The 144,179-nt window shown below is 43.7% G+C and overlaps 1 protein-coding gene across 1 annotated transcript; it reads right to left on the bottom strand.

The window, feature by feature from the left end:
* Positions 1-24,552: 24,552 nt before the first annotated feature.
* On the bottom strand, positions 24,553-118,566 carry LOC145395795 (ionotropic receptor 93a-like). The gene is made up of 7 exons (XM_080269332.1): positions 118,429-118,566; positions 117,459-117,574; positions 102,603-102,762; positions 92,662-92,927; positions 91,563-91,697; positions 56,775-56,961; positions 24,553-24,825 (listed from the first exon to the last, which is right to left on the bottom strand). Exons 1-7 carry the CDS (start codon positions 118,564-118,566, stop codon positions 24,553-24,555), a joined length of 1,275 nt encoding a protein of 424 aa, XP_080125458.1.
* Between the last annotated feature and the right edge of the window lie 25,613 nt (positions 118,567-144,179).

Genomic DNA, 144,179 nt, shown 5'->3' with positions numbered 1-144,179 from the left:
CTCAGGTTGAAGGGAGTCAGTAGGAAGAGGAGAGTTAAAGGGACAAAAAGCCTTAGACTCCACCTTGTTGAGAAGAGCTGTATGTGAGGAGCCTCCTCACACATGAGAAGTGTACTTTACACAGGGGCAAATAAAGCCTGTGTATAAAGTCAACAAATGTGCAGCGGTAAAGAAGGCATGGAGGCAGCTAAGCACACCCAATCTCTTGGAAGCAGATTTTACAAGAGAGGTACTATGTTCTTTCCAAGATAATTCTGAATATAATGAAAGCCCAAGTATGTTAAAGGTGATGCCAGATTGAGCCAGATATTATTAAGTATTAGAGGGTACACCTGTAGAAGATTTTGTCGGGTCAATAGATGTAAGATCTGATGTTTGATGTATTAAAAACAACAAGATTACATTTACCCCAATCAGGGATATGAGCCAAGTCATACATTTTGTGTGCCATAGCCTCACCCCTTGTTTGTTGAAGTAACTGTTGAGATGGAAGCTGCGGGAAGTGAATGGAAAGGTGAAGGGTGGAGTCATCAGCATACGAGTGGATAAGGTCAGATGTAGGTCACTGATGAATAAAAGGAAGTGAGTTGGTGATAGGACAGAGCCCTGAGGAACACCAACATTGATAGCTCTTGGATAGTGGCTCTTAAAATTTTTCAGCCCTGATACCCCCAGATTCAATATACTAGTCAACCCAACACCCTCCCTCTAATATGGTTACTCCTTCCATTTTCAGTTTCCCGTAAAAAAAAAAAAAAAAGAGGAAAGAGAATGGCTATGAACAAACAGCTGAATTCTATAGATCCCTTGTTTCTATTTTCAGCAAAATAACGTTCATACACAGATTCGTTAGTCACTATTACCATGAACAAAATTGTTCCTTTTTTTTAACCCGCCATGTCCCGTTGACGAATATATACGTCCACACGTTTTGTAACTGTTAGTACCGTTGACGTATATCAATGCGCATCAATTGCAAGGTCCCAAATTTGCACAATTTTCAATTTTTGTGCGTGATTTTTTGTATGTATACACGGGACACCTTCCTGTACAAGATGCCAAGCAGGGACAATGCCTTACCCGGCCTGACCTCCCCCCCCCACACACCATTGTCTCGGCAATTCACTTGTTACCAGTGACCTGGCCAGTAATGACATGTCATGCCATGGTACGAGCTTCAGGGCCAGAGTGATTCCCCAATCGATGACAATGTGGAGAAAAGTTTATGTAGCATTAGAGGAAGAAATAGTCAGAAATGATGATCAGGTAATGTCGCCAAAAAAGGTCAGGTATGTTGATGTGTTTGGTGAGTGAAACAATGCTTATATTGCCTATATTACTGTGTGAAAACCAATATACTCTTGTACTAAAGGGACTGCTACCTGTATCGAGTATTTTGAACCTCAGGTGAGCAATTTCTCTGTGAATTTTTGTTTTGTTTCTCACCAAAAGTGGAGGTTTAGAAGGAATTTTGTTATTTCCAAAATTGGTTGGGATTGGGGGGAGTTAGTGGTGCAAAATAGGTCAGGACAAGACGGGTTAAGGTTACCGCTTTGGATACCCCCAAGAAGCCATTTCCATACCGCCTGGGGATATCGAGGCACTACTTTAAGAACACCTGCTCTAGGAGAAGAATGGTGGCCGTCTACAACAGCACCAACAGAACGACCAGAAAGGGAGCTAGAGATGGAGACGCAGATAGAAGGATAGAAACTGAAAGAAGGCAGACGCAATTGAAAGCCTTTTAGATGTCAAGTGCAATGACAAAGGTTTTCCCCATAGTCCTGAGAGGATTATGACCAGGAGTCTGAAAGGTAGGTGTGAAGATAGGCAGTCAAGCATCCCTGGCAGAACTCATACTGATGATCAGAAAAAAGGTTAGGATAGGAGAGATGCTTAAAAATTTTTTCAGTTATGAACAGACTCGAAAACTTTTGATATACAGGATGTTAAAGTAACTGAGCGATAGTTAGAGGGCTGGGAATGGTCATAATTTTTTGGGACAGGCTGAATGAAAGCAAACTTTCAGTAAGAAGGAAAGGCACAAGTTGATGGACAAAGGCAAAAGAGTTCATCCAGGCAGGGTAGAAGCACAGAAGAAAATACATCAATTGAAGACATTTTAATGTGCCAGGGGGAAGTAAGAAGCGCGATGTGATGGAGGAACAGCACTGGAATCGTCCAAGGTGGAATTGGAGGATGAAGTCTGAGTGAAAATTCCTTTTTATCAGTAGAAGAAATAGCTATAGAGCAATCAGAATGGAAAAGAGAAGCGAAGGATAATGAGGTAAAGTTGTTAGAAGGGTTTTTGGCAAGGTGCCAGAAGGAGTGGGAAGAATTTGAGTTGGGGAGCATTTTGTACAAATTAAATTAATTTTAGAAGAGCGATGAACAAATAGCACGATTCTTTGCAGGGCCATAAAAGATGAGATTCAGGAGTGGGTTGGCTCCAATACCTTTTGTAGGCATTCTCTTTGTTGTGGACAGCATTAGAATATGCGTGACTGAACCAGTTGTTTTTTTTGCATTAATCAAAGGATATGAAAAAAGAATGAATGCTTCCATGCCCAAAAGAATAACATCTGCAATGCGCAATGGATGCTCAGATTGCTCCCGACCATGGAAGCATAAATCATTCCAAGGAAAATCAAAGTACTGCCTGAGGACCTCCCAATCCGTAGCTCCAAAGTGCCTCAGCCACAGCTTCTTTGAAGGGTCCCCAGGCCTTACTGGAGCAATAGGACAGGTTAAGATGATAAGGGTGCGATTGGAGTAGCCCAATAGAGAGGAAAGATTAACAGTGTAAGCAGAAGGATTAGTTGTAAGGAAGAGGTCAGGTGTGTTGGAGCTCCCTGCAAGGAGAGCAAGGATATGGGTAGGGTGCTGTACAAGCTGCTCTAGGTAATATAGGACAGAAAAGACGTTAGTTTGTTCACAAGGTGGATCAAAGGAGATGAGAGCCAAAAGTGGTGGTGAACACTGAAATCTCTTAGAGTGGAGACTTCTGAGAAAGGAGAAATCGATAGCATGTGTTCCATCTTAGAAGTAAGGTAGTCAAAGAATTTTTCACAGTCAGTAGAATTAGGGGAAGGGTGAACAGCATAGATATATTTACTCAAAGAGTGACAGGAAAGCAGGAGCGTGAGAATAGAGAATTCAGATGAAAGTTCAGGAACACGAGAGCAAGATATGTCGTTGCGTACATATAAACAACAGCCACCTTTGGCATTGAAATTAGTATAGAGAAAGTAGGAGGATGCAGAGAAGGGTATGCTATTATTCGCCTCAAACAGGTGGGTCTCACTTTGGAAGAGAAGGTGAGGTTGCAGGACGAGAGAGGTAGTGCTCAACAGGGAGAAAGTTGCAGGAAAGACCGCGAATGTTGCAGAAATGAAAAAGTGATTCAGACAGTGATTCCAAGTATCTCACTGGTTTGTCACAGGGAGAGGGGTGGATGGTGGAGGCTTGGATGCCTTCCTTCCCCCACCCCCCCGGGGACTCCGAGGCTTGGTAACTATATGCTTTTTTTTTTTTTTTTGTAACATTTTGAAGAGGAAGTGTTGTGTGTAATGTGCATGTATTTTGGTGTTGAAAGTTAGAGGAACTTGTAGAGCTTCCTGAAAACGTTCAGCAAAGGGGGATGGTCAGGAGCTAGTCTCGAGGGCTGATGAAAAGGGAGTTCCAACTCTCCCTATGTCTGCTATTCAAGCCAAAAATTGACAAGCTTCTGTGCCCCATATTTGTTTGGTTATAGGTAAGGACCTGAGGAAGTTTCAGTGCCGCATATTTGTTTGGTTATAGATAAGGACCTGAGGAAGGCCACACGTACCATATGGATGTTGCTTCAGGTTTGGTAAAGGGGTGCGCACTCAGTTTCAACTGCCAATTAAACATTTATTCACGGTTTCACATATAAAGTGAAACATTGTGTGCTCACAAGGCAATCGAAAAGATTATAAATAGAACCATTGGAACTGTACTTAGATATTTAAGTGAAGAGGCACAACCTCTGACACTAAATGTCCTGTTTAAGATAAACGAATGGAAATTTGGATGGACCTGTTTACAGGCTTAATTAGATATTAGACACCATAAGATTTAGTCTCGTAAAGGAAGTTCAACCTTAATGTTTGACACCCCCTTCCCGCCTCCCCCACCAAAAATAAGACAAAGAGTTTTCAAGGTTCAGGAATTAAATTTCGCCTTTAATGTCGGGACTGAAGATTCCATCCCCAGTTTAGTACAGTTCTGATGAACAAAGAAGATTTAGATGAATGAATGAAATGAAATCTCTTGTGTGCATTAATACGGACTAAAATGTTTGGACGAATGGATGCGATGAAGTCTTTTGTGTGGATTAATACGGACCAAAATAAAGTCATGGGGACCACTAGATATAAATACTGACCTCCACTCTACATTCTTGATCCCTCATTCCCCCCCCTTCCCCCGAAAAGAAAAGAAAAGTTCTCCTAGATCAATGGATGAATTAATGGGTGTGTTATTTGGTGAAGAAATGTGTGTGATTGCTCTTTCGTTCAGCCATGAATTTGTGTACCTTTAAGGATTTCTAAAATACCGTCATAAATTTTCTGTAATATGGCTAACTCTAGCAACGATGGGTAGCACTGCTAGTTGCATGTAAACACAATTTGGCTTAACCTTACAAGCAGAGGGAGGCTTAATATGGACTGCAGACTGAAGGTGCCCTTCACTTGTAGTCCATAATCTTCCTTCCTGGAGAAAAGGAGTGAGTTGCAAGATACTGTATAAGCGGACTGTGGATCCTCAGTGCCAGTGTGTGAATGTGCCCCTCTCCATGTTCTTTTGATAAAATAGTATAAATGACAAGGTGGGCAAGTCAGCATTTAGCTTTACAGTTAGCTCCTTTCACTTCTGTTGGCTGCAGCAGGAAGCAATACCCTCAGACTCTTGGAAATATATCCAGCCAAAACATCGACAGAGCTGGCAAACGCGAGTATAATCCTGCCATATCCTTACCCCATTACCCCTTCTCTCTCCTTCCTTCGCCCAACGTTGGCGTCGGCAAGGCAGGTCATTCTCTCTCCACACAATGCATGAGCAGCACCTAGTGTCACCATCCGTCCTCTGCGACCTGTGCACTAGCATCTTCTCGACTCGTTGCTACTACTTTCCCGGTTGCATGGTATGCCTGCATCTTGCGGCAAGTACCCCCATTTCATTTCATTTTTCTTTTTTTGTCATTTGTCTTTCCTAGTTTAAGTCTGTTGATTTCTGGTTTGCTGCCTCACACTGTGCGCAGTTTTTCAGTCGGTATGACTGCAGTGGTTTGCTTCCGCCATGCTAGGCTGTCAGGGATTGGACTACAGAGTATATGACATCTGAAAATATGGTTTGTCGTGAAGCTCCTGGCTCCTCATGGAGCACAGATTTCATCACGCAGGGCAGGCTTCCCTCTACTGCATGATGCTCATCCTAGACTGTGCTCGCATGGAGCTACGACATGTTTTGTTCCGTTTGTGTTATTTTTCATAGTTACTAGCTTTTTAGCATAATTGCCTTCAGCTCCAAGGTCCTCACAGTGGTCTGTCCGTCCAAGCATGATGAGCTATTTCTGTCATACTATTCTTTTCCTCTCAGGCCAGATTTTAGGTTTATACTCTTTATAAAGTAAAATGGTAGGAGGAAGCAGAAAACGACATACACCGTGGTGGACGGAAGAAGTTAAGTTGGCAGTGAAGAATAAAGTGAAGAAATTGAGGAAGTGGCTGAAACATAAAAGCCCAGAGACAAGACTTGAGTATATAGAGGCAAGAAATGAAGCTGAGAACATAAAGAGACAAGCAAAAAGAAATGTTTGGAAAGACTTAGGAGAAGCTTTAGAGGAAGATGTCAGAGGAATTAAAAAGAAAATATTTGGACTGGGAAAATCATACCGTAAAGACAAAACAATGATCTACAACTTGAAAGATGACGATGGTAATATAATCACAGACGAGGACAAAATCAATGAACGATGGCAAAACTACTTTAAAAGACTACTAAACAGAGAGACAGTAGATCTTGAGGAGTACAGAGATGGATTGGGTGCAGAGTATGAAGCACAGGACGAAATTGATGACTTAATAACAATGAGAGAACTCGAGGACTCTTTGATAAAGATGAAGAACGATAAATCACCAGGCAGCGATGGAATACCTATTGAACTGATCAAGAATGGAAGTAATCGACTAAAAGAAACAGTGTTAAGAGTGGTCAATGAAGCATGGGTAAATGGAAAAATTCCACCGGATTGGGGCAAAACCATCATAGTGCCCATATTTAAAGGAAAGGGTGATTCGGGACTGTGTAATAATTACAGAGGCATATCGCTTATAAACCACATAGCTAAACTCTACGAAAGAATTATAGAGAAAAGAGCAAGATCTATAATTGAAGACAGACTAGGAGAAGAGCAGTTTGGGTACAGGAAGGACAGAAGCACGTCGGACCCGGTATTTGTACTCAGAATGGTGATGGAAAAATGCTGGGAGTATAACAAGGACCTATATGTTGCCTTTATTGACCTGTCAAAGGCTTTTGACTCAATTCCTAGGAAAAAGCTTTGGAGGTGTCTTGTAGAGGAATATGGAATCACTGGGAGATTGAAGAGGGCCATTAAGAGTACATATGACCCTCATCAATGTAAGGTTCGAACGGGGTATGAAAAAGATACTTGGTTTGAAGTGGAAACTGGGGTGAAACAAGGAAGTGTACTATCCCCATTACTGTTTATTGCTTATATGGACATGATAATTAAAAGATTCAAGGAAAGGTTTGCAAATGAAGAGCAAGGGGATATATTGGCCTACGCAGACGACATCGCATGTTGGAGTAATAGCCGGCCACAACTAACAAGAGCTTTGGAGTGCTGGAGGGAATGTTTTGAAGAAGCAGGAGTAACAATAAACATAAACAAAACAGAAATACTCACTGTGAAAAAGCAAAATGATGACGCGGATGATATAGTAGTTGGGGGCGATCAGGTCAAAGAAGTAGAACTTGTAAAATATCTGGGGTGTATTTTCACGAAGGAGGGAGATAAGAATAAGAGAGAGATCACCGAAAGGATAACTAAATATAGCAGATGTGTATGCTCTCTATATCCAATACTCAAAGACAGATATGTACCAATGGAGGCAAAGAGAACTATATTCCAGTCTATTTTAACACCTATACTCACATACGCATCTGAGAGCTGGACTCTGACAACCCGAGACTGGAGCAGAGTTCAAGCAGCAGAAATGAGACCACTGAGAGCAATAGTGGACAAAACAAGGAGAGACAGAATCAGGAATGAAACAATAAGAGAAATGGTTGGAGTAATATCGGTGAGAAAAGTAATCGAAAATTCACAACTGAGATGGCTAGGACATGTTGAGAGGATGGACGAGTCAAGAATAGTGAAGGAGAGATGGAATTGGAGACCTGATGGCAGAAGATCAGTCGGAAGACCTCGGAAAAGATGGAGAGATGGTGTGGAGGAACTGTTGGACAGACGAGGTATGGATAACATCGAAGCATTGAGAAATCAAGACGCCTTTGAGAGAACCAACTGGAGACGGCTGATCCACCTGACAGGCTAAATGCCTACCTGGGAGCCGAATGAATGAATGAATGAATGAATAAAGTCAATGTAGTTTAGTTTTTAGTATGCCGTTTGAGCATGTGGTTCACTACTTGTTCACTGTGTTCTAGCTAGGCAGAATATTTCTGTCATGCTATCTTTACCCAGGCCATAATTGGTTAGTATAATATGTAGCGTGTTCCTTGCACCACTGTGCACGGTTTTCAATTACTTATTATTGCTGTTAATAATTTTCTGTTATTACTATTATTATTGCTATTTCTCTTATAACTTATGTACACTTTTATTATTTCTTATATTGCTATCAGTACAGATTCCATATTTGAATTAAGTATAATCTTTTTTCTTCCATGTCCATTCAAATCCACGAAGACAAACAAAATATGAAAACATCATCGGGTCCATAAAAGAGCATTGGCTTAATGCAACCTCTCCACAATCATTCCACAAGGGTGAACAATATTCAAGCTGAGAGCGCACATGACTCTTATAAATTATAACTAACTGCTCATCGGTGAAGAAGTTACGGACTCTATACAATAATCCAAGTTTCTTTGAGGCGGTTTTAGCAAGTGATCTGACATGAGAGGTCCAGCTGAGAGCACTGTTAAGTGAGACGCCAAGAATTTCAATACTTTTGGAGATGGGAATATTAGTAGCACTGAAGGTAATGTACGAATCTGGCAATATCTGTCTATTAGTAAACTGTATATATTTAGTTTTACTAGCATTAAAAGAGACAAGGTTGTTTTGTCACCATTCATTGATTGCAGATAGATCTTGATTTATCGAGATGGCCGTACTGAGTTGAGAGGTGGAGATATTAGACTTTGTAAATGGATGTCTGAGTGTGAATGAACTATGTAGTGTTGAGTCATCTGCATATGAGTGAATGGGATTGTGGGTGAGAGATAAGAGATCATTAATATGAACCAGAAATAGGGTTGGCGCCAGAACTGATCCCTGCGGCACGCCGGCGTTAATTGAGTGGAAATTGGAATATACATCATCTACTTTTACTCCTATTTTCCTGTCACTAAGATATGAAGAAATCAAAGGAACAAAAGACGTTAGTCCATAGCAAGGGAGTTTGGACAGCAGGGAACGGTTCCATACTCTGTCGAAAGCTATAGAGATATCAAGAGCTACTGCATGAGTTTCTCCAAAAAGATCAATTGATTGATGGATGGTATGAGATAAGAGATTGAGTATGTCAATGGTGGATCTTTCGTGGCGAAAACCATATTTTCTATCACTAATTAAGTTGTTGGATTCAAGATGTTTAACAATGTGCTTATTAATTAAAGTTTCAAATACTTTACCAAAAGAAGATGTGACAGCTATTGGTCTGTAATTGGAGGGGTCAAACGAACTTCCTTTTTTCGGAACTGGGTGGATATTGGCTTCTTTCCATGAATTTAGGAATGAAGAAGTACGTACGCATAGTCTGAATACTTTAGCTAGGACAGAGGCATGATCAGGGGAACACTTTTTCAAAAAAATTGGCGGAATTCCATCTGGGTGTGGAAGAAGTTGAGAGGCGGAAGAGTTATATGTAGAAAGAAAGTGAGAGGTGAAAAGATTAGTAAGAGAGAGTAAGAAGAGAGTGGATGAGGAATTTGGAAGGAATTTGAGTGTAAAGTGGAGGGACTGTAAGAAAATGTTCTGGAAAGAGATGAAAAGAGTAAGACAGGGTGGAAGTGAAGTTAGCAGGGGAGTGAAAGAGAAAAATGGTAGATTACTAGTGGAGAAGGGAGAAAAAGTGAGCAGATGGAGAGAACACTTTAAGAAATTGTTGAACGTAGAGGATGGAAGTAATGCGAGTATAACTGGCTGGGAGAAGGAGGGAGGTGAGAAGACAGGAAGAAATCAGTAGGATAGAAGTTGTGGAAGCAATGAAGAAAGTTAAATCGGGGAAAGCCCCAGGAATTGATGGAGTGTGTGGTGAAATGCTGAACCATGGGGGAGAGATAGTAGTAGATTGGATGTGGAAGATGTGCAGATTGGCCTGGGAGGAAGGTAGAGTCCCGGAGGATTGGAATTCAGGTATAATTAATCCCTTGTACAAAGGAAAAGGGGAAAAAGAAGTGTGTGGTAATCATAGGGCATTTGTCTTCTTAGTATAATAGGAAAAGTGTATGGTAGGATACTTATTAACAGAGTTAGAGAAAGAACAGAGAAATTACCAATACACCAGTCCTGTATGAGACAGCCCTTGCATGTATTCAATATGGACGGTGGGTGTTAGCGCCGAAGTGGTGACATGTGGAGGTGTAGGAGGACTACTGGGCCTTGGGATAGGCTACTGCCCCCGAGATATAGGACCTGAAGCCTTTGCCCAGAGTCGGACACATAAAAAAAAAAAAAAAGTAGTTGGAGAAGAACAGGGAGGCTTTAGGAAGGGAAGAGGTTGTGTAGATCAGATATTCATTCTCAGATCTTTAGTGGAAAAGTTTCTAGAGAAGGGAAAGAAGTTGTATGCGGCTTTCATAGATTTGGAGAAAGCATATGACAGGGTGGATAGACAAGGACTGTGGAAAGTGTTAAGAATATATGGAGTAGATGGGAAGTTGTTGAATGCTGTGAAGAGTATGTACGATGGTGCGAAGGCTGCAGTGCGGGTGGATGGTGAACTAAGTGAATTTTTCTCTGTGAAAGTTGGGTTGAAACAGGGATGTGTCATGTCTCCATGGTTGTTCAATCTGTACATGGATGGGGTAATAAAAGAGGTACAAGGTAGGGTAGTGGATGTTGGAGTGGCCCTGGTGAGAGAGGATAGTGTTTGGAAACTCCCTGTACTGTTGTTTGCAGATGATACTGTGTTGTTAAGTGAAGACGAAGGGGAGCTGCAAGGCTTGGTGGATGAGGTTGGGAGAGTGTGTAAGAAACGGAATCTAAAGGTGAATGTAGGGAAGATTAAAAGTGATGGTCTTTGAGAGACATGAAGTCAGTGAATGTACAGCGAGGTTGGATGGTGAGGAATTGGAAAATGTGAGTACGTTTAAGTACTTGGGTAGTGTGATGAGTAAGGATGGAGGTTTGGAGGGTGAAGTGCTTGAAAGGGTACAGCAGGGAAGAAAGGTTGCTGGTTCTTTGAAAGCAGTGATAAGAAACAGGGAAGTGAGCATGGAAGTGAAAAAGTTACTACATGACAGTATTGTGATACCAACTCTAACGTACGGAAGTGAAGCTTGGACGTTGTTGGAAGGACACAAGTCAAGAGTGAGAGCAGTGGAATTGAGTTAGGAGCCAGTGGAGTCACATGGAGAGACAGGCTGACGAATGAGGATATAAAGGAGCGTTGTGGTGTTGATGTGGATGTGTTAGGAAGCGTTATGAGGAACACACTGAGATGGTTTGGCCATGTGGAGAGGATGGAGAGTGAAAGACTGACGAAGAGGGTGTATGTGAGTGAGGTGGAGGGGGAACGAGGGAGGGGGAGGCCGAGGATGAGATGGAGGGATGGGGTGGAGAGGTATATGAGAGAAGGGGGTGTGAGTTGGGAGCAGGGCAGTGAAATGGCGGGGGACAGGGCGACTTGGAGGCGATTTGTTTGTGGCCACCCCAAACGGGATTAAGGCGTCTGGCAATAGATAGATAGATAGAATTTCGGGAGAATCAAGTACTGGAACATTCTGGCTGGTATCGTCTATGGTAGAGTTTCTGGCAAAGGTACTGGGAAAGATATCTGCTTTCCCACGTGGGTTATTTGTAATGCTGCCATCTGAAAATTTTAGTGGGGGAATGGAAGATGACTTGTTAAAGTTATTATTGAAAGAATTAAGAGTTGACCAGAATATTCTATTGTCATTAGGGTTGTTAAGTAATTTTGATGCTTGCTTCTGAAGAAAGTTTGATGTAGATAGATTTAATACAGCTTTTGCATGATTTTTAGCAATTTTTCAGTTTGCCCAAAATAGCCAGAGGCAAGCAGATTTGGGTCAGGTGTATCCCCTAACATAATGGGAGTTTCGACCGTATTGAGACCACCAAATCTGAATGCTTTGTGCTTCCCCGAGTGCAGGGAGGCTGAGGGAACACAGTGGTATACTTAACTCCAAACCGGCCATCTTGGCGCATAGATCACTATGTTTCTGATAGCCTCAAATATAAGTACATGAAGAATAGTGTTCCACAGGGATATGTACTTGGACCTGTTTTATTTATATCATTTTTTAATGATATTGATTTCTCAAGTACTAAGTTGAAATTTCTTTTATACGCAGATGATACAAACATTTACTTGCAAGGTAATAATCTAATGGAACTGGTACATACAATGAATAAAGAATTCTCCAAGGTTTCAAAACTGGATTAAATCAAATGTTCTTACACTTACTTTGAATAAAACCCATTGTCTTGTTACTCATTTTTCCAACTGTTAGTTGTCAAAATTTGAGATTAAGATTAATGACCATGTAATTGACAAAGTTAATTATGTACAATTTCTTGGTGTTACGACTGATAGTGGAATGACATGGAAAACTCATATTAATGACATTAAAGTGAGATTATCAAAAATTGCAGGCATTCTTAATAGAACCAGAGATTCCTTTAATATAGATAATTTAAAGCAACTCTACCTCTCTTTGGCTTACTCTCATATAATTTACTGCCGTGCTATTTGGGGAAGAGCAAACAAGACGTAACTAGATTCTTTATTCTTAGCACAAAAGAAAATACTTCGTATAATGTCTTACCAATCTTATAATGCTCACACAGGTTTATTGTATAAGGAACTTGGTCTATTAAAATTAGATGATATCTTGTTTGTTCAGGCAGTGAACTTTGTTTATAAATCCTTAAAAGGTCATATGTGCCTGGAGAACGATTTTGATGTGATAGTCTACAACTTCAGTACCAGAGGGGCCCAGGAGTTATTGCGACTTCCCTACCGGAGAGCCTCACATGTGCAACCCTGTCTTAGTTATAGGGAAGCTTAACCCGCCCCGTCCCGTCGACGTATGGGTACGTTGCAATGATTTGCATTTGCCAGTCCCGGCGACGTACCAGTTCGTCATGCAATTGCAAGGTCCCTAATTTGCACAATTTTCAATTTTCGCACGTGATTTTTCGTATGTATACACGGGACACCTTCCTCTATTCCTCTACAAGATGCCAAGCAGGGACAATGCCTTACACCGCATAACCTCCCCCCTCCCCCCTCACGCCATTGTCTTGGCAAAGGACCTGTTACCAGTGACCTGGCTAGTAAAGATATTCAGGGCCAAAGTGATTCCCCAATCGATGACAATGTGGAGGACAATGTTTACATAGCATTAGAAGAAGAAACAGCCAGAAATAAGGATCAGGTAATGTTGCCAAAAAAGGTCAGGTATGGTGATTAGTTAGTGAGTGAAACAATGCTTATAATGCCTTTATTACTGCTTGAAAACCAATATACTCTCATACTACATATACATTCGTACCAAGTAAATAAATAAATACCCTTTATGAGTGGATAAAATAGTTACCCTCCCATAGAACTCGTTTTCTTTGGTGCCAGCATGTTAGAAAACACAGTCAGGTAAGGAGGAACTCCTACCTGGATTGGATATTTTAAACCTCAGGTGAGCGATTTCTCTATGAATTTTCGATGTTTCTCGCCAAAAGCGAAGGTTTTAGCCAAAAAAATTTTTTTCGAAAATGCCTCGGGACTGGGGGATGTCGGAGGTGCGGAAAACCTCGGGACGTGACAGGTTAATTATGGAACACATTAGACGAATCACTGAAACATGCCACATCTATGTTTATAATCAAAAGACTGATTATGTAACACCTTCTAGATCAATACTAGTTGATGTTAGAATATTAATGTCGACTTTATTTTCCTTGTCAATAGCTACCATACCAGTTGCAATATTGCTTTCATATCTTTTCTCACAGACTTCAGGAATTTATTTTAACTAACCAGTTTGATTATTGACAACTTCAAAATTAGTAGGCTGTATACTGTAATATTGTTCTGCAAACCTTGTTAAATTATGAAACCATGTGTCTCCTAGCATTAATATATTTACTTATGCCTATAAGGCTAGCTACACTGAGCTCTACTTAGCTAGCTATATCTGCCAATTTTTCAGATAAATGTATTATTGTATTTTATGTAACAGTATCTATTTGGCAATAAAATGAACCAGTCAGAATCTCTCTCTCTCTCTCTCTCTCTCTCTCTCTCTCTCTCTCATAAGCTTTCATACAGTCATCCATCCCTAATGACCCTCAAGTGTCCTGTGGCAAACATGTGTGTACCTTCTGATTTTATGCTGTACGTAGTTGGTTGTGCTTCCAATATATTGAGGCCCATGATATAAAAATTAGAACTATATAATTAATCAGTATTTTTATGCATGTAGGATTAAATTAATTAGGGGTCCGTATTTGGACAAGCGAGGAACTTTCTAGAAATGTCAACATGAGTAATTTACTTTCTCTCTTATCTAAGGAAGTAGTTCTTTAAGGAAGTAGTTCTTGTCTTTATTTTTATTGTGTACTGTAGATTTAAATGTTTTATGCATGGAAAAATGTGAGTTCTCTCCTAGGCAGGACACTAAAATATAACACACTACATAATAGCTAGTGACATATATACTGTTAATATGTAATAATTTTATAGTTTGAAGAAAGTCGTGCCTAAGCTCGAGAGATCTGGAGGAAACAGTAATGCACATTCTAGGAAGGGATTTTCGCACGGAGCACAGTACAACACCAGAAGGGAAAGTCTTCAGTTGTGGAAAGTTCCTTCACGTCCCTTCACACATGACCCAACGGGTCATATACGGTACAGGGAAAATTGGAGAGACAGGGCGGAAGGTGTTAGGAGAGAGAAGAGGCAGGAACAGAGGGCACGGAGTTAGTGAGCATTAACTGCTCTTGCCTTGGGACCTGTTCACACAAGGCGTTTTTAAACATGGGGTCTACCGCCAGGGAAATATGCAGATGTACACATGGAGCGTTTTCAACAACGCTGTTTAATGTGTGTTAGGTTCCGAGGCTCCCTCCATACGGGTGTCAGTGTCAACTCCATGTGGACTGGCTGCTGGGGTCGTGCAGAGCCCGGAAGTGATAATGAATTGTATCTTGTTCATTTTATGACCAAAAGTTCGGTTTAGTGAGACATTATGGCCAGGGTATGGCTGTTTCCATGTGAACGTGATCAGGTTGTAGATTAAGTTACCTAGTTGCTTAATTCATTTTTCTTGCTGTAATTTATTAGTATTAAGTCTCATCATAATATTAAAATCTCGAGTGGGTAGAAATATGTGCCCTTGGCCACGTAATCCAGCATAATTTACACATGCGCAAAGGGGTGTGAGGCACGATGATTTTCAGTGCTTTTTCGATGCAAGGGTATTGAGAGAGGTTTTTGGAAAGTGATTATTCTAATTAAGGAACGTCATTTTTTTTTCGGGTAATCAATTGTAAGGGGAAGGGCATCACATTGAGTCTAACACGAGTCTATAGGAATGAAAATTTTAAGTTGTGTAAGCCGCCATCCTCCCCCCCCCCTCCTTTCTGCCATGAAGTGTTGGCTTACCATGAGCAGCAGTGTCTCTCACTCACCGACTGTCAGACGTACCGAGTGGTTGGTGTTGTTGTTCCTCCCTCCCCCTCCTCCCCCCCTCCAGGGAATTCTGTAAATATTTTGATAATACTGATGTTTGATATGCTGAAGTGCGAATAATTGATACCCACAAGTGATATAGTTACGAAAATAGAGAAATAGACTCGGGTTAGTATCAAGTGTTGTCGTCCCGCAGGAAGTGTGGTGTTTGATCACGCAAGGTTGATGCCATTGACCTCATTTGACAAGCGAGTCGCGAGTTCCTGCTGACCTCCTCTGTATTCTGTGAACTGGATAGTGAGGTATTTCCCATAAATTTGTGTATTGTACCTTATATTATTATTATTTAGTGTGTATCTGGAATACGAGAATGCTAGCTACAGAGTTCTGTCTGGGCCTCAGATAAATGTGTAATTTTTGTGGGCCAAATATCAGGTGCCCTGGAACCGTGAATTGTTTATTAATATGTGTTGGGATGACTTTGCAATTCAGCGCTTATTAGGGCTGTGTTATTTGTGAGTTAATGTTCACGTAGTTACTTTGTGAGGCACAATGATATCAACTCAGTGATGTTTCTCTTGGTTAGTGTAGGGTTATTCACGCTTATCTGTTATGGTACTTTTCATCTAAGTTATCCCTACATTATGTATTATTTTGAGCAGACCTATGCATCTATAGTGACATGTGTTATTCCGTTTCTGATAAGCAGAGTGTTGTAACTCCTGTTTCTTTACTATGAGACTTTCTCAATCATCCAAATGGATTACTGCATTAGGGAGAATAGTTATTCATTGTACATATTAATTTATGGCTGGTCCCAGTGAGGGAGTCCGAGTCCGAGTGTGGAAGTCGAACTCCCAATGTGGAAGTCAATGTCCCAGTGTCAAGGTCAAGAACATCAGAGGATCGGACAAGTGAACTATGAGCTCAGAGGGACGATTATGGAGAGCCATATTGGACTAAACGTGGGGCAAGGGAGCTAAGGATAAGGGTCATATGTTTGTTGAATAACATGTCAACTGATTCAGGGTTGTTATATAAGGCTAGTATATGGGATGATTTCTTTTTTTTTTTTTTTTTTGTCTTGTTAATACACATTTCCTCTCACTCAAACTTTATTGTTTGTATAACCCTTGAGAACTGGTGGTACTGAGTTGACTTAGTAGCTTGTTAATGTGTACCCCAGGAGCATTCTGGGAAATTGCGAAGGTCAAGCTTGGGTTGGCCGAGTTGGAGACTGATCCTCATCATTTTGGCATGCTACCACTTTTAACTTGGCCACTCGAAAAGAAACAAACACAACTGAAGAGGCCGCCAGTGGGAGAAAGTCTCCATCAATCTGAGTTCTTGACCGTTCCAGCATGCAGTGGTCATCACCAGTGACTTGATTTTGCCCCCTTTTTGACCACGCTAAAGTCTGGATCTCCGAGTGTACTCCTACAGTCGACATGACAACGCGCGATCGCTCTTCACATTGGCTTGCATCGCAAGCCACACTGGCCAATGAGGCGCAATTTAAACATCAAAACGTGGCATTTACCGTCACCTGTGTCCATCCCCAAGCAAACAATAGTACCTCGAACCACTGATATTTTTGCATTTCATTGTGCAGTAAAGCGAAAGGAAAGAGATGCATAATTTTATTTAAGTTGTGGCCGCATATTTGCTTTGCAATGTTTTCCTTTGATCGATCAGTGTAAATACACTTTTTATGACAGGATGCTGGTTGTGGTGTTATTTTGATGTTGAATAGTTGTACTTTATCGCAGTATGTTCATAAAAAGAAAAAGAAAATGAAAAGTCAAAGTGACGAGTTGAAGTTAGGCAAAAACCAAAAATTTTATACCTTGCTGTAGAAAAATAATCACCAAGAATAAAGTTATAAAGAAACAAAGCCATGAGTCAACCAGCTGTGCAGTACCGCCAAGCATAGAGCAACCATTCCGTGACATCATGCTCGAGCCTCTTTGTTATGATGTGTAAATGCGATTTATGGTGAATATTTTACAAAAGTTTCTTAAAATGACAAAAGTGTCATCGGAATCTCTAAGGTTGGATTTGAAATGACGATCGAAATATTCATAGGAATCTCAAAGGGTTAATTTGACGGTCCTCTTGTGTTACTAGTGAGAAAAAGACAAAAGGTTTTACTTATAATTTTGCATCTTACTCGCCTGTTGTACCGTAGTCGAAACAGGTGGGATTTGATCAACAAATTCCTGCATTATTTGGTTGTGTTTTGTTATTTGGGCAATACTTTTGCCTAATCTTGCTCTATTATTTTAGAACACCATTTAGTTAACCTTGTAAAGAGCTTGGCTCATTCAAAGATACTGTACCCTCTAGGTATAGTCAGTTGTAGCCAAGAGAAGCCAGCACGGAGCGAGGTGATATGATGTGTTGTCTCTCTGATACCGTGTGTGTGTGTGTGTGTGCGTGTGTGTGTGTGTGTGTGTGTGTGTGTGTGTGTGTGTGTGTGTAATGGTGGCAGTCAGTTGCTTAGAATGGTTACATGATGTTTGAAACGACGTGTTCGATCTCCTACTGAGCTTACTAACTCAGGTGTTAATTTAATTATCTGAATTTCCGAATGAGTTACTTGAGAGGAGCATGTGGAGTGACGTGGAGGGACAGGTTGACGAATGAAGAAGTGAAGGAACGTTGTGGGGTGGATGTGGATGTGGTTGAAAAGATTAGGAGAAATACACTGAGGTGGTTTGGACATGTGGAGAGAATGGAGAATGAAAGACTGACCAAGAGGGTGTATGCAGGTGAGGTGGAGGGAGGGAGAGGGAGGGGTAGACCGAGGATGAGGTGGAGGGATGGAGTTGAGAGGTATATGAGGGAGGGGGAGGTGAGTTGGGGGGAGGGGAGTCAAATGGTGGGTGACAGAGTGACTTGGAGGCGTTTTGTCTGCGGCCACCCTTTGCGGGATTAGGGCGTCGGGCTATAGATAGATAGATAGATAGATAGAATTTCCGAATATTGATCTATATTGCTGATAATTTCAAAGACCAACAGGCACTTCAAGAAAGCATCTCCATTATTACCATCAACACCAAAAATGAGTATGGTATCTCAGTTATATACTTAGTGCAGTAGTATAAACTGGGGGTACAAGCGCCCAAATAGCGACATGTGAAGGTGAGATGGCTGTGGAAGGCCCGCTTGAGCTCAGGAAATGATTTATCATGTATATGTTGAAACCAAATTTAGCCAACTATATATATATATATATAGTATAAATTGTTAACCCGAGGCATCCCAACGATGTATGGATATGTTGCCACACTCTGTCACGGTGACACCAGACAATGTATCCATACATTTTGCAATTGTGAGGTCCGTCATTTGCAAATTTTTCAAGTTTCAAGGGTGATTTTTGATAGGTATATGTGGGAAACCTTCCTCTACCCAACGCCAGGCGGGGATAATGCCTGATCCCACCTGGCCCCCTCACCCCCCCCGCACACCATTTTCTCGGCAACTCACCTGTTGGCAGTGACCTGGCCAGTAAAGACATGTCGCACCACGAAATTCAAGGCAAAAGTGATTCCTGAGGTGGAGGACAAAGGAAGAAATAATCCAGAGGAAGAAACATGCAGAAGTGATGAGGAAGTAACATTGTAAAAGAAGGTTTTTGGTGAGTGAACAACACTTACATCACCTATATTATTGTCTGAAAATCAATATATTCTTGTACTACATATACATTCGTACCAAATAAATAAATATCTAACCACTGATGAATGGTTTGGAATCGTTACCCCTCCCATTGAAAATGTTTCTCTCAAGCTTTGCCTGAGAGAACAGGGTAACGGTACTGTTACCTGTACCTTATCTCTAAACTCAACTGAGCACTTTCTGTTTGAATTTTCGATGTTTCTCATAAAAAGCAGAGGTTTTAATTCCCCCAAAAAAAACTTTTCGAAAATCTGTCAGGATTGGGAGGCATTGGTGAAAAAATTGTCGGGATGCGGCGGGTTAAGAAGTGAGATTTGCCAGTTAGGTAGCCAAGATCTTTCTCGACGTTTCTTGTACCATAAGTTCTGGTATCAGAGAGTTGCCAGTTTGCCAACTGTTTGTGAACGTAGTTATTTCGCAAGTTATACATTAATTTTTGTCCTCTTTTTCTTTGTAATGTTTTGTTTATGTGATTGCTTGTTAAATTAAGTAATTTAAATTTATATGGTTATTGATTTAGATGTAATGTAAGACAACTCTGGCATGTTTTCATATCTCCGAGTTGGCAACTGTTGTTCTCGTAGAATATAGACGTCTCTCGAATAATGTAAGCAGATATAAGATGGGGTAGAGATTATTACAAGTCTAGTCGGGTGTCAAGTCAGTTTGAGTGAAGTGCTGTCAGTTTTGTTTCAGTGTAGTTCAGTGTCAGTGAATATTGTATATTTTTGGTACTTGTGAAAACAGTGGCAACCAGTGATGGGTTACTGAAGTTTGTACATCATTGGTACTTGAGAAAACAGTGAAGTGTCATGCATTAAGTGTAATAATTGTGAAGAGTTGTCACAAATTGGTGCAAGCGTGTTTATAAGTTCGTGACATTTTTGTTTCAGTGTGAAAACCATGAATTCTAGTGGAATTCCCAGTGTGTGTCACTCAGTTCAACCGTCCTAGCGTTCACTCGATTGGGACGGTTTTCAGAACATTTTTATCTTTTTCATGAGTGATCATCCTTGGGCGCAATATTAGCACCTTTGCTGAGTGATTTATTGTGAGTGTATGTCGCTCACTTTCTTTCCGTTGACCATTGAAGCAAGCACGGCCATCCCTCGCCCCCTTTCATAATTCGAACCTAGGCTTTGATCGTCATGAGAGCAGGTTCGTGCCCAGCGTGGAGCAGCGCCGCCAGAGCAAGTTCCTGAAATCTCCACCTAGATGGTGAATCGGCGAAGAGGTTCAGCATATTGCAGCGTCCGTCCTACGTAACGGCGCCCAGTCATTCTGCTTAGCCCCTTCTACTGACCAGTATTTCTTTTCGTTTTTCCTAGGTTTAAGTTTAGCTTTTGAGTGAGCGAGTGAGTGTATTCTCCTTGTTATTTTGAATTCATTTTGAGACTCATGTAACGTAAAATTAATTAATTGTGATTAATAAATTCACCGTTCTTTTTCCTTGAGCTCAATGTAGTTAAACTCGTGTTTTATTTTTCCACAGTTAGGTTATTTAGTGGCCACTCCTAGTTTGCACAGATGCTTTACATTATTCATAACTGGTACTTAGGCCACTCCTTTTGTATTAAGCTGAAATACATTGTGCCAGCCAGGAGTTAATGCACTGGCAAAGAACCTGTTTATTACTATTAGTATTTGTTATTGATTGTCAGGAGTGGAGTCACTTTCTCGAGAGGCTAACAGTACTACAAACAGCACTCGTGAGTAATTAGTCTCTGCTGTGTACTGTTGACAGTGTTTATAAATTCTCTTCCTTAGAGAATCGGCGAAGTAAGCTGGTATAAAGTAAACTTTCCTGCATGATTTCACAAGTCAATATTTGCCCCTATTTACAAGCACCTTTTAAAGCATATTTAAATTCATAAATCCACAAAACCCCGTGACAATTGTTAAGCATTAAGTGTAATAGCAGTTAGTAAAGTGTGTATAGCTCCAGTGCTGATGAGAACAGTGAAGTTGGAAAGCATTAAGTGTAACCATTTGAAAAATAAAAGACAGTGAACTTTTAAGGATCCAGTGTTTATTTCGCCTCAGCTGATCTTGTGTACTGTACACCTAAAGGCTTACCATAGGAAGAACAACTCACTGGGCAAAGTCCATCCTAAACTGATCTCCTGCTGTTGGAGCCTGTGGCAGGGTGGGGTGAGGACGTAACACTGGTGTCAGAAGTGGGATAATGTCGGTGCTGCAGTGAGTCTAACCTTCGACATGGAAGCAGAAGGCGTGAAGACAAGATCTCGAGCTGGGCAGGAGGAGGAAATTTCCCTGGTGACAATCGTGAAGTTAATACAAGAACGAAGAGTCTTACTACAGGCACTGAATGAACAATTGAAGGAAGGACAGAAAGAACTCAAAGAATTAATACAGGCACAAACTAAAGAACTCAAAGAACAATTACAGACACAAACTAAAAACTCAAAGAATAAACTAAAGAACTCAAAGAACCATGACAGGTATAAAGGGTACAATTGAAGCCACAGAGTGAAAAACTAGAGGCATCAGGTGAAGAGCAAAAAGAACGATATGAGCAACTTCAAGAGGCATCAGAGGAGCAACAGAGGGAAGTACAACTGAGAGTGCAAGGACAGCAAGATGCTTTCATGGGGGAAATGAAGGAAGAACAGCAACAGCTTAAGGATGAAGTAGATGCCAAGCTAGAGCAGCAGGAGACGTATGAGGTAACCAGCAATGTGCCTGAGTGCAAACAGCATGTAGACGACCAGTTGAAGTCAATTAGTGAGGAAATAGTGATGGAGTGCAAACAGCATGTGGACAACCAGCTGAAGATTAGTGAGGGAATAGTGATGGAGTGCAGACAGCATGTAGATAACCAGTTGAAGCATGTAGTTGACCATGTTAAAATAATTAGTGAGAAAAATGAGGCTGTAGAGAAGTATTGCACTGCTGAGCCGCAGGTTAGTGTACAGGGAGCATATGAAAGAAATGGACAGCGTATGGTGAATCTTGACGGATCACAGGCATCTAAAGGGTTGAATAATCAGAATGCAGAAGTTTTAAGTACTGGCCTTAATTATGATGCCCCAGTTTTTATGCCCCAAACCAGTGAAGTCCATAGCTATAATGGGGGTTCAATTAAAAAGAAACCTCAAGAATTTGATGGTAGAGTATCTTGAGAAGCTTACTGTGCACAGTTTGAATTACTTGTGGATCAGAATGTTGGGATGATAAGAAGAGGGCTGCAGAAGTCCACCACTGAAGAAATGCAGGAGAATCTTGATAAACAGTGTGCGAGAAGACAGATGAGACGGTAAGGAGTGTAGAAGGAACTGGAATCATCAGAAGAAATGCAGCTGTACTGCAGTGACAGGGCCAGCATCGGATGAAGACCTGAAGAGGATGTGCTAAAGTGGCTGCAGCAGAGTACAGTGCAACCATCTTGAGAAGAAGTTTCCAGGTTAAGCCCTGCGACCAAGAGCTACTGGCATCAGTGGGACCTTCTTCATTTGAACAATGGACTACTGGAGCATCAGTGGGAGACAGTTGATGGCCTCAGCAAGTATTGACAACTGGTGGTTCTGAAGAAGATGGGGTCCAAGATCTTGGATGAGTCCCATAACCAGATCACTAGTGGGCACCTGGGAGAGAAAAAAAAACTCTAAGCCAGCTGTGACAGAGGTTCTACTGGATTGGCATGCATCACGATGCTGAAGAGTGGTGTCAGGCCTGTGATGTGTGCTGTACCAAGAAGGGACCCAAGAAACGTGGTTGTCCCTCTTTCCAGCTGTACCAAGTGGGTGTACCGATGGAAAGAGCTGCAGTGAACATTGCTGGACCTTTGCCACTCATTGAGAGAGGAAACCGGTATCTACGTGTCACCATGGACTACTTAACTAAGTGGCCAGAAGCCTATGCTATCCCTGATCAAAAGGGTGTGACTGTTGCTCAGGTGTTGGTTGATCAGTTTTTGTGTCGTTTTGGGATGCCACAAGAACTACATTCAGACCAGGGTAGAAACTTCGAGTCTGCTGTGTTCCATGAGTGCCGGAAGTTATTGGGGATCAAAAATACCAGGATGACCCCTCTAAGGCCACAGTCAGATGGGATGGTGGAGAAATTCAACTGGACCCTTGGACAAGAACCGGCCAAGTACTGCATTGAGAGTCAAACAGAATGGGGCCAGAAGTTACCTGCATTGCTGATGACATATCGGTCTGCATTCCATGGGTCTACTGGCTACACTCCTGCAAAACTTATGTTTGGCCATGAGTTACGTTTACCCATTGACTTGCTAATGAGAAGACCACCTGGAAAAGAGCTGCCTACAGACACCACCGGCTATGCGAAGCACCTTCAGGAAAGGCTGACTGACATACATCATCAAGTGAAAGGAGCCCTCAAGTTTTCAGAAAAGGTGATGAAGTCCAAATATGATGTCAAGGCAAGTGAGGTGAGCTTCAAGGATGGTGACCAAGTTTGGCTGTACAATCCTCAGCGTAAGAAGGGATAGTCACCGAAGCTGTAGAGCCCATGGGACGGGCCTTACACTGTGTTGGGCCGCCTATCAGGTGTACCGTAACGTATCGGATTCGGGGAGGCATGAAGTCTCGCCCAAAGGTGGCACACGTGAATCGTCTGTGGCGGTACCATGGGCCAGGACAGTACAGCTGGGACGTCTCCGAGGAATCGTGCTCACTTGCAGCCGAGGATGTTGAGGAGGACCAAGGAGCTGAAGTAAAAGAGGATGGTGACAGTTCCCCAAGAGAAGAAGGGAATCAAAAAGAGGACCAAGACCTTCCAGGAGGAGTGGACTGTGTACAGGAACAAGGACATCATCAGAAGTGGCATAAAAGACCTAATAAGTTGAAGGATTATTTTGTGTATAGTTAGATGTTCCTTTAAGATTAAGATTTCTGTCTGCATACAGTATATTGTGTAGTTTTGTCGGGATGACAAAGAACTAGGAAGGGGGTAGTGTTAAGAAGCGAGATTTGCCAATTAGGTAGCCAAGATCTTTCTTGACGTCTCTCATACCGAGTGTTCTGGTATGAGAGAGTTGCCAGTTTGCCTGCTGTTTGTGAACGTGGTTATTTTTAAGTTATGCATTAATTTTTCTCCTTTTTTGTCTTTATAATGTTTTATTTAAGTTACTGCTTGTTAAATTAAGTAATTTAAGTTCGCATGGTAAATAATCGAGAGTGTTATGCAATGTAAGACAACTATCACTTTTTTTCATATCCCTCAGCTGGCAACTGTTGTTCTCATAGAATGTAGACGTCTCTCGAATAATGTAAGCATATACATATTGGGGTAGAGATTATTACAAGTCTAGTTGGGTGTCAGGTCAGTTTGAGTGAAGTGCAGTCGGTTTTGGTTCAGTCTAGTGCTGTATCAATGCAGTGTCAGTGAATATTGTATATTTTTGGTACTTGTGAAAACAGTGGCAAACAGTGACGGGTTATTAAAATTTGTATATCATTGGTACTTGAGAAAACAGTGAAGTGCCAAGCATTACATGCAGTAAGTGTGTAGAGTTGTTAAGCATTAAGCGTAGTAACAGTTAGTAAAGTGTGTGTGTGTGTGTGTGTATATATATATATATATGAATGTAACAACAGTGATGTCGTATGGCTTAAGAGACCAGATACTAAATTATGTTATAGATCTGTTTTTCATTGATTAAAAAAAAAAAATCTGCTTGTGGGAATAATGCGGATAATTAATCAGTCTATATTAGTCTCGTAGTTCTAGATGTAGGAGAAGGTTGAGGCTCCGACACCAGCAGCCTCTCGACTACAAAGGCCACACTGCCCAGGGTGATGCCCACCAGGAGAAGCAGCAGAGGTCCCTGCATATGGACAATAGACAGACTCCTGAAACTGCTTTGGCTGTGTTCTGTTCTATCCTGCCCTTGTTGTTTTATGTCTTCCCTCTGTTTCATTCGACTTTCACGTGCAGCGGCTTCCAGTGTTTCCTTTTTCCACTGCTCATACAGACCAGCCTGAAAACAGAAAGTTGCAGTAGTGAGTCCTGGAAGAACTTAAATAGTCTTCGTCAGATCCCAGTGTAGTAAATGTTCTAGTTTTTATGTAAATCTTGTAGGAATCTCTTAACCAATAGTATTATAACATTTATATTTAATCCTTTGTATTTTAATGCATTGGTCATACTGATTTTATGCACTGTCACATGTAATATGCATAGTGGTACAGGCAGTGTATAATGACAATACAACATGTTAAGAATAGATTTAACAATTTGTTCAACAACTCTGATAAAGCAAAATCATTAAAATATGCATCAATCTAGGGTGGTCACTCCTGTCTGTCATTTAGAGTAAAGTGGTTGCGTGGGCTATATTTCAGACATCAGCTAAGAGTACTGTGCCACCCCCCTCGTATTGAGTGGTACTATCACCACATTTTATCGGGCTGTTTGGACTATTTTGATATACCGTAATGTGGCCTAGAACAATGTGGTCGCTACTTGTCCCTAGGTAGCATGCTTTTGAACAGTCAGGCCGCACCGTCAGGAATTACTTTTTTATTTTATTCTTAGGATCGTATTCTCTGTCCCCATTTTATCCTTTTTATACTCCGTGGAAAATGGTACGGTGCATGTGAATCGTACAAATACGATAATCAGCGCAGTATTTCGCAAAAACAAAAAGCATATCGTAGTGCAATGAAATGGGAGCCAATACTTTTTAAAGATGCAAAATTCTACCTTAGATGCTGTATAATGCATCTGAAACGAATGTTTTCTGCTTTGTTACGGGGTGAAAATATAAATAAGCTTTATCTTGAAAAATATGAATGGTAATATATTTTCAAGTTACATTCAGTAAAAAAATGTAAAACACTGGTGTTAAATCGCTGAACTGAGTCTTCTTTGGAACAGATTATCTCATTTAAGTCATATAGCTTTGGTTCAAGCATGAACTGTATTACATTACCTGTATGCAAGTAAATGCTAACAATCCTCAATCTTCTTAACAATCTTTTAATAATTTTAAGCATTATTTTCATGTTCTGAACTTTTGATAATGATCATTCTTCAGTACATAGGCCGATATAGGACCAGTGTTATTTATAGAGCCGTCTGATATATTCCTATGTATCTCCACTGTTACTGGGGGGATACAGGTGTAAATTTCAATAAGTAACAAGTTTGCACTACATCTGAAGTATATGTCACGTTTTCATGGGACACCTGCCACAGACTGACTAAACTATTTACAAACCTGCTCCTACGGTCACATGAACAGCTACTGGAACAATCCGTTACCACTTGCAAAATCGTCGTTTATTAGTTTGTGCTAATAAAATGTCTATCTAAAGCATTACAAATGCCTGTTCATTACAAATGCATATTTTGGTCATGAAAGAAAACTCTTCACCATTTATGCCTCCCAAATAGAGGCAGCATATAAGTAGATTTCAACAATTTTCGCCTACAAGATCTCTGGGATAACACAATATAGGAAAATGTTTATTAAGCAGACAGAGAAAGAGAGAGGGGGGGGAGGGTTGATTCACTGATTGATTGAATATAACTAAAATCTGGCGGTGCAACTGCCAGGGTCATATGCCGCTGGACAACAATGTAAAAGACGCTGCAAATAAAATGTGCATATTCAAAATACAGATAATACCCGCTAGTAAGAATAAAACACTGAAAATAACAAAAGTATAAAATATTAATTAATTGTTAAAGTGGAAGGAGGCCCGCCTCCTGAAGAAAATTAATAACATCAGTAAAATCGCCAGTGGCTCCCCCAAGCATAGAGAACAGACAGGAGGCACCATCTGCCCCCTAATGCTTATGGGGGAATCTCTGACGGAGGTTCCTCAGACCCGCACACTCGACCAGCAAGTTATGGACAGTAAGGGAAACAAGACAATCATCACAGTGCGGTTGGGTCCCACCACCCATCAGGAACCCATGTGTAAGCCAAGAGTGCCAAATGCGAAGCATAGCAAGAGCCACTTCCAATTGCCGAGGTATGGAGGGGAAAACCCTTGGCACAACCACTCCCTGAAAGATTTTTTTAGCTTATTATGAGCAACACCATCCCAGTGTCTCTGCCAACACATACAAATCGTGTACCGCAAGGAAGGTGATACATCAGAAGCAGGAAGCAGGTAGTCGGTTAGGGGCTATTGAGAAGACCCAGCTTTAGCTAATGTACCTGCCCTTTCGTTGCCCACCACACCAGCATGTCCGGGAACCAAACAGAAGTCCACATGACGATCACGACGGCCAAGAAGAAAAAGCCACTCTAAAATTCATAAAACCAATGAGTGGGATGCATTAAATAATTCCAGTGCAGAGAGAGCACTACGAGAGTCACTAAAAATCACAAAAACAGATTGGTGGAGAGTAAAAATGATTTTGAGAGCATATAAAATCGCAGGCAGTTCCGCTGTATACACTGAAGTAATGTCAGGATGGCTACCGTCCCTACTAAAGGAAGCGAAGGCAACACAAAATCCTACTCCAGTATCAGTCTTAGATCCGCCAGTATAGACAGGGACAGAACCTTCATGAGTGGAGGCATGTTTTAAAATGGGAGAGAGGGACACTTGAGAGGGAAGTGAGCCCTTTTTACCAACAATGGACCTACAAAATGTCATACGAGGGAGTAGCCAAATACCTACCCTTGGGATCCGATATGGACAAACTGCCAGTCTCGGAACAGAGAGGACAATCATAACAGACAGGACCCTGTAACCAAAGGGCTTCGGGAATATAGGACGGGTGTCATAAACAGAAGATCATGAATCCTGGGAGATGATGGCACAAGAAATTGAGTCCGGAAAGCAGTGAGGATTATACCAACACCGCATCACCAACTACTAGCTCCGCAAATCCAAGGGGTGTACACCAGCATCGACCAACAAACCTGAAATAGGGGATGACCTGCATGCCCCGGTTGCCAGAAGTACACCATCATGATGCACAGAATTTAACAACCGGACACAGGCATCTGTTGCAGAGGAGCAGACGTCACCACATTCAAGTTTGGGAAGAATAAGAGACCTATGCAAGAGGAGGAGAGTCTGATGGTCAGCACCCCAAGAGGTATGAGCCAGAACCCTCAAAAGACTCAAAGCTTTAAGACAAGTCGCCTTAACTGAACGAATATGAGGAACCCAAGTTAGTCGTCTATCAAAAAGAAGACCCAGAAATCGCGTCTCTTCCACACAAGATATTCTCCGACCATAGAGATATAACTCAGGATCTGGGTGAACCTCCCGAAGATGATAAAAATATTTAGCCACGGTCTTTGTTAAAGAAAAACGGAAGCCGCAAGACTCTGTCCAGTCAGAGATTCTGTTAAGAGCCAGCTGCGACTTCCTCTCTGTCAGAGACATTCTAGATGAGGTGAAGGAAAATGAGAGGCCATTGACGTATAGTGAGCCTCGTACACAATCAGGAAGAACACTGATTATGCTGCTGATGGCCACAGCAAATAGAGCAACACCAAGGATACTCCCCTGTGGTACTCCATCTTCTAGTGCACGGGAATTAGAAAGCACTCCTCCCACTTGGACCTTAAAAAATGGTTCGATAAAAACTGCTGAATAACAATAGGCACGTGCCCATGAAGATCAAACTCATGAAGAGAAAGTATAATACCATTATATGAGGCGGTATCTTATGCCTTCTCCTGATCAAAGAAGACTGTGACCTGGTGTTGGTTAATGGAGAAAGCCTCACAGACAGAAGATTCCAAGGACAATAGTGCATCAGACGTAGATCACATTTAAAAAAAATCATACTGAGCAGAGGATAAGAAGTCATCTCTTTCCAAAAACCACACAAGCCTAACATTGACCATCCAGAACTCTACATATACAAGAAATCAGAGAAATAGGCCAATAATTCGTCACCTGTAGGTGATCCTTACCTGGTTTAGGGGTGGGGATGACTACAGCAACACCATCAACGAACCAGACTCACCAGAACACCAGATCTTATTAAATAATGAAAGCAAAAACGAAATGGACTCATCTGGCAGGTGATGTGAAAAGGCATAACTAATTTCATCACGACCAGGAGAGCAATCATGGTACTGTGACAGAGCTGCCTAGAGTTCAGAAATAGAAAAGGGAACATTATAAGACTCTCACCCAGAAGAAGCAAAATTGAGACTTCGAGACTCTAGGTGCTGGCAGTGGCAAGCCAAAGGAGTATCTGCATTCTTCTGTGACACACTGCCAAAATGATCAACAAAAAACTCTGCAACAGCGAAATGAACAGCCACAGTTCCACCCGCTGCAGATAAAACAGGAGGGAAGGGAACAGTAAATTTCCTAAAATTTTCCTTATTCGGTTCCACACTTGAGTGAGGGAAGTCCTCGAAAAGATGGAGGAAAGATAACTCTTTCAGGATGAACGCCTGGCCTCATATGAGCTCGTTCCCTTTAATATGCCACCAAATACTGAGGATCCCCACAGTTACGACGAAGTCGAGAGAAGGTGACTCGTTTGGCTCTCACTGTGGAACTGCATTCAGAGTTCCATCAAGGAACTGGACGTTTAGAAAAGTAACACTTCGTTCTTGGGATTGATAATAGGGCTGCTGAGTGCAACATGTCAGTGAAATATGACACCGCCTCAGTAAGACAACCAAACTCATTGACAGAAAGGGAAATGGAACTTAATACCCTGAAACATGGCCAGTCAGCCGTATGCAGAAGCCCGCGAGGAAGACGAGGCTGAGATCCACCTGCATTAGCAGTTAGAAGTAATGCAAAATGGTCGCTGCCATACAGGTCTGGCAACACATTCCAGTTAAAATCTAAAACAGTATCAGCTGAGCATAAGGACAAATGAATGGCAGTAAAAGTTCCAGTCTAGCTATGGAAATAAGTCTTTATACTCGGAGTTGAAAATGCCCAGCTCCTCATCTTCCACTAAAGAGGCCAGCATTAAAACCCCAACGGTTGGACTCACTGTTTCCCCATAGTGGATGGTGACCATTCGTATCTTCTAGTAACAGAAAGGGAGAAGGAAAGCCACAAATAAGGCGTTCCCAATCCACCCTTTCAATAGTAGCACTAGGATATTTTTGATATTTGATACATATATTTAGCTAAACATAAGGTAAAAGTACAGTATATACATATGCAATTATAAAGCCACGGTCCATTGAGCTGATGCTCTTTTATGGACCTGATGATGTTTTCATATTTTGTCTTCGTGGATTTGAATGGACATGGAAGAAAAAAGGTTATACTTAATTCAAATATGGAATCTGTACTGATATCAATATAAGTAACAGTAAAAGTGAACACAAGTTATAAGGAAAATAGGGATAACAATACTAATAGTAGAAAAAATATTAACAGGAATAAAAACTAATAACGTCAGTGCTTTGCCTACAACAGTAGTCTTAAATAATAGCATATGAAATCATAAATGGTACAGAATGGTAGAAAATTTAAATTAGTAGTAATAACAATGGTGACAATAATAATAATAATGATAATTTTTAACAGTAATGATAGTAGTAATAGTGTCAATATCAACAGTAGTAGCAATAATAATAATAATGATAATGATCATAATAATGATAATGATAATAATAATAATGACGATAATAATAATAATAATAATAATAATAATAATAGTAATATTAATTATAATATAATAGAAAGAATAGTAAACAATAATAATTACAGTACTAATATGTATAGAAAACACTAGCATTACCAATATCCATCATTGCTCGTACCAGTAACACTACCCTGCGATAAATATATTCCCAGTTTAACCCCTACACCGCGGGCTTGTTTACCAATGACTTGCGTGTCCCGCGGGGTTATTTGGGCTCCGACAGACTCTCAAAAAATATTTGCCAAAAATCAGTTATTAGTCCTAGAATATTAAAATTAATTATGCTTATTGCACATACCTTCAGCTTTCTCCTGGAATGATTGTTGAGCCTTCGTCGGTTACCGGAGGACTTGTGGAAACCTCTGAAGTAGGGTAACTAAGTCTCCACTTTACACTTCCCGACAACCCGTAATATGATTACCACAGCCAGATACAAACACTATAAACACTATTCTACCATTTTCAAGTAGTTTGGGATCCATACTAAAAAAAAAAACACTGTGAAAGCAATGGAAATTACGAGCGTGTCTGATCGCCGCACTTGCGCTAGTTCGCTCTAGGCACTCTGTCATTTATTATTCATAAAACCCCTCACACTTTATATTTCTATTACTATATCACACTTATATATATCTGGAGTCTTTCTCCATAAGTTTCCTTCAGTCGTATTAGTTTATTGTCACTGAAGTCATTCAATTTTTCAGTCAGTAAAATACGTAGAGAGCCACGGATTCACTCTCACTGTTATAAAATAAATTATTTGTACTCATATTCTTATATTACTAATTACTTACATTACTATTTACATCTTCTATTCTATTTTCAATATTTACCCTTCTATTTTACTTACACTATGTTATTCACTGTCACTTTCAGTAAGATAAAACTATAATACACTGTTCAATCATATGAACTGAACATCCATTGCTTTCACCTGCTATTTACACATTATTTACACATTATTTACACATTATTTCCAATAATTCTGCTTCCACACTTGCACTGTTAGAACTGCTTCTGGCTGTGATAATCGAAGAAGCAGGTTACACAGAGGGGAACCTGGCATTCAGCGCACTGCCAAGAGGTGCGTTTATGCTCAGGTGTGCAGCGTGTGGTATGCGCACATACCTGACACCTGCGAATCGCAGCCTTCCTTTTCCCTGTGGCAGGCATTAGCTCAAGTCTGTGCCGATCCTTATACGCCCTCTGCTCAAGTCGGTCGGGAAGTGTAACTGGATGGCGCCTTGGAGTTGCTGCTTGCACCCTACCATATTTTTCCAGCAGCTGCTGGACACAAGTCCTGGCGAACAACCTCAGGGAGAAGGACTTGGGTGGCTTTGCCTTCATCTTGTACAGGATGAAGGCGTTCTGCATCGTCATATCTATGAGATGGAAAAAACTTTCCTGTACCACCTAGTATTCTTCCTGAGGCAGTCGATCTCACCAATCATCATGTCGGACTTGTCCACCAGCCGCCTGTTGATATTATAGTCCAACACAGCATCAGGTTTCATCACAGGTTCGCCTGTCCTACGGTCGACCTTCCCACTGTCTCTCATCTCCCCCTTATGTACGGTGGTGAGCATGTGCACGACTCTCTTGTCATGCCACCGTATTGCCAGCATCTTCTCACACTTGTGTAGGTGCACGTCTCCTCGCTGCGAGTTTCCCGCCTCTGGGAATTTGGGGAAGTTGGCACGATTACTTTTCACAGTGCCGCAGGAGCCAATGCCGTGCTCAGAAAGGTATTTGGCAAGTTTCGGTGCTGTATAGTAGTTGTCTGTATACAACACATGATTCCCACCAAAATACTTTTCTAGGAGCACTTTCACTACACAGCCTGAGAAGCCAAGGGGGTGAGTTTTATCGAGATCGACAGTGCTGGCTGAATATATGACGAAGTCAAGGATGTACCCCGTCTTACAGTCGCACAGTACAAAGAACTTAATTCCAAAGCGATGGCGTTTGCTTGGAATGTACTGAACAAACCGAAGACGTCCTCTGAACAAAACCAAGGATTCATCAATGACAACCTTCTGAAATGGGTGGAAGAATGACATGAACTTATCCTTCATTCTGTTCAGAATCTCCCGGATCTTCCAGAGTGGGTCGGTTTGGGAAGGTACATCATTATCGGCAAAGTGCAGGTTTCCCATGATGTTCCGGAAGCGATCTCTGGCCATGTACTTATTGAAGGTCGGTGAGGGTAGTAAGGGGTCCATGGACCAGTATTCTTCCAACTCATGCTTCTTGGAGTGTGGCATAAAAAGCATGAGGGCAAAGAACACATACAGCTCCTGCACTCCCAGCATGGTCCACTGTTGCATCTTGGCTGCACCTGTACCACTAGCAGCACGTTGTGATTCGTACCTGTTGGTCTCATCACATATGTGCTGCATGACTTCGTCATCTAGGAAGGCCAAAAGGTAGTCGACACACTCAGCATTTTCGTCCATAGTGAAGGCAGGCTGAACTGACGAGCTCTCATCGAAAACCAGGTTTTCGGGGACAAAATCTGACCCTTCCGTCCACGCGAAGGCGTCCAGGATTCCCTGGCGTGGCGGTGGAGGGCTGGTGGTGGTGGTGGTGGTGGAGGTTGGCTGAGAGGGAGGCTTATCTCTGTCAAGGTCACTCTCACTGACCCTAGGTTGCCGTACAGCACTAGCAGCCCTTACCCTACTAGCTACACTACTTTTCACTCTCTTAGATCTACCTCTACCTCTACGGCCGGCCTTCACTGTTGATGCTGGTGGTGACTCCGATGACGAAGACTCCGGAGATAACTCAGCCGACGATGATAACGAGATGAGTAAAGCGGGGCTTGGGGAATGGGGAGGTGAATGCACTCGTGACTCATGGCGGGCTGGGTCACGTGGGGGCATTGTTCTGGGGCTAACACGCCGCCTTTTCACTCCCTTCCCAAATTTTTGTCCTTCCTGCACTAAAGGCTCCTTTCCCTTGGAGCTAGACACTAATTCACTGGTAGAAGCACTAGTTGTCGCTGTTTCTGGCGCGATAACCTCACCCGGCTCATCACACGATTCACCCGAATCGTCAAAGTCACTGTCCATCATTATCATGGACAATTCTGCAAGTTCTCGTGCCACTGCAGAGTCACTGAGGCCTTTCCTGCTTGCCTCAACACTTTTCTTTGGCGTAGAGGTCACGGGGCCCTTTGCAATGGGCGCAGAAGCGGCAGGAATGGCGGGGCACGAGTGCGACATGTTGTCTCTACAGTGGAGGCCAAGGAACTAAATGCTGCAGCTTATCTGAGAAGGGAAGGGTTGACAATGACACTTTAGGCTGACTGCTGCTAACTTACAGGCTAATTTTTTATAGGTAGAAAATCTCGGCAATAAATAAAGAAATAGGTAGTTCCAGGTGAATGTAAATGTCAATTAGGAATCTCCCTTCCTTTCTGATATATATTTTTATTACAGACATCGATTACAAGGCATAAATCAAAGGGGAAATTACCGTGATAATGTAGCGAATGAATGCACGTGAGGTTTTGTCAGGTGATAATTAGCCAATTTCTGGAGTATAACACTATCACTTACCTGTTTTTTTTTTTTGGTATATATTATTGGGTAAAAATATAGGGCATAGGGCTTATTTCAATGGATGAAATCTGTGGAAAAAGAAGGGGGAAATTTCCGTAGCGCAGCACGGCATGGGAGGTGAGAGGAGAGGGTAATGGAGGGCAGGTAGGGAAGGGGAGTCACGAAGGGGGTAAATTATCTGAGAAGGGAAGGGTTGACAATGACACTTTAGGCTTACTGCTGCTAACTTACAGGCTAATTTTTTATAGGTAGAAAATCTCGGCAATAAATAAAGAAATAGGTAGTTCCAGGTGAATGTAAATGTCAATTAGGATTCTCCCTTCCTTTCTGATATATATTTTTATTACAGACATCGATTACAAGGCATAAATCAAAAGGGAAATTACCGTGGTAATGTAGCGAATGAATGCACGTGAGGTGTTGTCAGGTGATAATTAGCCAATTTCTGGAGTATAACACTATCACTTACCTGGTTTTTTTTTGGTATATATTATTTGGTAAAAATATAAGGCATAGGGCTTATTTCAATGAATGAAATCTGTGGAAAAAGAAGGGGGAAATTTCTGTAGTGCAGCGCGGCGTGGGAGGTGAGAGGAGAGGGTAATGGAAGGCAGGTAGGGAGGGGAGTCACGAAGGGGGTAAAATAGCTAAAATGTCAACAATGGATGGGAGTACAGATGAGATTTGGAGTGCTGACTAGTGTTGGACATTGGCAGTACTGATAGATGATACAAGCCACCACTTGAGAGCCCGGGATAATTCAAAATAACACAGAATCACAAAAGTGACGCCCCGCGGTATGATCCATTGTAGCCGAGCGTCACGAAAGTGACGCCCCGCGGTTAAGGGGTTAATAACATACCGGTACACATCTTTTTACATGCAGTATATATACTGTACACTCCCTGTTTCCTACCTACACCAACACACGCCCACAATTACACAATAAATACACCCACTATCCATATATACTTTAGTAGATACAACAATTGCTAATACAGTATGTCAGATTCTAATATAATTATATTTTCTGAATAATTCTGCTTTAATTTTGTAACTAAAGGAGTTAAGTGACATAGTATTCTTGAAGTCCTCTTGCAGTTGGTTCCACACTGAAATACAGCATAGTGTCCCTTGAAACGTCAAACCACCTCCCCCAGGAATTCAGCAAAGTGCCCCTGCGAACTCCCAGACACCCCCTCAAGGACCTAACGGAGGACCAGTAGCAGCGCACCGAGACTCTGTGCGACAACGGCCCAAGTCAGCCCGGGCTGTATGTCCCTATGACTCGGAGCCCGCCCACCATTGCCATGGCAGGAATCCTGCACTACCTTCTGGGTGAGCTTCCACCAACCAGCTTTGGGGTGGAGCTGTCTGTCCAGCTCCTGCCAGCGCCCCTAAGGAGTCGGCATGTAGCCGCTCCCACCTTCTACAGGAGACGGCCGGTAGCCTCTCTGAAGGTGTCTTCTTTCTTGAGACGGACGGTAGCCATTCGCCCTTCACTAAGGAATCGGCCAGTAGCCGACCTGAAGGTAACCAGGAGATGGCAGGTAGCCGTTCCCGACTTCATCAGAAGGTGTCCTTCCTGAGATGGCTGGTAGCCTCTCCAAACCCCCTCCTGAAGGAGTCGGCCAGTGGCCGCTCCCGCCTTCGTCAGACGGCCGGTAGCCGCTCCGAAGGTGTTGCCCCTGAGTCAGCCTGTAGCCGCTCCACACCCCTCCTGCAGGAGTCGGCCGGTAGCTGCTCCTGCCTTCGTCAGACAGCTGGTAGCCACTCCGAAGGTGTTGCCCATGAGTCGGCCTGTAGCCGCTCCACACCCCTCCTGAAGGAGTCAGCCTGTAGCCGCTCCACACCCCTCCTGAAGGAGTCAGCCTGTAGCCGCTCCCACCTCCGTCAGACGGTTGGTAGTGCATTCCACTGATCAACTGCTCTATTTGGAAACTGAATTTCCTTCCATCCTTATCGCCTCTCATTTTGTAAATTTTCTACAGTGTCCACTGAATGTTGCTACCCCATAGGTATTTACTTCTATTGTCTCTTTTCCTGTGAGGCATTTATATAACTTAATCATATCTCCTCTTTCATTCTCTCCTGTAATGTTTGTAGGTTTAATTTTTCAAGTCTTTCTTCATAGCTTAGGTCCCTTAACACGCCCCATCCCGACATTTTCTGGGAAGTGGTACGCCCCAGTCCCGACATTTTTGGACCTTTTTTTTTTTGGCTCAAACATCCGCTTTTGGTGAGAAACATCGAAAATTCATAGAGAAATCGCTCACCTGAAGTTAAAATACTCTATCTAGGTACGAGAACCTCCTTACCTGACTGGGTTTTCTAACAGGCTGGCACCAAATAAAACGAGTTATATGGGAGGGTAACTATTTTATTCACTCATAAACAGTATTTATTTATTTAATTGGTACGAATTTATATGTAGTACAAGAGTATATTGGTTTTCAAACAGTAATTTAGGCATTATAAGCATTCTTTCATTCACTAACTCATTACCATTCATGACCTTTTTTTCCCACATTACCTGACCATCATTTCTGACTGTTTCTTCCTCTAATGCTATGTAAACTTTGTCCTCCACATTGTCATCGATTGGGGAATCACTCTGGCCCTGAATGTCTTTATTGGCCAGGTCACTGGTAACAGGTGAATTGCCGAGACAATGACGTTCAAGGGGGGGGGAGAGGTTATGCGGTGTAAGGCATTGTCCCTGCTTGGCATCTTGTAGAGGAATAGAGGAAGGTGTCCCGTGTATACGTGCCAAAAATCACTCGCAAAATCACTCGCAAAAATTGAAAATTGTGCAAATTAGGGACCTTGCAATGTTGCCGCGTTAATTCACGACTCCGGGATATGAGTGCACATCATGTGAGGACGTGAATTCACGTCTCTGGGACGCGGCGGGTTAAACTTGGTGCTCATCTTGTAGTCGCCCTTTGTACCTTTTCAGTTGGTCTGATGAATGATGTTATCTTTCTCAGTATGTCTTCATTAAATATGTGAATGCTACCTTCATATTAGCAAGCAGTTTGTACATGTTCCTTACTTTTTTATTTATGTGGTCAGCTGGTGATAGTCTGCTATTGATAATCACTCCTAAATCCATTCCCTTTCTGATGTATGTAGGGTTGTTCTTCCTAACTTATAGTGACGCTCTGGTCTTTTTCACTTGTACCAAATTTTCTTACATGACATTTGTCCACAGTGAATTCCATTTCGCATCTATTGCTCCATTCATGAAGCTTATTTAATTCCTCTTCTAGCTCTAGGCAAGAGTCTGTGTTTGTAGCTTCCTTTGGATATTTTTCATCATCGGCAAACATTTAGGTAATTTCCATTTTCAGTGTTGCTGTCTATGTTATTTATATATACTAAATAAAATCATTAGTGGCAGCACCGAGCCCTGACGAACTCCATTTGTCACTTCTCTCAATGATGAATAATTTCCTTTTAGCATTGTTCTCATTTCCCTTTTACTGAGAAAATCTTTCATCCAATCATACAGTATACCTTGAATTCCTCCTTGATTGTACAGTTTCCACAAAAGTCTTTCGTGTGGTACTCTGTCAAATGCCTTCTTGAATCCAAATATATGTTGTCTACCCAGCCTTCTCTTTTCTCTTTTATTTCTGCAAGTCTGTCATAATAACTTAATAGATTAGTAACACATGATTTCCTTTCTAAAACCAAACTGTCTTCCTGTTATCATATTGTGTTTTTCCAGATGATTTACCCAAATTCTTCATATTAGTTATTCTAACATCTTGCTTACGACACTGGTCAGTGATACTGGTTGGTAGTTAACCCCTCTTGACTATCCCCCAGGACGCAAAAACAGGCCTATTTGTCGACTTTCTCAAAAGTTTAAAGTTTTCTGCCCAATTTATAGAGCTTGAATTTACACACCTGAAAACTCAAACCCCACCCTCCAAGACCCAATAGTTACCAAGCTATGGCCCATCAAAGTTGATAATAGTTACCCATTGTGGCCTGGTCGAGATAGAAAAATATGCGGGGGGGGGGATAAAGATCCGATCTGCAATCCTAATGGACCCAGGATCGAATCCCGACTGGGGCAAGGAACAATTTAAGGATTTGAATTTCCTAAAAAGCAGACTTTTCTGATCTACCAGATGACCCGCCGACATGTCATAAAATACCCCCGCTAATACCAATACACCAGTCCTGTATGAGACAGCCCTAGCATGTATTCAATATGGATGGTGGGTGTTAGCGCCGAAGTGGTGACATGTGGAGGTGTAGGAAGACTACTGGGCCTTGGGATAGGTCACTTCCCCCGAGAAATAGGCCTTGAAGTCTTTGCCCAGAGTCGGACACGTAAAAAAAAAAAAAAAAAAAAAAAATGTTCTGTGCTACGGGGTGGGGAGTGGTAAGGCCAGGAGGGGGTGTACGGGAATGGAGGATGGGAGGAGACCACCACCAGACACAAAGGAAGGACTCAGTGGAGTACAGGAACATGGAGGGAGGGTAGAGGGAAATACCCTTCCTCCAGATGACTGGGGGCCGGGACATGGGGGGGGGGATCCACATCCGAAGGGTGGAGGACGCATGTGGAGGGTGTGTGAGGGTGAGGGATGGTGGTGGTGGTAAGAACCAAGCGAGGTAGGGTAGTAACAATGTAGTGGGGTACAGTAGAGGGATGCAGTGAGAGTGAGATTGAGGGTGCACCCCCCACTGCCTGGGTAAGGGCCTGGATCCTCCCTCCTGCGTGTCCAACACTTAGTTCTGATTGGTCAGAAGCCATCTACAGTACATCACAGCCAGGGTGGGGCAACCTGCCGCCAGTTTTTTGTGGAAGTTGCACGATTGACGTTCCTTGTCCATGTAAAAAGTTTTGAAAAAACGTTGATCGTCGAGCTTAGTACTTTAGAGGTTAAGTGGATTTTGCCCATTTACTTTCTTCTAAGAGGCATGTTTGCTTTCTTTCAAATATCATATAGTTTTCCTTGTTTTAAGGATTCTCTGAATATTAAGTGTAATGGACTACTTAGCACTTTTGCAAGTTCCTGTAATACTCAACACGAAATCTCGTCAGGGCCATATGCTTTTCCCCTGTCTAATTTCCTCATCTTTTCCTGGACCTCTTTTTTGTTATACATATATTTGTTAATATGTGTGGGCATGCTCATTCATCTTCATCTCTCGCAAATCTGCTTAATTGAGTAAAAACTGACTGGAAATTTGTGTTTAGTACTTCACAAATATCTTTATCATTGATATAGATTTTTCCCTCATCCATGATGGATTGTATTTTAGCTTTAGCTTTTGCTTTGCTTCGTTTGTAGCTGTAAAACAACTTCGGCCAATCAGTACTTATATTAACAATGTCTTCCACAACCTGCCAATGAGTTTCTCTCCTTATCCTTGTATAATCAGTTCTTGCCTGCTTGTAGTTGTTATATGCTCTCTCACTTTTATGTCGACTGTATCTGATCCACAGCAAATCTCTTTTCTCTTTTGCATTTTTACAGTCAGTATTGAACCAGTTCTTTATCCTTATTTCCTTGTCTTTGCGCAATGGGACATAATAATTTTTTTTTTTTTGGCAAGGAAGAAGGAACCAAAGGCCAGCAGCCAACAAACCATTCCTTCCAAGAAAAAAACAAAAAACAAATGAGAGCCAAATTCCAGATCCATGCATTTCAAGATGCCTGGACACATTGCGTTTGGAAGACTGGAGATATAGGAAGTAGGATATAAAGAGGGAGACAGTTCCAGAGTTGACCTGTAACTTGCATTAGAGAGTTGGACAGAAAAGGGATGAGAGTTTTGTTGTTAGATGGGTGCTACGTGCCCGTCATAGAGATGGAGGGATGCAAGCAGACAGTTCAGAGGAGCAGCGACCATTGAAGTAGCGACAGAAGAGATAAAGATGCAACAATTCAGCAATGAGACAGAGGTTGAAGGGAGCCAGTAAGAGAAGGACAGTTAATGAGACGAAAAACCTTTGACTCCACCCTATTGAGAAGAGCTGTATGTAGGGAGCCTCCCCACACATAAGAGTTATACTCCACACGGGTGAATAAAACCCGTGTATAAGGTCAACAACTGTGCAGGAGTACAGAAGGTATGGAGTCGGCTTAGCACACCTAATCTCTTGGAGGCAGATTGTACAAGAGATGTAATATGATCAAACCAATATAAGTCCCGAGTGAATGAAACCCCAAGCATGTTTCAGGATGATGCAGGATTGAGATGGATATTATGAAATGTTAGTGAGTACTCCTGTGGAAAATTTTGTCGGGTTGATAGGTGTAAGAACTGAGTCTTTGATGCACTAAAAACAACAAAATTTTTTTTCCCCAGTCAGAGTAATGAGCCAAGTCAGACATTAGGTGTGCCATATCCTCATCCCTTGTTTGTTGGAGTAACTGCTGATATGGATGTTGCGGGAACCGAATGGAATGAGAAGGGTGGAATCATCAACATACTAGTGGATAGGGTTAAATGTACAGCTTAGAAGGTCATTGATGAATAAAAGGAAGAGAGTTGGTGATAGGACAGAGCCCTAAGGAACACCACTGTTGATAGATCTAAGCGAAGAACGATGGCTGTCTACAACAGTGGCTATAAAACGACCAGAAAGGAAGCTATAGATGAAGGCACAGATAGGATAGTAACGGTAAGAGGGCAGTTTGGAAATGAAAGATTTATGCCAGAGTCGACAGAAAGGCTATGGCATGTCAAGTGCAACGGCAAAGCTTGCGCCAAAGTCGCGAAAGGAGGATGACCAGGAGTCTGAAATGTAGGTGAGAAGATCGCCAGTGGAGCATCCCTGACGGAACCCATAATGACGATCAGAATGAAGGTTGTGATTTAACCCGCCCCGTCCCGTCGACGTATGGGTATGTTGCAACGATTTGCATTTGCCAGTCCTGGCGACGTACCGGTACGTCGTGCAATTGCAAGGTCCCTAATTTGCACTTTTTTCAATTTTAGCGCATGATTTTTCGTATGTTTACACGGGACACCTTCCTCTATTCCTCTACAAGATGCCAAGCAGAGACAATGCCTTACACTGCATAACCTCCCCCCTCCCCCCCTCACGCCATTGTCTTGGCAATTCACCTGTTACCAGTGACCTGGCCAATAAAGACATTCAGGGCCAGAGTGATTCCCCAATCGATGACAATGTGGAGGACAAGGTTTACATAGCATTACAGGAAGAAACAGTCAGAAATGATGATCAGGTAATGTGGGAAAAAAAGGTCATGAATGGTGATTAGTTAGTGAGTGAAACAATGCTTATAATGCCTATATTACTGCTTGAAAACCAATATACTCTCATACTACATATAAATTTGTACCAAGTAAATAAATAAATACCGTTTATGAGTGGATAAAATAGTTACCCTCCCATAGAACTAGTTTTATTTGATGCCAGCATGTTAGAAAACCCAGTCAGGTAAGGAGGAACTCCTACCTGGATTGAGTATTTTAAACCTCAGGTGAGTGATTTCTCTATGAATTTTCGATGTTTCTCACCAAAAGTGGAGGTTTTAGCCCCCCCAAAAAAAAATCGAAAATACCTCGGGACTGGGGGATGTTGGAGGTGTGGAAAACCTCGGGACGTGACGGGTTAAAAGATGATTTTAAATTTCTCTGTTAAGAATTGGCTCGAAAACTTTTGAGACACAGGATATTAAAGCAATTGGACGATAGATAGAGGGTTGGGAATAGTCACCCTTCTTTGAGATTTGCTGAATGAAAGCAAACTTCCAGCAAGAAGGAAAGGTACAAGTCAATAGACGGAGGCAAAAAAGTGTACCTAGGCAGGATGTAAGCACAGAAGCACACTTCTTGAGGAAAACAGGAGGGACTCCATTGGGCCCATATGCCTTGTTAGTACTGAGGGCAGTGATGGCAGAAAATACATCAGCTGAAGGTCTTTTTAATGTCAGCCATGAGGAAGTCAGAGGGAGGAAGTGATGGAGGAAGAGTATCAGAGTCATCTAAGGTGGTATTGGAGGAGAAAGTCTGTGCAAAGAAATCCGTTTTATCAGTAGAAGAAATAGCTATGGAGCTATCAGAGTAGAAAAGAGGAGGGGAGGATGATCAGGTAAAGTTGTTAGACAGGTTTTTGGCAAGGTGCCAGAAGAAGCAGGAAGAATTATTGAAGTTGGAGAGTTGAGAGCATTTAATACAGATGAAATTACTTTTAGCAGAGTGAAGAACAGACTTAGCACAATTTCGGGCAGAAACATAAAAACAGATGTGATTCAGGGTTGGGTTGACTCTGGTACTTTTATATGCCCTCTCCTTGTTGCGGACAACATTAGAACAAGCGCGATAAAACCAAGGCTTTCTTGCATTAGTCAGAGGATATGAGAAGGGAATGTATGATTCCATGCCTGAGAGAATAACCTCCGTAACGCGCTAGGTACACTCAGATGGCTCCCTGCCATGAAAACAATAATCACTCCAGGGAATATCAAAGAAGTACTGCCTGAGGGCTTCGCAATCCACAACTCTAAAGTACCACAGTCGACGTTTCTTTGTAGGGTCCACAGGCTGTACTGGAGAGATAGGACAGGTTAAGGTAATAAAGTTGTAATCGAAGGAGCCCAACAGAGAGGAAGGATTAACAGCATAAGCAGAAGGATTACTTGTAAGGAAGAGGTCAGTTATGTTGGTGCTCTCTCCAAGGTTGTCAGGGATACAGGTGGGGTGCTGTACAAGCTGCTCTAGGTCATTAAGAATAGAAAAGATGTAGGCTTGTTCACCAGGTGGATCAGCGAAAGGAGAGGAGAGCCAAAGGTGGTGGTGAACATTGAAATCTAGAATGGAGATTTCAGAGAAAGGAACAATGGACAGAATGTGTTCCATCATAGAAATAAGATAGTCAAAGAATTTTTGATAGTAGAATCAGGGGATAAGTAAACAGCGCAGATATATTTAGTCAGAGAATGACAGGAAAGCCGAAGACAGAGAGCAGAGAATTCAAAAGAATCAAGTTCTGGAACACGAGAGCAAGATAAGTTGTTGCATTCACATACACAACAACCATCTTTGGCTTTGAGATGAGTATCGAGAAAGTAGGAGGATACTGAAAAGGATATGCTGTCAGGTACCTCAGACAGCTGAGTTTCAGTCAGGAAGAGAAGGTGAGGTTTAGAGGAGAGGTGGTGCTCAACAGAGTGGAAGTTAGAGGAAAGGCCACGCTTATTGCACAAATGAAGGAGGAGTTAGTCAGACAGTGGTTCCAGGCATCTCGTTGAGTTGTTACCGGGAGAGGGGCGGATGGTTGGAGCATTTATGGTCCCCCCCCCCCGGGACTCCGAGGCTTCTTCGAATACCGCCATTTTTCTTTTTTTCTTTTTTTTTTCTTTTTTTTCAAATTTTGAAAAGGATGTGTAGTGTGAACTTTGGATGTAATTTGGTGTTGACAGTCAGAGAAACTTGTACTGGAGAGCGCTGGCCTACTCTCTGTGTTACTGAAACTCTGAAAAAGTTCAGCAAAGGGGAATGGTCTGGAACTAGTCCCGAGGGCTGTTGAAACGGAAGCTCCATCCACCTTGGGAGTACTGCCCTGCTTGTCTGGTGCTACAGTCTACTCCTCTTGGTGCTACTGTCTACTCCTCTTAATTATGGACTCCTGTTTCGTAAAATTCACATACATTTTTATATATAACACTTATATCATGTCCTCTTACCTCCGTTTCCCAATCTGTATCATTGAAGTACTTCTTTAGGACATGATAGTTGCCCTTTTTGTAGTTTAGCCTCTTTTTGTAATTTCCATTACCTCTAAGTATATCATAATACTATCATCAAATTGTACTCTTGTACTGCATGGTCACTTTTACTGAATGGGAGGTGACAGCATATATTGTCAGTTTCATTTTCTTGCCTACTAGCTATGAGATCTAGTAATGAAAGGTGTTCTGGTCTTCCTTTTCTGATGTTCTCCTTTACATGTTGTGTCAGAAAAAATTCCTGTGTAAGATCCTAAATCTTTTGATCTCAACAACTTTCATGGCTTTACATCTAGAGTATTCCAGTTTATATTTGTGTTAAAATCTCCCGTTAGTGTAATTCTTTCAGATTTTTCCTCTATTCTGTATAGTAAGGTTCTTAAACTCTGAATTGTCTTTTCTGCCAGATCTTCATATTGTTATGAAGGGAGATTTGCCAGTTAGGCAGTCCCGTACCTTCGAAACTTTCTGGTACCGCAAGTTCCTGTACAAGTCATCGGAGTTGCCAGTTTGCCTGTTGTTTGTGAGTGTAGTTATTTCGTATGTTAAACAATCATTTATTTTTATGATCTTTTTCTCCATAATATTTTATTTAAGTGATTGCTTGTTGAATTATGTAGTTTAAGGTCCTAGGGTTAATGATTTAGAGTGTTATGTAATGTGAGACAACTCTGCATGTTTTAATGTGTCTGAGTTGGCAACTGTTGCCCGTCGAGAGTACAATATACTCATAAAATGTAGACGTTTCTAGAACAATGCAAGCTTATATAAGATGATGTAGAGATTATTACAAGGTTAGTCGGGTTTCAGTTCAGTCTGAGTGAAGTGCAGTCGGTTTTGGTTTGAGTGTAGCGCAGTGTCAGTGTCAGTGAAGGTTGTACATTTTTGGTACTTGTGAAAACAGTGGCAAACAGTGACGGGATATTGAAGTTTGTATATCATTGGACCTTGAGAAGACAGAAATGTATTAAGTGAAATTACTGTCAGTGAAAGTTATTCTCAGTCTTGTGTTATAAGTGAAGTGTTAGCAAGCATTAAGTGTACTAACTGTGAAGTGTTGTTAAACATTAAGTGTAGCTGCAATCGGTAAAGTGTGTATAGCTCTAGTGCTTGTGAGAACAGTGAAATTGAAAAGCATTAATTGGAATTACTTGGAAAATAAAGACAGTGAACTTTAAGAAGCCAGCGTTTATTTTCGCCTCAGCTAATCTTGTGTACTGCACACCTAAAGGGTGACCATAGGAAGAACAACTCGCTGGGCAACGTCCTTCCTGTACTGTAGCCTACTAGTGTTGTTGGAGCCTGTGGCAGTATGGGGACTGGGACGTAACAATATTCACCTTTATCCTATGTGTTTGTCTTGGGTGGCATATATAAATCTGCACCAATTATTATCCCTTCTGATGTACTAATCTATGCTGCAACTAATTCTACTTGTGAGGGTATGTCTGTTTCTATCTCTTTTACATGGAGTAATTTCTCTGTTATTATCATAACTCCTCCTCCTTTTTTTTTTTTTTTTTTTTAATTTCTGTGTCCTCGCCAAATACTGTACTCATCCACATTTAAAGAGTTGTTTGATATCCTTCAGTTTAATTTTGTTTCTGTTAGATAAATAATATGAGGCTCATTTATACAGTCTTTTATCTCTAAAAAATTGGATACCATTCCTTCTATATTTGAGTATACCGGTATTCTACCTATCCATTGCCAGACGCCTTATTGCAGTAAGGGGTGGCCACAAACAAATCGCCTCCATGTCGCTCTGTCCAACGCTATTTCAGTGCCCCGCTCCCAGCTCACAACCCCCTCTCTCATAAACCTCTCCACTCCATTTCTCCATATCATCCTTGGCCTCCCCCTCCCTCTCTCTCCCTCCACATCACCCACATACACCCTCCTCGTCAGTCCCCCTCCCTCTCTCTCCCTCCACATCACCCACATACACCCTCCTCGTCAGTCTCTCGCTCTCCATCCTCTCCACATGACAACACCACAATGCTCCTTCTCTTCCTGATTCGTCAGTCTGTCTCTCCATGTGATTCCACATGCGCCTCTTAAATAACTCATTTCCATTCCTCTCACTCTTGAATTCTGTCCCTCCAACAAGGTCCTAGCTTAACTTTCATGCGTTAGTCTTGGTATCACGATACTGTCATGTAGTAACTTTTTCACTTCCATGCTCTCTTCCTTGTTTCTTATCACTGTTTTCAAGGAACCAGCAACCTTTCTTCCTTGTTGTACCTTTTCGAGCACTTCACCCTCTAAACTTCAGTCTTTACAAATCGCACTGCCCTAGTATTTAAACGTACTCACATTTTCCATTTCTTCCTCATCCAGCCTCACTGTACATTCACTGACTTCACTTCTCTCGAAAACCATAACTTTACCCTTCCCTACATTCACCATTATATTCTGTTTCTTACACTCTCTCCCAAATTTATCTACAACGCCTTGTAGATCCCCTTCGTCTATACTTAACAACACAGTATCATCTGCAAACAACAGTACAGGGAGTTTCCAAACACTGCCCTCTCTCACTAAGGCCGCTTTAGTACCTACTGCCCTACTTTGTATCTGTTTTATAATCCCATCCATGTACAGACTGAACAACCAAGCAGACATGACACATCCCTGTTTCAATCCAACCTTCAAATAGAAAAATTCACTCAGTTCACTATCCACACGCACTGCAGCCTTAGCACCCTCATACATACTCGTAACGTCCTTCAGCAACTTCCCATTTACTCCATATATTCTTAACACTTTCCACAATATTTGACTATCCACCCTGTCATATGCTTTCTCTAAATCCGTGAAGGCCGCATACAGCTTCTTTCCCTTCTCAAGAAAATTTTACACTAAAAATTTAAAGATGAATATCTAATCTACACAACCTTTTCCCTTCCAAAAACCTCCCTGTTCTTCTCCAACTAATTCCTCTCTTATTTCTCTCTGTTAATAAGTATCCTACCATATATTTTTCCTATTACACTAAGAAAACGGATACCACTATGATTACCACACGCTTCTTTTTCCATTTTTCCTTTGCACAGGGGAATAATTATACCGGACTTCCAATCCCCAAGGACTCTACCGTCCTCCCAAGCCAATCTGCGCATCTTCCACATCCATTCTACTACTATCTCTCCCCCATGCTTTAGCATTTCACCACACACTTATCAATTCCTGGGGCTTTCCCCATTTTGACTTTCATCATTGGTTCCATAACTTCCAACCTTCTGATTTCTTCTTCTCATCTCACATCCCTCCGTCTCCCAGCCATTCCCCAGCCAGTTATTCTTGCATTACTTTCTTTCTCTATATCCAAAAATTCCTTAAAGTGTTCTCTCCATCTGCTCACCTTTTCTCCCTTCTCCACTAGTAATCTATCACTTTTATCTTTCACTCCCCGACTAACTTCTTTGACACCCTGTCTTACTCTCTTTACCTCCTTCTAGAACATTTTCTTACATTCCCTCCACTGTACACTTAAATTCTTTCCAAATTCCTCATCCACTCTTTTCTTATTCTCTCTCACTAATCTTTTCACCTCACTCTTCCTCTCCACATATAACTCTCTCTTAAGTCTCTCAACTTCTTCCACGCCCATATTTCTCATCCACTCACTATATGGAATCATCTTTTGTGCCACAGCCTGTCTCACCTCTTATTTCTACCATGCTGTTCCCTGCACCCCCTTTCAACTTCTCTTCACCCTACACACCACATCGCATGCTGCACAGATTTCCTCTGTGATTATCTTGCACACACCTTCCACATCCCCCACCTGCACCAATTATTCATATTTACCCAATCGCTCCTCCACTTCTCTCTTATATTATGCTTTTTTTCCATCCTCTTGTAACCTTTCCAGCCTCTATGTATGCACTACTTCCTCCTGTCCTTCCCTTCTTCTACTTCTTCATTTCATTTGAACATTGATTTTCACCACCACCAAGTGGTGGTCAAAAACTCCACCAACCTCTGTATGCTCTTGCATCCATTACACACCTTCTTACCTTATCATCCACACACACATAATCAAGTATTTCCTTCCACTCATTCAGTTCACCACCCACCCTTCTCATCACTCGCCACATATACCTATGGATCATTTTGTGCCTGAAGAGGGTAATGACTACCACCAACCCCCTCATGGCACAAATGTCCACATTAGCAGTGCCATTCTCATCCATCTCTGCTGGCACACCCCACTCACGAACTACTCCATCCACCTTTACATTCCCTACTTTACCAGTCATATCTCCACTCTCTCATTCCTTTCAAACTCTTCCATGCACACTTCCACATTTGTCCAGAACTGTTTTCTCACTCTGCTTGTACGATCTTGCTTTGGCACATAGACGCACACAATCGCCCACATTTGTAGTCCAACTTTCAGTCTTAGCCACACAATCCTTGTGGCAACTGATCCATACTCTCCTATATTCTCCTTCCATCTATTACTCACAACAATACACACTCCTTCTTTTGCCCTCTCATTCTCACTTACCCTCACACATGTACCCCATCCATACTCCCATTCTCTCACACTCTGTCCTCACCATTTAGTTTCAGTTATATCCACATACATCTACTTTTGCACCTTCAAGCACATGGACAATCTCTCTCTTTCACCTCATCATTTGCACCCCTTACATTCCATTTCGCTATCTGTACCATGTCCTTTGTTCATTCCCCTGAGCTCTATAATATGGAGAGGTTATTTCCGCAGCGAGCGTGTAACTATGGCTGGCCCATAGAAACACATGCACTCGTCACGTCAACAGTGGTAATGTAATTGCATCTCTGTTCTTTGCTTGCTGTTTCTGTTTCACTGTTGCTTACATAACCTAAGCAGTGGGCCATGGCACTATGGGTTTCCAAATTCATCAGTTGATTTAAAAAGACGTGGATGTCGGTGGTGTAAATAAACAACATCAGTGCCGCCCTGGGGCCTTGGCGGCGGTTACACAAACTACGTGGTGCTACCCACGAGAAAGCCTCTCGATACTATAGAGCTCACTGGTTCGGTTATTAGTCATCACCTTTTGGTCAGTCCTGGTCCAAGGCTTCTTGAGTTTTTTTTTTTTTTTGTGAGGAAGAAGGAACCAAAGGCCGCGAGCCGCCAATTATTGTTCCTTCCAAGAAAAAAACAATATGCAAGAGAGAGCCAAATTCAAGATCCGATCATTTCATCACCTGGACACACTGTGTTTGAAAGACTGGAGAGCATAGTTAGCTGTAGTGTTCACATAATTGACATTGGTTGAGTCTACTATCTTCGTCTTATTTAGTTCCTGCTGTTTATCTGCCATTTTTTTACTTGCAATCTTACTTCTTAAAAAATAATACTTCTCACTTCATTTGATCTTATTCCCTCTTTTCCTTTAGTAATCCCCGTTCCTCTTGAGTTAGGTACCTTTTTATCCACACTTCTTTGTACTCCTCTGATTCCTTAACCCTTTAACCGTGACGCTTGGGAGCAAGGGATCATTCCGCGGGGCATCACTTTTCTGATTCTGTGTTATTTTGAATTCACCCGGGCTTTCAAGAGGTGGCTTGTATCATCTATCAGTACTGCCAAAGTCCAACACTAGTCAGCACTCCTAATCTCATCTGTACTCCCATCTATTGTTGACAATTTAGCCATTTCTCCCTGTTCTTGACTCCCCTCCCTACCTCCCCTCCATTACCCTCTCCTCTCACCTGCCCGGCCATGCTACGCTAAATAAATCTTCCCTGGAATTTTCCACTGATTTCATCCATTGAAATAAGCCCTATGCCCTATTCTTATACCAAATAATATATACAAAAAAGAAATAAGGTAAGTGATAGTGTCATACACCTGGAATTGGCTAATTATCACCTGACAACACCTCACGTGCACTCGTTCGCTAATTTTCACTGTTTATTTCCCCTTGAAATATGCTGTATAATCTATTCTCATAATAAAAATATATATAAGAAAGGAAGGGAGAAGCCTAAGTGATAATTACATTCACCTGGAACTACCTAATTTATTATGTATTGTCTAGATTACCTACCAGTCATTTCATTGCGTATATATTAGCAGCCGTCTCCAAGCTGACAATGGCAGCATTGCACTCCCCCTAGGCAGGCCACCACACTGTATTCAGTTTACTGTCGTCTTTCAAAGTGAAAGCACGTCGGATTCGCGCCTGTCCAATTCTGCCACTTTTTAGCCCCATGCAAAGGGCCCTGTGACCTCTACCCCCTACTAAACCTCCTGTGGAAAGGAGTAAAGGGCTACATGACTGCTGTTGAACATGAACTGGCTAATTTGTCAATGAAAATGATACACAGTGACTTCGATCTTTCTGGTGAGTAAAACAGTGCAAGTGGAAATGTAAATAATGTGTAAATAATGTGTAAACAGCAAGTGAAAGCAATGACTGTAAATATAAATGAACAGTGGAAAATCGTTTTATAAAGTACTGCAAGTGACAGTGCACAACACAGTGTATATAAAATAGAAATGTAAATAATGTAAATAAAATAGAGAATGTAAATAGAAATGTAAATGAGTAGTAATATAAGAATACGAGTAAAACTAGGAGTAATGAAAGTGAAAGTTTCACTCTACCATGTATGAATACTATGAGTTATGAAAGTGAAAGTGAAAGTGACAGATTCACTCTCAACGATAGTATACAGGACGAGAAAGTGAATGCTACTTATTTTACTGAAAGAGAAATTGAATGCCTACAGTGACAATAAACTACTATTACTGAAGGAACTTATGGATAAAGACTGTAGATATATATAAGTGTTATATAGTAATAGAAATATAAAGTGTGAGTGTTTTTATGAATAATATATGACAGAACACCAGCAGTGAACGATCGCAAGTGGGAAGGTCATATGCACTCGTAATTTTCATTGCTTTCACAGTTTTTTTTTTTTTTTTGAGTATGGATTCCAAACTATTTGAGAATCATAGAATAGTGTTTCTAGTCATAATATCAGGCTGTGGTAATCATATTACGGGTTGTCGGGAAGTGTAAAGTGGAGACTTCGTTACCCAACTTCAGAGGTCTCCGCAAGTTCTACAGTACTCGACGAAGGCTCAACAAACATCCCAGGAGAAAGCTGAAGGTACAGTATGTGCCATATGCATATGTAATTTTAATATTCTAGGACTAATAACTGATTTTTGGCAAATATTTTTAGAGAGTCTGTCGGAGCGCGAATATGCCCGCGAAACACGCAAGTCAAGCAAAAACAACCCCGCGGTTTAGGGGTTAAGTTTGACAGCATTTTTTGATACCTCTTCTACAGTGTTCACACTTTGGAAGGTCACTTTCAAGGGCCTTGACCTGTTTCTCTCATATGTACCTAATCTCCTAAATTTCTCTACATCTTTCTCACAGATTACATTTGATGCTACTTTCATTATGTCCATTATATTTACCACCTCTTTGTTATCTCTGGTGATTCAATTCCATATTTCTTCTTCACCTTTAACAGTGATGGCTATAGATCTGTTAAACCCAGCTGTTTCCTTTATCAGCCTTGGGTTCTTCCTTATGTTGTCTTTCACTTCTCTTGTCATGTCTTTTGCTTCAGCCTTGTTTTTAGATCTTTACTTATTTTGGCTACTTCTCCTCATGTATTATTTTACTTCCTCTGTGTAGTTTCTCATCATTTCATTTACCTGAGTTATCTTCTCATTAATGTCTCTACTTTGCTCTGTTAGATCACCTACATCTCTAATTATGTCTTTATCAAAATTGTACTCCTTCAAAACTCTTTCATGGGTGACTACTGTATTTCCCATTTCGTTCATTTTCTTCCTCAGAATATCTACCTCATATTGGAGCTCACTTTTGTTGCATCTTTTCTGTTAAATTCCTTTACCAGTTTCTCATTTTTCTCCTTTTGTTGGTACAGTTCTTTCCATATTTCCTCCAATTCCAGTTTGAAAGTTCCTTCCAATTTGTTCACTTCCTCTGCTAATATATTAAGTATAACCAGTTCCACCAGGTCTGTGCAGTCATCATGTTTTTTACTGTTTCCCTTCCTCTTACCTAGTTGCACTTCTTGAAAGTACACCATCTTATAGAAATATAATTTCCACTTACACTTCAGCATCTCCGTTTGGTCAGTGTGGGAATTTACTCACGGCTCGTCTGTTTACCCGACAGTGTCTGTCGTCTGCTAACGCAGCAAACTCCTCAAGGCTCTGACTACTTGATATACTTCCTTTGGAAGTATATCAAATGTGTGTGTGTGTGTGTGTGTGTGTGTGTGTGTGTGTGTGTGTTCCTGAAAGTTGTGGAAGAATTTTCATCAAACCACGAAGAAATAACAATTATGTGAATGGGCAGAAGTGATTAACTTTTCGTTAGGATTTGATCAAATGTGCCTGAGTACCATTCACCATACACCAAAGTGCATTTTGGCCAATATCTCAGCAATAGATAGAGATATTTTCTTAAAATTTGGTTTGTTGGTAGCTTGTACCTTAGCCAATATATTTTGCCGGTGATTAGCATACGGCCCCAGAATGCTTTTGTTTTTCATTAACTAAAAGATTAAACAGACCACACGGGATTTCTAACTTTAACTCAGTAGAAATCATTGTCACCCTGGGGTGACGGTTTGGTGCATTTTCAAAACATAAATAAGGAGGGAACCTCAGATTGCGTCCTATGATCCTTGGAATTATGACCTGATAGATGAATGTTAGTAAGCTAAGAACCTTGCTCACAAAATTCCACCTGCAGCAGCTCAGGGTTTTGGAAGGTTAAGTGAAGCTGCAGAGTATGTAACCCATCTTTCATGACATTCTTTAGAAGATGCAGCAAAATTCTGTTATCATTTGCATGAAGATAACCTGCCATGCCTCGTCCTTTAATTGCTGCTCCACAATGGAACTGTTCAGGTATTTCAGCAAACTGGGAGGAACTTCAACTGCTCTTGTGTGAGTTTTATCTTCTGTGTTTGCCTTCAGGAGACAATTGTCAGAAACAAGACTCTTCATGTTCTAAGAGGATATACAGTTATCCGCTCACCAGCTATTATGGACTCTGGTACTCGAGGTGTCTGTCCTCTGCTTTGCTGTACCGTCTGGTCTCTCCTTCAGGCTGTGATTGTTCAATTACACCTGGGGAGGAGTTACATCTGTTTTCTTTACCTATCCCCCCCCCCTCCACGCCCCTCTGTGCCTTGACTGCTTCATTCGTCAGCTTTCTTGGCCATTTGTTCTAGGCGACGTAAATGGGCTTCATGCTGTGTGGGGTGAAAGTGTGATGCTTTTGGTGATCTCATGGCATCTTTGGCTGAGGATTTGGAGTGGTTCCACTCAGCACGGGAGACCTGACGTATTTTCGAACTTGTATTTTATCTGTTATTGGTCTTCCATTGGTATCCCATGATTCTTCGCTGAACTTTTCATGTGAGATTTTGTTTTACTTGAATGGTATTGATCATTACCCTATTGTGCATAAAGCATGCAACTCTGTGCTGGTGAAATGTCTCCCTCCCTTGTGTTTGGGTTCGGCTGACTGGGGAGAGCTTGCAGAACACTGTAGTCTCGACTGTAGTGTTCCCCACATTCAAAGGGCTGATGATGCAGAACATTATTTCACAACTACTGTATATCAGGCTGGCCTTTCCTTATTTCCACGGTCTGGAAAGATTTGTAGGTGATCTGTGCCTTGGTGGGATAAGGAGTGTGCTTTAGGTAGGTGTGTCCACAAAGCTGCTTGTAGGAACCTTAGGAAAAATAAAGATGTCTTTTAAATTCAATTTAAGAAAACTCGTGTATGTTATCAGTGGGTTCTGAAGAACTTGCATCAAAACTTGTGGAGAACCTATGTCTCCTCAGCCAGCTTATCCACTCCTTTACCATTGGTCTGGAAGAAGATGATGAAAAAAACGGGTAAATAATCACTTTCTCCTCCCTTGGTGCTTAAAATTCAAGGATCTTTATCCGACTCATCTGAAGAAGCTTCAGCCCTGGCAGAACATTTTTACAATGATTTTTGTTCAGATCCCTCCAAGCCATTCAGCTTATTCCGGTGTCAACAGGAAAGGTGACGTATTTTATTTGTGTATACAGAATGGGAAAACTTTTTTTTTTTTTTTTTTTTGCCGGCTGCGAACTCAGGGCTGCTCTCCAGGAGTGTAATTACTCTGCTCTTAGGCCTAATGACATTCCATATGCTATGGTTTTCCATTTGTCGCACGAGTCTTTGTTTTTATTGATAATTTATAAGAGGATAAGGAATGAAGATAAAGTATCCACTGACTGGGGGACTGGTTTAGTTCTTCCATTTCCTAAGCCACATAAAAATTATATTTTTAATGAGTCTAACTATAGTCCCATTTGTTTGACTTCTGTATGCTAACTGTTTGAGAAGATAGTTAGCGGAAGGCTAGTTCAGTAACTAAAGATGTTTCTTCTTTCTGTGATAAAGAGGATTTCATTGGATGAGATGTACATTGGACTACCTCATAGGATCTGAGTCAGCAGTCTGTGAGGCTTTTGCATCTGGACATCGTCTTGCAGCTTTGTTCCTTGACCTGGAAAAGGCATATGATATGGCATGGCACCATGGCAATCTGAATTAACTTCACAGTTTGGGGCTTCATGGCCATCTGCCATTGTTCCTAAGTGACTTCTATTTGAACCGCAGGTTTCAGGTCCGTGTGCCCTCCTCACTCTGTCCTACGAGTTCAAGTGGAAGGTGTTCCACAAAGGAGTGTGCTAAGTGTTCCTTTATTTGCTGTTGCCATCAATGACATACTTGGTTCCCTGCCACAGACGGTGTCTTCTTCCTTTTATGTGGATGACCTAGTGATATGGTTTGCTGGTTCCTAGTTGTGTGCTGTTCAGAGGGGGATGCAGCTGGTGCTGGAAAGGCTCGCCAGCTGGCCAGGCTGGAGAGATTTCCCTTTTTCTTCAAGCATGAGTGTGGCAATCCACTTTTATAGATTAAAGGGGCTGGTGCCTGCTACAGTGTATGAAGAAGACTAAGTTTCTTGGCTTAACGTTTGACTGTCATGTTACTTGAGTTTTACCTTTGAAACTTCTCTGAGTGTCACGTAAATAAGCAATGAATTTGTTGAAGGTACTGTCTTTATATCTCACACCTCGTTGGGTGCTGATCGGAGTACACTCCTTCGCTTGTATCAAGCCTTAGGTGGATCTAAACTTGCCTATGAATGTGAGGTCTATGCCTTCTCTACTGTTCCGCAGCTTAGTGTCGTTAGTCCTTTGCATCATGCAGTTTTGTATCTTGCCACTGGTGCTTTCACATCTTGCCTCATTCCTAGTTTCTGGAGCTGATGTTCCTTCCTTTTATCTACAGCATAAGTCGCTAATCATTCGTTGTTGGAATCGCATAAGATATATTCCAGAGTCATTTATTGCTGTTTCTGTATCATGGCAGTCATTTTTCAGCATCATGTTTCTCATCCTCGCACTCCACATTCCTTTGGGTACAGAATCAGGCAGATTATGGGGGGTTTAGGTCTCTCTGCATAGCCTGTCTTTCCCTCTTGGCAACAAAGAATTGTACCATGGTACCTTCCCAGGGTGCAGGTGTGCAGGGATTTTTAGGATACTAAATCTTCTCTTTCTCCTCTTGCGCTTCATCAGCTATAAGTTACTTTTGGAACATTTGTTCATTCAAAGAGGCACCCCTTCCTGTATATAAAGATGGTTCAAAGTCACACACAGTAATTGTTTCTCATCCTCGCACTCCACATTCCTTTGCGTACTGAGTCAGGCTGATTATGGGTGATTAAGGTTTCTCTGCAGTGTGTCTGCCCTGTCTGACTCCCAAAAATCGCTCCATGGTGCCTTCCTGAGGTGCAGCTGCGCATGGATTCTGAGGTTACGAAGTCTTCTGCCTCTTCTCGGGCTCGCCATCAGCTGTTTAGGACCATTTGTCAGTTCACAGAGAAACCGTACTTGTATATACAGATGGTTCAGAGTCAAAAACTGGTGTCGGGTCTGGGGTGAAATTCGCAAATTTTGTAAGGGTTGGAATTCCTCTAAATTCCACTATTTTATCATCAGAATTTAATTCAGCTCATTCCCTGTCCTTGCCTTTCTCGAGTAAGGCAAGGGTTCATGCGCATGTCAGCGTGGACTGCAATGAGATGGAAGATACATTTGAAAAATCAACTTCTCGATGACCCCTGCATATTACCCCTTTCCTACTTCCAATATGACACCATACTAGAAGTATGATTCTTATTTGCTGGCAGAGCCTGTGGGATGCTGTTCTTAATAATAAATTAAGGGATGTTATTCAGAGGGTAGTAGTGCTGAGGGCTCTACCGTCCATGTCTTAGTGATTAGAGGTGGCTGTTGCCCAGCAACGCACTGGGCACTCATGGCTTAGTCGTGGGTTCCTAATGTGTGGTGGAGTTCAACTGTATTGTGATGATTGCTTTATTCCCCTTACTGTCCGTCACATGCTAGTCCTGTGTCCGAGTCTGGGGGACCTGCGGTTGAGGTTTCTCCACAGGCATGGCAGGACGGATGGTGCCTACTTTCTGTCCTTCATACTTGATGGAGCCATTGGCTATCTGATTGATGTTTTTTTCCTAAGGAAGTGAACTTCTTACACCTTTTATTGTTGATTTACTTACTTTGTTGCCATTTATCCTTTTAGAGGTATCGATGTTGTTTTAGTGTACAGGTTTTAACGTTTATTCGGCATCATATAATCGAGCTGTTGCAGCGCCACAATTTTTATTTCCAATAATTCAGTTCAATTCTCTTGTCATCTACAGACAATTTTTATTTATCTCAGGATATAACTCATCGAAGACTTGCAATTAGTGATGACTAGTTCACTGCCAAGGATTTATCTGCAACTGGGTAAAAGTGCTTGGAAGTTGCAAAAATAAAATATGTAAGACATCATCCTTGTGAAATAAAAAACTTCTTTACTACAATGATATAAATGCTATCTGCGGTAAATGTTACTCAGATAAGGAGTGATTTTGTGTAAAAAACATATTAAGCCAAACAATTAAATTCTCTTACCCACCTGCGATATAATCCTCAGACATTTATTAATCTGAGGTGTGTAGGGGGCATCATGAGGCACTGGCCAGGCTACCGAAACCTGTACCAGGTTTTCCTTGCCGATATACAAGGGGGAAGTGCCATCTAGTTTTGCAAAGTTCCGGGATATTATCAGCTGCAGGTTCAGAGGGCTACTAATATAAGCACTCCTGAAATAAACACAAAAATAGTTAAATGTAATAATTTAACCAGAAATATCATGAGGTAGGATAAATAAGGACGGAATATTCGACACTGCAAGAATAATGAACAGCATGCCCAATAGAATGGGCCACATAATCTTTCGTACATCATTTAGTCCTCTGGAATCCCGGTGGCTCGTCACATACCAAACCATCTACACGTTTTTGCTCCATCAAATTCAGCTGCTAAACTGCTTTTTAAAATGGCTGTTAATATAAAATCGTTCCACTTAACATTGTTCCACGTAGAATACAGACAAGATACGTAAAATCCATCCTAGACAATTTACCAACCAAAAAAGCTCCAGGCCCAGATCAAATTCCTCCAATTGTTTTGAGAAAGTGCTCCCTAGAAGTTGCTTATGTTCTAGCTAAATTATTCAGGCTATGCTTACGTACTTCTTCATTCCCTAATTCTTGGAAAGAAGCCAATATCAATCCAGTTCTGAAGAAGGGAAGTTCCTCTGACACCTCCAATTACAGACCAATATCTATCACGTCTTCTCTTGGTAAAATATTTGAAATTGGAATGAATGAGCACATAATTATCATATTGGATTAAAAACTTACTTAATATAGGCAGTATGGTTTTCGCCACGAAAGATCCACTAGTGATATACTCAATCTCTTGACTCACACCATCCATCAATCAGTTGACCAGCATGGAGAAACTGATGCAGTAGCCTCTGATATTCCTAAAGCTTTTGACAGATTGTGGCACCATTCCCTGCTATCTAAATTCCCTTGCCATGGACTAACATCTTTAGTTCCTCTGATTTCCTCATATCTCAGCAGCAGAAATATAAGAGTAAAAGTAGAGGTATGTTCAAATATCCCTCAGTGACCAATGGCCTGCCACAAGGATCAGTTCTGGCACGAACCTAATTCGTAATTCATATTAATGATCTCTTATCTGTCACTCGTAATCAGTTCATTCATATGCAGGTGACTCAACACTTCACAGTTATTTCACACTTAAACACCCATTCACAAAGTTTAATATCTCTAACTCACAACTCAGTACAGCCATCTCCATAAATCAAGACTTATCTAGGATCACTGAAGGGGGACAAAATAACCTTGTCTCATTTAATGCTAGTTAATCCAAATATATGCAGTTTACTAATAGCCAGATATTGCCAAATTCCTATATAATCTTCAATACTACTAATATTCCTATCTCCAAAAGTATTGAAATTCTCGGTGTTTCACTTAACACTGCCCTCAGCTGGACCTCTCAGGTCAGATCATTTGCTAAAACTTCCTTAGAGAAACTTGTATTACTGTACAGAGTTCGTTGCTTCGTCACTGACGAGCGGTTAGCTATAGTTTATAAGAGTCATGTGTGCTCTCAGCCTGAATATTGCTCACCCTTATTAAATGTTTGGGGACAGTTTTAGGGCTGCCAGATCTGGACAGTCAAAATACCGCAGGCCTCCACTAAAAGCCATGTTCCCCCTCCCCCCCTGCCGCCAACACAAACTTCCCAGCAAACAGTATTACGTTGCAGCAACGTTACCACAACGTTGGGTTTATGTTGCCACAACGTTATGGCACTACGTTGTGACAACGTAATCTTGTATGGTTTTCTTAAAGTTGCCACAACGTTGCAGGATAACGTCTTTTGCAACTTTCAGGCAACATTGCCACAGCTTTATGTAACCAAGCAGCAACCTTTATAGAACTTACCAAAACCAACACATATTTGTGTATCTGTGAAAAGGATTAAGCAAAGACAGTTCTTTATACATTAAATTTCTATTTTACAGAAATTTCTCAAAAATACAACTGATCATGAGTCCATTCAGTGTTTATACAGTCTTGTCACGTCTTAATAATAATAATAATAATAAATAATAATAATAATAATAATAATAATAATATCATTATTAATTATTATGGTGGGATGAAGAGGTTAAGAGAGCAGTGGAGGAAAAGAGGAAGAAGTGGCTAGAGTGGTTACAGGACAGGGGTTCAACTGAAATAAGAACTGAATATACTGAGAGCAAGAAGCACGTAAAGAGACTAGTGAAGAAGAGACAGGAGGTCAGTGGTGATCTAGGAAGGAAAATGAATGCAAACTACTCTGAAAATAGGAAGTTATTCAGGAAAGAGGTGCAGAAATGAAGAATTGAACACTAAAAGAGTTATGAAGGATGTAGGTGATTATTATTAACCCATGGGGATGAAGTAAGGACCAAACGGAGTGAATATTTTGAAAGCCTGATGACTACAGAGACCAGAGCCACTGTAAACATGATTGGTTTGGGGGGTATACAGAGAAGGAATGCAGTGCCAAGAAACTTGTCACTCGCACAGGTGAAGAGTGCTGTAAAGCGGCTGAAAAATGTGAAAGCAGCTGGGGTTGATGAGGCGTATGCAGAGATGATTAAGTATCGTGGAGAGAGCGGAATGAAGTGCTTGTTGGAGATATGTAAGAAGGCATGGATGAGTGAAACTGTGCCAGCAGAGTGAAAAAAGGCTGTGATTGTACCCCTATACAAAAATAAAGGTAAGCGAATTGGGTGCAAAAATTATCGTAGCATAAGTATATTGAGTGTGGTAGGGAAGGTATATGGAAGAATTATTTCAGAGAAAGTAAGATAGATATCTGAAGTCCTACTGAGTGATGAACAGGGTGGCTTTAGGAGGGGCAAAGGATGTGTGGATCAAATATTTGCAGTGAGACTGATAGTGGAGAAGGCTTGTTTGTAGGACTATAAGGTGTTTATGGCATTCATGGATCTGGAAAAAGCATACGACAAAGTATGCAGAGAATGATTGTGGAAGGTTTTGCGCATGTTCAGTGTAGATGGTAGACTGCTAGGTGCTATCAAGAGTTTTTATGATGGTAGTGAAGCATGTGTAAGGGTTGATGGGCATCTTAGTGAATGGTTCACAATCGGTGTGGGCGTGTGACAAGGTTGTGTGATGCCTCCATGGTTGTTCAATATATATATGAATGGGGTGATGAGAGAAGTAAAAACACAAGCAATGGAGAGAGGGATGGCGTTGTGAATGAATGATGATGGATGGGATATCTCATATTTGTTGTATGCTGATGATGCAGTACTGCTTGGAAATATCGGACAAGAACTTGGTAGACTAGTGCAGAGTTTTGCTGATGTCTGTGAGCAACGTGCCTTGAGAGTAAATGTAGAAAAGAGTAAAGTGATGGTTATTGAGAGAGACTGTGACTCCCAGTATGATTCTACAGTGAATGGAGAGAGATTGGACTTGGTGAGAAAGTTCAGATACCTGGGTACAGTGATAGAAAAGAGAGGAAAATGTGCAGAAGTGGAAAGTAGAGTGACACAAGGATGGAAAGTAGCTGGTGCAATAAAGGCATTGATAAGAAACATAGGCTTAAGTGTTGGAGCTGCGCGAGGCTTACATGAAGAAGTGTTGGTGCCAATTTTAACATATGGACTATGGTGTGGCATGTAAATGCAAAGTCAAGAGTGAGAGCTATGGAGATGGGACTACTGAGGAATGTATGTGGAGTACAGAGAGTGGATAGGATACAAAATAATGTGATACGTGAAAGATGTGGAGTGAGGAAGCCTCTGGACACCAGAATCGAAGAGAGTGTACTGAGATGGAATGGTCATGAGGAAAGAATGGATAACAAGTGAGTGGTGAAAAAGGTGCAGTATATCTGAGCGAATTTGAAGGAGGGAGAAGGCGAGGTAGGCCAAGAAGGAGGTGGGATATGGTGGATGAGTGTGTGAGGAAGAGAGGTTTGGAAGTTGATGAGGCTAGGGGACTGCCAAGAGATCGAGCTGCCGGATGACTCTTGTGAGAATTAGCGCGTGATCTGGGATTTGGCACCCATTTTTTACGTGACAGAGTCCGGACTGACTCTATCGGATACTTTTATATGAAGCTAGAAGATGTGGTGAATGTTTTTGGCATATCAGATAAAGCCAGGATTCCGGGGGCTTCAATGATGAGCGAATGCAAGTGTGGCCCATGGACTTGGCAATTTTGGGCTCTCTGGACATTACTACTCCTCACATGCCCTAGGGTGGGAAAGGAGGTCTAAATGAATAATAATAATAATAATAATAATAAGAGTCGGTTAGGATTTACACACAGTGGCACATTAAACATCGAACAAGTGTTTATAAGTCCCAGCCATGCTTGAAACCAGCCAAGGATAACCCAATAAGGCCTCTGCAGTGTATTTCCAGTGGGGGTCATTTTGGAATCAGGGTTAGCTGGGGGGAAGGAGGAGCAGTTAGTGTTATTCTTGAGGTAATCTTAGCTTAAATTAAAATAATTTGCAAGTACTTTCTTTTCTCCCACTGTCCCCTTTCGTTGATAAGGGCTATGGTGTTGCCCCTGGGTAGAGCACTTAGGTTTGGTGCGTGTAGCACTTTATGAGCTGTTGCCTTTCCTGATGTATACCAATGACCCTTGGGTCGACTAGAACCTCCGACCCTTTGGCTAGAGCGGAGCGCTGTATCCCACTGAGCTACGGTTGCTACAAAATATAATAAATAAAAAATATTAGTTTATTGGTAATATACTTAAAACTAACACTGTAGTGTCTAGTATAATAATAATAATACAAACATACATACAAGGAGGACAGAAAGGGTGCAAGAGGATGGATAAAGGCAGAATGTAGGAGAGAAGTGGAAAGCGATTGGATAAATATGATTTGGAGCAGATGGGAGAAGTGGAAGGTGTCTGCAAGATATTCACAGACTGTTGCAACTAGTGGCAATTCGTAAGGCAGTGTTGTGTATGGTTTGTAAGGTGTTGTAGTGAGTGTTGGAGAGGATAGGAGTCCATGCTGGAGAGGCATAGGACATTACAGTACTGACCTGGACGCGTCCCGCAGGAAGGACCTGTCCAAAGTGTGTTTAAAAGACAAACAGAACAATAACGTGGTCTACATGTCAGCGGTGGCCTAATCGATAGGGAGGCGGCCTGCAGTCCTGATGGACCCAGGTTCGAATCTCGGCTGGGGTAGGGAACAGTTTAAGGATTTGAATTTCATAAAAGCTGACTTTCCTGATCTACCAGATGACCCGCCGACATGTCATAAAAGTACCCTCGCTAATACCAATACACCAGTCCTGTATGAGACAGCCCTAGCATGTATTCAATATGGACGGTGGGTGTTAACGCCGAAGTGGTGACATGTGGAGGTGTAGGAGGACTACTGGGCCTTGGGATAGGCTACTACAGCCGAGATATATGCCCTGAAGCCTTTGCCCAGAGTCGGACACATTAAAAAAAAAATAAGTAATAGCATTCTGAATTGGCACTTTCTAGTTTGTTTTTCTAAGCCAATAACATGGACCTTTTGCATATGTAACAAAGTACAATGATATGAAATAGAGTCTTTATATATCTAATACAATACACTCTGTTGCCGTATATGCCACAGGAGTACTTTCATATTCTACATAACTTTCTGCATTGTTGCATATGATATAGCATTTACTAATTCCAAACCTCAAGTAACACTAAGAATTTGTCTTCTCATTACAGAACGTATTACAGTCCAAAGACAACAGATAACAGAAGGAAACAACAACATGTAACATTCAGTATATATATATATATATATATATATATATATATATATATATATATATATATATATATATATATATATATATATATATATATATACTGTATATGTGTGTGTGTGTGTGTGTGTGTGTGTGTGTGTGTGTGTGTGCCAAATTAAGTAGTGGTGATAAAATTGTTAAAAATTGTGGAAAAGTGTCTACTGCAGGATTTGAAGAGTTGGGCACTCTACTGGCTGACAGGAAACTGGAATGGTTGTTTCCGTGACTAAACAAGTGACTTTGTTATTGTCTGCTCAAGGGTCAGGATTCAGGTATTTTGACCACGTACAGTTGGAGAAATTTCCGCACGAGACACTGTGTAGATGGCAGCAGCAGCGACAGACAAATGATCTTGTAACAGTGCTGGTGGTGAAGCAGGGGGAGGGAGTTGTGGGGAAAGTGAGTGATGGGGGAGAGGAAGGATGGTGGTGGGGGTAGGTGAGTAATAGGGAGAGATTAAGTAGCCATTAATTGTGTCAACAAACTCTGCGTAGATAATCATTCCAATACGATTTTTCTATTTATAATAAGAGGTTGTGGCAACAAGCTGCTAATGATGTTCAGTATTTGATGGAATAAGTTCAGTACCTAAGCAAACAGGTATCTCCAATAGGTAACCTTATCCTTCCCCTCCGTCATTCCGTCCCCTCATAGGAAAGCTTTCTACTGTCGACTGAGAATTTACAAATATTTTGAACTGATTTCAGCTGCTTCTCATGCAAGTTGCTTAACGCAGATACTGTAACTTTCATTGCAATATGTATTGAATACTGAATCTAACATCACGTAATAGTCCATTTTATATATGTATAAGTCAACTACTGTTAACTTAAGACCGAACGCTAGCAGAATAAGGATAATACATCCTTTAGACTGACGACGTAATTTGTTATCCTTTCATGGTCGTATAGGCACTTACCCTGCTTACAGATGGATGAGCCTGGCCTTCATACCAGACTATAAGTTTAAGGATGCTCCACTCAACACTTTCTTAGGGCCAATCCCTCATATTTTTATTGACCTATATAACTTTATACTTATGTGCATACGTACGTGATTATAAGAGTATTAACCATGCATAATTCTGTCTCTCTCTGTCTTTCTCTGACACACGCAGTAATTACCTTACATACAGTCACACTGGTATCCTTTTGGTTGGCAGGAATAAGATACAGTACAATCAGTCTGTTTTTCAGTTGTCATCTAAATTGAATATGTACATAATGTCGCTATTAAAGATGATGATATATATGACAAAATACACAAGACAAACACAAAATGTAAATCTTGCATTGTTACAAATTGTGCATGCACCTGACGTTTTACGAAAAATCCGTAATGTAATATCTACAAATGTGCTAGCAGTAGCAGTCGCCCTGTCCACACAATTGTTCTACACACACACACACACACACACACACACACATAAACACACACAACTGCGTAGTTGTAATGCTTTCGTCTCTGCCATCTAGTAACATGGGGGTTCGCGCCGGATCAGGTGCGAAAAGTTTCACGAGCGAAGTGGGAGGTTACTGTTCCTCTCAAGGAGGGAATGGTTGTGTGCATGTGTGAAAGTCACAGCCTTGCCCTCGAACGGACTATATGTGCTCTCAGCTCTCTTCCTGGGGGGTAATGAGCTGACGATCACGTCAATCACATTATCCTGACCCACCCATTGAACTATACACTCCTCTGCATGCGTTAAATTTTGGCAGGCAGTTCTCCTCTCTGCCCACTCCTTCTTCCACAGACACTAAGAGATAATATCACATACTTATGTCTCACACAACTCACAGTTGAGAAGAATAAACCTGAAGAATAATTCTTTCTGAGAATTAGGTCGAAGGAAGGACTTATTTGTCCCATTACATTAAAACAAGAAGTGTTTCTCAACTCAGCTATTCTGTTCTACTGAGTTTCTGATAAACTTCATGTATCAGTCTAGTACTTCGCGTTCTAACATTTGTCTGGATAAACAAATATTTTTAAATGAACCAAGAGCAAAAACGTCACTGAAAGAATGTGTCAATACCAATGACAATGTTGGGTTAGCACTCGGTTGACAATGTTCGTGTAAACCAGTGCTTTCCAATTTGGGGAACGCACCCCCCTTTGGGGTAAGTGAGGTATATGGAGGATGACCTGGAGCCATCTTCCAAAAGTTGCTATTATATTGCTGTATGGCGCAGAAGCCTGAGCGTTGAGGAAGAATGAAGAGAAACAGCTGGAGTGGACAGAGATAAGGATGCTGTGATGGCTGATGGGAGTATCACAAAGAGAGGAGGAGGAATGATAATATCAGAGCAGAGGCAGGAGTTGTTTCAGTTGTCGAGAAAGCAAGAGAGGCACATTTGAGGTGGTATGGGCATGTAACCAGTTTGGAGGAAGTTGATTATGTGAAGGTAGCATGAAGGAATCAGGTGGAAGGGAGAAGAACGAGGGGAAGACAAAGGCTTAGGTAGAGAGATGAAGTTGAGAAAGAAACGAGGCAGTTAAGCCCGGAGGAAGAGGACACAGTGGACAAAAGTTACTGACGACAACTTAATTATAAGATCGACCGACCCCATGAGGGACTAAGGCAATGATAATATATATATATATATATATATATATATATATATATATATATATATATATATATATATATATATATATATATATATATATATATATATATATACATATACATATATACATACATATGTATATACATATGTACAGTATATATATATATATATATATATATATATATATTAAAGCTGTCGATGGCCCCCTTTACGTCACTTGCAGGTAAAGGCAAAGACTTGTAGTAGTTTTCTAACAATATATTAAACATCGTCTTGAATCAATATAGAGCGATGGTGGACAATTGCACATCCGACCCCAGACCCGTTTGAACAGCTACTGATCGCCGGTTTCCCACCGGCTAGAGAGAGAGAAGCGGTGCGACTCGGAAGTCGTGACTCATACCTCGTAGACATAACACTGAGCGACCATTGACGCCATTCTTGGATCCTACTTACAACTACTTACAACTACTTACATACTACTTACATATTATCTAATATCTCCAAAAGGTTACAAACAATTTTCCCCCTCATCAAAAAGTGTGTCTCCTGACACAGTGGTGGGGCATCAAGTCATAATATGGCAAGAATACAAATGGTCTGAGTATACAGTGAACCGGGAGTACATGGGAGTACAATAATAAATGAGATTTTGCTACATAATTCACAAAGCTGGATGTAAGAAAGGATTAATATATTTACAGTACATGACCATGTTGGATAAACAGCATAAACATATAGGTTTGTTCAATTTACAATTATATATATATATATAATCACAAAATTAGTTTTACTCAGAACTACCATTTTCCAGGTCTTTTGGTTGTTGCACTAACCTTGTTGCTACACGGATCTCATGCAACCTTTTGTCCATTCGCTTGAGACAACAATACAGGATACAAACAGTTGCAATAAAACCTAGAAAACATAAGACAACCGGAGGAAATACATAAGACTGGATATGACCAGGAGCGGTTAAAAGCTGAAGAGAACTGGTTCATAATGAAATTAGAATTGTTTACTCGTAGATAGTTGTACGTACGTAGGTTTTCTGATGTGATAGAGAGATTGTCTGTTGGTAGATGAAAGGTAGTAATAATAGGTTTTAAGATGTTATACTTGTGGAGCGGAGTGCGAAGTGATAATGTGTGGCATGGGCTATTATAGACTCAGACTTTACTGTACAGTAATCAGGGGCCTTATATAAACCAATTGCGGATAGTGAACGGACAAGGGTCCCTGGACAAATAAGACTGACTGGAGTTGAGGCACTAAAGAAGAAATAGCGGATGTGATTTAGACGAGCATGGTGTACCTGGCTTTTGGGAGCCGGAACGAAGGTACGGACAGGTTGTACTGAGAAGTTATGGACTAAGGCAGATTCGCAAGGAGCAACGCTGCCAGGAAAAATTATGAGGTACGCAGCACAAACACGAGAGTTGGGTGTGAGAAGGGCACATCTACCGAGGTCACTTGAGGAGAGGAAGGCAATATAGAGATGATCATGGGAGAGAAGAAAGTACTCTGAAGAAACAGAGGCTTGTACTAGGGAGTTATTGTACCAGAAGGGAAAAGGATTGATGTGAAAGAGATCGAGTATGATGGAAGAACAAAGAGGAATATGAACAATTATATCTTTAGTAAGGAATGTGGCTTCTAGAATTGGGTAGTAGTGTTCTAATGAGGAAAATGGAATCATAGGAGACAAGCCGAATGCTGAATGAGCCCATTCCAAGGTAGAACGAAGGTCAGAGAAAGATACTAAATCTAGGGTCACACGACTATCAACAGCATTGACTAAAATGCGAATTACACTAGTAACTTGGGAGACAAGAGAGTCCAGAGAAACCTGCAAATTATCAACATGTAATTTAACATACATCAGCTCTGAAATAATATTAGTCTGTGATACTTCACGCTTAAGAACAATCGTAAAATTATTTAAACTGTTAGTAACATCATGTAGATGGTGACTCATCTGTTGCATCACACAATGTTCAATACGTAACACTTTGTTTTGGGACTCGATGGCATTGGATAATTGGAATAAGTCCTTTTTATAACCAGGAACTTCACGGTTAGTCGCTACACCTAATAATCCACTGATGATTTCTCCTCCAAGGTCAAAAAGTCCACGTTTCACTCGTGAGCGACCCACAGGCGTTTGGTGAGGGAAGGAATCTTGAAGATGGTTGAACTGATAACGAATATAATCTAATTAGGTAGAGTGGGTACCAAAATGTGTCATTGGGATGTCAATTCGTAATAAAATGAGGTGATCTTAGAGGTGATGTTGATACAGATGTTAACGACAGTATGAGATGATAACGTTATGCAAGAGACTTAGTGGCAGAACGCAACTTGGCACGATAGTCATTAACAGTAGGGGAAGGCTGAATAGTAATGTCAGAAGGAAGGTTTAGAGAAGAGGAAGAAGGCTGAGTAGGAATTTGTTGTGGGGGTGTGGACTCTCTTAGTGGTTCCTCCAAGACAATGCATTTTGATGCACGTTTGAGATGATCTGCATGTACCCATGTCGTCTCTGCCTTGTGCGGATCTCTGAATTCGAATTTATTACCTTTACGATATATGACACAGAAGGGACCCAAGAATTTACTGTTTAGTTTTGATTCTGTCATGATCTAGGGCAAAAACTAAGTCACCTACTTGGATGGCAACATCTGTGGCAGTGGCATGTTGGTTACATACCATCTCCTCATTTGTAAGGGCCATATTATCCTGAATATATTTATGAATTTTCTGAAACTTGGATAGGTTTACTCGCACATAGTTATCGTAGTCGGAGATCGGATCAGGCTTGAATTGCGACAGTGAATAAGGTAGTCTTTTTTCAAAGCCATCTATGATGAAGAATGGTGTTTCTCCAATTGACTTATTGATGGATGAATTAATTGAAGCAGCTACCTGTGGAATCCATTCATCCCAGGTGGAAGTCTGATCTCCCACTATGTGACGCAGACTCTCCAATATCTTTCTATTCTGGCGCTCTACTAGGCCATTGGAGGCTGGATGATGGGCCACTATAATGCAGTTCTGAATTCCATTTCGAAGACAAAGTTCTTCCATAACTGAATTATTGAACACTGACCCGTCATCAGTTAAAATTACTTCTGGTGTTGTGAAAGGGCAAATAACTGAATTAATAAAGGCATGTGCTACTGCGTTAGCAGACTTTTCACGCAATGGAACTAAGATAACAAATCTAGAGAAATGATTGACTGCCACAAAGGATAAACGAAGCCAGATTCTGTACGAGGCAGCTTCAGAAGATCGAGAGAGACAGTTTGCCAAGGTTTTGATGGTACTGGGTACTGCAATATAGGAGTAGGTTGACTGGTTATCCCCTTGTAACGGGCACATGATAAACATGCATCGCAGTGCGCTTCGATATCCTTTCGCATAGTGGGCCAATAATATGACAGACGTGCTTGCCGTAAGCTTCTGTCTTTGCCAGGGTGTGATGCATGAGGGGTGTCGTGGATTAAATGGAGGGCAGCAGGAATTAAGTCTGTTGGGATGACTAGTTGCTTAACTTCGCGATGAGGTATGTTGTTACCTGTCAGTACTGAGTTTTTATAGAGCAATTCATTGTTGAGGAAGAAATCAGATACAGGGACTGGTAACTTTGGCAGAGAAGAATCATCACCTGACTCTAGGAAATATATGACCTGTGACCATACGGGGTCTTCACGCTGGAACCTACGTAGTGTGTCATAATTGAATGCTAAGTTTACGTCGCAACTGGTTAAGACTGTGGCAACATGCCGTGAGAGGGCATCGGCTACGACATTGGATTTTCCAGGAACATATTCGAATGTTGGATTATAGTCAGTCACAGTGACTGCCCAACGTGCAAGTCGACCGGTAAGGTTACGTCCCCGAAACAAGTCACATAAGGGAAGATGGTCGGTTTGGATGTGAACAGGATATCCGTAGATGATGTCGCGGAAATGTTTTAGGGACTAGACCACGGCAAGGGCTTCCCAGTGAGTTACACTGTAATTCTTTTCCGCTGAGTTTTGCACACGGCTTGCATAGGCAATGACACGTTTCTTTCCTTCGGAGTCATATTGCATGAGAACGGCACCTAGGCCTACTCCGGAAGCATCAGTACAGAGAAGAAATGGTTTTGAATAATCAGGGAATGCCAAAACTGGGGATTGTGCTAGAGCAGTTTTCAGTGTTGTAAATGCGGTTGCCTGTTCATCAGCCCACACAAAAGGCGCATCCTTCTTTAGCAATTTTGTTAACGGCGCAGCTATCTTGGCGTACGATTTTATGAACCTTCTATAATACCCACTGAGACCGAGGAAACTGTGTACAGCGCCGGTGTTGGTTGGAGTTGGGAAATTCGTCACGGCTCTAACCTTGTCATCTGATGTGTGAATTCCGTGAGCCTCAACAACATGTCCTAGGAACTGTTGTTTCTTACGTAAAAAGTCACACTTTGATAGTTTGATTTTAAGTCCAGCTTGTTTGAGTCTAGTGAACATTTTGGCTAACTTTTCTAAGTGTTCCTCCACTGAGTGACTAGCGATTATGACATCATCTAGATTAGCAAAAACTGAGTGACCTATCATGCCGGTGAAAACTGTATGAATTAATCGCATGAATGCTGAAGGTACATTTCTCAAACCGAATGGAAGTCTACGGAATTGTTAATGACCGGATGGAGTATTGAAGGCAGTGATAGGACGAGATGATGCTTCCATCTCGACTTGCCAGTAACCACTTAAAAGATCTAGGGAGGAAAAACACAATTGTTTTCGTCTAAGGATTCCAGCAAATTAGTCAGTACAGGAACTGGAAATCTGTCCGGGACAGTCAGTGCATTCACGCGTCTGTAATCTATGACTGGTTGTAACTCACCATCTTTCTTTGGAACCAGAAATAGTGGGCTGTTCCACGGGCTATCAGAGTGTTCAATGACCTCATTATCCAACATGTCCTGAATAAGACGATCGGCTTGTTGACGTTGGCTATGTGGTAAACGGTAGGCAGGAATATATACTGGCTGAGCACCTGGCTCTATTGTAATATTGTACTTTACCAAATTTGTTTTGCCCATATTCTCACTGGGTAGGGCTACTACTTCGCGATAGTCTTGCAAGAGATTAATTAATTGATGTCGGTGTTTCGGGAAATCACTTTGTTTCACATGAGAATCAAGATTAGTTGGAATACTGGTGGACTGAGCAACTGAGGATATATCGGCAACAGAGTATGGGAAATCCTGGCACACACGTACGGCCGCTGGGTATACCAAGAAATCGCCAATCTGAGTTCCCGTTCGTAAGGTGTAAGCGGCGTTTGTTGTGTTTGCAATATACAAGTAGCATAAACCATCCTCCAGCACAGTACACAACGCTGACTCATAAGCTAAGCCATTCATACAACACGTCTCAGGTAAGGTTAGTATATCCACTCCTGCTTTCGCACTCACAACACGAACAGAGACTTTGGTAAACTTGTGCGGCAACAAAATTGTGCACTGATTTGTTACTGCACGTCTTATCTCTGCATGTTGTAAAACATCGATCACACTATCTGAGGTAGTTAACCCCTAAAACGCGGGGCGTCGCGTTTGTGACGCTTGCCAAAAAGGACATAACGGCGGACCGTCGCATTTGCGATTCGAGTTAATTTTGAATAAACGCGGGCAAGGATGTTGCAGCTGGTATTGTCTACCAGTACCACCACCCTTTAGCTACAATTTGCATACTTTACCTTTGTACTACTGACCTCCGTTGTTGCCAAGTATCGCGTTTTTCCTCCCTCTCCCCCCCACCACGGCCCGGGCCAGCCTGGCTGTGATACATGGCAGCACTCTGACTGCTCAGAACTGTAAATCTGCGCTCTCCTCTCACAAGCAGTTTATGCTAATAGGAAACGCTTGTTTCCCCAGTTGTCACACTAGCTTTTTATTCGCACAGTTTGCCCCAGTTTAGCGTCAGTTTACCGCAGGCTTTCAAAGTGACATTATGGAGAGTTCTAGCTCTTCTGAGTCAGTGCGAGCGGCCAACAGGAACGAGAATAAAGTGATAGGCGTAAGGCAGAATAAAAAGCGCGCTGCGGTGATCTTTTGGGAAGTAATATGATTTAAAATAATGTAGTATACGTGTTTTTATCTGTGAAAATGGAAATGTTTGTTGAGTGACGGGAAGACCGCCTCCGCGTTGCATGTCGGCTGTACGCTTCGTTGATTTTAGCCTTATTTTCAGTGCTTATTGTACATATATGGATTCCAAACTACCTGTTCGTTGTAGTATAAAGTTTACAGTGACAGAATGAGCTGTGGTAGAGGGGAAACCGGGTTGCTGGAGGTGTGAAAACCCAACTTTGCAAGTCTCCACAAGACCTTGGGTAGTCCACGAAGGCTCAACACCTGTCTCTGGAGAAAGCTGAATGTAAGTACTATCTGCCATACCAAGTATAATGTTCTAGGATTAATCTCTGATTTTTGGCTAATATTTTCCTACAGGTACTCAGACCGCGATCGAACCCCGCCACCCGGGGGGGGTGTCGGCTGTCCATTGTCCGCGCATTAGGGGTTAAATGAGATGTGTCTGAGTCGGCGAGTGTGCCACTGTCAGAGGGGTTGATACGATCTATAATTGAATGCTCAGAGGATGTAGTACTAGATGGTAGTGTACCTGGCTGTTCAGGTAACGGCGTGTGTATTTGGTTACTCTTGACTACTGTTGGAATCATGTGAGACTTAATAACTGAGTCGGTTTGGGAAAGTACCGGATGTGGATATTCCATACTAGATATTGGGAAACCATTGACATGTACACAACGAGAAGAAGGGAGGAGAGTAATGGCTTCTTGGGCCATTGTCCAAAAGCCAATGAGAGTGTCCGCTGGATACCTAAGATCTTTAGTGACATGAAACTCTATGTCAAAAGGTCTTAAGGCTTTACCAAGTTGTACTTCTAGTGTGATCTTTCCTTTGACCTGAAATTCTGAGCCATCCACACCGCATAGGCGAATGTCAGGTGGTTTGAGGATCCCAACTCTTTTAGCTATTTTCCTAATGTTGTTTAAAGAGGTATCTGAGATTAGATTTACCATAGATCCACTGTCCATAAAGAATGAGCTTTGTACCCCTTCGCTCCATCCTAGAATGACTAAGCCTGAAGATGTTATACGTCCTACCTGACGAATGGGGAGTTGATTTTCTGTTGCCTTATTTTCAGACACCGGTGGATCTTCTACTGCTAGGTTATATTTCTCCAATCCGAGTGCTCGTCTTCCCCCGACTGATGGCTCTTAAGGTAACGACGCTCATCCGTGGAGTGAGTTGTGCTATTCTTATGGTACTTGCAAGTTAGGCATCGGGACCGCGAAGGTGCACGCGGGCGTTTCCGCGAGCGAAAACGTCTTTCTTTGTATGTACAGCTAGACTCTCTATGACCTACATTACCGCAGTGCCAGCACGGAATTGAGAATTGTTTGCTTTGTCGCAGAGTTGAATTGTCACGACCGCTAGAAGGTGAACGATATTGTGAGTGAGACCAATTACTAGGTTTGGTTCTTGTAGTTGGTCATGAACGAGAGGAATCAGATGAAGTGATGCTGGTGTGTAGTACTCTCACAGTACCACCTGCAGAGGGAGAGGGTGAACTGTAAGAATCGATCTTGCGAGTGAAGTGTGTTCCTGACCTCTCTACAATTGTTTTACCTACATCCATTATTTTGTCTCCTGGTTTAAAGCCAACTTCTAGTGCTATTTGTTTTTGGGAGTCCGAAAGCCAATTGAGAAATCTAAAGTAACCGAACAAGTCTGCAAAATTATTTAATGTAATCATGATCTCCCCATTGTGTTCTGTTACCCATTGAGTACCATGGAATAATTGGCGCAACTCTGAACTCGTCGCCCTCATAGTAGCGGCTGCCTCAATTACTTTTGCATGTTGGGGATGTACCTTCATGTCTTCCTGCATTTGCTTGAGGAGATTAGTTAATCCTATAAGGGATGCAGAATTGGAATGTTGGCAACCGTATTGAATGAGCCGTTGGCTAAACATGTCAAACGTTTGACAATCTTCGAAGTGCCCCGCACGAATGGCGGCTCCTATTAATGATCTGCCATGGTGAAGTCGACTGAGAAGGTATGAAACCTTCAAGGGTTCATTGAGAATCTGGCGATTATGCAGGTCGTTTTCGACCTCTCTGAGGAAATCGTAAATCGAAACAGTACTATCCTCTCCTGTATATTTGGGTATATTCAAATCATTTAAATATATAGATTGAGGAGGTGGAGGGTTCTGAGTCGCCATTGTAAGAAGAGGGTGAGACAGCGAAGTTGATGAAGTAACAAATCAGTGCACAATTTTGTTGCCGCACAAGTTTACCAAAGTCTCTGTTCGTGTTGTAGGTGCGAAAGCAGGAGTGGATGTACTAACCTTACCTGAGACATGTTGTATGAATTGCTTAGCTTATGAGTCAGCGTTGTGTACTGTGCTGGAGGATGGTTTATGCTACTTGTAAATTGCAAACACAACAAACGCCGCTTACACCCTATGAACGGGAACTCAGATTGGCGATTTCTTGGTATGCCCAGCGGCTGTAAGTGTGTGCCAGGATTTCCCATACCCTGTTGCCGATGTATGCTCAGTTCTCAGTCCACCAGTATTCCATCTAATCTTGATTCTCATGTGAAACAAAGTGATTTCCCAGAACACCGACTTCAATTAATTAATGTCTTGCGAGACTATCGCGAAGTAGTAGCCCTACTCGGTGAGAATATGGGCAAAACAAATTTGGTAAAGTACAATATTACAATAGAGCCAGGTGCTCAGCCAGTATTTATTCCTGCCTACCGTTTGCCACATAGCCAACGTCAACAAGCCGATCGTCTTATTCAGGACATGTTGGGTAATGAGGTCATTGAACACTCTGATAGCCCGTGGAACAGCCCACTATTTCTGGTTCCAAAGAAAGATGGTGAGTTACGACCAGTCATAGATTACAGACGCGCGAATGCACTGACTGTCCCGGACAGATTTCCAATTCCTGTACTCACTAATTTGCTGGAATCCTTAGGCAAAAGCTATTGTGTTTTTTCCTCCCTAGATCTTTTAAGTGGTTACTGGCAAGTCGAGATGGTAGAATCATCTCGTCCTATCACTGCCTTCAGTACTCCATCCGGTCATTACTAATTCCGTAGACTTCCATTTGGTTTGAGAAATGCACCTTCAGCGTTCATGCGATTAATTCATACAGTTTTCGCCGGCATGATAGGTCACTTAGTTTTTGCTTATCTAGATGATGTCATAATCGCTAGTCACTAACACTTAGAAAAGTTAGCTGAAGTGTTCACTAGACTCAAACAAGCTGGACTTAAGATCAAACTATCAAAGTGTGATTTTTTACATAAGAAACTCCAATTCCTAGGACATGTTGTTGAGGCTCACGGAATTCACACATCAGATGACAAGGTTAGAGCCGTGACGAATTTCCCAACTCCAACCAACATCAACGCCGTACGCAGTTTCCTCAGTCTCAGTGGGTATTATAGAAGGTTCATAAAATCGTACGCCAAGATAGCTGCGCCGTTAACAAAATTGCTAAAGAAGGATGCGCCTTTTGTGTGGGCTGATGGACAAGCAACCGCATTCACAACACTAAAAACTGCTCTAGTGTGGGGGGAAAATTAGAAAAATTTAAAATATACCCCCGGTAGTGTCGTAAATATTTAACTGGCTAATCACTTGCACTAAACAAGACAAAAATAGGCCTACAACACTACATAATTTGTCCGGATATATATGTCTTACTCCCAGGACTCACCTGGATCGTAATGACGTGTAGGTTGTGTTCCCTACTAAGCAACTAAACGATCTATTTAAGGATCCTCAAATAAAAGCTGGAAACCCTGGTGAAATATTATTCGCCCAGTCTTTCGCCACTAAGGGTCATTTAGTTACTTAGCTTAAGGGTAGCAATGGAGAGGCTTGTAGATTGTTGCCATATGGTCGGAGTTGTTGAAGATGTTGCTTGTTGCTAGTGCTTGGAGGATTACTGGAGGTTACGGCCTGGACCAAATACGTACTTTTTACGTAAGCATTACTATTTACACTATTTATAAATTAAATTGAATTGATAATGTTCATTCCCATCTAGGAGGAAGCACTGTCGTAAATTAATTAATCAGTCCAGTCTGTCCCAACCGAATTCTCTCTCAATACCACGAGAGTGGTTAGACTGCTTCCAAGCGTGACTAATGCATGACTGGGACTTTTTTTTTTTTTTTTTTTTTTTTTTTAAATTTGGCCATCACCCTGAAGGGGCATTAGGCCAGCAAGAATCGATAATCATGAAAGCCAAAATAATGATATGAAATATTTGCATCTATTTCATACCAATATTAAGTTATTATTCATGATTATGAAACATAATAAGTAATAAAGAATACATCAGTATACATGGATAGTACCAGGACAAATACTTCCATCTATACATCATATGTAGACTCATTACTATTCTACTACAAAATAATCAAATAATTATCAAATTTATATATATATATATATACATATACATATATACATATATATATATATATATATATATATATATATATATATATATATATATATAAACACACATATATACATATATATATACAGTATATACAAAAAAAATAAAAAAATAAATAAAAAAAAAATAAAAAAAATAAAAAACAATCAAATTTACTGGTCCTGAACAGAAGAAAAAAAATACACATTTATATAAATGTAACCTCCTCCTGCAGTTCACAAATATATAAAAGTGTATTGACGTATTCACATATGTACAAAAACCATATCCCTATATAAAAAAAAAAAAAAAAAAAAGAAAGATATATATAATAAATAAGGAAACCACAACCAAGTTCATAAAATAAATCACAACTCTCTGAGTAATCTGGTCTCTTTCAGGAAAGTCATCAATTTATTAGTCACACCAACGTCCCCATCACCCAAGACAGAATCAAGTGTGAAAGGGAGCGCATTTGTCCTACAGTAGGCAGCCAGAGAGGTACGTTCCCCAGCATACCTACTGCAGTACAAAAGGATGTGACTAATAGATAACACCGCGTCACAGGTGGTACAACGCGGTGGAAATTGTTGACTGGGACTGCCTCTGACTCGACTCGAGATCAATGAATTAGGACTGAGAGCGTGGGCGAGAGCCCGAGCAACTGAGGTCTCGAGACTCGTAATTGACCGAGGCCTAGCCGAGACTAAAACTTAGACCTCTGGAGAGAAGAACAGAGGCGATCCACCAATCAAATAACTAAAAATGCATATGTGCACATTCCATCCATCGCTGGGAAAAAGACTAAATTATGAACCATAGTATAAATATACGTAATCCTATATACCCATCACCCTGGGTTACGTATAATACATTATACTTCCAAAATACGACTGCCCATCACCAACTAAAATAGAAAATGGGAGGAATTATTCCTAAATTTCCGACATCTAGCACAATCACCAGTTTTGGCATTCCCTGATTATTCAAAACCATTTCTTCTCTGTATCGATGCTTCCGGAGTAGGCCTAGGTGCTGTTCTCATGCAATATGACTCCGAAGGAAAGAAACGTGTCATTGCCTATGGTAGCCGTGTGCTAAACTCAGTGGAAAGGAATTACAGTGTAACTCACTGGGAAGCCCTTGCCGTGGTCTGGTCCCTAAAACATTTCCGCGACATCATCTACGGATATGCTGTTCACATCCAAACCGACCATCTTCCATTATGTGACTTGTTTCGGGGACGTAACCTTACCGGTCGACTTGCACGTTGGGCAGTCACTGTGACTGACTATAATCCAACATTTGAATATGTTCCTGGAAAATCGAATGTCGCAGACGATGCCCTCTCGCGGCATGTTGCCACAGTCTCAACCAGTTGCGACGTAAACTTAGCATTCAATTATGACGCTACGTGGGTTCCAGCGTGAGGACCCCATATGGTCACAGGTCATATAATTCCTAGAGTCAGGCGATGATTCTTTTCTGCCAAAGTTACCAGTCCCTGTATCTGATTTCTTCCTCAACAATGAATTGCTCTATAAAAACTCAGTACTGACAGGTAACAATGTACCTCATCGCGAAGTTAAGCAACTAGTCATCCCAACAGACTTAATTCCTGCTGCCCTTCATTTAATCCACGACACCCCTCATGCATCACACCCTGGCAAAGACAGAAGCTTACGGCAAGCACGTCTGTCATATTATTGGCCCACTATGCGAAAGGATATCGAAGCGCACTGCGATGCATGTTTATCATGTGCCCGTCGCAAGGGGACAACCAATCAACCTGCTCCTATATTGCAGTACCCAGTACCATCAAAACCTTGGCAAACTGTCTCTCTCGATCTTCTGAAGCTGCCTCGTACAGAATCTGGCTTCGTTTATCTGTTGGTGGCAGTCGATCATTTCTCTAGATTTGTTATCTTAGTTCCATTGCGTGAGAAGTCTGCTAACGCAATAGCATATTCCTTTATTAATTCAGTTATTTGCCCTTTCACAACACCAGAAGTAATTTTAACTGATGACGGGTCAGAGTTCAATAATTCAGTTCTGGAAGAAGTTTGTCTTCGATATGGAATTCAGAAATGCAATATAGTGGCCCATCATCCAGCCTCCAATGGCCTAGTAGAGCGCCAGAATAGAAAGATATTGGAGAGTCTGTGTCACATAGTGGGAGTTGAGATTCCACCTGGGATGAATGGATTCCTCAGGTAGCTGCTTCAATATATTCATCCATCAATAAGTCAATTGGAGAAACACCCTTCTTCATCATATATGGCTTTGACAAAAGACTACCATATTCACTGTCGCAATTCAAGCCTGATCCGATCTACGACTACGATAACTATGTGCGAGTAAACCTATCCAACTTCCAGAAAATTCATAAATATGTTCAGGATAATCTGGCCCTTACAAATGAGGAGATAGTACGTAACCAACATGCCACTGCCACAGATGTTGCCATCCAAGTAGGTGACTTAGTTTTTGCCCTAGATCATGACAGAATCAAAACTAAACAGTAAATTCTTGGGTCCCTTCCGTGTCATATATCGTAAAGGTAATAAATTCGAATTAAGAGATCCGCACAAGGCAGAGACGACATGGGTACATGCAGATCATCTCAAACGTGCATCAAAATGCATTGTCTTGGAGGAACCACTACGAGAGACATCCCCACAACAAATTCTTACTCAGCCTTCTTCCTCTTCTCTAAACCTTCCTTCTGACATTATTATTAAGCCTTCCCCTACTGTTAATGAGTATCGTGCCAAATTGCGTTCTGCCACTAAGTCTCTTGCATAACGTTATCATCTCATACTGTCGTTAACATCTGCATTAACATCACCTCTAAGATCACCTCATTTTATAGGAAAGATGTTGTGGGTCTACGCGATGACAGTGCTGACTCTGGATCGGATAAGGACGATGGTGCCGTACGGCCTGGGGCCTTGGTTGGTGCAGGAGGTGAGGTAATGATCGTCAGAGTCATAGTCTTTGCTATATGACCTAGAGCCGCTGGCCGCCGTGGCCATCGTCCTGCCTGACCTTGCACGTCAGCTACACGACCTGCAGGGACTCTTGTCAGAAATTAGAAATCGACATCCCAATGACACATTTTGGTACCCACTCTACCTACCCATCTGCGGGAAATTAGATTATATTCGTTATCAGTTCAACCATCTTCAAGATTCCTTCCCTCTCCAAACGCCTGTGGGTCGCTCACGAGTGAAACGTTGACTTTTTGACCTTGGAGGAGAAATCATCAGTGGATTATTTGGTGTAGCGACTAACCGTGATCTTTCTGGTTATAAAAATGATTAAATCCAATTATCCAATGCCATCGAGTCCCAAAACAAAGTGTTACGTATTGAACATTTTATGATGGAACAGATGAGTCACCATCTACATGATGTTACTAATAGTTTAAATAATTTTAAGATTGTTGTTAAGCGTGTAGTACCACAGACTAATATTATTTCAGAGCTGATGTATGTTACATTACATGTTGATAATTTGCAGGTTTCTCTGGACTCTCTTGTCTCCCAAGTTACTAGTGTAATTCGCATTTTAGTCAATGCTGTTGATAGTCGTGTGACCCTAGATTAAGTATCTTTCTCTGACCTTCGTTCTACCTTGGAATGGGCTCATTCAGCATTCGGCTTGTCTCCTATGATTCCATTTTCCTCATTAGAACACTACTACCCAATTCTAGAAGCCACATTCCTTACTAAAGATATAATTGTTCATATTCCTCTTTGTTCTTCCATCATACTCGATCTCTTTCACATCAATCCTTTTCCCTTCTGGTACAATAACTCCCTAGTACAAGCCTCTGTTTCTTCAGAGTACTTTCTTCTCTCCCATGATCATCTCTATATTGCCTTCCTCTCCTCAAGTGACCTCGGAAGATGTGCCCTTCTCACACCCAACTCTCGTGTTTGTGCTGCGTACCTCATAACAATTTTTCCTGGCAGCGTTGCTCCTTGCGAATCTGCCTTAGTCCATAACTTCTCAGTACAACCTGTCTGTACCTTCGTTCCGGCTCCCAAAAGCCAGGTACACCATGCTTGTCTAAATCACATCCGCTGTTTCTTCTTTAGTGCCTCAACTCCAGTCAGTCTTATTTGTCCAGGGACCCTTGTCCGTTCACTATCCGCAATTGGTTTATATAAGGCCCCTGATTACTGTACAGTAAAGTCTGAATCTATAATAGCCCATGCCACACATTATCACTTCGCACTTCGCTCCCACAAGTATGACATCTTCAAACCTATTAATACTACCTTTCATCTACCAACAGACAATCTCTCTATCACATCAGAAAACCTACATATGTTGAACTATCTAAACAATTCTGATTTCATTATGAACCAGTTCTCTTCAGCTTTTAACCGCTCCTGGTCACATCCAGTCTATGTATTTCCTCCGGTTGTCTTATGTTTTCTAGGTTTTATTGCAATTGTTTGTATCCTGTATTGTTGTCTCAAGCGAATGGACAAAAGGTTGCATGAGATCCGTGTAGCAACAAGGTTAGTGCAACAACCAAAAGACCTGGAAAATGGTAGTTCTGAGTAAAACTCATTTTGTGATTATATATATATATATATATATATATATATATATATATATATATATATATATATATATATATATATATTTGTAAATTGAACAAACCTATATGTTTATGCTATTTTTACAACATGGCCATGTACTGTGAATATATTAATCCTTTCTTACATCCAGCTTTGTGAATTATGTAGCAATATCTCATTTATTATTGCACTCCCATGTACTCCCGGTTCACTGTATACTCGGACCATTTGTATTCTTGCCATATTATGACTTGATGCCCCACCACTGTGTCAGGAGACACACTTTTTGATGAGGGGGAAAATTGTTTGTAACCTTTTTGTAGATATTAGATAATATGTAAGTAGTATGTAAGTAGTTGTAAGTAGGATCCAAGAATGGCGTCAATGCTCGCTCAGTGTTATGTCTACGAGGTATGAGTCACGACTTCCGAGTCGCACCACTTCTCTCTCTCTAGCCGTTGGAAAACCGGCGATCAGTAGCTGTCACAACGGGTCTTGGGTCGGATGTGCAATTGTCCACCATCGCTGTATATTGATTCAAGACGGTGTTTAATATATTGTTAGAAAACTACTACAAGACTTTGCCTTTACCTGCAAGTGACATAAAGGGGGCCATCAACCGGTAGGAAATACTTTGTAGTGAGATGCGGTCTTGTCCGAAGGCTGTAGAAAAGTTAGGCTCTCGTCTCCTCGTGATTGGGTGGAAGTGTCCGTGACGTCACTGGGTGCGGCTCACCACTGGGCAGAACGAGAAGCTGATTGGAGCAGGAGACTGTGACGTAGCTCGGTGCGACTGGCCACACTCCCTGGGTGACGTCAGTGTGTGTGTGGTGGGTGGGGTAAATGATGATGTAACGGTGTCGGGCAGCGGTTGGGGGCTGCTTCCTGGAGTGGGGTCTGGGGTGGAGTTTGTGGGGACTGAAACTAACCGTTACAGCAGGCTGGACAGGAACACAGGCAGGCAGGCAAAGGCAGGTTGTAGGTTGATAGGAGCAGGAGCTTTGCGTGATTCACTGGTTGTGGTGGCGTGGTGATAGGTGGGGGCGTTGATGTGGAGGAAATTCCCAAAATTACATTAAAACTGCCAGAACGATTCCACACCAAGACTGCAAACAGGACTGGAGGCTAGGGTGGAGATAGGCTGTGTGTTGTCGTGGGAAGAACAGCAGACAGTAGCGTGGGAAGACAGACACAGCTAAACCGGCCCACAGAAGAAGTAATTCACTATTATCCCACTCGCTTTCCACCTAATGTTAAAGCTGTTGATGGCCCCCTTTACGTCACGTGCAGGTAAAGGCAAAGTCTTGGAGTAGTTTTCTGACAATATATTAAACACAGTCTTGAATCAATATACAGCGATGGTGGACAATTGCACGTCCGACCCCAGACCCGTTTGAACAGCTACTGATCGTCGGTTTCCCACCGGCTTGAGAGAGAGAAGCGGTGCGGCTCGGAAGTCATGACTCATACCTCGTAGACATGACACTGAGCTAGCGTTGACACCCTACTTAGATCCTACTTACAACTACTTACAACTACTTACATACTATATTTACATATTATATAATATCTACAAAAAGGTTACAAACACATATATATACATAAGCAACGTTGGGTCTGGTTAGTACTTGGATGGGTGACCGCCTGGGAACACCAGATTCTGTTGGCATCCCTACGTGTCAAGTGGGATTGGTGGAGGATTAGTGCCCCTCCCTGTAAAACAATTAACTCTAAGCCCTTGGCCATCCCGTTTGGGATACATGGCGTCTGGCAATGAATGAATGAAAAATATGTACAGATATACATGTATATATATATATATATATATATATATATATATATATATATATATATATATATATATATATATATATATATATATATATATATATATATATATATATATATATATATATATATATATATATATATAGATACACTCAAGTCACAGCCTTCCCAACTACAGCCAATTATGCAATATACAGTATAATTCACAATGATCTGATGGATATTATGACTTTAAATATTACAGGTTGAAGAAGTTATAATACCCAGGAAAAATCAAAGAAAATGCCGTAAAAAGAAACAAAAAATTAGGAATATGCACTTGCACTCATAAATGGCTAGAATATGCATTTGCATATGTATATATGCAAATGCAAAAATTATCCTAAGCCTACTTATGAGACTCTGTGAGATTAACCGAGAGAGTTAGACAGCGAGAGATTCAGTATTATTCACTGCACAACACACACATACGCACATGCAGACGCTACTGATTGACCTGAAAAGGTCTAGGTCTGGTTTATGCTTAAATTAATTTGTGACAAGCAGCCAGCATGTGCTTACAATTTAGGAAATATATCAAAATCACATTGACAGCTAACAAAGATGCATTTGTCTTAAAATTTGACATACTTTAATGCATTTGGGGGTAAAAAAAATACTAATGGTTGACTGAATCAATGAAGAAATGGGATAATACATATACTTTATTTTCCATACACTACGTATCTACGTTGCAATTTCCCGAGACTTATGTGATGTTAGTCTGTGTTACAATAGGGATGTTATAGATACCGAAGGGGGGGGCATCATTATATAAAGTTACGTGTTGGTGATGTCTGTTTTATTTCAGGCTTGCGCGATCACTGAACTGACCATTTTTCATTATGTCATAAACCATCAGTTTACAGCTTGTTGCTACTTCGCGTGTTCCCCTATCATAAAAAGAGATTCATTTAAAAGCAAAGCAAATTATGTTACAACATTAAATGGCTACTAACCCTCTCCCCAACATTCCGCTACCCCTACTCCGATCCCACCCAACACACAGCTACTCCCACTACCCCTCATCCCTCACGTCCCACCCCTCCCACCACACAGCTAGCCCCACTACCCCCCAGTCCCTCACCTACCCCGCACGTCCCACCCCTCCTTTACCCCTAACACCGATTCCAGATCAAATTATTTCCAGCTCCTGCTGCATTGTACCCGGCGTCCCGCGCGGAAATTTCTCCAACTGCACAAGGTCCTCCCAACACCAATGATTATCTTGTTGTTGCAAAAATCAATCAGAAATACTAGTAACACGAACAATACTGCATAAATATTTGCAACTGTCCTCACTCCTTGGTGTTTGCACAAGTATCACCAAATAAATTTAAAACATCCACAAACTGTCCAAAAATAAAAGAGCCTTTGTGAACAAAAGAATACTACTAAATGAACATGATCACAATGATGCAGAATTCAAAAGGCACATTTCCTAATGAGTAAACAAATATCACAGGCATGCACAACAGAACATACAGCCAGTCTGTACTGACTTACTTTCATCCACGTAAGCTCTGTTTGCTGTATCCCTCAGTAAACTTCCCCTCAGTTGAGGTAACTGACTGGTTTCTACAGACTGAGACTGAGGCCTTCCTGTCTCTGGGTCTGACCTATGAGCGTCAGTCCTTGTGCTTGAAGACATTTGTGGTCTTCCAAGCAAGCTTCTGCATTAAAAAAAAAAAAAAAAAATAAAAAAATAAAAAAATGTATCAAAATTGCAAAGCATGACAAATTAGATATAACATATACAGGGTTTCTCGTAGTTCCTGGGTTTATCTAATTGGAAACACTTGTATATTTTAAGAAGAACTGGGTTACTTTAATTTCAAATTTATAAAGCTTCGCTGAAAAGAAAGCTGGCAATGAAAATCACATATGACACATTTCTCAACTGAAGACTTCATTGTTCAAAAGTAAAGTTTCCATTCTCCAATATAACCCTTCGATAAATATATATACATCCTCAATTACTGGTTGGACCTTTGTAACTTACCATCATTATTGACATAGGTTCTGGCTGCCCTTTCGCTCAGGAAAACTGGCAGTACAGGAGACATTTGTCATGTACCGACAATTGTGGATGGCTGTGAGCTCTTCATTCCACAGAACTCCATAGCACGTCTGTCTTTGTATGAACTGGTGTGGATGAACGGGGCCTGTCAGTCCGGTCTCTCTCTTCTGTGAGAAAAAAAATGATAAAAAAATATGTGGACTGTTCGTAAAACAAAGAATCTAACTCTATATTGACTTGCTAACACAAAAGGCATGCAAGGAGTTTTCCTCTGTTGCAAAAGGTTGGTAATATGGTCAGGCTAATGTAACAGTCAACTAAAACATTTCACAATTCAGAACTCTTTCCAGCAACATTATGACTTCTCAATCGTGCACTTATCTAATGAATAGGGACATCATAAGGCACACCTGTCACACACAGTGCAGTGAGAGATGTGTTCAGTGTGGACTTATTAGATTCCTGTAACGACTTGGGAATAATAGCCTAAACAGGAATACACGTTAAAGGCAATCCTTCACTTCTCCCAGGACTTATATCAGGTAGTTGTTATGGTAACTGCTGTTATGACATACCCTTGGTCGAAGGCATAAACCTGACAGTTGAGGCCAAGACCTGGATGGTGTGGCTGATGACAAGTTGGTCCTGTATTCATTAGGTTCATGTTCATCTGAAGAAGAGAAATATTATAAACAAGATGCTGAAAATGTTTGCATCTTATTAGCAGTGCAGGAGTCATGTTCCTCAGCAAGTTTAGTGTCACACTCGAAAAACTTCTAAAGTGAACAATACTATTTACTCCATTTAAGTTGGTGGACCAATAGTTAAATCATGAAATATTTACCCTGCTTTATCTTTCAGAGAGAAGTAAGAATTAATGATTTATGAATCACCTACCATTTGTGTGGTTTGCAGCATTGAAATTTAGTGGACGTGGAAAGTTAATTGACACAGGCTTCTTATAACCAGAAAAACCATGTCTTCCTGGCCTGGATGATGAGTTTCCTGGAGGTTCTTCTCTTCTGCATTCTCTGGCTTCATCTGAAGCAAGTATCAAAGCTGAATAATTGAACTGTATAACCAATCATACGTTCAAAATATTTCACAGTTTATATGTCTAACTAAAGACAGGTGTCTAAAATATAAGAGCAGCACTCTGACAACTTGGCAATACAGTATGAATATAGCACCAATCAACGTAGTTTATACTAGGCCATGGTTAGGATAAAGGTAGCCATAAGTATACACTCACAGACTACAATTACGGCAGCCGTAATCTAAACTCAAGAACTACGATTACGGCAGCCATAATCTAACCCAACGTAACCTAATCTGTTTCTAACTTCACCATACCACCAAACAAAACCGCTAAATTCTAACAGTGTAAACTGAACTGTAGCGATAATAACCTAACCTAACAACTGTTAGGTCCAACAGGAAACAAAGGGCAGTTGCAACATTAATTCACATAGTTTCAACCTGGAATAACATATCACAATAAATACAGTTTCAGTGTTTGTTATCCTAAAATTCTTCAGATGCCCTGAGTTTATGATAAAGTACAAGTTATTCATATTAACGTACAGTCCACTAGCAAGCATTAAACATAAGTCCACCACCAACAATATAAACGAACTTTTGAATTTTATGTTACATACATCTCCAAAGTATATATTTCTAGTTCTATGTTAACTATATAACAATAATATAAGTACTAAATCAATTCACTTACACCATGACCCTCCATGACTCCTGATGGACGAAAACCTAGATGGCTGCATGAGCACTGAAATTTTAATTAATTAATCATACCTGAAATATCCTTACATAATAATAAACATTAACAATATGATGTCAAATATCCCGTACACTCTACCATGACTTCTGTGGCAAGGTCAGTGGACCAGACTAAATATTCCAACGTGGAAGCCGTACCTGAAGGACTGGGATACCGTCAACCGTCCCAGTCGCCTTGAAGATAAAGTCCTGGCGCTATTGCGGCTCAATGCCACCATGGTAACGCACATAAAACCGTACATTGAAATACGCTTTCCACCGAACTGTGACATCTGTGATGCGGTGTTATCTATCAGTCATATCATCCTGCGCTGTCGGCGATTTATTCGTGAACGTGCTTCACTTATAAATTACTGCGGCGCAGCAGACGTCCCCTTCACCCTTTCCACCATCCTGGGTGATGGGGACATTGTTATGACTGGTAAATTGATGGCTTTCTTGAGAGAGACCGGACTGACCAGAGTGATGTGACTTTTTTACTGTATGGTTATGGTTTTTATCACCTGTAAATATGTATATATTGTACTGTTAATTAGGGTTGACAGTTGACATATTTGAAATAGTTCCTCCTCCCACTTATCTGTTTCTAATATAGATGTCCCCTACATTAAACCCTGGTCCTCGCCTGACGGTAACCAGATGATGAGTGCAAGTGTGCAATAGAGAAAGGTACTGGGCACTTGCAGTCGATGGTGGCCTGTTGGGCGAGGTTCTTCACTTTTTGTACATATTATGTAAATATATTACAGCTTGCTTAAGTGTATGCAAGCTCTGTAAGTGACGTAATCATAGTCCATGAGTGTATGCATATAATTACGGTCGCTGTAATTCTAACCACTTTAATTATACTAACCAATACCACTGCAGAAGTCCTCCTGCTGATACTTCTGGGGTTTCTTCCTCTTTGTGGAATGTTGTCATCCATTTCAATGTTGGAAATGTCCTCTGCATGTTTGACATGGCAAAGAGCCTGTTCATAGGTGCCTGGAACCAGAGTGTAAGGTTGATTTAAGTTGCACTGTCCATGAATTCTGTAGCAATTCAAACCTTCATGGCTGATATGTAAATGATATTCTACTGATTCTATAAAATGTACAACCAACATCTAAATAATAATGTACCTTAACCCTCCCCATCTCGACGTTTTCTGGGCAGTGGTACGCCCCAGTCCTGACATTTTTGGACCTTTTTTTTTTTTTTAGGCTCAAACAATCGCTTTTGGTGAGAAACATCGAAAATTCATAGAGAAATCGCTCACCTGAGGTTTAAAATACTCGATCCAGGTACGAGTACCTCCTTACCTGACTGGGTTTTCTAACAGGCTGGCACCAAAGAAAACGAGTTCTATGGGAGGGTAACTATTTTGTCCACTCATAAACAGTATTTATTTATTTACTTGGTACGAATTTATATGTGGTACAAGAGTATATTGGTTTTCAAACAGTAATATAGGCATTATAAGCATTGTTTCACTCAATAACTCATCACCGTTCATGACCTTTTTTTCCCACATTACCTGATCATCATTTCTGACTGTTTCTTCCTCTAATGCTATGTAAACTTTGTCCTCCACATTGTCATCAATTGGAGAATCACTCTGGCCCTGAATGTCTTTATTGGCCAGGTCACTGGTAACAGGTGAATTGCCGAGACAATGGCGTGCAGGGGGGGGGGAGAGGTTATGCGGTGTAAGGCATGGTCCCTGCTTGGCATTTTGTAGAGGAATAGAGAAAGGTGTCCCGTGTATACGTGCCAAAAATCACTCGCGAAATCACTCGCGAAAATTGAAAATTGTGCAAATTAGGGACCTTGCAATGTTGCCACGTTAATTTACGTCTCCGGGATATGAATGCACATCATGTGAGGAGGTGAATTCACTTCTCCGGGACGGGGCGGGTTAAGTTACATTTGCTAAAACATCTGGTTAACATCATTAATTTTTTGGTGTCTTATGGGCCACAGAGTACACAATTACTGAATTGTACATCAAACATAGTGTGACAAGCTTTCTTTTCCAGTGGTTCAATGAGCAGCACAACGAGCCTAGTCATACATTTCAACACTAACTGCTTGTAAAATAGTTTCAGTTAGTTTTGAGGAAAAAAAAATGCAATTTCAAACATCAAGGAAGTTTTCAGAATGCATCTTGTAATTCTCAACACCCAGTACTCACAAACTTCGCAGGAAAATCCAATGCTCATAGTCCAAGGAACTAGAAGTTACCTGGATAGGATAATATCATGATTTCATATTTGGTCCAGCATTCCTTGTCTGCCAACTCTGCCAAGTAAGCAGAAATTATGAGCTTTATCTTACACAGAAATACAGTTCATTGCAACTGATAACATTTATGTATAACATATCACAACTAGCGAAGTAGATGAGTGAATATTTACCACCTTTCAAAACCTTTGTTTCGCTACTATGGGTGATATATTATTTTTTCTAGTTTTACCTAAAATTTGCTTACTTTTCATCTAAAATATACTAGGCCTTAAATGGCATAAGAAAACAATGAAGGTTACTTGCCTTTCAAAGAGGAAAGATGAGATTGAGAGGGCTTTATGCACAATGGAATGTTGCCTCCCAGTACCTGTTCTGTTGAATTTGTTCGAATTTGTAAACAAATTGGTGCCATATCTCGCCTGGCACTGAATACGTGATATTATTATAATTATACCTTAGTACAGTGGTACTCAAATGGCGAACCGCGGGCCGAATCCGGACCGTGACAAGTTTTGATATGGACCCCAACGACTTCCATCATTGAATGTTCAGTATTGCACTTGAATGAAAGAAATAAAATATTTAGCATCTCTGGTTGAGTTATGTCCACAATAGGGCTCAAATAAATGTAATTTGACCGGATTGCCAGTTACGTTTACCTACTGCAGTAATACCAACCCGCCCACTTGATAGTTACAATGCATACAAGTAGGCTAACCGATCCACACAGAAACTGCAGATTTTTCCAACTATTCTAGGAGCTCACATCAATCAAGGTAACGTGAGTTTCATAATACAAAATAGCATTATCACTGTTATCTCATCAGCATTAAATATTGGTAACATGAGAACAGGATTCCTAACCATAAGAGTTCTGTATTTAGCAACCTGCACTGCATGTACCCACAAATTGTTGTCATTGGCTTGTTCAGTTGGTGAACTGACGGAAAGATAATGAAAAGTGTTAAGACTGGAAACTGGTGGGTGGTATGGTGCTGCGGTGGTGGTGGTAGTGTTAAAGTGATTATAGGGACGGTAATTGTTATTTGGGCAATAGAAGAATGTCGTCTTGTCTCATTGTGAAAGTGGGAGTATGGAGAATAGATATTTGTCTTATTTAACCACCTTAACAACAGAAGACAATATCTATAGCTGATTTCAGTTAATTACTCTGCATCCTAAAATAAATGCAAGTATTTTATTCCATTATTAAAATTAAAATTCAATACAAGATTGTACATCTGGACCTCTGCAACATCGGAAGATTGTACGACAGGACCTTCATAGATGGTAATTGAGGAACCCTGCCCTAATACACAGTCACAATGCAAGAAAAATATTCATGAAAACATCAGACAGATATTATATAACATAATGAGCTCATGCAACAAAAAGAACAGCATAAAATAATCAATCATGATAGAACAAATGACACCTCCGTGTACTCATTTCGTTACCAAACTACTCGGCGGTATTACGATGTTACATAAATGGAAACTGCTAATGCAACATCGATAGTGGAATATACTCTCCAATATTTCACTAATTAGGGTATATTTAGGCTCATAATTCACAAATGCAAGAAAATTCTCAGACAAAAACTCCAAGCAAATTTAGTCTTGAACACACGTCACCAAAGAGCGTCAGCAACAGAGTCCCCAGTGGATAGTTGCAAGCTCCTGAGAGGGTTGCCCCGGCCCATGCCGTGTGACAACTCGATCCTCTCTCTCTATTGCCTGCGGCGGGCCGCCTTTCCTGGTTTGCTGGGCTATTTCTGGCACACCTTAATATTCATATATAAATCAGTGTAACATAACCGTTAGAACAACGCAAGTACATAACATTACTTAAAAAAACGTAGCAGCAACATTTAGACAATGTTTCAGGATAATGTTGCTACATGGTTGCGAGATAACGTTGCGAGTAAATGTTTCTATAATGTTCTTACATTACAACTAATATAACTTATAGACAACTTTTCCACAATGTTGCACATACACTGTGTGTTTGCTGGATGTGGACTTTTGGCATTCTGAAACCCATATATATATATATATATATATATATATATATATATATATATATATATATATATATATATATACACACACACACACACACATCAGTGCTACCGTGCTGCATCCATCAATCCATCCATCCATGATCCATCACCCTGACATTTAAGATGAGAGTGACCACCTTCACTCATCTCTGAGTGGAATTACGTGAACAATAAACCCCAACCAACCCTTGGATATAAACCTGCACAGGCTCAATCCGACTAAAGTGCCTTCTTTAATCTTTTCACAATATATTGGAAAACAAGCCAAGTACAGGACTGGCAAAGATTATGACAAATGCAACAATGCCTTAGATGCAGATCATAAGAATAACCAATGCTACAGTGTAAAAATGAATGCTAAGCCAATGATTGTGTGCAGTTATCATTTATTTTATGGCTATAACAGCACTAACTATATATAAAAAAAACTCATGGCTGAACAAGAGGAATAGGCAGGACATTTTAGCCAGCTGCTAGCACTAAAGCAGCTAAGATGGCAACACTTACAGGCTGATGAAAACGAAAGTCTCTCTCTCTCTCTCTCTCTCTCTCTCTCTCTCTCTCTCTCTCTCTCTCTCTCTCTCTCTCTCTCTGTCATTACAGAGTTTCACAGTATATTAAATTTTTCGAAAAAAGTGATGGAAGCTGAAATTCCGGACTTGTGAAGAATTTTTAAAATTCCCCCCGGGCGAAGATTTTTACACCTAAATTCAGGACATGTCCGGGAAAATCTGGACGTATGGCAACTCTAGACAGGTTGCACTAAAACAATTAGACAAAATTCAGAACAAAGGTGTTAGAATTATTAGTAATCCTGATGTTACAAATAAACTTCCTCCCCTACACGTAAGAAGGAATATTGTCTCCCGTCCTTTATCTTACAGATTCTTTTATGGTAAATGCTCAGAAGTTGCATCCATTGTGCCATCTCTCCATGCCTTGCTCCGTGCTACGTGGGCATCTGGTAGCGCTCATGACTGGAGTATCACAATGCCATAATGCAGAACTTCCACCTATCAGAAATCTTTTATTCCCTGAATAGCATCTCTTTGCATCTCGCTTCCCCCGAGTTGATTCCCCCCAAACTTCAACCTACAGCTATTCAAGTCCAACTGTTACAGATTCTTATGAATCAAGGACACCAGGAATTTCCTTCCTCTGTTATATATATATATATATATATATATATATATATATATATATATATATATATATATATATATATATATATATATATATATATATATATATATATATATATATATATATATATATATATATATATATATATATATATATATATATATATATATATATCACTATGTAAAATCAACTCACTTCATGTTCAGAGCTGCGTTGAGTCCGTCCATAACGTCTCCCCCGACCAGCATGCTCCCAAGTTCTCTATAGGCACTTGATTCAGAGTTTAAAAAGAACTTCTGGTATGAACCATCAAAAGATCTTGATGTCACCCTGTAACATGTACAAATTAAAATTGTTTAATTAGTATTACTACTGAAGCCCCTAGAATAACACAACACCAAAAGTTAACAAGATAGTATTTTTTTTTTTTACTTTAAATTTGGCCTAAAATTGCCATATTTGCATCTCGATGGCTTAATTGCGACAATAAATTAATACCAAGATATGATGCTAGTCACGAAGCAGTGTTATGGAAAGGAAGCGAGACGTAGTATTGTCTCATACTGCCACTGTTTTATGAAATAATCAGCATATGGAAAAAAAACAACAACCTGGGGCATATTAAATTAAAAGAGCTATAGTGTTATTATTTGGGATTTCTTTATACCGTTTATTAAAGCAGTCATTGCATTAATCCTATTGTAGTATAGGAATAATAATAAAAAAGTTACACAACAGTCTGAGTACACGATAAGCAATGAAATGAATAGTTTCCAATGTGCAACAGGATGTGCAGATCTAGTCCATGTATTAGGGCTGAAAGTAGCGGAAGCATAAGCGAAAGACCGTACGGCAGTCATGTCTCTGGAGAAGAATGGATGTGGAAGTGAATAAGGTTACGAGAGCGGTGAGCACAAAAGTAAAGAAAAAGAAAAACGTAAAGCCGGAGATGAATACTGAGGGACGGTATATTTCAGGTATGGTTTATGTAGATGATGTATTACATGGTACTTGAGAACACCATTTATTGATTCAGTGTTGCCCTGCTTTCGAACAATCAGGTCTGAACGTACAGTATCGAAGGCTTTGAATAAAACACCAGCTGCTGGGTGAAAACTAACTCACCGTGTGATGCGTTGGTGAATGTGGGAAAAAAAAAAAAAATAGAACTGAGGGTTTAAGAACTCTGACGCAGTGATAGAGCAGAGATTAATAACCCAAGGGCCCAGCATTAACTTGTATTTCAATTTCATCCAGCACCTTTGTATCCAAACGTTGTTCTTCGATATCTCACCTGTCAACTACTTTGACCAGTTCCTCAACTGTCTCTGGTCTGGGTGGCAGCCTTGGGAGGGTGAGGGAAGCGATGAGGCTGGCGCGATATGCTGTGCCCACCACCACACTGAAGAACAACCAAGTGCCGACCAGGATGTGGTTGGACTGGCTGGTTGAGAGGCGTCCGTACAGTCCCTGGCCCAACAGGGTGCCCACAGACTCCATCACCACCGACCCAGTACTCAGCACTCCATGCTGCATTTGCCACGTTTTTCTCCTCGTAATCTGTAAAAACATACATGTACGGTGATATACATATACAACGATATGAGTGCGTAGCTGTTTCTGTATTGTGTCATAGGGGCGAGCAGTGATGTTTCGGACAGTGGAATGGTTTGGATAATACGAGCCACGAATGAAAGTCCACCTCCGCACATCACCTATCGTTAGGAAGACATACAATTCTAATGAGGTCATTCGCACCATTTTTTTTTTTTTAGGAGCTGCTTGGTATGTCCAGTTTTGTAAAGTAATTTTTATCTTTTTCTGCTTTTCTTAATGTAATTTTTCGGCTACATATAGCACGCTGTACAATAGTGAAATTTTATGGAATAGTCAGGTATTGGTTATAGTGAGGTTATGATGTATTATTCATTTTTTTAGAGTTCATTTGATTAGAAATGGCTAAAGTTCTTTCTTCGTCGAAAAAGGCAGACAAATTAATACTGTTTGAAAGCACAATTAATTGACAATTCCATGCTGTGGTTTCAAGGAATCAACAAGTGTGAAGTAGCCTACCACTTACATGACAGTGGTGGCTGTAGTAGAGGCTCGGGGTGGAAGTAACAATCCGAACCCACTCTTTACTCATCTATACCATAAATACATATTCCAGTAAAGTGTTTAAGGATATGTTGTAAAAAAAAAAAAAAAAAAAAAAACAGCGATATATATTTTTTTATTTCTTATTACATGAATCTAACGTCACCCAAGAAGAGTCGTTGTACTTATAGCTGTAAAATGAAACCAATATTTTTCCATCATAATTCTTTGTCGCTCACTCTGATTTTCACCTGTGAGTCTCTTGTTAAAGACTCACATGAACCCATTGTCCGGAGTTACCTGGAAAAGATAATAGAATTAACCTGACCAAGGGAGTGTTCACGGTACCAGAATAAGCAACTGTCTCCATTGACACATTCACCTAAATAATGATCATATACTGTTGGGTCATGTTATATAAAAGGGAAGAGCAAGAAAATGCAACCATGAGAGGGTTAAATGCATCATTTTCCTCGGTGAGTTTAAAAATAAAAAACAATGGCAATAGACAGATGTGGCACCGCAAGGGGCCTGGCTAAAATGAAGAATCATATTGGGCTTCGCTAGAGTAAGGCACATTTGTGAAAAAATCCTGAAGCAGCTAGACAGAAGCACCTGCCTTGTGGAAATATATTTACGTGTGTGACTAACACTGGAAGACGGCCCCGGGCTGCTAATTGACAATGTCCCACCCCTATATTAAATAATAAACAACAACAACAACTAACAACAATAATAATCTATCTATCTATCTCTAGCCCGACGCCCTAATCCCGCAAAGGGTGGCCGCAGACAAAACGCCTCCAAGTCACTCTGTCACCCACCATTTGACTACCCTCCCCCCAACTCACCCCCCCCCTCCCTCATATACCTCTCAACTCCATCCCTCCACCTCATCCTCGATCTACCCCTCCCTCTCCCTCCCTCCACCTCACCTACATACACCCTCTTAGTCAGTTTTTCATTCTCCATTCTCTCCACATGTCCAAACCACCTCAGTGTATTTCTCCTAATCTTCTCAACCACATCCACATCTACCCCACAACGTTCCTTCACTTCTTCATTCGTCAACCTGTCTCTCCACGTCACTCCACATGCTCCTCTCAAGTAACTCATTTCCACTGCTCTCACTCTTGACTTGTTCCCCTCTTGCAAGGTCCACGCCTCGCTTCCATACGTCAGGGTAGGGATCACAATACCATCATGCAGTGACTTCTTAACTTCCATACTCACCTCCCTATTTCTCATCACTGCTTTCAGTGTACCAACAACCTTCCTTCCCTGCTGTACCCTTTCACGTACTTCATCCCCCAAAGTTCCATCCTTACTCATCACACTACCCAAGTACTTGAATGCACTCACATCCTCCATATCCTCACCATCCAACCTCACTGCACACTCTGTGACTTCATTCCTCTCAAACACCATAACTTTACTTTTGTTTACATTAACTTTCAGCTTCCTCCTCCTACACACTGTCCCAAATTCATTCACCAAACCTTGCAACTCCCATTCATCTTCACTCAACAATACTGTATCATCAGCAAACAGCAACACCAGAAGCTTCCAAATCTCACCCTCATTCATTAGGGCCAGCCCCACATCCACTGCCCTACCTTGCACCTCCTTTACAACCCCATCCATATATATATTAAACAGCCATGGAGATATCACACAACCCTGTTTCAGTCCCACATTGAGATCAAAGAACTCACTCAGCTCACCATCCACTCGCACCGTAGCCCTAGCTCCCTCATACATACTCTTCACAGCACTCAACAATTTCCCCTCCACCCCATATATTCTTAATACCTTCCACATATCTTGCCTATCTATTCTGTCATAAGCTTTCTCCAAGTCCATGAATGCAGCATACACTTTCCTTCCCTTCTCTAGATACTTCTCCACTAAACATCTTAGAACAAATATCTGATCTACACACCCTTTTCCCTTCCTAAATCCCCCTTGTTCTTCTCCAACTAGCTCCTCTGTCATATGCCTAACCCTATCAATGAGTACTCTACCATATATTTTACCAGTCACACTAAGAAGGCAAATACCCCTATGGTTACCACATACTTCTCTTTCCCCTTTTCCTTTGTACAGAGGAACAATGATACCTGATTTGCAGTCCTCTGGAACCCTTTCCTCTTCCCAAGCCAATCTACACAACTTCCATATCCACTCCCCCGCTGAGGGGGGTCACCTTGACATGGTGGCGGGGCTTGAAGCGTGGCTGGCAGTGCCACCTACTTTGGAGGCATGCCTACCTTAGTAGGGTTCGGCATTTGTCAGTGTCGTGGACAAAGCACCCCCTACATCACTGGTGGAGGCCTGCTGGTGATGCTAGTCCCTGCCGACTTGCCATCAAGGGCGGGACTGTAGCCTTCCCACGTGTTTGCCGTGCGTGGCATCCCGTAACGCTGGGAGACGGGAGTCCTGGAGGTTGAGTGATGCTGCACGGTGCGCCCTGCAGCTAGCAATACACCTCTTTGGTCCCTTATTCTGGCAAGACGGGCGGCCTGGTTGGGCCCGACCAGGTCAATCGGCTGGTCATGCATTGGCTAGGGTCAAGTGGGCACTGGGGGGCCTGGTGGCTCCTATCGTCCTGGAGTCACCCTTGCCCGGGTCCTCCAGTGGTTACCCGCGTATATTCTCTCACTACCTTTGGGGTCGCCAGTGGTGTCGTCCCTGGCTCACAGCCTCCCCTTGTTGGGCTCCGTGGTGGGTGGAGGGGTGGGGGAGTGAAGTTCCTGAATAATAATTAATATGGAAAAAGAAAATGCACCCTTGCACAACTCAACTGCAGACACAGTAGTACTGAGAAATATACCCAGTACACTGACATTTAACTCAATTCATTGTGTTTTCAAAGAGTTCGGGGTTGTTTCCCGTATAAGACTGCACAGTGCGGACACAACTGGCACCCTAAATAACTGCTACGTGACATTCCTGGATGCTTCTGCGGCAACAGCTGCGCATGCTGCGGCACCTGATTTGCCTTTGGGGGGACCTGATGTATTCACCTCCTTGATGCGGTCGGAGAATGTCATTGATGATGCTGAAGATTACGTGCCTAACATGTTTATGGATTATGTGTTCCAGAAGGATAAACAGAGGGTTTCCCCAACCCCTGAGTGGTTTGTGACTTATTATAGAGAACAACTCCAAGCTTATCGGTGCATATCAGTACCTCCAGAAGGAGGTGGGTTCCATCCCAAAGGAGAATTTCAAGCGCTATGGCAAGGGGGTTCTACTCCGCGCTAAGAATGTTATTCAGGGGAGGATGTTGCAACACATGCCTTGCCCCTTTGACTGTCCATTCACAACAGTACAGGCCCACAAGGGCTTTAATTACTCTAAGGGAGTAGTCTTTTGTGAGGACCTGCATGAGTTTTCTGACCTGGAGATTATGGGTATGTGCCCTGACAGTGTGTCTTCTGTCCGCAAATTAAAGCAGAAATTGGTGATACTTACTTTCTATGGATCCCACTTACCAGACCATGTTGACATAGACCCCTTACGGCTTAGAGTGAAGTCTTCTCATGACAGGCCCATGCAATGTTATAATTGTTTTGAGTATGGACATCTGAAGAAGTTTTGTAGGAATGGGGCTCGCTGTAGTCAATGCTCCTCATTGGAGACACATGACCCCTCAGAATGTGATTCTGGGCCTTATTGTTTTCACTGTCAGGGCCCCCATTCCCCATCATCCCATCAGTGTGACATCTACAAATTAGAGCACGACATAGTGACTTTGGCAAATACCCAGCGTATTAGCTTTGGAAGTGCTAGGCGAGAGCTAGCCTACAGACGGAAACTTGGAAGACACTCCTTTGCTTCCTCAATTTCTACTACAGGGAAAGCAGCCCCCTCCTCGGGAGGGAGTAGTGCCACTCAGTTGTCTACCATGACACAGAATAGCTCTACAGCAGAGACTTCTGGGACATCTAAGGATAGACACAACCATCCTGCTGTGACTGATTCTCATGTGAGGGAAAAAGTTAAGTCCCCATCTCGGTCTGGCGTCCATAAGGGCCCTGACTGGAATGCGCACCACAGCAGATCTCCAAAGAGTACCCCGTCAAGTATCGAAGGCCCAGTAAAGGGGCCTTACAACCACTTTAATCATCAGCCTTTGCCATCTGTTTCTGGTGCTTGTGCCTTGCCCCATGGCAGTAGTAGCACCTGTGGTCGGCAGCCACCAGTCTCTGAGGCAGAAAAAGACAAGAAGAGAAAGATAAGTCCCCAGTCTAATGATGACGATATAGAGGGAGTGGAGCGTATACCTCTGAAAAATAAATCTTCACTACTCACAACCTCTCCTACTCAAAAGAAATCAAAGTTGGCCTTTAACACTACACACGATGGTAGAAACGTTCAGGAGCGCCCTTCTCGGTCTAGGGAACATAGCCCTCACTGTCCTGGAACAACACACCAGGAAGAAGTGCAAAAGAACCGTCGAGGAGGTTCCTTAAACAGGTTGGACCGTAAACGTTTAGTCATAGAAGGTGATCGATCAGAACTTCATATGGAAATTGCGCCATGCTTACATGTTGAGTCCCGGTAGGTACGGCTTACATCCTCTTCAGCATATCATGCCTACGATTATTCAATGGAATTGTAGGGGTTTACGCGCTAATTGCGACGAAATTGCTATCTTGAAGACCACGTTTGACTGGGATGTCCTTTGCCTGCAAGAAACGAAGTTGGGTTAATATCCATTCAACCCAGGACTCAACTATGCATATTATAGCTCACTACCACCCGCAGGTCTTCGGGCAAAAGGTGGGGCAGCCATTGTCATCAAAAAAAGCATTTATCATACTCAAGTGGATCTTCCAACTCGCCTGCAGGCCTGTGCTGTGCAGGTATTACTGGACAAACTGTACACTGTTTGTTCACTGTATCTCCCGCCCAATGACTTGGTACAGCTGGATGAACTCCTGGAGCTGGTGGAGATGCTGCAACCTCCTGTTTTGTTACTCGGGGATTTTAAAGCCCACAACATTCTGTGGGGTGGGAACTCCACTGATGAACGTGGTGCCTTGGTTGAATCATTACTCCTGCTAAAGAATCTATCATTACTTAACGACGGTGCTCCTACACACCACACGTTGCACTCTAACTCCTACTCCTCCATTGATCTAAGTATTTGTTCCTCCGATTTATTGCTCTCTCTCAATTGGTCTGTGTCACAATGTCTGCATGGTAGCGACCATTTCCCAATCATAATTGACACCCTTAATGGATCACCTCCATCAGCGCCTCCAAAGTGGTGTGTGGATAAGGCTGACTGGGAAAAGTTTTCTGCTGCCTTCGATTGTTCTGTTGATTTCTCATCTTTTGAGACTCACATCCAGGCACATGATTACTTCGTTGCCCAGGTCTTAGAGAGTGCTCATGTTTCTATTCCCAGTTCTTCTGGCAATTTTCGTCGTCCAGTTGTCCCTTGGTGGGATAAAACATGTACTAACTTGAGACGCATTAGACGGTCTATTATAGACGTTATAAGCGTAATGCTTCTCAGGAAAATTATTTAATATATCATAGAGCACTAGCAAAAACACGTAAATATTTTAAATGGGCTAAAAGTAATTCGTGGCACAAATATATAGGAAGTGTTACATCTAAAACACCCATAGGGAGAGTTTGGGCTAAAGTGAGGAAGCTGTCTGGTAAATTTGCTCCCCACCCACCTCCTTGTCTGAAGGTGGATGGAGCTGTGGTTTCAGACCCGGAAAAGGTGTCTAACATCCTTGTACACTATTTTGCCAATATTTCAGGTTCAGCGGGGCGCCAGTCAGTACCTCCTTTGGGCTCTGCAGTGCTGGACCATGCAAGTAGTTCCGGCTCAGTAGGGCATCCATCGGCTGTGTTGGACCAGGAAGTATATAATAGGCCTTTTACATTCCGAGAATTGACTCAAGCCCTACGAGCCACAGGGTCATCTGCTCCTGGCGAAGATGGCATACATTACGACATGATTCGCCACATTCCACATGAGTATCTGCAACTTTTGCTAGATATTTACAATGCAATTTGGTTTTCCGCCACCATTCCCAAGAGCTGGAGGACGTCAGTCATTATTCCCATTCCTAAGCCTGGAAGAGATGCCACACTTCCAACAAGTTATAGACCTATAGCACTTACCAGTTGTTTGTGCAAATTATTTGAGAAGATGGTTAACCATAGGTTAGTCTGGTGGCTGAAGATTGGAGGCCACATTTCCTCCGTGCAGTTCGGTTTTCGTAGAAATCGATCCACTATGGACCCTCTTTTGCGCCTGACAACAGATATTCAGAATGGATTCATTACTAACAAACATACTCTAGGGGTCTTTTTTGACTTGGAGAAAGCATATGATACAACATGGCGTTTGGGCGTATTGTCCAGCTTACGATCTAAAGGTTTGTGTGGGACCATGTTCCAGTTCCTGCAGAGTTTTCTTCACACGCGTTATATCTGAGTCCATATTGGTTGCACAATCTCCCCCAAAGTTCTGCAACCCGAGGGGGTACCCCAAGGCAGCGTTTTAAGTGTCACATGTTTCATCATGGCCATCAATGGAGTAGCCGAAAGAGTTGAGAATGAAGCTATGATCCAGAGTTCACTCTTTGTTGATGACTTTGCCATATACTGTACTGCAGCCGACCCTAATACTGCAAGACTGCGGTTGCAAAATGCCATCAATGCAGCACAAATGTGGGCTGAGGAGTGGGGCTTTCGCTTCTCTCCCCAAAAAACAGTGGCTATCAAGTTCTCGAGGAGGAATTCAGCAGCAGTTCCTCACCTACTCCTGGGAGAAAACATCTTGCCCTATGAAGATAAGGTGCGTTTCTTGGGGCTTACTCTTGACAGTAGACTCACTTGGAAGGACCATATTCTACAGCTAAAGGCCACTGTTACACGGTCTCTAGATATCCTTAAGGTTCTTAGTGGGAAGTTTTGGGGTGCTGACAGACCAGCACTTCTCTGACTATACGATGCCCTATGTCATTCCTAATTGGAGTATGGTTGCCAGATATACTCCTCAGCGGCCAAGTCTACCCTTAAGCTTTTAGACCCTATTCATAACTCAGCAATGAGAATCTGCACGGGTGCCTTCCACACTTCCCCTGCAGAGAGTCTGTACATTATGGTGGTGAGCTACCCTTGGATCTTCGCAGAGTGGACCTTAGTTTGCGGCTAATGTGTAAGACTCAGACTTCTCTGTCTAACCCTGTTTACCGTCTGATGAAGGACTTCCGTCTGGCACGGAAGTATGAGGAACGTAAGAGTTTTCCAAGGCCTCTTCATATCCGTATGCATGGGTTTTTACAGGACACCTTCTTCTACAAAGTCCAGGTACGGCAAATTTCTTATTCTCCGATCCCTCCTTGGATTATTCCAGAGGCCCATGTTTGCAAACCGGCCTGTACTAAGCATTCGAGACGTTCAGCTGAAGTTAAAGCCCTGTTTCTTGAACATTCTCAGATTCATGCTTTAACCACTAAAATTTACACAGATGGGTCAAAATTGGATTCTGGCATTGGCTGCGCAGTAATCCTTGAGGAAACTGTGCATCAGGCGAGACTCCATGGTGCCGCTTCAGTTTTTACCTCTGAGCTTCACGTTATTGTCCATGCATTAAAAGTAGCTTATGACAGTAGGGACAGCCAGTTTACCCTATACTCTGACTCACTGAGTGCCCTTACAGCCATTCAGAATTTTTCCAGCAATCACCCTTTGGTCCAGCAAATTCAGGAGTGGCTGTATCGTTTAGCTTCCCGTCGCAAAAGACTTCAATTTTGCTGGATTCCTGCTCACGTAGGTTTGCCAGGCAATGAGGAGGCAGATGTCGCAGCTAAGGAAGCCGTTCATGGTACTCTAGGCAACTTTCCTGTCCCTTTTGCCGATCTTAGGCGATATATATCAGTTTATATCAGGAGGAAGTGGCAGGAGAGGTGGTCATCCACCACTGTTACAAACAATAAATTGAAAGCAATACATCCTTCTGTGCAGGTTTGGCCGGTGTCAGACAGCACCCCGAGCAGGCGCTTGGATGTTGTTCTGACCAGACTTCGTATAGGTCATACACGGTTAACACACCGCCACATTTTATGTGGCGGAGACGCTCCCTTTTGTGAGGCTTGTCACGTCCCTGTGACTGTGGAACATGTTTTAGTTCACTGCAGGAAATTTCATATTCTCCGGGGCACTGTGGGTTTTGATATCCGCAGTGTCTCCGATATTTTGGGTATTTCTGCAGATATTTTTAAGGTTGCGAAATTTTTATCAGAATGTGATATACTTTACGACATTTAACTTATAGATCTTATGGTGTTGTCTCTTTATTTCAGATTTTCTTTTTCTTTTTAGTTATTAGGCGCTGAATGACCACATCGGTCCTAGTGCCTGGCCTTTGTGCCAAACCTTTATCACTCACTCACTCACTCCATATCCACTCCACAACAATCTCACCCCCATACCTAAGCATTTCACCACACACTCCATCAATTCCTAGGGCCTTTCCCAGCTTAATCTTCTTCATCGCTTCCACTACTTCCGCCCTACTGATCTCTTCCTCCCTCCTCTCATCTCTTCTTCTCCCAGCCATTCCCCAACCACTTATACTCACACTGCTCTCACTCTCTACATTCAACAAATCCTCAAAGTGCTCCTTCCATCTCCTCAATTTCTCTCTCTTCTCCACCAACAATCTATTATTCCTATCTTTCACTCCCCTACTATTTCCCCTTTCACACTGCCTTACTTTCTTTACCTCCTTCCAAAACAATTTCTTACTCTCCCTCCATTTCACACTCAGATTCCTCCCAAACTCTTCATCCACTTTCTTCTTACTCTCCTTCACCAGTCTCTTAACCTCCCTTCTCCTGCTCACATATACCTCTCTCTTCTCTCTCTCATCTTCTCCCCTACCTCTACTCGCCAACCATTCACCATTTGCCTTCTTCTTTTGTTCCACAGCTCATTTCACCTCATCATTCCACCATGCTGTCCCTTGCACACCCTTGCATCTCCTCCTCACTCCACAAACCGGTTCCTTATGTTATAATAATAACATAAGGAACCGTTTTCTGCTGCCTGTTATTACTAATACTGGAAGCGCCTGTGCCTGACCACTTGCATGTATACCTTGACAAGTGTGAAGCAGACGGTCAGCGTACAAGCCAAGACACCGATCCACACTTGGCCACTCAAAGGGTTGTAGAAGCTCAGCCAACTGGGTGTTATGACCGGCGTGGCCATGGCGAATTTACCAGTAGTTTGATCAAAGGCGAAAGTCAAGTCCATTCTGGAAACATTGTTAGAAATAAAGAGGCTACGTTTGTAGATGTTATAGCCATTTGTTACATAACCATAGGAAAGGATTTGTTCTCAAACAACAGCAACAACAATAATAATGATAATAATAATGATAATAACAACAATAATAATAATAATAATAATAATAATAATAATAATAAATAATAATAATAATAAAAATAATAATAATAATAATAATAATAATAATAACAGTAATATTTTATTAAAATAAAAATAATAAGTATTATAATTACAGTATCAATAATAACAATAATAATAATAATTAAGAATAAAAGTGAAGCATTTGGAATCCGAATGCTAATCGTCTGCCAGAATATGCTGTTGGCCAAGTCTAAGATTTTGGTTACATTTTGATATGCTGAAGGTTTCATGTTGATAGCTCAAGCCGTTTATAAAATTGTGCTACAGGCGGGCTATCAATAATACTTGATTTTTGGTAGCCATGTTTCTGACCTAAACCTAGACCCCGAGTGCCCATTTTCGAATTCGGCCATGATTTTGGCCATAACTTGATACCCTGAAGGATTCATGTTGATAGCTCAAGCCGTTCATGAGACATAATGGTGCTAAAGGCAGATGATAAAAAGTAGTTGACCTTTGGCAGCCGTTTTGGTGACCTTGACCTTGACCCCGAGTGCCCACTTTCGAACTCGGCCAATATTTTGGCCATATCTTGAGACCCTGAAGGTTTCATGTCGATAGGTCAAGCCGTTCATGATACACACACACACAACAACAAAACGGGGATTGTAAGTATATACTTTGCACTTTTAGTATTGCAAAATGGATACTTACTTTAGTAAAGCAAATTTGGAAAAGAAAAGGGATAAAAGTAAAAAGCAAAATGATGATTTCTACCAAGAACTGGTTGAAGTGGAGACTCACAATAGACTGGTTGAACGTGTAAACAAACTAGAAATGGCTTTCAAAAATGAAATTGATGAAATAAAGAAGCAGATGCACTTGCAAAAGGAAGAAATAGAAAAACTAGGAAGGGAAGCCAATAAGAAAGACACAACCATCAGTGAACTAACAGTGGAATTGAGTACACTTAGGAAGAAAGTGAGTGAAATGGCAAGTACAGTAGTCAATCACGAGAGTGTTATGGAAGAGTTAAAAAATGACACAGAGACAATTAGGCAAGTAAGCAGTCTTATTGACCAGGGCAGTGATATTGATGAGAAGATAACACAGGTGAATGAAGCTGTGCAAAGCTACAAAAATGATGTGAAACCACGTATGTTGAAATGGTGAAAGTAAAGAAAGACTTAGAAACAAGGGTGGAGGAAAAAAGCATTAAAAAGGAAGTGAAAAGAATAATCCAAAACAATCCAAAGTTAGTCAGAGATTCAGTAGATATCAACAAATCGATAGTAATCACTGGTATAGAAGAGGAAGATCTAAAAAGCAAGATCACAAGAGACAAAAAGGAGATGGCAAATGTAATGAGCTTACTGAAGGAAGTATCAGAGGAAATCTGTAGTAAAGACATAGAGGAACACAAAAGGTTAGGGAAATATGAGAAAAGCAAGACAAGACCTCCAAAGGTGACCTTCCAGAGTGTAAACACTGTGGAAGAGATACTAAAAAATGCAAATGGAAAAAGAGGAGTTCAAAAATGTATGGATAAAAAAATGCCTAACACAAGAGGAACTGAAATTACTGAAAGAGAAAAGGGAGGAAGCACAAACAAAAAATGAGGGAAGATCGGAAGAGGAGAAGAAGAAGTTTTTTTTACAAAGTAATAGGATTGCAGGTACGAAAGTGGTACACAAACAGGATGGAATAAAAAGGAGGAAGGTAGTAGAACCATGTCATGACAAGTATATAAACAAGAAGATAAAGTTGATGTACTCAAATATGGATGGAATGGTATCTAAACTACTAGAGATGAATGATTATGTCAGAGAAAATGAACCACAAATAATATGCCTAACTGAAACAAAATTAACACCAAGGATATCCAATGACATACTAAACTTAGAGAAATACAATATATATGGAGAAGAGACAGAAATTTTAAAAAAGGAGGAGGAATTATAATATTAACTAAGAAAAATCTAAAAGTCAATGAAATAAAACTAGATATACCATCACAAGTAGAACTGATTGCAGTAGAGATCAACACATCTGAAGGTAAAGTAATTGTAGCCAATTTGTACATGCCACCCATATCAAACACATGGGAAAGAGATGAATATGAGGACCTGGCAGAGAGTACAATTCAGAGTTTAAGATCATTACTACATAAAATGGAATGAGATATCAGAAAGAATTATACTAACTGGGGATTTCAATACAAATATAAATTGGAATACTCTATATATAATTAGCCAAGAAAGCTATTGGGACCAAAAGCTCCTGGATCTTGTACAAGAGTTCTTCCTAACGCAACATGTGAAGGAAACCACCAGAAAAAGAGGACTTGATGTACCTTCAGTGCTAGATCTAATATTTACTAGGCAAGAAAATGATATTGACAGTTTAATATATCACCCTCCACTCGGCAAAAGCGATCATACAGTACTAAATTATAACTTCAGGATAGCATATGACATAGTAAACAGCAATGAAAGTTACAAAAAGAGCCTAAACTATAAAAAGGGAAATTATCAAGACCTAAAGAAGTATTTCTTAGAAGTTGATTGGGAAAATGAGCTTAGAGGACAAGATTTAAATGCTGTATATAAAAAATTCTGTGAATTTTATGAAATAGGAGTCCAGAAGTACATCCCACAGCACAAAGAAGCAGATAAGAAAATACAGAAATGGTTCAATACAGAATGTAAAAAATCAAAAGAAAGAAGAGATTTGTTGTGGAATAGATACAGAAGACATAATAGTGAAAGGGAATATAATAATTACAAACAGGCAAGAAACGATTATACAAGAATAAGGAGGGAAGCCCAAAAACAGTTTGAGGAGGATATAATAAATAAAAGTAGTGATCACCCAAAGCCGTTTTACAACTATATCAGAAGCAAAACCAAAGTAAAAGATATAATACAATCAATTACGGATGAGGGAATCACTTATACACAAGAGAAGGATATTTGTGAAGCACTAAATAAGAATTTTCAATTAGTGTTTACAGAAGAAAAAAATTTTGAGAGGGATGATTATGTGGAACATGCATGTCCACACATACTACCAGATATACAAATAGCAGAAAAAGTAATACAGACAGAGGAAAAACAAGTGGTCCTGATGAAATTTCATGTTGGATACTACGAGAATGTGCAAAGGAGTTAAGTAAACCATTATTTTTAATTTTCAAGAAATCCTTGAGTCAAGGGAAACTACCTGATATTTGGAAAAAAGCAAATATTGTCCCCTTATTCAAGAAAGGAAATAGACAAAATCCACTGAACTACCGACCAGTATCACTGACCAGTGTTGTAAGCAAGGTATTAGAAAAGCTTATAAGAAAAGCTTGGGTAAATCATCTAGAAGAACACAGTATGATAACAGAAAGATAGTTTGGTTTCAGAAAAGGAAAATCATGTGTTACTAATCTGTTGAGCTACTATGACAGAGTAACAAACACAATACAGGAAAGGGAAGGATGGGTGGACAGTATCTATTTAGATTTCAAGAAAGCTTTTGACACAGTACCACACCAAAGACTTTTATGGAAACTATACCATCAAGGAGGAATTCGAGGCAAACTGTTTTGTTGGATGCAAGACTTTCTCATAAAAAGAGAAATGAGGACAGTATTAAGAGGAAACTACTCATCATGGAAAGAAGTGACTAGTGGAGTACCACAGGGTTCAGTGCTGGCACCAATCATGTTTTTAGTGTATATAAATGATATAAACAGTAACACTGGAAATGAGAGCTATCTGAATATGTTTGCAGATGATGCAAAAATACAAAGGAGAATTACTAACACAGACTCTTGTAAAGAGCTACAAGAAGAATTAAATAAACTTCATGAATGGAGTAGTACATGGCAAATGGAATTCAATGTGGACAAGTGTCATGTAATCAAGTTTGGTAATAGTGGAAAAAGACCTGATTGGGATTATAAGCTAGGTAATAAAACCCTATACACATCAGAAAGAGAGAAAGACCTAGGTGTGATCATCAATAACAGACTATCTCCGGCTGACCACATCAGCGAGAAGGTACGGAACATGTATACACTACTTGCAAATATGAGAATAGCATTCACATACATAAATGAAGACATGCTAAGAAGGATAATAACATCATTCATTAGACCAACCCTGGAATATGCATCAGTAGTCTGGAGTTCTCATCTCAAAAAGCACATAGACAAGATTGAAAAAGTTCAAAGGGCCGCTACAAGATGGATACCAAGCTTGAGGGACCTAAGCTACGAAGAAAGACTAAATAAACTGAATCTACCAACACTACAGGAGCGAAGGAAAAGAGGTGACATGATAATGCTATATAAGTGCATATCAGGGAAGGAGAAAATAGACATAAATGATTACTTAACACATGGAGAAGCATCAGCAAGAGGACACTGCAAAAAACTGCATAAGAAGAGAGGTGATAAAGACGTAAGGAAAATCAGTTTCCCAAACAGAGCAATTGACCAATGGAATGCACTACCGAATGAAATAGTGTGTGTCAAAACAATTCACAAATTTAAGGATATGTACGATAAATATGGTTTAAGACACGGAACAGTACGAGCTTGACTCATTCCTGTAAAGATACAATTAGGTAAGAAAAAAAAAAAAAGGTAAGAACACACACACTGAGTCAGGGAAAAACATTACTGCTCCGCCTCGTAAGGTGGGCGATATGTACAAACCCTCCCAATGGAAGTGGGGGCGGGAGGAATCATACCGGCAACGAGCCGATACATATCTGGCGCTCCTCCGAGTATGACCTTGACCTTGATCTACTTTCTCATCCCTACTACAAACCTGTAATATTCTGTAATGATAACTTGAGTGGTTGTGAAGTTATCGTGTTAACAGACACAGAGACCTTCTTCTTGCACCAATTTCATACTCATAGATTTTCATCTCATCTACACACCTGTATATTTTTGTGATGATGTCTTAAGCAGTTGCAAATTTATCATGGAAATAGATACACAGAGCTTGACCTACTTTCACCAATTTCGATTTCGTGATCGATTTTTTATCTACTACAGACCTGTAAAATTTTGTAATCATATCTCGAGCGGTTGCGAAGGTATTGTGCCAACAGAAACACGGACAGACGGACAGAAAGACGGACAGATTGAAAACAATACCAGTTTCGCAATCGCAGCTATTATTATTATTCTTATTATTATTATTATTATTATTAGTAGTAGTAGTAGTAGTAGTAGTAGTATTACTGCTGAAAATGAAGTCCCATCTGGAAACAGTACCGGAATATTACAGATTATTTTTATATTTCCAGCTTCATCATCTTCCCATAGCCCCACGCATACCCTCCAGATCATTTCCTTTACCATCGAACATTGTCAGACTACAAGAAGCTACGGTATATTATTTACAACTCTATCATCATTTTCCCATCCATCTATCCTTCCCAGTTCTGTTTATTATGTTGGGAAGACGAAAATAACCAAAAATTAAGCGCAAGTAATATATTTTTCTCGTAGATGAATGTATAGTCCTTCTTGGACGCACTGTCAGACCTATAACATGTTGGTACTGACATTTTTTTCGTCGGCTGAAATGAGATTCTTTTTAAAAGATGAGATAACCGAGCCAGTTTCTAACCCCTTCATTATCAGATGGACTTTCTTAGGTTTACTAATGTTGCATAGTAACATAATTGAACCTAAAGGATTGTCATTATTGTGAACAAGCAAATGAAGGTAACATGTGCAGAATTCAGTTCTACATTTGTAGGCAGTCAAGTGGAAGAATGCTCTTGACTTCTGTGCACTGACAAATTCATTTTCTAGTTACTCCACTTTAGCAAGTAAAACAAAATTCAAAAATTATTTTCCTCATCACTTACGTTATCTATAATTAATAAGACATTAGGCAATTTCAAATTAGATAGACTATCTCTATCTTTTGACAATGTATAGTTATTTCCTTGCTGCATAGAACTACCTGGAGTTAAACCGGATTATCAATAAAAACAATGAACACTATACTGCAGGTTACCGTTAGCTTAGAATCTCACCTCTCTAGTTCTTGTGGAATAACACCATATATCACTGCAGCCATGAATGATTTACGAATCTGCACCTGATCTGTCACCTGCAAGTAATTATAACATTAAAATAAAGAAATGAAAACCCCAGTTGAAATATATATATTTTCTCGTGTGTAATTTTTACCATAAACTCTTTCAGGGAAGTGTTTCGAAATAAAAGTTATGATGTAGCATTCCTTAAAGCTTACCAGCAAGATGCCCTTCCTGATTTGAAAGAAACTGATTATTTTAGTGCATAATAAAGGACGAGCCAAAGGCTCCAAGTATAATAATGTATTGTTCTTCCCAGGAAGAACTAAAAAAAATCACGTTTATTTCGAGATGTCTGCATTGGACTCATAGTTTAAAAGTTTAGAGGTCACAGGCAGTGTGAAATACAGAATGATGACACTTCCTAATTTGATCATTTGTATACCAGAGGACTGAGAATATCCTGTAACTGCTGCAAGTAAGAGCTGGACAGGAAAAGACACTGGGGTTCACAGCTTGGCGGATGCTATATGGCTTCCATTATTGGGGAGGGACAGAGGCATTCACTTCAGAAGAGTAATGATCTTTGCAATGTCAGTAAAATATGGCAGGATATGAAATGCTTCAGAGAAGTGCTAGAAGCACGATGCCACAAAGAAGCAGGGGGATGGCATGAAGTTACTTCTTTACCTCATCTGCGTTTTAAATGAGAGAGAGAGAGAGAGAGAGAGAGAGAGAGAGAGAGAGAGAGAGAGAGAGAGAGAGAGAGAGAGAGAGAGAGAAACGCCTTACAGAGTCAAAATTATCCCTTGGGCAAAGCCAGCAAACTGTCCAGGGATAATGGACGAGCTAAGGCAATTTTCATTTTTATTTCTAGGTTTACCAGTTAGGGAATAGTCAAAATGAAACATAAATTATTGCTTTCGGTACCAAACTTTTTGAAAAAAAAAATAACATCCTGTAAATAAAATAAATATAATAACATCTTGAAAATAATGAAATATAGCCTATATAAAAAAAAAGAGAGTCAAAAGAGACCCATTAGTGCATATCAAACAAGAAAGAACGACGTCAATCACAAACAGTGGTGCACTATGGTTGAAATTATCTATGTACATACTGGGGGTTCATAAGACACCAAAATGGATATCCCTGGGGTTTATCATGCAGTTTTAGGTGGAACTGACGATACTGATACCAGCGACAGTTTGTACTACACGTTTCCTTGATCGACACCGATGATCACTGACGGCAGTGGAGAGGTTAAAGGGCTGTTTCAATATGATTACACATTTCATCTAGGATGTTATTGTAGAACACTGATATGCTGGAGATGAATCGAGTTTGAATATCACCTTAAATGCGATAACATCTCATTTGAAATTAGGTTTCTGGCAGTAGCAGCCAAAATGAGATCAAATCCAAACCACTGCAGTGAATACTTTCTGAATAATAATTTCGTGAAAAACAATGTAGTTTCTGTTGAGGTCCCATTTTAAATAATCGCTAACATGTCACATAAGAAAGGGAATGGGCTACTACAAGACAATGCTGATATAATATTCGGATGTAATATTCTAATTAATTACAACAGCAACACCTAGTAATAGGAAAAATTTGAATGCAGACAAGCATATTGTTACGTCCTCACCCCACACTGCCACAGGCTCCTGCAACAGTAGTACAGTAGAGGAAGGACGTTGCCCAGGGAGCTGTTCTTCCTATGGTCAGCCTTAGGTATACAGTACACAAGATCGGCTGAGGCGAAAGTAAACACTGGCTCCATAAATTTCACTGTCTTTATTTTCCAAATAATTCCACTTAATGTTTTCCAACTTCACTGTTCTCACAAGCACTGGAGCTATACACACCTTACCAACTGCTAGTACACTTAATGCTTAACAACACTTCACAGTTATCACACTTAATGCTTGACCCTTCACTATTTTCTCAAGTACCAGTGATATACAAACTTCAATAACCCGTCACTGCTTGCCACTGTTTTCACAAGTACCAAAAATATACAATCTTCACTGACAGTAATTACACTTAATGCTTGCAAAGCAACTCTCCACAAACTTCACTAACAGCACTGCACTGACACTACACCAAAACCGACTGCACTTCATTCACACTGAACTGAAACCTGACTAAACTTGTAATAATCTCTACCCCATCTTATATAAGCTTGCATTACTCTCGAACTTCGTGTTTACTCTCGACAGGCAGCAGTTGCCAACTCGGAAACAGCCCAAAACATGCCAGTGTTGTCTTACATTACATAACACTCTAAATCACATACCACATGAACTTAAACTAAGGTACATAATTAAACAAGCAATCACTTAAATGAAACATTATAAAGAAAAAGAGCACAAAAATTAATGCATAACTTACGAAATAAATATGCTCACAAACAGTAGGCAAACTGGCAACTCTGACTCGTACCGATACGGGAACTACTGTACACGAAACGTCGAGAATCTTCTCGAGCACCTAACTGGCAAATCCCCTTTCATAACACTACCCCCTCACTAGTTCTTTGTCGTCCCTACAAAACTACACAGTATATACGAACACAAACCTTAATCTTAATGGAACATCTAACTATACACATAATCCTTCAACTTATCAGGTCTTCTATGCGGCTTCTGATGATGTCCTTGCTCCTCCACACAGTCCATTCCTCCAGGTAAGTCTTGATCCTCTTCTTGATTTGGTTCTTCTCTTGAGGAACTGTCACCATCCTCTTGCACTTCAGCTCCTTGGATCTCCTCAACATCCTCGGCTGTGGGTGAGTGCAGTTCCTCGGAGACGTCCCAGCTGTACTGTCCTGGCCCATGGTACTGCCACAGACGGTTCACATGTACCACCTTTGGGAGAGACTTCTTGCCTCCCCGAATCCAATACGTTACAGCTGATAGGCGGTCCAACACAGTGTAAGGCCCGTCCCATGGGCTCTGCGGCTTCGGTGACTGTCCCTTCTTTCGCCTGAGGAGTGTATAACCAAACTTGGTCACCATCCTTGAAGCTCACCTCACTTGCCTTGGCATCATACTTGCACTTCATCACCTCTCCTGAAAACTTGAGGGCTCCTCGCACTTGATGATGTACCTCAGCCATCCTTTGCTGATGGTGCTTCGCATAGCTGGTGGTGTCTGTAGGCATCTCTTCACCAGGTGGTCTCTCCATTAACAAGCCAATGGGTAAGCATTTCGTGGCCAAACATCAGTTTTGCAGGAGTGTAGCCAGTAGACTCATGAGAAGCAGACCGATATGCCTTCAGCAATGCAGGTAATTTCTGGTCCCATTCTGTTTGTCCATCAACACAGTACTTGGCCAGTTCTTGTCCCAGGGTCCAATCGAATTTCTCCACCATCCCATCTGACTGTGGCCTTAGTGGGGTAGTCCTAGTCTTCTTGATCCCGAATAACTTGCAGCACTCAAGGGAACACAGCAAACTCAAAGCTTCTACGCTGGTTTGAATGTAGTTCTTGTGGCATCCCAAAACGACAGAAAAACTGATCAACCAGCACCTGAGCAACAGTTGCAGCCTCTTGATCAAGGATAGCATAGGCTTCTGGCCACTTTGTGAAGTAGTCTATGGCAACACATATGTACCGGTTTCCTCCCTCGGTGAGTGGCAAAGGTCCAGCAACGTCCATCACGACTCTTTCCATCGGTACACCCACTTGGTACAGCTGGAGAGGGGCGCAACCACATTTCTTGGGTCCCTTCTTGGCACAGCACACATCACAGGCCCGACACCACTCTTCAACATCCTGATGCATGCCAATCCAGTAGAACCTCTGTCGCAGCCGGCTTAAAGTTTTCTGCACTCCTAGATGCCCACTAGTGATCTGGTTATGGGACTCATCCAATATCACGGACCTCATCTTCTTCGGAACCACCAGCTGCCAAAACTTGCTAAGGCCATCAGCTGTCTCCCACTGATGCTCCAGTAGTCCACTGTTCAAATGAAGAAGGTCCCACTGACTCCAGTAGCTCATGGTCACAGGGCTTAACCCCTCCGTGGCCGAAGGCCCGGAATTTTTCGTGCACACAGGCCGACGCCGTGACCATTTTTTGAAGTTTCGAAAATTGAATTTTTTTCTTGCCATATTGAAGAGAAAGTTCAGATATACCTAACAGTGCAAATCCCAGCTTCCTAGACGCATATTATGGCTTGCAATGGCGCGCGGAAATTGCAGAAATATCGGGAACCGATATCCACCACCCAGGGGCGCTGCCGCAATGCAACTGGGCAGGTGTTGTTATTTTTTTTTTTTTTACCTCTCAAAACGTACGAATGGTGCTGAAATTTTGTGCATATATGAGATATGATGATATCGAATGATTTCAGTTCATAATCCGTTAGGAATGACTGGAAAAAAAAATGTTATGAATGCTTTTTCACCTTTTTTATATAAAATATGTTTATGATAGTTTCTAGTTATTTTTTACGCTATCGTTGTGCTCATGCTTGGAAAAGGGAGCGAAAGAGTTGAATTTTCGGTCTTAAGTAAGAAAACTGCACGTCCTCCAAGGTTAGACTCTGCCACAGAAGGACAAAGTGGAGGGTGAGATCCGATTAGCAATGCGGAAGTTGAGTCGCAACTTCGAGCTCCCACACCACGAGCATGGCTAAAAATAGAATCGTAATGCAGTTTCAGAAGTCTAATTATTACGAATACAGATACAAAGCAGAAATAATTAAGTTTACAGACGGGGGAAGACGTATTTTTTCCGTAATAACATGTTCATCTTTCTCTATCATTTTACGTTCATCTTTATCATTTTACCTTGTTATTTTCGCAATATATATTGCTGTCTCGTAAACAGGGTGCTTGTGTGTGTTTTGCAAGGGAGGAAAAAGATTGTATCTTCTGTCTTGGTCAATATAATGGGTGTAACTATGTGTTTTTAGGCATGGCCACGAGCGAAAAAATCGTACATCCACTCGTCATGACAGCAGGTGATGAACTGACAGATGATATGTGAGAGGGTGAAGTCAAGGTCAGTCTCATGTCCCAGATTTTCGTTCACTTCCCGAAGGTTTTCACAGTTTTCTACAAGTTGCATCAAATAATCCAAACCATTACAGCAAACCTGAGCAAATAGGTAAAGATACCAAGACAAAAATGTATTTTTTCACTTATTATCATGTCTTATTTGTATGTGCCTGTATTACTTCATAATCGTAAACAGGTGGTTGTATGTGTTTTGCAAGAGAGGACAAAGATGATATGTTCTGCCTGGGTTGAGATAATGGGTATAGTTGTGCTTGTTTAGGCCAAGGTCCAAGGAGAGAAGGTCTGTCCAGCCCGGGCGAGAATTCAACCTGGTTGGCGCATGACGTCACGTGGGAGACAGCTACTCACTCCACTCAGTCACTTAGTTTCCCTAGGCCGCAGTGGTGGAGAGCTCGGTGTTCCCATATATTTATCTCATACTAGGACGGTTATCAGAAAGATGCCACTTCAGTATTTGGATGCTATTCAGTCAGCAGAAAAGACAGTGACATCAAATTCTTCATGTTCCCTCAAGATGAAGACACTAGAAAGAAATGGGCCCCGCTGTGTAAGAGACAAGACCTGGTTAACACAAAGGAAGCCCGTGTCTGCAGTCTACATTTTGCTGTTCTATCCCTCATTCCCCTTCTTCTCTCTCTTCACTTTCTTCCTCACTCTCTCCATTTCCTCATCTCTCCGAAGTAGTCCACCCGTCCCTCAGTTACTGCTTCTTTCTCTCACATCCTCTATTCCCTCGTTCTTTTCCTTCAGTACTCCCTCTTTTTTTTATTTCCTCCATTCCCTCTTTCCTTTCCTCCATCACTCCCTCACTCTTTAACTTCCACTACTCCCTCCCTCCTTCCACTGTTCCTTCACTCCATTACTCCTTAACTTCATTCCTTCATCCTTCCATGCATTCTCTCCCTCCCTTCGTTATACCCTCTCTCCCTCCACTCAGCCATCATTCTCTCCATTCCTCAACTCCCTGCTGCCCTTCACTGCTCCCTAATTCTTTCCATTCATCCACTCCCTCCATCCCTCCAAGTATTCCCTCCCTCACTCCTTCCATCCAACTATCTATCCTTCTAGCGAATCCCTCCACTCTCCCGTAACTGCATCCCTTCTTTTCCTTCCTCGTTCTCCATTTTTTCCTTCTTTTCTACTAACTTTGCCTCAAGGTTTTCCTCCATCTCCTCTTCTTCTTGCCTCTCTCCCTCCACTAGCTGTCCTTCTCTCCCACTTCTCCTCCTACTTTCCTCTCCCTCCAATTTCCCTCACCCGTTCCCTCAATCTTTCTATCCCTCAGTCAATTAACTACTTCCTTCCTCTGCCCCTCCATCCCTTCCTCTCCGTCCCTCCATCCTGCCCTCCCGTTTTTCTTTTCCTCCATTTTCTCTCACTCTTCCCTCATATCTACCTATCTATCCCTTCAGCTATACCCTCACTCCCTTTAAAAACCATTATTTTATACTCTCTCTCTCTCTCTCTCTCTCTCTCTCTCTCTCTCTCTCTCTCCTTTCATTAGTACAGATATTACCTCCCTTCATCTTCCACCTGCTCCTCCTTCTCCTCCTCCTTTCTTCCCCCATTCTGCAGTCCAACTCTCCATTTCTGCTCCTCCTCCTCCCTCACTTTTCTCTCTCCCTCCTCCTCCTCATTCTCCACTTCTCCTCTCTTCCTTCATCCCTAACTCCCTTTCTCTTTTTTTTCATCCTCCCTCCTCTTCTTCCACTTTTCTAGCTCCCTCCTCCACCTCTTTCTCCTCTTCTCTTCTCTCTCCATACCTTCTACTCTCTTCTTTTCTTCGCTCACGTCGTTTACTTCATTCGCAAATACTGTATCTCCCTTCCTTCTCGCCCAATCACTTTTCTGTCTCTCCCGTTCCTCCCTACCGCTTCTCCCTCTCTCCCGTCTTGCTCTCCTTCTCTGCCTTCCACATTTTCTCCTTCATTTCTTCCTTTCTCCTTTCCTTCTCGCTTCCCCTTCCTCCATCTCTTCCTCCCCGACTCCAAATCACCGCTTTCATTTTTTTTCCTCCAATCCATCTCTCTGTCTCTGTCTGTCTGTCTGTCTGTCTCTGTCTGTCTGTCTCTCTGTCTCTCTCTCTCTCTCTCTCTCTCTCTCTCGTTAACTGTTACATCCCCATTAACTAGTAGAAATGTTAATTATGCAATGGAAACACTTTAACCATATGATCAGCTGAAAGTTCTGGGGGCGAAGCTATATAACATTATATTACCCCAGAAAAAAGCAGTATACCCTAAAAGAAAACGGAAGTCACCTTCGGCCGCCCGTTTATCTCCCACCGGACGTCATCAGAATGCATGAAGAGACCTTCTCTCCTTGGACCTTAGTTTAGGCATGGCTAGGAGTGAAAAAATAGAAAATCCACTTATGACAGCAGCAGGCTTTGAACTGCTTGATGAGGTGTATGGGAGTGCAGTGTAGGTCAGTGTGAAGACGCTCAGAACGTTCGTTCACTTCCCAAAAATTCTTGCAGTTTCTTATAGGCTGCGCTTAAACGACGCCTGCGGCCATTGATCGTCTAAATGTCATTTGACGCCGGCGGCCACGGAGGGGTTAACCGGGAAACTTCTTCCCAAGATGGTCACACTGTACTCTGCTGCAGCCATTCTAGCATTGGTTGTAAATCTGCATCCTCCATCTGCATCCTCTTCAGGTCTTCTCCATCTGACACTGGCCCTGTCATTGCAGTACGGCTGCATTTCTTACCATGATCTTCCTTTTTAACTACACTGCCGGCACTCCGGATCACAAGGCCGATGACTCAGGCTGTCAGCATTGCCATGTACCTCCCCAGGATGGTGTTACACCTGATAATCGTGCTGGTCTAGCTTCTCAAGCCAGCATGCCAGTTGTCCTTCCGGATTCTTTAGCATTTTCAGCCACTTGAGTGCCGCATGGTCTGTCATGATGATGAAGTTTAACCCATACAGGTAGGGATGGGAGAAATCAAGGCTCTTCATCACTGCCAAGAGCTCCTTACGGGTCACACACTAGTTCAGCTCTGGTGGGCTGCGCTTCTTGCTGTAATATGCAACCACATACTCCTTGTCATCCTCCTTCTGTGACAGGACTCCACCAGTACCATGGTCACTAGCGTCACAGTCCAAGATAAATGCCTGATTCTGGTCTGGGTATGGCTATACTGGAGAGCTTGTCAATGCATACTTGAGTTCATCGAAGGCTTTCTGAGTTTCTGTTGTCCATGCAAACTTCCACCTTTTCCCCAACAGCTTGTGAAGAGGTGCAGCTATCGTTGCAAAGTCTTTGACAACGCGGACAGTAGGTGCACAAGCCCAGGAAACTCCGTAGCTCCCTGACACAAGTTGGAACTGGCCAGTTTTCCACAGCTGCCACCTTCCCTGGGTAGGTACGGACGCTGCTCTCACCTACAATGTGTCCCAGGTACTTTACTTCCTTCTGAAACAAGTAGCATTTCTTGGGGTTCAGCTTGAGGTGCACTGCACAGATCCTGTTCAACACCTCCGACAACCTCTCCAGTTCCTGGTCGAAAGTGTGACCAAGCACAATTACATCGTCCAGATTGATGAGAGCCGTCCTGCCAGTGTAGGCCTTCAAGTATGCGGACCATGAGGCATTCAAAAGTAGCTGGGGCATTGCATAGGCCAAATGGCATCACTTTAAACTGCCATAAACCCCGCCCATATGAAAAGGCTGTCGTCTCTTTGTATTTCTCTGCAACCTTGACCTGGTGGTATCCTGCCTTCACATCTAAGGTGGAGAACCACTTAGCACCTGCCAGAGCATCCAGGGTGTGATCAATTCTTGGCAAGGGGTATGCATCCTTCACTGTCACTTCATTCAAGGCTCGATAGTCTATACAGCACCTTACTGAGCCATCCTTTTTTCTCACCAGAACCACTGCTGATGCCCAAGGACTACTGGACTTTTCTATTACTCCTTGACTATGGAGATTCTCCATCACTTTTTCCATTTCTTGCCATTGGGCTCGCGCCATCCTCTGTGCTGGCTGTTTAATCGGGTGGAGATCCCCGGTGTCTATACTATTCTCTACCAGATCAGTGCACCCCAGGTCTAGGTCTCCCTTGGAAAAGATAGCATATTCCGTCAGCAGCTGCCTCAACTTTAGCACTTGTGAACCATCCAGATATTGACAACTTGAGAATAGGTCTTGTAGGTGGTGTGGCACATACCCGTCTTCCTTGACTATGCTTCTTTTACAGGCCTTCCTGTGATGCCACTCAGGGTCCACAGCCTGGCAGTGTCCCACAATTTCTCCCTTGTTGATCTTTTGTAGCTCAAGGGAGAAATTGGCCACCACAACTGGCACTTCATCTGCACCTGTTTCCACCAGCGTTCTCCCCACCATCACCCCGGCCTTCCTCTTGCACTGTACATCAGAATCCACTACCCTTATACAGCTGTCAAAAGAGCCACTCACCTTACACTGGGGGTATCACTGTAGTACGGAGCACCCTCACCTCACCACCAGAACTGGTATGTTTCACTGCTGTGACGGGAACCGACCTTCCCCGAACCGTCATCTTCACTGAGCAGAAGTCCAGCTCATATCCCATGGACATAAGGTAGCCCAGACTCAGAAGGCAAGGATCTGCCATGTCGGCCACATAGACTGGTAGAGTAGCCTCTTGCCCTGCCACTTCAATCTGGACATCCAGGGGTCCCCTCAGCTCCGCACAGTGCCCAGTTATGCCCCAGTTGTTCTGATGACTCAGGCAGATACCGATGATGGAACACATCAGGCCTCACAAAACACTGCTCTGAGGCCGAATCAATCACCAGGGAACACTTCTTTCCATCTATTGTTCCGTCAATTCGCACGTAATCAATTGCCGTCCTCTTGCATTTTCTCAGTGGTGGGGCTACTAAGGAAGAGCTGGCTGGTGGTTGCCCCTTCACACCAGCCTCCACTAGTTTCCCGCTTCTTTCTGGTCTTCTGCAACCTTCTTCTTATCATCCTTTTTCTTCTTCGGACACTCGGAACTGAAGTGTCCCACCTCACTACATGTCCAATATGCTTTTGTTACGGCTGAAGATTTCCTTGCACATCTCTGTTCTTGCTCCTTCTTCCATTTGCAACAATCCCTCTTCTTGTGCCCTGACTTCCCACAGAACCAGCAGCCTCTCCTCCGGTCTTCTGTTCCCTCTTCCACTTGTAGCAGTCTCCTTTCTGTGTCCTGACTTTTCACAGAACCAGCAACTTCCCTCAAATTTTTCCGTTTCACATACCTGCCCCTTTCTTGCCTTGAATCCTGCAGTACGACCTGCCTGAAAGGTGGATGTACTGGACCTTACATAGGACTCAAATTCTAGAGCCCTGGCTAGCGCTTCTCGCATGCTTCTTGGTTGTGCCTGCTTCACTTGCACTTTCAACTCTGCACTGTCAAGAGCATCGATGAACTGGTCTCTCAGTAGAATAGCCAACAGGTTAGGTGCTGCTCCAGGGTACACCTTGTATGTCATACTCTCCAGGTCATGAGCAAGCTGCTGTAGGGATTCTCCTCGAGCCCATACACAGCCCCAGAATCTTGCTCTGTACACCTCAGTCTGGTATATGGTTCCATATCTGTGCTCCAGCACTTCTACAAGTGACTGACAACTGTTCCTGTCCATGACTGACATGTGGCCCAGAATTTCCACTGCGGCACCCTTAAGGCTAGTAGCAAGCTGCACTGCTCTCTGCCTATCATCCCAACCATTCTAATCCACGAGCAACAACTCAGATTGTGCACGGTAAGCTTGCCAGGATACTCTACCATCAAATTCTTGAGGTTTCTTTTTAACTGGACCATCATTATAGCCATGCACTTCCCTGGTTTGGGGCCTAAAAACTGGGGCATCATAATTAAGGCCAGGACATAAATCTTCTACATTGTAATTATTCAACCCTGTAATGCTACCTTTAGATGCTTGGGGTCCGTCAAGATTCACCATACACTGTCCATTCCCTTCATATTCTCCCTGTACACTAACTTGAGGCTCAGCAGTGCAATATTTCTCTACAGCCTCAATTTTCTCACTAATTATCTTCACATGGTCAACTACATGCTTCAACTGGGTGTCTGCATGCTGTCTGCACTCTGTCACAATTCTCTCACTAATCTTTAGCTGGTTGTCTACATGATATTTGCACTTTCTCACTATTTCCTCACTAACTGTCTTCAGCTCTTTGTATACATGCTGTTCGCACTCCATCACTATTTCCTAACAAATTGTCTGCAACTGTTCGTCTACATGCAGTTTACACTCTTTCACATTATTGCGTATCTCACACTTCTGCTGCTCTAGCTTGGCATCTACTTTCTCTTTAAGCTGATGCTGTTCTTCCTTGATTTCCCCCACTAATGCAACTAGTTGCCCTTGCATCCTCTGCTGGAATTCCCACTGTTGCTCCTCTGATGCCTCTTGAAGTTGCTCATATCGTTCTTTTTGTTCCTCACGTTGTGCCTTTAGAAGTTCACTATTTGCCTTCAGTCGTTCACCTCGTGCCTGCATGAGTTCTTTGAGTTCTTTATAATGTGCCTGTGATACTTCTCCGACTTCGTTATAATGTACCTATAGTAGCTCCATAACTGTCGCCAGGGAAATTTCCTCTTCCTGCCCAGCTCGAGATCTTGTCTTCACACCTGCTTCCATGTCGAAGGTTAGACTCACTGCAGCCCTAAATAATTCCACACTCCTGACACCAGTGTTATGTCCTCACCCCACACTACCACAGGCTCCAACAGCAGTAGTACAGTAGAGGAAGGATGTTGCCCAGTGAGTTGTTCTTCCTATAGTAAGCCACAGGTGTACAGTACACAAGATCAGCTGAGGCGAAAATAAACACTGGCTCCATAAAGTTCACTGTCTTTATTTTCCAAATAATTCCACTTAATGTTTTCCAACTTCATTGTTCTCACATGCACTGGAGTATACACACTTTACTAACTGCTATTACTGAAATGCGTGGCTTTAACAGTACTCCCGAGGAAACTCCCAGAGAATACCATAGTATCCCCGATGACAGGGCGAACCAGGAACAACAGAGTTTGCCCACAAGCATGCCGACACCCCCACACGGACCACACGGGGTAGCCGCCACCAGCCACCACCACTCCGGGCAATAAAGACGCATGTCAGCCCGGGCCGTGCGCCCCTGTGACATACAGCCACCACGCCGCCGCCACCGTAGGCGAAAGACACTACCTTCGCGTGGCGGAATCACTGAGTTAGCTAGGGGTGGAGTTAGAACTAATACTCCAGACAGCACCCCTCTGGTAGAGATGATCTATGGTCGCTCCCAAAGTGTTTCGGTAGAGACGATCAATGGTCGCTCCCGCAGTGTTCAGGTAGAGACGATCAATGGTCGCTCCCTTAGGGTTCCGGTTGAGACGATCAATGGTCGCTCCCACAGTGTCCAGGTTGAGACGATCAATGGTCGCTCCCTTAGTGTTCCGGTAGAGACGATCAATGGTCGCTCCATTAGGGTTCCGGTAGAGACGATCAATGGTCGCTCCCACAGTGTCCAGGTAGAGACGATCAATGGTCGCTCCCCCAGTGTCCAGGTAGAGACGATCTATGGTCGCTCCCAGGGCGTGTCCAGGAGAGGGACGTCTCCACGACCGGAGATCGAACTCCAGGTATCCTGTCCCAGAACATCCTGGACAGACCTCCCTGCCTCCCCCGGTCTCTGTTCTTTACGCCTGGCCCTAGAGCAGACACACCTGTCGGGCCCCAGTGACAGTCGCTGCCGCAGTCCTTCCCTGACGGCGCCTCTAGACATTGGAGACCGCAGCCCGTCGTCTCTCTCGGCCCTCCCCAGGACACCCGGGCGAGACCTCTCCACGCCCCCAAGACGCCGGGACCTGACACAGAGGTTCCGGGACCTATTTGGCCCCAGTCCCAAGGGCCTTACGCCGGAGCCCAGTCCAGAAGCGACAGGGAGACACGGACACGAGAGGACGCCCTTGTGAGCCGCCCCGTGCCCTCTCGGCTCGCCCTGTCTTGACGGTGCCCCTAGTTCAGCCGGATCACCAATGTCGTGCCCCTGTTTTCTTCCCTGAGAGAATACGGGTGATAATGTAACAATAGTGAATTAGGTTAAGTGTGACTCTCTCTCTCCTAGAACAAGTATTGTGCAGTGAATCTGTGTGATATATATCGGGGTAAATCAGATCACAATGAGAAGTTAGAGGTCGAGAATGTGGACTAAGATCTGAGTGAAAATATGTGCGAGTGTCACCCCGGATATCTATAAAGACATACCCCCATTGCTGGAAGAAAGACTGTGAGGAAGAAATGTCATTAATGTTCTATCTCTCCCCACGCTGAAACAAGATCTATTGGCTAGCCGCGAAGTAATATTGTGAAAGTAGTATCACGAGTATTTCGCCCTTGTTACGCGTTGTGAAGCGAGAGTCTATGTACTATACCTGGAGGACCTCTCTGACAGATGTGTAATTAGTAAGCCTGTGCCTAAAGAGACATACCCCCATTCCAATGAGAAAATATCAAGAAAGGAAGTATTAATCATATTCCCTCCCTCCTCATGCTGCCCCTAAAGCCCTCTCTATTACTCGCTCACCCCCTTAAAACTAAAGTAAGTGTCAATCAAGAATCAGAGTTATTTGCCAAAGTACTTTCACTAGCAGACACCGTATAAACTCCCCTGCTAATATCTGTCGTCTTCCAATATTACTATAACTTTCTCCTCGCCGTTTTAAGTCACTCTCCGCGCCTCCCCTACCTCCTCCTAGTGAGTCACAACCCCCTCCCCCCCCTTCCGCGCTCTGCACGCACCTGAATTTACTGCACTCCTAATACTCTAGGATTTGTTGTGTTGTCATTAGTATCTAGAAAGCAAGTATCCTGCGAGATACACATATCTTAGATGGTTTTATATTGCTCTATATTGTGTTGCAATATCTGCTGAAATGTCCTGTGTCTGACTGTGGTAATATATGTGTATGGTGTTGCCGAAAGTTTTTATGTCCTGCCTCTCTTTATTGCACTAGCTCCGGTCTCGAAAGAGGACCCCGCTCCACGTTGGGTGAAATAGGAACGAGAAGTCGAGCCTAATTCTACCCAGCATTACACTGGTGGCCGGCGGTGGTTCTAGATCCGAGCGTAGAAGAGAGGTAAGCAGGAAATATTTGGAAAAATGGCAACTAAACCGCACGTTCAGTTACCCAAGTTTGACCCTGACCAGTATGACATACACACATATCTTGCAATAATTAAACCATTACTAGATATTGGCTTTGAAAATGACCAACAAAAAATTGCAGTCACGCTACCACTACTGGGTAAAGCCGCAGCAAACATTGTGCCGAAAATCGTCCCAGAACTCACCTGGCAGAACTTTACTAAGTTCGCTGTCCAAGCCATCACCCCATCATTAGGGAAAGTGGTGGCTCTATCGAAATTGGATAGCTTTGCATATGACGGGGATTTAGATAATACCCTGTTGCAGGCAAGACGCCTGATTACTGCTGCCTACCCGGAGACAGACGAAGAAACCCGGGACCAGCATACATTCAATACTCTGCTCCGAGTACTCCCAAGTGTTGTGAAGCAACACTTTACTATCCATGACCCAACAGGAGACATGGATAGAGATATACAGCTGATACGGCGCCTCCTGACCGCCTGCCCTTCTCCACAACAAATTAATGTAGTCAAGAAATTCCCAACCCGACCCCCGGCTCCCCCAGCCACACCGCGTCCGCCTCTGCCCCACGCCAGCCCGACCCCGACGCCTAGCCCACCCAGGGCGCACCCCTCCCGTCGACGCCCCGCCCCGCGAGAAAACCCAAACCTAATTCTGATCAACCCGTGGGAATTCACAGCCTGCAACTCCCGCTGCCCCCTTCACGACATACGGGACCAGTTGAAAGCTGCTCGCCGCAGAAACACAACCCCGGGTTCGCGTAAAGTGTCCGCCCTAGAAGGCGAGGCCCCAGGGGACGAGCTGGCGCCCGTGGACGAACCCCCTCCAGGAGAACTAGAGCAGGAACAGGAGCACGAGAGCCCTAGCCAGCTGGATTTTAGGCCCGGCCCCACACCAACCCACGGTGGCGGGGGCCGTCACCCCTAAGTATCGCCCCCCCGTATACCACAAGATGAAAATAAATGGCGTGTAGGCCAGACTACTAGTTGATACGGGAGCAGCCAGATCCTGCCTTTACAGCCATTATTTCTCCCGCTACAAATCACGGTTTGGCCCACTCCGCCCTACTACCACTCACCTCGTGGATGCGGAGGATGGCCCCCTGCCCATCCGTGGGGAGACTCGGGCCCTACGGGTCGACACCCACCAGCCAGTGTCCGCCCAACACCCATTCATCGTTTTTTATTCCTCCTGCCGGAGTTATGACGGGTATTTAGGGCTAGACTTACTTCAAAAACTTGGAGCCACGATCGACTGTCGCCACCGACAACTCCAGTTCCGCCCCCCATCCCGTTCCACTCCAGCCATTTGCACATGCTCACCGCAGCCCCGGCCGGAGGACTCCCCCTCCCCCCCCAGCGCCTCCTCTCTTCCCCCCCCTTCTTCGCCTCCCTCCCCCCCTCTCCCCACGCTGCCCCACCCCACTCGTGCCCCCTCCTTCCCCGCCACCATCTCCAACGCCGTTACCATCCCCTCACACCACGAGGCATGGGTGCCCCTGAACAGGCCTTCAGGTCCATCCGTTTTGTTCTCCCCCCTCCTCCCCTCCGGACCCCTTTCTGCCTGCCTTGTTTCCCCTACCTTCCTCCCTCCCCACCACACCGCCATTGCATCGCCAATCTTGCCCCGTCCCCTCTCACCCTCCCCAAAGGGCTTATCATCGGAGAGATGGAAGAAGCCGAGCCCTGTGCCCCGTCCCCCTCCCACCACCCCGCCCCCCTTCCCCCCATCCCTGACCATCTCTCCAACCAACAGTCAGACGCCTTACGCCGCCTCCTCCTGGAGTTCCAGGATTTATTTGCGACAGGACCCGCAGATATAGGACATACTACGTACCTGTCTCACGAGATCCATACGACAGGCCCACCGATACGACAACCTTCCCAACGTAAGAACCCCCGACAGAGAGAAGAGGAGGACCGCCAGGTGTGCGAGATGAAAGAGGCAGGTGTTATCTCCCCCTCCACCAGCCCGTGGTCCTCCCCCGTCGTTCTAGTAAAAAAGAAAGACGGCACGATGCGGTTTTGCATCGACTACCGCCACGTGAATGACGTCACAATTAAGGATGCCACCCCCCTCCCCCTCATTGACGATTCCCTAGACTTCCTCTACGGGGCATCTTGGTTTTCTACCCTTGACCTCCAGTCTGGATATTGGCAGGTCCCCGTCCACCCGGATCATCGAGGCAAGACGGCCTTTTCCATCAGTAATGGCCGACATTACGAATTTAATGTCCTGCCATTCGGTCTCTGCAACGCCCCTGCCACGTTCTCCAGACTAATGGAATCTGTCTTGAGCGGCCTCACTTGGGAGATATGTTTAGCCTATCTTGATGACGTCATTGTTTTTAGCCAGACCTGGGCCGACCACTTGCAGCCCTCCGTTGAGTTTTCACCCGAATTCGCCAGGCAGGCCTCAAGCTACATCCATCCAAATGTGTCCTGGCCGCAAAAACTGTCTCGTTCCTAGGCCATACTATTTCCCAAGCGGGAATTTCCCTAGATCCCAACAAGCTTCGTGCCATAGTGAACATACCACCTACGCAGGATGTCCACGGTGTCCGTGCCTTCTTGGGACTCACGTCCTACTACCGCCGCTTCGTGAAGGGGTTTGCACAGATCGCTAAGCCTATTCACGATCTGACACGAAAAGGGGAACCTTTCCTCTGGACCGAGGACCGACGAGCTGCTTTTCAACAGCTAAAAGACAAGCTTGTCTCGGCCCCCATCGTGGCCTTTCCCGACTATGCCCTCCCTTTTCGCCTCTACACGGACATCTCCCTTAATGCGATCGACGCCGTCCTAGTCCAGGTACAGGCCGGTCGGGAACACATTATCGCATGCGCTAGCCGCACACTGAACCCGGCCGAGAAAAATTATGCCGCCACCAAGCGAGAATGCCTCGGCATAATCTGGGCCCTCTAATATTTCAGGGCTTATCTTTCTGGGACCCAAGTCACGGTAATAACCGACCACCAGTCACTCCAGTGGCTGCAACAATCGGACTCCCATAACGCCCAAATCGTCCGATGGCGTGACACCCTAGAGGAGTGTCAGTATGAGATTTCATACAGACCCGGAAAGCTCCACACCAACGCAGATGCCCTCTCCCGCCTTCCCATCCACGCGGTCCAACCAGATCCTGACCTGCTGAAACTCTGGCACCACAAGGAACGGCCCCCCTGGATCCCAGCTCACCTGTTTCCCAAGCTGTGCCGACAGGGCGACCACCTTTTAACCCCGTCCAGGCACATTCTCTTGGCCCCCAATGCGGCACGCGACACCCTGCGCCAGTTACACGTCCACAATGGCATCCATTTGGGCACCAAAAAATTGCTACAGGTGTTCAATGACATTTACTGGGCCCCGAACCCCTCCACCCTCGCCAAGGAAATTATTTAGACTTGCCACGCCTGTGTGCTTGGGAAAGACATTACCCGGACCGCCGGGCCATCTGGCCATATCACCGTCCACAAGCCCTGGCAACTCCTGGCGGTCGACGTAGTAGGACCTCTTCCCCGCAAATCTGGATATAAATAAGTGATCACTTTTGTTGACACGTATTCTAAATTCGTAGTAGCCTGCCCCGCTAAGGAACATCACGCCGTCGCTGTTGCCGTTGCCTTACTCCGACACGTGTTCCCCTACTTTGGCATTCCCCAAGCCATCCATTCCGATAATGCCCCCCGAGTTCTCCGGAAAAGTCTGTGAAGAACTGGCCAGGATTTTTGGATACGAGATCTCCCACTCCTCACCATACTGGCCCCCAGGGAACGCGGTGTGTGAACGCAGCCATCGTACCCTGGTCAATCAGCTACGCACCAGAATCGAGGCTACGAAAGACAACGATTGGCTGGCACACGTGAAAATCGTCCAGTGGGGCATGAATTCGTGCCCCCAGGAAGACGGAGTTTCCCCCCACGAAAGGATCTTTGACGAAACCCCCCTCCTACTACCCCTACGCCATCATCTGCAACCGCCTACTTCCGCTCCCACCACAGACCTGCTGCAATTGCTAAAAGGGCGAATATACCACCTACAGAGGAGTTTAGACCTTGAATCCGACACAGCCACCAACCCCTTCAAACCAGGCGACACAGTCGTCGTCGCCCAACTTCCCACCCCCCACAAGCTCGCCCCCCGTTTCACGGGCCCCCACACCATCACCAAAGTCCCCAACCCTTACCAGGTGGTCGTGGACTACCACGGCACTCCCCGTACCCTCCGCAACTGGCACGTGCGCCCCTTCCGCACGCCCACCTCCCCCACCCCAACCCCACACCCCCAGCCCCCTCCGACCCCCGCCCCACCATCTACAACCGCATATGAGTGCTACGTCTCCTCCTCACCCTCCCACTCCGCCCCCCCTACCGCCTCCACCTCCCCCACCCCCGGCACCTCACCTGACACCTCCCCCGCCACCCCCCCTCACCCCTTCCTTCCATGGCTTCCCCCTCAATCCCCACTCCCACATCTCCTGCCCATGCCACCACTCCCTCCCCCCTACCCACTACCACCCCCCCCTCTCCTACACCCCATCCGTACACCCACTCAGCCCACTCCGCACCCCACCGCGTACCCAAATGCAAAACAACACGCCCATCCCAGCCGCCCACTCTCACCTCTTCCGCCCACACCACCACACCCTCGCCACAACCCCCTTCCACCCCCCTCCCCCCACCCACCATCTGTACGCCCACTCCACCAATACCACGTTCCACCACGCCCGTGGTGCGCAAGACAACACGCCCACCTCCAACGCCCACTTCTCCCCCCACCCCAACCCTCAAGACCACCACCACCCGCTCAGGCCGCCTCTCACGCCCACCCGCCCGATACTCACACACCCCTACACCACCCACCTCTCCACAACTTCACACCATCAAGCTACACCAGGCCCAAATCCCGTCTATCTGTACTCCCCAGAGACTTAACGCTGCATTACCACGACACAAAACCCGGCCTTCACCCACACTATCCAGCATTCAGCCTCCAACCACACTGACAGCCACACCAAGCAACATGAGGATCAAGCGTGCCGTATGGGCCCCTACCCTTACTAGGAACCGCAGACTCCGCGGGCCACACCACCTGTTAAATATCCTCCAGTCGACCACCGCCCCCTCCGCACTCTTCCTCACCTATGACCCAGCACAGGAGGAAAATTCCTACATTGTCGCTTGGCAGAACACACTGCGACACCTCCAGCCCGTCTACACCACTCCCAACACACTAGCGTTCCACCTCCAGCCACGGGGACGTGACTTTTTACAAGAACAGGGTGGTGAAATGCGTGGCTTTAACAGTACTCCCGAGGAAACTCCCGGAGAATACCATAGTATCCCCGACGACAGGGCGAACCAGGAACAACAGAGTTTGCCCACAAGCATGCCGACACCCCCACACGGACCCCACGGGGTAGCCGCCACCAGCCACAACCACTAAGGGCAACAATGACGCATGTCAGCCCGGGCCGTGCGCCCCTGTGACATACAGCCACCATGCCGCCGCCACAGTAGGCGAAAGACACTACCTACGCATGGCGGAATCACTGAGTTAGCTAGGGGTGGAGTTAGAACTAATACTCCAGACAGCGACCCTCTGGTAGAGACGATCTATGGTCGCTCCCAAAGTGCTTCGGTAGAGACGATCAATGGTCGCTCACTTAGGGTTCCGGTAGAGACGATCAATGGTCGCTCCCACAGTGTCCAGGTTGAGACGATCAATGGTCGCTCCCTTAGTGTTCCGGTAGAGTCGATCAATGGTCGCTCCATTAGTGTTCCGGTAGAGATGATCAATGGTCACTCCCACAGTGTCGAGGTTGAGACGATCAATTTTCGCTTTCTTAGGGTTCCGGTTGAGACAATCAATGGTCGCTCTCACAATGTCCAGGTAAAGATGATCAATGGTCGCTCCCTTAGTGTTCCGGTAGAGACGATCAATGGTCGCTCCCACAGTGTCCAGGTTGAGACGATCAATGGTCGCTCCCTTAGTGTTACGGTAGAGACGATCAATGGTCACTCCCACAGTGTCCAGGTTGAGACGATCAATGGTCGTTCCCTTAGTGTTCCGGTTGAGACGATCAATGGTTGCTCCCACAGTGTCCAGGTAGAGACGATCAATGGTCGTTCCCTTAGTGCTCCGGTAGAGACGATCAATGGTCGTTCCCACAGTGTCCAGGTAGAGACAATCAATGGTCGCTTCCTTAGTGTTCCGGTAGAGATGATCAATGGTCGCTCCCACAGTGTCCAGGTTGAGACGATCAATGGTCGCTCCCTTAGTGTTCCGATAGAGACGATCAATGGTCGCTCCCACAGTGTCCAAGTTGAGACGATCAATGGTCGCTCCCTTAGTGTTCCGGTTGAGACGATCAATGGTCGCTCCCACAGTGTCCAGGTTGAGACGATCAATGTTCGCTCCCTTAGGGTTCCGGTTGAAACGATCAATGGTCGCTCCCACAGTGTCCAGGTAGAGACGATCAATGGTCGCTCTCTTAGTGTTCCGGTAGAGATGATCAATGGTCGCTACCACAGTGTCCAGGCTGAGACGATCAATGGTCGCTCCGTTAGTGTTCCTGTAGAGACGATCAATGCTCGCTCCCTTAGTGTTCCGGTAGAGACGATCAATGGTCGCTCCCTTAGTGTTCCGGTAGAGACGATCAATGGTTGCTCCCACAGTGTCCAGGTAGAAACGATCAATGGTCGCTTCGTTAGGGTTCCGGTTGAGACGATCAATGGTCGCTCCCACAGTGTCCAGGTTGAGACGATCAATGGTCGCTCCCACAGTGTCCAGGTTGAGACCATCAAATGTCGCTCCCTTAGGGTTCCGGTTGAGACAATCAATGGTCGCTCCCACAGTGTCCAGGTAGAGACGATCAATGGTCGCTCCCTTAGTGTTCCGGTAGAGACGATCAATGGTCACTCCCACAGTGTCCAGGTTGAGACGATCAATGGTCGCTCTCTTAGTGTTCCGGTTGAGATGATCAATGGTCGCTCCCACAGTGTCCAGGTAGAGACGATCAATGGTCGTTCCCTTAGTGCTCCGGTAGAGACGATCATTGGTCGCTCCCACAGTGTCCAGGTAGAGACTATCAATGGTCGCTCCCTTAGTGTTCCAGTAGAGACAATCAATGGTCGCTCCCACAGTATCCAGGTTGAGATAATCAATGGTCGCTCCCTTAGTGTTCCGGTAGAGACGATCAATGGTCGCTCCCACAGTGTCCAGGTTGAGACGATCAATGTTCGCTCCCTTAGTGTTCCGGTTGAGATGATCAATGGTCGCTCCCACAGTGTCCAGGTTGAGAAGATCAATTGTCGCTCCCTTAGGGTTCCGGTTGAAACGATCAATGGTCGCTCCCACGGTGTCCAGGTAGAGACGATCAATGGCTGCCCCCAGGGTTTTCCGGTAGAGACGATCAATGGTCGCTCCCACAGTGTCCAGGTTGAGACGATCAATGGTCGCTCCCTTAGGGTTCCGGTTGAGACGATCAATGGTCGCTCCCACAGTGTCCAGGTAGAGACGATCAATGGTCGCACTCTTAGTGTTCCGGTAGAGATGATCAATGGTCGCTACCACAGTGTCAAGGTTGAGACGATCAATAGTCGCTCCCTTAGTGTTCCGGTAGAGACGATCAATGGTCGCTCCCTTAGTGTTCCGGTAGAGACGATCAATGGTCGCTCCCTTAGTGTTCCGGTAGAGACGATCAATGGTCGCTCCCACAGTGTCCAGGTCGAAACGATCAATGGTCGCTTCGTTAGGGTTCCGGTTGAGACGATCAATGGTCGCTCCCACAGTGTCCAGGTTGAGACGATCAATGGTCGCTCCCTTAGTGTTCCGGTAGAGACGATCAATGGTCGCTCCCACAGTGTCCAGGTTGAGACCATCAATTGTCGCTCCCTTAGGGTTCCGGTTGAGACAATCAATGGTCGCTCCCACAGTGTCCAGGTAGAGACGATCAATGGTCGCTCCATTAGTGTTCCGGTAGAGACGATCAATGGTCGTTCCCACAGTGTCCAGGTTGAGACGATCAATGGTCGCTCCCTTAGTGTTCCGGTAGAGACGATCAATGGTCGCTCCCTTAGTGTTCCGGTAGAGACGATCAATGGTCGCTCCCACAGTCTCCAGTTGAGACGATCAATGGACGCTCTCTTAGTGTTCCGGTTGAGACGATCAATGGTCGCTCCCACAGTGTCCAGGTAGAGACGATCAATGGTCGTTCCCTTAGTGCTCCGGTAGAGACGATCAGTGGTCGCTCCCACAGTGTCCAGGGAGAGACTATCAATGGTCGCTTCCTTAGTGTTCCAGTAGAGATCATCAATGGTCGCTCCCACAGTATCCAGGTTGAGACAATCAATGGTCGCTCCCTTAGTGTTCAGGTAGAGACGATCAATGGTCGCTCCCACAGTGTCCAGGTTGAGACGATCAATGTTCGCTCCCTTAGTGTTCCGGTTGAGACGATCAATGGTCGCACTCACAGTGTCCAGGTAGAAACGATCAATGATCGCTTCGTTAGGGTTCCGGTTGAGACGATCAATGGTCGCTCCCACAGTGTCCAGGTTGAGACGATCAATGGTCGCTCCCTTAGTGTTCCGGTAGAGACGATCAATGGTCGCTCCCACAGTGTCCAGGTTGAGACCATCAATTGTCGCTCCCTTAGGGTTCCGGTTGAGACAATCAATGGCCGCTCCCACAGTGTCCAGGTGGAGACGATCAATGGTCGCTCCATTAGTGTTCCAGTAGAGACGATCAATGGTCACTCCCACAGTGTCCAGGTTGAGACGATCAATGGTCGCTCCCTTAGTGTTCCAGTAGAGACGATCAATGGTCGCTCCCACAGTGTCCAGGTTGAGACGATCAATGGTCGCTCTCTTAGTGTTCCGGATGAGACGATCAATGGTCGCTCCCACAGTGTCCAGGTAGAGAAGATCAATGGTCGCTCCCTTAGTGTTCCAGTAGAGACGATCAATGGTCGCTCCCACAGTATCCAGGTTGAGACAATCAATGGTCGCTCCCTTAGTGTTCCTGTAGAGACGATCAATGGTCGATCCCACAGTGTCCAGGTTGAGACGATCAATGTTCGCTCCCTTAGTGTTCCGGTTGAGACGATCAATGGTCGCTCCCACAGTGTCCAGGTTGAGACGATCAATTGTCGCTCCCTTAGGGTTCCGGTTGAAATGATCAATGGTCGCTCCCACGGTGTCCAGGTAGAGACGATCACTGGCTGCTCCCTTAGTGTTCCGGTAGAGACGATCAATGGTCGCTCCCACAGTGTCCAGATTGAGACGATCAATGGTCGCTCCCTTAGTGTTCCAGTAGAGACGATCAATGGTCGCTCCCTTAGTGTTCCGGTAGAGATGATCAGTGGTCACTCCCACAGTGTCGAGGTTGAGACGATCAATTGTCGCTTTCTTAGGGTTCCGGTTGAGACAATCAATGGTCGCCCTCACAATGTCCAGGTAAAGACGATCAATGGTCGCTCCCTTAGTGTTACGGTAGAGACGATCAATGGTCACTCCCACAGTGTCCAGGTTGAGACGATCAATGGTCGCTCCAATAGTGTTCCGGTTGAGACGATCAATGGTCATTCCCACAGTGTCCAGGTAGAGACGATGAATGGTCGTTCCCTTAGTGCTCCGGTTGAGACAATCAGTGGTCGCTCCCACAGTCTCCAGGTTGAGACGATCAATTGTCGCTCCCTTAGGGTTCCGGTTGAAACAATCAATGGTCGCTCCCACAGTGTCCAGGTAGAGACGATCAATGGTCGCTCTCTTAGTGTTACAGTAGAGATGATCAATGGTCGCTACCACAGTGTCCAGGTTGAGACGATCAATGGTCGCTCCCTTAGTGTTACGGTAGAGACGATCAATGGTCACTCCCACAGTGTCCAGGTTGAGACGATCAATGGTCGCTCCAATAGTGTTCCGGTTGAGACGATCAATGGTCATTCCCACAGTGTCCAGGTAGAGACGATGAATGGTCGTTCCCTTAGTGCTCCGGTTGAGACAATCAGTGGTCGCTCCCACAGTCTCCAGGTTGAGACGATCAATTGTCGCTCCCTTAGGGTTCCGGTTGAAACGATCAATGGTCGCTCCCACAGTGTCCAGGTAGAGACGATCAATGGTCGCTCTCTTAGTGTTACAGTAGAGATGATCAATGGTCGCTACCACAGTGTCCAGGTTGAGACGATCAATGGTCGCTCCCTTAGTGTTTCTTTAGAGACGATCAATGGTTGCTCCCTTAGTGCTCCGGTAGAGACGGTCAATGGTCGCTCCCTTAGTGTTCTGGTAGAGACGATCAACGGTCGCTCCCACAGTGTCCAGGTAGAAACGATCAATGGTCGCTTCGTTAGGGTTCCGGTTGAGACGATCAATGGTCGCTCCCACAGTGTCCAGGTTTAGACCATCAATTGTCGCTCCCTTAGGGTTCCGGTTGAGACAATCAATGGTCGCTCCCACAGTGTGCAGGTAGAGACGATCAATGGTCGCTCCCTTAGTGTTCCGGTAGAGACGATCAATGGTCACTCCCACAGTGTCCAGGTTGAGACGATCAATGGTCGCTCTCTTATTGTTCCGGTTGAGACGATCAATGGTCGCTCCCACAGTGTCCAGGTAGAGACGATCAATGGTCGTTCCCTTAGTGCTCCGGTAGAGACGATCAGTGGTCGCTCCCACAGCGTCCAGGTAGAGACTATCAATGGTCGCTCCCTTAGTGTTCCAGTAGAGACAATCAATGGTCGCTCCCACAGTATCCAGGTTGAGATAATCAACGGTCGCTCCCTTAGTGTTCCGGTAGAGACTATCAATGGTCGCTCCCACAGTGTCCAGGTTGAGACGATCAATGTTCGCTCCCTTAGTGTTCCGGTTGAGATGATCAATGGTCGCTCCCACAGTGTCCAGGTTGAGACGATCAATTGTCGCTCACTTAGGGTTCCGGTTGAAACGATCAATGGTCGCTCCCACGGTGTCCAGGTAGAGACGATGAATGGCTGCCCCCAGGGTTTTCCGGTAGAGACGATCAATGGTCGCTCCCTTAGTGTTCCGGTAGAGACGATCAATGGTCGCTCCCTTAGTGTTCCGGTAAAGAGGATCAATGGTCGCTCCCACAGTGTCCAGGTTGAGGCAGTCAATTGGTCGCTTCCTGTTAGCTCCTGTTGACGATCAATGGTCGCTCCCTTAGTGTTCCGGTAAAGACGATCAATGGTCGCTCCCACAGTGTCCAGGTTGAGACGATCAATGGTCGCTCTCTTAGGGTTCCAGTTGAGACGATCAATGGTCGCTCCCACAGTGTCCAGGTTGAGACGATCAATGGTTGCTCCCTTAGTGTTCCTGTAGAGACGATCAATGGTCGCTCCCACAGTGTCCAGGTTGAGACGATCAATGGTCGCTCCCTTAGTGCTCCGGTAGAGACGATCAATGGTCGCTCCCACAGTGTCCAGGTAGAGACGGTCAATGGTCGCTCCCACAGTGTCCAGGTAGAGACGATCAATGGTCGCTCCCACAGTGTCCAGGTAGAGATGATCAATGGTCGCTCCCACAGTGTCCAGGTTGAGACGATCAATGGTCGCTCCCTTAGTGCTCCGGTAGAGACGATCAATGGTCGCTCCCACAGTGTCCAGGTAGAGACGATCAATGGTCGCTCCCTTAGTGTCCCGGTAGAGACGATCAATGGTCGCTCCCACAGTGTCCAGGTAGAGACGATCAATGGTCGCTCCCCTAGTGTCCAGGTAGAGACGATCTATGGTCGCTCCCAGGGCGTGTCCAGGAGAGGGACGTCTCCACGACCGGAGATCGAACTCCAGGTATCCTGTCCCAGAACATCCCGGACAGACCTCCCTGCCTCCCCCGGTCTCTGTTCTTTACGCCTGGCCCTAGAGCAGACACACCTGTCGGGCCCCAGTGACAGTCGCTGCCGCAGTCCTTCCCTGACGGCGCCTCTAGACATTGGAGACCGCAGCCCGTCGTCTCTCTCGGCCCTCCCCAGGACACCCGGGCGAGACCTCTCCACGCCCCCACGACGCCGGGACCTGACACAGAGGTTCCGGGACCTATTTGGCCCCAGTCCCAAGGGCCTTACCCCGGAGCCCAGTCCGGAAGCCACAGGGAGACCCGGACACGAGAGGACGCCCTTGTGAGCCGCCCCGTGCCCTCTCGGCTCGCCCTGTCTTGATGGTGCCCCTGGTTCAGCCGGATCACCAATGTCATGCCCCTGTTTTCTTCCCTGAGAGAATACGGGTGATAATGTAACAATAGTGAATTAGGTTAAGTGTGACTCTCTCTCTCTCCTAGAACAAGTATTGTGCAGTGAATCTATGTGATATATATCGGGGTAAATCAGATCACAATGAGAAGTTAGAGGTCGAGAATGTGGACTAAGATCTGAGTGAAAATATGTGCGAGTGTCACCCCGGATATCTATAAAGACATACCCCCATTGCTGGAAGAAAGACTGTGAGGAAGAAATGTCATTAATGTTCTCTCTCCCCACGCTGAAACAAGATCTATTGGCTAGCCGCGAAGTAATATTGTGAAAGTAGTAGGCTATCACGAGTATTTCGCCATTGTTACGCGTTGTGAAGCGAGATTCTATGTACTATACCTGGAGGACCTCTCTGACAGATGTGTGATTAGTAAGCCTGTGCCTAAAGAGACATACCCCCATTCCAACGAGAAAATATGAAGAAAGGAAGTATTAATCATATTCCCTCCCTCCTCACGCTGCCCCTAAAGCCCTCTCTATTACTCGCTCACGCCCTTAAAACTAAAGTAAGTGTCAATCAAGAATCAGAGTTATTTGCCAAAGTACTTTCGCTAGCAGACACCGTATAAACTCCCCTGCTAATATCTGTCGTCTTCCAATATTACTATAACTTTCTCCTCGCCGTTTTAAGTCACTCTCCGCGCCTCCCCTATCTCCTCCTAGTGAGTCACAACCCCCTCCCCCCCCTTCCGCGCTCTGCACGCACCTGAATTTACTGCACTCCTAATACTCTAGGATTTGTTGTGTTGTCATTAGTATCTAGAAAGCAAGTATCCTGCGAGATACACATATCTTAGATAAGGTTTTATATTGCTCTATATTGTGTTGCAATATCTGCTGAAATGTCCTGTGTCTGACTGTGGTAATATATGTGTATGGTGTTGCCGAAAGTTTTTATGTCCTGCCTCTCTTTATTGCACTAGCTCCGGTCTCGAAAGAGGACCCCGCTCCACGTTGGGCGAAATAGGAACGAGAAGTCGAGCCTAATTCTACCCAGCATTACACTGGTGGCCGGCGGTGGTTCTAGATCCGAGCGTAGAAGAGAGGTAAGCAGGAAATATTTGGAAAAATGGCAACTAAACCGCACGTTCAGTTACCCAAGTTTGACCCTGACCAGTATGACATACACACATATCTTGCAATAATTAAACCATTACTAGATATTGGCTTTGAAAATGACCAACAAAAAATTGCAGTCACGCTACCACTACTGGGTAAAGCCGCAGCAAACATTGTGCCGAAAATCGTCCCAGAACTCACCTGGCAGAACTTTACTAAGTTTGCTGTCCAAGCCATCACCCCATCATTAGGGAAAGTGGTGGCTTTATCGAAATTGGATAGCTTTGCATATGACGGGGATTTAGATAATACCCTGTTGCAGGCAAGACGCCTGATTACTGCTGCCTACCCGGAGACAGACGAAGAAACCCGGGACCAGCATACATTCAATACTCTGCTCCGAGTACTCCCAAGTGTTGTGAAGCAACACTTTACTATCCATGACCCAACAGGAGACATGGATAGAGATATACAGCTGATACGGCGCCTCCTGACCGCCTGCCCTTCTCCACAACAAATTAATGTAGTCAAGAAATTCCCCACCCGACCCCCGGCTCCCCCAGCCACACCGCGTCCGCCTCTGCCCCACGCCAGCCCGACCCCGACGCCTAGCCCACCCAGGGCGCACCCCTCCCGTCGGCGCTCCGCCCCGCGAGAAAACCCAAACCTAATTCTGATCAACCCGTGGGAATTCACAGCCTGCAACTCCCGCTGCCCCCTTCACGACATACGGGACCAGTTGAAAGCTGCTCGCCGCAGAAACACAACCCCGGGTTCGCGTAAAGTGTCCGCCCTAGAAGGCGAGGCCCCAGGGGACGAGCTGGCGCCCGTGGACGAACCCCCTCCAGGAGAACTAGAGCAGGAACAGGAGCACGAGAGCCCTAGCCAGCTGGATTTTTAGGCCCGGCCCCACACCAACCCACGGTGGCGGGGGCCGTCACCCCTAAGTATCGCCCCCCAGTATACCACAAGATGAAAATAAATGGCGTGAAGGCCAGACTACTAGTTGATATGGGAGCAGCCAGATCCTGCCTTTACAGCCATTATTTCTCCCGCTACAAATCACGGTTTGGCCCACTCCGCCCTACTACCACTCATCTTGTGGACGCGGAGGATGGCCCCCTGCCCATCCGTGGGGAGACTCGGGCCCTACGGGTCGACACCCACCAGCCAGTATCCGCCCAACACCCATTCATCGTTTTTGATTCCTCCTGCCGGAGTTATGACGGGTATTTAGGGCTAGACTTACTTCAAAAACTTGGAGCCACGATCGACTGTCGCCACCGACAACTCCAGTTCCTCCCCCCACCCCGTTCCACTCCAGCCGTTTGCACATGCACGCCGCAGACCCGCCCGGAGGACTCCCCCTCCCCCCCAGTGCCCCCTCTCTTCCCCCCCTTCTTTGCCTCCCTCCCCCCCTCCCCCTGCACTGCCCCACCCCACTCCTGCCCCCTCCTTCCCCGCCACCATCTCCACCGCCGTTACCATCCCCTCACACCACGAGGCATGGGTGCCCCTGAACAGGCCTTCAGGTCCATCCGTTTTGTTCTCCCCCCTCCTCCCCTCCGGACCCCTTTCTGCCTGCCTTGTTTCCCCTACCTTCCTCCCTCCCCACCACACCGCCATTCGCATCGCCAATCTTGCCCCGTCCCCTCTCACCCTCCCCAAAGGGCTTATCATCGGAGAGATGGAAGAAGCCGAGCCCTGCGCCCCGTCCCCCTCCCACCACCCCGCCCCCCTTCCCCCCATCCCTGACCATCTCTCCGACCAACAGTCAGACGCCTTACGCCGCCTCCTCCTGGAGTTCCAGGATTTGTTTGCGACAGGACCCGCAGATATAGGACATACTACGTACCTGTCTCATGAGATCCATACGACAGGCCCACCGATACGACAACCTTCCCGACGTAAGAACCCCCGACAGAGAGAAGAGGAGGACCGCCAGGTGTGCGAGATGGAAGAGGCAGGTGTTATCTCCCCCTCCACAAGCCCGCGGTCCTCCCCCGTCGTTCTAGTAAAAAAGAAAGACGGCACGATGCGGTTTTGCATCGACTACCGCCACGTGAATGACGTCACAATTAAGGATGCTACCCCCCTCCCCCTCATTGACGATTCCCTAGACTCCCTCTACGGGGCATCTTGGTTTTCTACCCTCGACCTCCAGTCTGGATATTGGCAGGTCCCCGTCCACCCGGATCATCGAGGCAAGACGGCCTTTTCCATCAGTAATGGCCGACATTACGAATTTAATGTCCTGCCATTCGGTCTCTGCAACGCCCCTACCACGTTCTCCAGACTAATGGAATCTGTCTTGAGCGGCCTCACTTGGGAGATATGTTTAGCCTATCTTGATGACGTCATTGTTTTTAGCCAGACCTGGGCCGACCACTTGCAGCGCCTCCGTCGAGTTTTCACCCAAATTCGCCAGGCAGGCCTCAAGCTACATCCATCCAAATGTGTCCTGGCTGCAAAAACTGTCTCGTTCCTAGGCCATACTATTTCCCAAGCGGGAATTTCCCCAGATCCCAACAAGCTTCGTGCCATAGTGGACATACCACCTCCGCAGGATGTCCACGGTGTCCGTGCCTTCTTGGGACTCACGTCCTACTACCGCCGCTTCGTGAAGGGGTTTGCACAGATCGCTAAGCCTCTTCACGATCTGACATGAAAAGGGGAACCTTTTCTCTGGACCGAGGACCGACGAGCTGCTTTTCAACAGCTAAAAGTCAAGCTTGTCTCGGCCCCCATCGTGGCCTTTCCCGACTATGCCCTTCCTTTTCGCCTCTACATGGACGTCTCCCTTTACGCGATCGACGCTGTCCTAGTCCAGGTACAGGCCGGTCGGGAACACATTGTCGCATGCGCTAGCCGCACACTGAACCCGGCCGAGAAAAATTATGCCGCCACCAAGCGAGAATGCCTCGGCATAATCTGGGCCCTCCAATATTTCAGGGCTTATCTTTCTGGGATCCAAGTCACGATAATAACCGACCACCAGTCACTCCAGTGGCTGCAACAATCGGACTCCCATAACGCCCAAATCGTCCGATGGCGTGACACCCTAGAGGAGTGTCAGTATGAGATTTCATACAGACCCGGAAAGCTCCACACCAACGCAGATGCCCTCTCCCGCCTTCCCATCCATGCGGTCCAACCAGACCCTGACCTGCTGAAACTCTGGCACCACAAGGAACGGCCCCCCTGGATCCCAGCTCACCTGTTTCCCAAGCTGTGCCGACAGGGCGACCACCTTTTAACCCCGTCCAGGCACATTCTCTTGGCCCCCAATGCGGCACGCGACACCCTGCGCCAGTTACACGCCCACAACGGCATCCATTTGGGCACCAAAAAATTGCTACAGGTGTTCAATGACATTTACTGGGCCCCGAACCCCTCCACCCTCGCCAAGGAAATTATTCAGACTTGCCGCGCCTGTGTGCTTGGGAAAGACATTACCCGGACCGCCGGGCCATCTGGCCATATCACTGTCCACAAGCCCTGGCAACTCCTGGCGGTCGACGTAGTAGGACCTCTTCCCCGCAAATCTGGATATAAATACGTGATCACTTCTGTCGACACGTATTCTAAATTCATAGTAGCCTGCCCCACTAAGGAACATCACGCCGTCGCTGTTGCCGTTGCCTTACTCCGACACGTGTTCCCCTACTTTGGCATTCCCCAAGCCATCCATACCGATAATGCCCCCGAGTTCTCCGGAAAAGTCTGTGAAGAACTGGCCAGGATTTTTGGATACGAGATCTCCCACTCCTCACCATACTGGCCCCCAGGGAACGCGGTGTGTGAACGCAGCCATCGTACCCTGGTCAATCAGCTACGCACCAGAATCGAGGCTACGAAAGACAACGATTGGCTGGCACACGTGAAAATCGTCCAGTGGGGCATGAATTCGTGCCCCCAGGAAGACGGAGTTTCCCCCCACGAAAGGATCTTTGACGAAACCCCCCTCCTACTACCCCTACGACATCATCTGCAACCGCCTACTTCCGCTCCCACCACAGACCCGCTGCAATTGCTAAAAGGGCGAATATACCAACTACAGAGGAGTTTAGACCTTGAACCCGACACAGCCACCAACCCCTTCAAACCAGGTGACACAGTCGTCGTCGCCCAACTTCCCACCCCCCACAAGCTCGCCCCCCATTTCACGGGCCCCCACACCATCACCAAAGTCCCCAACCCTTACCAGGTGGTCGTGGACTACCACGGCACTCCCCGTACCCTCCGCAACCGGCACGTGTGCCCCTTCCGCACGCCCACCTCCCCCACCCCAACCCCACACCCCCAGCCCCCTCCAACCCCCGCCCCACCATCTACAACCGCATATGAGTGCTACGTCTCCTCCTCACCCTCCCACTCCGCCCCCCCTACCGCCTACACCTCCCCCACCCCCGGCACCTCACCTGACACCTCCCCCGCCACCCCCCCCTCACCCTCGCCCCTTCCTTCCACGGCTTCCCCCTCAATCCCCACTCCCACATCTGCCCACGCCACCACTCCCTCCCCCCTACCCACTACCACCCCCCCTCTCCTATCCCCCATCCGTACACCCACTCAGCCCACTCCGCGCCCCACCGCGCACCCAAACGCAAAACAACACGCCCATCCCAGCCGCCCACTCCCACCTCTTCCGCCCACACCACCACACCCTCGCCACAACCCCCTTCCACCCCCCTCCCCCCACCCACCATCTGTACGCCGACTCCACCAATACCATATTCCACCACGCCCGCGGCGCGCAAGACAACACGCCCACCTCCAACGCCCACTTCTCCCCCCACCCCAACCCTCAAGACCACCACCACCCGCTCAGGCCGCCTCTCACGCCCACCCGCCCGATACTCACACACCCCTACACCACCCACCTCTCCACAACTTCACACCATCAAGCTACACCAGGCCCAAATCCCATCTATCTGTACTCCCCAGAGACTCAACGCCGCATTACCACGACACAAAACCCGGCCTTCACCCACACTATCCAGCATTCAGCCTCCAACCACACTGACAGCCACACCAAGCAACATGAGGATCAAGCATGCTGTATGGGCCCCTACCCTTACCAGGAACCACAGACTCCGCGGGCCACACCACCTGTTAAATATCCTCCAGTCGACCACCGCCCCCTCCGCACTCTTCCTCACCTATGACCCAGCACAGGAGGAAAATTCCTACATTGTCGCTTGGCAGAACACACTGCGACACCTCCAGCCCGTCTACACCACTCCCAACACACTAGTGTTCCATCTCCAGCCACGGGGACGTGACTTTTTACAAGAACAGGGTGGTGAAATGCGTGGCTTTAACAATACTCCCGAGGAAACTCCAGGAGAATACCATAGTATCCCCGACGACAGGGCGAACCAGGAACAACAGAGTTTGCCCACAAGCATGCCGACACCCCCACACGGACCCCACGGGGTAGCCGCCACCAGCCACAACCACTCCGGGCAACAATGACGCATGTCAGCCCGGGCCGTGCGCCCCTGTGACATACAGCCACCACGCCGCCGCCACAGTAGGCGAAAGACACTACCTATGCGTGGCGGAATCACTGAGTTAGCTAGGGGTGGAGTTAGAACTAATACTCCAGACAGCGACCCTCTGGTAGAGACGATCTATGGTTGCTCCCAAAGTGTTTTGGTAGAGACGATCAATGGTCGCTCCTGCAGTGTTCAGGTAGAGACGACCAATGGTCGCTCCCTTAGGGTTCCGGTTGAGACGATCAATGGTCGCTCCCACAGTGTCCAGGTAGAGACGATCAATGGTCGCTCCCTTAGTATTCCGGTAGAGACGATCAATGGTCACTCCCACAGTGTCCAGGTTGAGACGATCAATGGTTGCTCCCTTAGTGTTCCGGTAGAGATGATCAATGGTCGCTCCATTAGTGTTCCGGTAGAGATGATCAATGGTCATTCCCACAGTGTCCAGGTTGAGACGATCAATTGTCGCTCCCTTAGGGTTCCGGTTGAGACAATCAATGGTCGCTCCCACAATGTCCAGGTAGAGACGATCAATGGTCGCTCCCTTAGTGTTCCGGTAGAGACGATCAATGGTCGCTCCCACAGTGTCCAGGTTGAGACGATCAATGGTCGCTCCCTTAGTGTTCCGGTAGAGACGATCAATGGTCACTCCCACAGTGTCCAGGTTGAGACGATCAATGGTCGCTCCCTTGGTGTTCCGGTTGAGACGATCAATGGTCGCTCCCACAATGCCCAGGTAGAGATAATCAATGGTCGCTCCCTTAGTGCTCCGGTAGAGATGATCAATGGTCGCTCCCACACTGTCCAGGTTGAGACGATCGATGGTCGCTCCCTTAGTGTTCCGGTTGAGACGATCAATGGTCGCTCCCACAGTGTCCAGGTTGAGACGATCAATTGTCGCTCCCTTAGGGTTCCGGTTGAAACGATCAATGGTCGCTCCCACAGTGTCCAGGTAGAGACGATCAATGGTCGCTCCCTTAGGGTTCCGGTTGAGACGATCAATGGTCGCTCCCAAAGTGTCCAGGTAGAGACGATCAATGGTCGCTCCCTTAGTATTCCGGTAGAGATGATCAATGGTCGCTCCCACAGTGTCCAGGTTGAGACGATCAATGGTCGCTCCCTTAGTGTTCCGGTAGAGATGATCAATGGTCGCTCCATTAGTGTTCCGGTAGAGACGATCAATGGTCATTCCCACAGTGTCCAGGTTGAGACGATCAATTGTCGCTCCCTTAGGGTTCCGGTTGAGACAATCAATGGTCGCTCCCACAATGTCCAGGTAGAGACGATCAATGGTCGCTCCCTTAGTGTTCCGGTAGAGACGATCAATGGTCGCTCCCACAGTGTCCAGGTTGAGACGATCAATGGTCGCTCCCTTAGTGTTCCGGTTGAGACGATCAATGGTCGCTCCCTTGGTGTTCCGGTTGAGACGATCAATGGTCGCTCCCACAATGTCCAGATAGAGACAATCAATGGTCGCTCCCTTAGTGCTCCGGTAGAGATGATCAATGGTCGCTCCCACACTGTCCAGGTTGAGACGATCAATGGTCGCTCCCTTAGTGTTCCGGTAGAGACGATCAATGGTCGCTCCCACAGTGTCCAGGTTGAGACGATCAATGGTCGCTCCCTTAGTGTTCCGGTAGAGACGATCAATGGTCACTCCCACAGTGTCCAGGTTGAGACGATCAATTGTCGCTCCCTTAGGGTTCCGGTTGAAACGATCAATGGTCGCTCCCACAGTGTCCAGGTAGAGACGATCAATGGTCGCTATCTTAGTGTTCCGGTAGAGACGATCAATGGTCGCTCCCACAGTGTCCAGGTTGAGACGATCAATGGTCGCTCCCTTAGTGTTCCGGTAGAGACGATCAATGGTCGTTCCCACAGTGTCCAGGTTGAGACGATCAATGGTTGCTCCCTTAGGGTTCCGGTTGAGACAATCAATGGTCGCTCCCACAGTGTCCAGGTAGAAACGATCAATGGTCGCTTCCTTAGGGTTCCGTTTGAGACGATCAATGGTCGCTCCCACAGTGTCCAGGTTGAGACGATCAATGGTCGCTCCCTTAGTGTTCCGGTATAGACGATCAATGGTCGCTCCCACAGTGTCCAGGTTGAGACGATCAATTGTCGCTCCCTTAGGGTTCCGGTTGAGACAATCAATGGTCGCTCCCACAGTGTCCAGGTAGAGACGATCAATGGTCGCTCCCTTAGTGTTCCGGTAGAGACGATCAATGGTCAGTCCCACAGTGTCC

The sequence above is a fragment of the Coenobita brevimanus genome, chromosome 33 (genome assembly GCF_032717465.1).
Source record: "Coenobita brevimanus isolate Jiangsu-jjx chromosome 33, ASM3271746v2, whole genome shotgun sequence".
Lineage (NCBI taxonomy): Eukaryota > Metazoa > Arthropoda > Malacostraca > Decapoda > Coenobitidae > Coenobita > Coenobita brevimanus.
This window is presented reverse-complemented; position numbering and strand designations above follow the sequence as displayed.

Excerpts from the sequence above, each read along its gene's own strand:
- LOC145395795 (XM_080269332.1), bottom strand. The coding sequence starts at position 118,566 with ATGGCAGATCCTTGCCTTCTGAGTCTGGGCTACCTTATGTCCATGGGA. Across the intron at positions 91,698-92,661 it reads CTGGTCAAAGTAGTTGACAG|GGTGACATCAAGATCTTTTG; the intron begins GTGAGATATCGA and ends TACATGTTACAG. Across the intron at positions 24,826-56,774 it reads GTCTGAGGATTATATCGCAG|GCTGGTCTGTATGAGCAGTG; the intron begins GTGGGTAAGAGA and ends TTCTGTTTTCAG.